Source organism: Hoplias malabaricus, chromosome 12, assembly GCF_029633855.1.
Source record: "Hoplias malabaricus isolate fHopMal1 chromosome 12, fHopMal1.hap1, whole genome shotgun sequence".
Taxonomy (NCBI): domain Eukaryota; kingdom Metazoa; phylum Chordata; class Actinopteri; order Characiformes; family Erythrinidae; genus Hoplias; species Hoplias malabaricus.
The window spans coordinates 20,564,584-20,708,762 of NC_089811.1; the positions used below are offsets into that span (position 1 = coordinate 20,564,584).

At 39.0% G+C, this 144,179-nt stretch overlaps 2 protein-coding genes across 2 annotated transcripts; both read left to right on the top strand.

Annotated features, from left to right (window-relative positions):
• The first annotated feature begins 9,814 nt into the window (after positions 1-9,814).
• On the top strand, positions 9,815-30,184 carry ndp (norrin cystine knot growth factor NDP). Its single transcript, XM_066641240.1, has 3 exons — positions 9,815-9,935; positions 18,955-19,328; positions 28,303-30,184. The coding sequence occupies exons 2-3, from the start codon at positions 19,137-19,139 to the stop codon at positions 28,525-28,527; spliced, it is 417 nt and encodes a 138-aa protein (XP_066497337.1). The 5' UTR covers positions 9,815-9,935; positions 18,955-19,136; the 3' UTR covers positions 28,528-30,184.
• Positions 30,185-35,949: 5,765 nt separating this feature from the next.
• On the top strand, positions 35,950-81,883 carry mao (monoamine oxidase). Its single transcript, XM_066686416.1, has 15 exons — positions 35,950-36,042; positions 57,310-57,404; positions 58,067-58,204; positions 64,883-64,987; positions 65,279-65,370; positions 65,496-65,637; positions 70,754-70,903; positions 72,315-72,474; positions 73,526-73,622; positions 73,748-73,801; positions 73,914-73,971; positions 74,538-74,635; positions 75,179-75,290; positions 78,573-78,635; positions 78,722-81,883. The coding sequence occupies exons 1-15, from the start codon at positions 35,994-35,996 to the stop codon at positions 78,875-78,877; spliced, it is 1,569 nt and encodes a 522-aa protein (XP_066542513.1). The 5' UTR covers positions 35,950-35,993; the 3' UTR covers positions 78,878-81,883.
• Positions 81,884-144,179: the final 62,296 nt, after the last annotated feature.

Genomic DNA, 144,179 nt, shown 5'->3' on the forward strand with positions numbered 1-144,179 from the left:
TATGAAATAGTGTTTCTTCATCCTTCCAGCAGATTAACCATATTCCTGCCCCAGAGTTACCCCTGGCCAATGTATGTTTTCTGCAGAAAGGTATATTCCTAAAGTTGTTTGATTTCCTGTATATTACCCATATAAAACACAAATCATCCAGCTGCATGAGGATGGAGTTTCTAAATATCAGCTGCATAACTTGAGAGGATTTAAACTGTTTTCTTTGCATGATACACAGTATATCTTTTGCACTGACTTGTTTCTGCTATGGGTTTTAAAAGCCTGGCTTTGCTTTAATTGCTGTTTAGCTTAGTCTCTAATGTCTCTTAAAATATCCACACAGGAAAAGGCAATAAAACCACAAGCTCAGATGATGGCCAATCCAATGGACAGCTCTTAGCTACATTACTGATAAGTGAACATGCTTACAGAGGAAGCATACATGCCCAAACCTTGAAGCTCTAATTCTGCGGTTGAATAATAAAAAGTCTAGTTATTAGAAGATTTGCCCCATAGGACACATTACAAGTTTATAGATTGTTCCTGATAATATGAAGATTCTAAAATTGGTTCAAGATGTCTTCTGTACTGGCATAGTGTCTTTGCCTCTCATGATAACCTCTATATCTGATTGTACTTTGGCTTAAGTATGAGATATTCAGGCAGCATGTGCCTTTCTAAAAGCATACGCCTTTCCAATATTTCTCATAAAATTTCCACTATTTAAATAGTTGCTGAAGGTTTTTATGGTCAGTAAATGTCCTTAGTGTTCTGCAATCCTGTCATTATGATGGAAGAGATTTCTGCAGTGGAGGCCTGTTTGCAGAAGGCAAATGGTTGGATGATATGTAGTCATCCAGCAATAGGAAATATAATGGAAATGTTCATCTTATTGAAAAAAACAATATCCTTAATGAATCATACTACTGACCTCAGAGGTATGCAGTGCTGGAAAAGCGATTTTGTGTATGTTCTATTTTTTCATCTTCAGCAACGGAGATATTACCTTTGAAAGTGTCATGGGAACTGTACTGGCAAAGTACAAAATGAATCCTTTTTTAAACTTTTCTTTTATTATTTCACTCATGTCTTTGATACACGTTAAGGAACAGTGGCTTTCCTTAAAATGCCTTTCTGACATCCGGAGTTAAGTCACAAGTCCTTACATTTACCTCAATACATAATTCATGTATTTTCAAATTGTAGTAGTTTAAATATATTAATGGGTACATGTATCTGATTCTATTTTGTGCTTAATTATATTGTGCAACACTGTCAACAGCATCTATTCTGCTTTGAAATTGATCACACTCATGGTATCTGAGGTTTGATATTTTATTTTAGACCAAGATTCCAGCTGTAAAAACTCATTCTGCTTTGCTGACAAAGTCTTTGTATAATAAACTCTAGTGCCGTATTATTTTCACAGAACTTTTTTGCCTGCTTTTTCACAAGTAACAATACTTTTAGGGCAGCACGGTGTCACAGCAGGGACTGTCGTTGTCTCCAGGGTCCTGGGGTTGTGGGTTAAAAACTCACCGTGGGTCACGGTCTGTGAGGAGCTTGGTGTGTTCCCCCTGTGTCTGCATGGGTTTCCTCCAGGTGCTCCAGTTTCAAAATGTTGGTAGGTGGATTTAAAATGGTTCATTTTGAGTGAGTGAGTGTGTGTGGTGTCTTGCTGTGGACTGAACTCCTGTCCAGTGTGTGGTCCTGCCTTGCACCCAGTGATTCCGGGTAGGCCCCGAACTCACCGTGACCCTCATCAGGATTAAGTGATTACAGACAATAAAGGAATGAATGAAAAAATAAAACATAATTGACCATAGATTTAAAATACTGTACATCTGCTTACATCTTTCTCAAAGTTCTACAATTTATATTCAGCTTTACAATGGTCGAATATAGTCTGAATTCACACCACATTTGAGCCACTTTGCACACGTATGCATTCATTTTCTCTGTGAAATGGTAGGAACACTTGTTCTGAGAGATATGTTTCCTGGCGCTCTCTGTCTGTACCTGGTACAGTCATCAATGAGCAGTTATCTTTGGCTAGAAGCTCTCTGAACATTATTTTAGATGGTCAAATAAAGAAATGTTATTCTATACTGGCTGTAAATTAGAGCAGTGGGAACACTTTATGCAGCATGGCATTCCCAGTGGAAGTCATTCTGGAATGCATCGAGTCTGTTTTGTTTTTGCCCCTGCATTCACTATTTGAATATAAATCACCCCAAATTATGAGACCTTTCCTTTTATTACATGTAGTTTCAAATGAGGCTTGAAACTGATCACTCAAATGAAGACAGAATGTGTCTTGAGCCCATCACTCTCAGTTTGCCTTTACTGTTCTTCACCTGGCTGGGAAACTGGTGAGGCGAAACCTCAACAGTCCTCTTATGTTGTGGCTTAGATGAACATAAAAGCAAGCTTGGGCTGCTAGAAAAAATGGGTGCAGATGGGTTTAACTCTTTCATCAAAGGCAGAGCCGGAGGAGGGTCTGTGGGCAAGATGTATGGCTGAACCTGACATGGTCACCCACCTGACTTAACCTGAGCCAGCCTCACGTGCTGTTTATTTTTTCTTTTCTCTCTTTCCTTGTTTCTTTCTTTTTTGACTTATCATTCTTAATAAGGCCTTGGTAACAGTAAAATGTTCAACATGTTCTTGATTCCAAATGCATCTTCTACCACAGATAGGAAAAGGACCAGCTGAATTTCTTGTACTTCAGATCCTGGATGGTAATGGTAGCAATCAATGTTGTAGATTTGCTCTTAACATTGGTGGGCACCTATGAATCTACACCCCACTTTTTTTTTTTTTTTTTTTTTTTACTTCGCTCCGTAATAAAACGACAATGTAAGAGAACTGACAATTGGCAGTTTTGTTGTGCAATTAATATCCAAACCATGTTATTCATATCTACAGATTATTTTAGCCTGCTGTTATTATGATGGACTCGTTTCATTAGCGAACTTGACTTTAAGTGACTTTTCTATGAAAATAACTAATGTCCACCTTCTTCTTTTTTGCTGCTATCCTCACTCTTTTTTGACCCATGTATCACCCACGATGCACAGTAACACTCACATATGACTGGAAAGTTTTCTTTCCAGTTTTGGCACAGCTCACAACCAAACTACAGAGACTCACGTGACAGCAGGGAAAGGCACAGCCAATCACACTGGTCATGTGTGTTATGGGGAGGTAGGAATCGAGTAGAGAATGTGATTTAACCCTTTCTGCACCTCTAGGTTAATGAGATGTTTTTATTTTTGGAGGGGATCAAATTATGGGTGGGGACAATTCAATAATCACTGGATATTGGTTGGGACACGTCACCTTCATCCATGCAAATTCTACACTCTTGGTATCTACCCATTTGCATCTACACATTCTGTCTGTGGATTTATACAGTTTTAGGTCTATATCCCACCTTCTCACCACCATTGGTACCTGCATCTACATCAACTATTGGTCAAACTGCTTCCAATTGACCACAGTCTAAAGATAATTTCATGCAAATGGAAATAGACACAAACCTGTTTGACTTTATTCTTTCTTTCTTCTTTTTTTTTTATTTATTGCTTTTCTTCTTGCATCTTTTTCATTTTTTTATTTTAAGGGTTTAGTTGAAATGAAAGGAGGTGATTTTGGATTATAGCCTTTTAAGGCTATTTGGTAAATGAATAAATTTGGTAAATACACACATGTTCATTAATATAGTTGCAGGATTTTAGAAATATTTAACTCCCACACATACACATCCCTACAACCTAGGCCAACCTTGGCCTAAGACTATCAACTGCTTCACATAGTTTTCAGTTCAAAAAGTGAATCACATACATTAAATAGATTAATTACAAACAGAGTGATCTATTTCAAATGTTTGTTTCTTTAATGTTTATGATAATGGCTTACAGCAAATGAAAACTCAAAAGTCATTATCTCAGAAAATTAGAATAATCAACACAAAACACCTGCAAAGGATTCCAAAGTATATAAAATGCTCCCTTCTTCTGTTTTAGTAGGCTACACAATCATAGGGAAGACTGCTGATGTCCAGAATTGAAGTTGAAGTTGAGTGGAAGGAAAAAGTGTGGTAGAAAAAGGTGCACACGCAACAGTGATAACTGCAGTCTTGAAAGGATTGCCAAGAAGGCCATTCAAAAATTTGGGGGAGATTCACAAGGTGTGGACTGCTCCTGGAGTCAGTGCTTCAAGAGCAACCACACACAGAGGTATCCAGGACATTGGCTACAACTGTAACATTCCTTCTGTCAAGCCACTCATGACCCAGAGACAACACCGCAACGTCTTACCTGGGCCAAAGAGAAAAAGGACTGGACTGTGGCTCAGTGTCCAAAGTCTTGTTTTCAGGTGAAAGTATTTTTTTTTTGGAGGAAGAGTGGACAGACACAATCCAAGCTGCTTGAGTCTAGTGTGAAGTTTCAGTGATGGTTTGGAGAGCCATGTCATCTGCTGGTGTTGGTCCACTGTGTTATATCAAGTCCAAAGTCAGCGCAGCCATCTACCAGGACATTTTAGAGCACTTCATGCTTCCCTCTGCTGACAAGCTTTATGGAGATGTGGATTTAATTTTCCAGCAGGACTTGGCCCTTGTCCACACTGCCAAAAGGACCAATACCTGGTTTAATGACAGCAGTATCACTGTTCTTGATTTTGAGCCATAGATAGAAAATCTATGGGTTACTGTCAAGAGGAAGATGAGAGACACCAGAACCTACAATGCAGATGAGCTGAAGGCTGCTATCAAAGCAACCTGGGCTTCCATAACACCTCAGCAGTGCCACGTCAAATTGATGAAGTAATTCATGCAAAGTGTGTGTCCCACACACTTGTGCCTAGTGATTCCAGGTAGGCTCCCGAAGGCTACTTTGGTGGCTCTAACTCTGACTCAAATCCCAGTGTCACAAGACTTGAGTCTGAATTGAAACCAAGTGTTTTAAGACACATTTTGCACTAGATCAGCAGTAACTTGAGATTGAGTCAAGCCCCAGTGTCTCAATCCTACTCTGACTTATATGCTAGTGTCTTCAGACACACACTTAAACTCCTGTGGCTTGAGACTACACTCAGGCTCAAAGTAAAGCAAAATGTGACTATCTCTGGTGCATGATAAGAGCCAATATTTTTGTTCATGAGAAAGCTGATGTGTATGGTGCAGCTCTATCCAAAAACTCCAGATGTGCACACCTACGTGCCTCTAAGGAATACAAGAGACAAACATGAGAGCAATTCCAATACAGAAAGACAACTCTGTGAAGAAAACCTCTGCAAAAAAACATTTTATCGTAATGCAGAGTGACAAAGGAGCTGCTGAAAATTTATGTCAGCCTCAGTCTCTATGAAGCAGACAGCATCTTAACCACACCAGAGTGTGAGTTACTTTTTAGTGTTTCATGTGAGTATTAGCTTTATGAATACAATCTCTGGCAAAAATGATGGAATCACCACTTAGTGGATGTTATCTCTTAGGTTTGTTTTTTTACTTAATAGCAAATAAATCACAGATATGACACAATATTTGTAAAAATACCTTAAACCAATTTATTCCAAGTCAAGTAGAGGACAAAATATGAAATTACTTGTAATTATGGAATCATCTTCTTATTTGCATTTTTAAAATAAATACTGGCACAATTCTAAATATGTAAATTAGTCTGCAGTCAAAAGGGACAGCTTACAGTAACCTAACCTTCTGTTATCAATTGGAAAAATGGAAAGATTTTAAAACACCTTCAAGAAGGAAATCCAACACAGAATTTGGCAAAAGATGTTGCTTGTTCTCGGTCAGCAGTGTCTAAAATTTGTGCAAGCAAAAGTATAAAGAGAATGAGAAGGTTATAAAAGGAAAACATACAGATAAATGGAGGAAGCAATCAAAGAACTAAGATAGAAAACAAAAAGTAGTATTCCTTGAAAACAGAAAATGCACAAAAAAAAAACAAATGAACACAATAAAGAGACAGAACTGTAAGCAGTGGACTGAATGAAATGGGATTTACAGATAAGTGAGACAAAAACCAACATGAATACCTTAAAAAAACAAAACAAAACAAAAAAAAAAAGTGGGTTTAAGAAAATCAAAAATGGAGTGTAGCTGAACCTGGATTGGTCAAAGAGATAACGTACAAACTGTAGTCTGGTGCTGTTCTAATAAAACATAAAGACTGCCTGCAGAATATCAGATTTCCTCATTAATATTTGATATAAAGTTGCATGCCAGGTAAGCATCCATGGGACATAGCAGTCATTACCTCAGGTAATGGGACACTTTTCTTTTTCAATGGTAGAAAATGTAATTTTACGATGAAGCCATTTTTTAGGACAATAATGCTTCTTTCCACAGAGCAAAGATTGTTTTCTTCAGGAAAGCTGTATTAACTCAATGACATGGCCAGCAAACAGTCCAATTGGATATTGTATGTGGAAATTATAAAAATAGGCCCATGACAAGGTTCCATCCTGCATGGCTGATTGGAACCAGCTTGATGTAGAATCTAGTTTTACACAAGTAGATTTATGTTTCTTAGCATTCAAGACTGCATAGGAGCAACAAATAACTAAATGTGACTTATTTATTGATGATTCAATTATTATTTCCTCAAAAAAATCAATTTACCATTAATTAATTCATTAATTCATTATCTGTAAGCGCTTATCCAGTTCAGGGTCGCAGTGGGTCCAGAGCTTACCTGGAATCATTGGGCGCAAGGCGGGGATACACCCTGGAGGGGGCGCCAGTCCTTCTTTACCATTAATTCCAGTAATTTAATTGAATTTGACTAAGACATGTTTCACAAAGCCAGAATGCCCATGTGATATCTGTGAGCTGTTTATTTGCTAAGGACGAACAACCTCTAAATGTAGTGATTCCATTAATTTGCGAGGGATAAAATATGGCTTTGTTAATGGCTCAATATTTTGAAGTACTATGAGAATATGAGGCACTGTTTTAGAAATCAGGAGCATACTTTCTAAGCATAAGAATTGGTCTGATTGGAGAGTGTTGCTAGTGTCTCTTTGCTGCCGATGGTAAATCTTCCTGTCAGGGAGTGAGAAAAAAAGAAGGTGAGAGTTCAGTGTGAGGTCCAAAGAAGCCCTCAGCAGGTAATTGTGTTTCATGCACTTTTGACCCCTAAAGCTCTTCTTAGTTAGGCTAGCTTACCCTTAATTTCCCCTGAGGTTTTGAGATTTTAAAACCAGGTTCTGAACAATCATTGATTATTTAAACTTGAACTACACAGAAGTTTTATTTTGCAGAACAATATCCTCAGGTATCCTTTACAAGTCTGTGTTTTTTAACATTTTTGGGGGGTTCCAAGATGGAATAGTTGATCTTTCATAGTTTAGTATTCCCTCCAGTGCATAGCTGAATGAAAACTGCTGAAAGTATGACTGAAAAAAAGACAGGTTTCTGAAGTGGGAAGAAACTGATGATCAGATATTTTTGTCTTACAGGGGTTCAGTTCACTTTTGGATTGTGTCCACACCTCAATATGAAGATTACGTGCTTCCCTCTGGTGCCAGTATATGCTGTAATTTAATATGCCTCCCTGTTCCCCCCACTACTGATATGTTAAATTGGAAAACATGTTGAAGAAAACACAGTTGAGCAACAAAATATTATTATCCTCCCAAATACTGTCTGCATCTGAGACATAAAACAGCAGTTATACATTTGTTACAAAATCTTGATTCTTAGTCTATTTGCCCTGTATGTGAGTCCAGTAAAGGCATTCCAAAGACTACTATTGATGGCAAAAATGTCTTCCATCTTACCATTTTTGAGATGTTGGTTATTGTCTTTTTTTTTTTTTTTTAATAAATGTGTTATATATTATACAAACAATAGGTGTTACATCTTACAACAACATACAAAAATGGTGCTTAACAGCTAACTACAGTATGTAAGAGACTATTCTACATTTATTTCTGTCAAAACAGCCATGTAAGCAAATTATCAGAACCATAGATCAGCTTTCAAATTAATGTTTCTACATTTACTGTCCATTTTCTCAGCTCCCCCAATCATACAAGAGCACTTTGTAGTTCTACAATTACACACCGTAGTCTATATCTGTCGCTGCGCATAATACTAGTCCCCATTCTGCTTGTTCTTTAATGGTCAGGACCACCAATGAAGAGGTATGATTTAAGTTGTGGATCTTTTTCAGTGTTGTAGTGGCACTGTTGAGCTGTTGTGTTTGTCTTGTGCTGGTATGAGTGGATCACATAGCACTGTTTCTGGAGTTTTAAATCACTCAGTGTCACTGCTGGACTTTGAATTGTGCATCAACCAAAAACATCCAGCCAATAGGGCCCTCTTGGCAGTGTCCTGTATCTACTGATGAAGGACTAGAGGACAACCAAACACAAACGGTGCAGCAACAGATGAGCTACTGTCTCTGCCATTTCATCTACAAAGTGGACCCACGGGGCAGTTGTGTCTAAGAGAATGGACAGTGTGTGGACACAGGGGTTAAAACTTCAGAGGCACTGCTGTGTCTGATCCATTAACTCCAGCCCACAAACATTAACACACCACCACCACGTCAGTGTCACTGCAGCGCTGAGAATGATCCACCATTATACCTGCACTGTGATTTGAAGAACGGTGAAAGTGGAAAAACAGAGTATGCAGAACAAAAGATGCACTACAGTCTTAAATGATAGAAATACAAAGGCAGCAGTATAGTCAGTGGAGCTGTATGTAGAAAAAAGGAGGAACAAGATGAAAGCTTTAATAAAGTGTTGTTTACCAAAGATCCCATATGAGAACCTCGCTCTTTTAATGGGAATGTAGTTCTTGGCAATTGTTTGTTCGGCCTAATGCCGTGGACCTTGAGTGTGCTTTGAATGATGCCGCTTATTAACTGCACTTGTTGTTCTACTTGTTTGGTGTAAGAAGGAGAAGATGGGGTGTATTTCCCTGGAACTCAGCTTGGTCTGGGTTCAATTGAGAAGCGACTGCTGAACCCCATGGTGACCCTACAGTGTGATTACAAGACTGAGGAACCAGTTGTTTTTAAATAAACTAATTCTGCTAACAGGTTTATTGCCTAGTGCTCGTAAAAAAGGGCTGGGCTTTTGCTCTGCTCCGTGATCCTATGAGTGTTTTGTGGCTGGAATCCCCATTTGCTTGGCGAGAGCATGTAGATTGTGAGTGTGTGTGTGTGTGTGTGTGTGTGCGTGTGTGTGTGTGTTTGTGTGTCAGCTGGAGGGTGTGTGTTTGTGCGTGTGTGCTTGTTTACCAGGTTTTAATCATGATGTGGGGACCAAAATCTGTTTGCATTTACATTTACCTTGTGGGGACTTGTCTTGCATGCGGGGAAAAATGTGTATCGATAAATTAAGTTGTAAGGTGAAGATATATGGTAAGGTTAGGACTAGAGTACTAATTACAACCTATGGATAAGGTAAGGTAAGGAAAAGTCTACACAAAATGCATTTAAATAAATAAAATATCCCCACTATGCATGAAAACACACACACTCTCTCTCTCCCTGTCTCTCTCTCTCTCTCTCTCTCTCTCTCTCTCTCTCTCTCTGTGTGTGTGTGTGTGCGTGTGTTCTGGAGGTGATATATGGCTGCTGTGTCACGTTCCACATCTGACAACCATCCTGAGATGTGCATCATCTGTCCTTTCCCTTTTCCTTTCTGATTACTCTATAAAAGCAGAAAAAAAGAAAACAAGGGGTGTGAATGTCAGAGGAGGAGGAGGAGGAGGAGGGGAGGGGGAGTGAGCAAGAGAGGGATAGAGAGTGAGTCTGAGCTCACACAATCAGTGTTGCTGACAGCGAGAGAGGGAACAAGGGAGGAAAGGAAGGAGAGAGCAAGTGAGATTGAAAGTTTTTTTTTTTTTTTAAGCAATTGAGAAAAAGTTGGGATATTTTGAACGAAAAGGATCTGCAAAGAAGGTAAGACCCCTGTTTTGATCTAATGGTGACCCCAAAGCTTCTGCAGAAACTGAACTGCCAGGTTAGTCTCAGGGGTCTGTGGACTTTATAGCATTCCTATCTGTGTCTGGACGATGTGACAGATGCCAAGAGTCTTCCACATGGATCTGCAGTGTAACATATTGTTCTGATTACCTGAGGAAGTTGTAGATACCGTTATTGCAAAACTGCTTCCAAAGCATGATAATCTCACAGTGTCAGAGTGAAAGTAAATGCTTTACATGTACTCAAAGGTAACATGATTTCATTTGACTTACCTCTGCTAAAAACTGTGGAAGTATAATAATAATTAATGATACACTATATGATCAAAAATGCACGTCCAATATTTCTTGGAAATTAAGAGTTAGAATTAATAGGCATTTTGTACCCTTTTTTACTGCAATAATGGCTTCTACTCTAATCTAAAACTTTCAACTAGATGCTGCACTGTTAAGAATGAAGGTGCTACAAAGGTTTCTTTGAGCGATGCCATAGAAAAAAAACTTTTGGTTCCGAAAGAGATTTTGGCTCATAAGTGTCAAAGGACCTTAAGATCGAGTGTTAAACCTTTAAAACGTTTTTCACACTCGCACACCTCCTAAAAAAAATGGATCCTTATGGAACCAAAACTGGTTCATCTATAGCATCGTTCAAAGAACACTTTATGATTGTAGAAAGTTGCTGTGAGGATTTGAGTTGAGTTGTTGTGTGGTCAGCTAGTTACTGATGTTGGAAAATTAGTTTTAGGTCATGCCCCTCCAACTCATCACTTAAGTTGGATGGAGTCACAACTTGATTTATACTATTCTTGCCAACATTTGGCACTGAGCATTGTAACCTAAATGTTCCAGAGTGTACTATTTTGTTTCATGCTTTTCTGTGGAGATCCTACAGGATTCTACAGTGGGTGCAACTTAAATCATCTGAATACAGGCAGAATTTGTTAGGACATACTGATCAAGCAAACAACACAAAGCCCAGTGGTTTTGATCAAGCCGTGTCACTTGACACTTGAAAGATGTATGAACATCTTTTCTGTATGAGGCAAAGAGAGAAGCAGTAATTATGCGCACAGTGAGTCATTAGTGAAGTGAGTAACACTGGCTGGAGGCAGCCCGAGGCAGGTTCATGGTATGTGCGTCCAATGAGAGGCGTAGTGTGTTCTGTGGTGGGTCTGTAGAGACTGACCGAGCATTCATGGCTTAATTCCACACTAAACCTTGGATATCATGCCTCCAGATGACTCCTCGGGATTGTTTGTTATGGAGCTGGAAGATGAATGTCACGTACCTTCCCTCACTCCTTTTAACACAAACACCTACCAGCATAAAGTTTTGTTGGCATAGGTTTAATAATATCTAATAAATCTAATATCCATAATGCTCTGTAAATGTAAGTTGTGATACCTCATATAGAATTACATACAAGATATGGTTTATGGTTTTTATCTAGGTATAATAAAATGCAAAGTAATTTATAAAAACAAGATTATATATATCTGTAGGTTATTTTTGAAAATGACATTATAAAGTTTGTAACAAGTGTATGCGACTTTATAATGGCAGGTTTCCTAACATTTTCTTTCAACATTATATACACATAACACACCATAATGTTGTAATGTGCAACATGTTTATAAAGCAGATCTATAATATGTTTTTGATCATATGAAATCATAGGGTCTTGTTTTGTTAACTGTTATGTATATTATTATACAGCTTATGAGAAATTTAACAGGCTTGTTCCAGGTTTTATCAGTTATAATGCCATATTTCACCTACTGACTACACTTATAAAGCTTTATAAAATTTTACAGAGATTTGTTGTGTGGTAAACCTTATTTTAAGAAACACAGATGAGGATTTTAAGGCTTTCTTTGCACAGTAATGGTCAAATTAGACATTCTATTAAGCACTCATTTCTATGACCTGTATTAGTACATAGCTGACATCACTCAGAGATAATTGCATAATTAGTTTTTAAAGTTCTTGTTTTGTAAAATGATAATACATGAAAAACTTTTCCGCATCATAGTTCTACATTTAGGTAGCATCAGATTTATTACTTTTTGTGTTGCACAAGGGCTAATGAGAAATTATTCATTCATTCATTTTCTGTAACCGTTTATCCAGTGCAGTGCTGCAGTGGGTCTGGAGCCTACCCTGAATCAGTGAGCGCAAGATGGGGACACACCCCAAAGGGGTGGCAGTCCTCTGCAGGGCAATGCACATTCATAGCTATGGACATTTTTAGTAGGAGGAAGAAACCTTGGGAGGAACCAAGACTCACATGGGGGACTCATCCTCCTCTGATCAATGTTTAAATAATGCAAAAATTGGGTATACAAGGTCTAGCCTCCCTTCTAAGGCTGGACAGATGGGATCTGCTAAAGCTTCACCACTGACTATGCTCCATGAGGTAACAAACCAGGTAAGAATGCAACTTTACATGGGGCCAAGCACCAAGCCGCACTTACTAAGGAAAAGCTATGGCCATACAACTCTTCTCACTTGGTTTCGGATCTGAGCACATGTTGGCATGTCCTCTAAGACAATCCTGGCAAAGAGGCACTGATGGGTACAAAGGGCTGATGAGAGTTGAAGAGAGAGATGTGGAGAAAAAGAGAAGACTTTGTTTTGTTTGATATTTAGCTGAAGGTCTGTTCACTTTGAGTGTGAGTAACTGTTCTGTTGTCTATTAATGCAGCAAGTATCTGACTTAAGCAATAAAATGCAGAAGTAGTTGCTGCATAAGGCTTGTGGGATTAAAACACATTCTGAAATACATATTAATACAATGTTTTTTCATAGTTTGTGCTAAATAGTTTGAAAAATAATTAATTTACTGTGCATTATTGCAACTAATATTTCCAATATTACACACTTGTACATAGTTGAACCTCAGTTTTGTCCTAATACAGGGCATATGCTCACTCTAACACTTAAGAATTTTCTTTATTCTAAGATGATTTTGGGAAACCCAGCACAGGTCATGAATAATAAAGCATTATCAAGAACCATTTTCAAATGTCTGCTTACCGGACATTAATAATCATTCCAGTTAACATCAATTGTTATAAATTTTCTGGGACTGAAACTGACAAAGGCAACATATAACAACAAACAAGTTTATAAAGGTCTACCAACAGGACAGAAGAAGACGTCCTAATAAGTTCCCTAATTGCTGGACATGTGCTCTTGGAGTCTTGGACAAAGCTGGGGTCTTTTGTACTTAATGCCATCTTAAAACCTGCTTGGTTCTAAGAAGCCTAAATTGTAACACTAACATTAGCTTAGTGTGGGCTCTCAGGGTGCGCTGCCATTGGATGTAGGACGCGCTCAAATCCGCACTGTTTGTCTTTATCTTTATCACGGGGGATATATTTAGTGCAGGGCTTAGCCGTGGCATAAGAGAGGCGCGGGCTGGTGGCTTCAAAGCCTGGTTGCACTGGCCCCTGATCAGGACTTGCATTCTGCTGGGTGCAGATGGGGCCCGGGAGTGAAGGGAGGGGGTCTTTTGGCCCCCTGTAGGAATCTGCCCTTTGGTTTATTAAAAGCTGGTGAAACAATGGGGCACTAAATGAGCACCAAACAATGACGTAATCCCTGAGCAGAAGAGGAGAGGAGTTTGACACAGAAGACCGGAATGGCACCGGTTCACACAGCAACTGCAGACCCTGATCCCAGTTACTTTTCTTCAGAAAACTGGGATAATTTTGCCATAATAATGTAACAATGTAGAAACACAGCACTAAAAGTGACAGAAACAATACAATGGAAATATCCCATGCATCGAAAGAACAAGTTGAAAACTAGGGACAGGTTATGTGTATGATCAACCTCAGACAGATGTTTGGATTATGGATGCAATGTAATGAGTGGAATCATATTTGCATTGGCTAATCCAACTATACCTGAAGAGAAGATCATTTCACACTAGTCATCTCTGCTGTACTGCATTTGTTATTCTATATAAATACATGTTATACACTATAAGGCCAAATGTCTCTGACTCATCCAGTATTTCATCTCTACAGAATGCTGTTGAGATTCCTCTTTGCGAATTACATGCTCTGCCCATCTTGCTTAGGTTTTAATCTAGAACATTGCTGTGAGGATTTGATTGCATTAAGTCACAGAAGCATTGTTGAGGTCAGGTACTGATGTTGAATAATTAGTTCTGGATCACAAATGCCAATTCATTTCATCCCAGAGGTACCCACTGCTCCACAATCTAGTGCTGGGGAAGTCATTCATTTAAAAAAAAAGAGGGACATAGGGGTTTGAATATCGTGGCTGTTCAAAAAAATAAATTAATGAATAAAATAAAACATCATGTTATTCAAACACAAATGTAATTCAAATTGTTTGAAAAAATTCATGATGAATGAACCATGAGAAATTCTCCTGACTTAACTGGAATAAATGATTCTTACATTGACTTCTATTGAAATTAAGAAGGCTTTCTTATATTGGGCATTGGCCTTGTCCCACAACTTTTATATCAGTGCATCACTCAAAAAAGAAAGTATTTCTCCTGAAGAAATGATTGGACACACCACCACCTTTAGTCTGTGGGCAACTCTTCAGACTTTGTCCGGCCTGACCTAAAAAACCTTCTACTAACTGCAATATATGATTTCTAAGCGGCAATGCCATGGCAAAAATAGTTAATAATGTGGACTCAACTGTTGGTCTGCACCTTATCCAATGCCACTGCTAGCTCCAGGCACACTTCTGTTTGGAATTGCCTTTCAAAATGATAGTCTGTTCTTTAGCTTATGTAAGAAGCAGAGCAGTGATGAGGGCCAGAGACGGGACTGGATGAGATGCCCCAGTATCAAGAGAATACCTGAAATCCCTAGTGTGTGCAGAGACATTAGAAAAGAAGAGACAGGTGACTGGTTAAAATGCAATGGAAAATCTTTGATTGCTAAATATTATAACTGTTTGTGAGGAAGTCCCATGTAAAGAATCAATCAACTCACTGACGAAACTGAAGTAGGAAAAGCAGTCCATTGCTGTAGGAATCTGTGCAATAACTCTAAAAAGAGTGCCTTTTTTCATATTTTAACATGATTCCAATTCTTGTGGTTTTTAGTTTCACTCCATTCAAAGAGACAGGTCTCATTTGAGTGTAAATAACTGACCGTTACATGGATAGCTATAAGAATTTTGGTCTCTGTGTCTGAGAACTGTTTGAGGCAAGCCACCATATCACATGCGATATTGTCCAGTCTTGTCCAATTCCAGCAACACTATTTTTCTTCCACAAAATTAACTGTGACTGGGACTGTGGTTTTTCTTAATGGTGAGATTGAAGCTGGAGAGTTATGCACTGTGACTCCCAACCTGTGGCTGTGTGTGAATGTCAGGAATCTTACAGTTCTAATGGTGCAGACTCTGAGGCCCTCAGCAGGTCTGCACCACCTTGATCACAAAGGGCCATGCTGTGTTTTTTCAGGACTGTGCCTGGGGACAGTCCAGTCCAGGGGTCCGCTAGCTGGCATCATGCCTGGCCAGGACCCCCAGAGCTGGGATTTTCTGGGGAAAAAAGTGTCTGGGTAGTTGGCTTTTGCCTGGGAGCAGTGCAAAACACTTCTGGAGTTTCTCACACACCTCTGGCACTGGCTTTATTTTCGAGTGTTTGTTGCTTTTTCTCTCTGCAAAAGTTAGTTTAGGACGATAGTTAGCACATGTTTCGCAACGAGGCACTTAACCAGGTACACGCTAAAATAATGACTCATGCAAATAAAGGATCCTATTGTGTTTTTATAAACTTCAGATTTACTCCAAAATGTAGATTCAATTAATCAGTTTTTACAGTCAAACGCTCTGCCAACAAGGCCATTAGTGTGATAAAGTGCAAAAAATATTTGGGTTGTGCTTTCCTTTGAGCTCCACCTCCACCTTGAGCAGCACCTCTGCTTTCCAGTAATATTGATGATGAAATGTATTAATTTATCACTAAGATTTTGGCTTTGGCTGCAGTTCTAATGTGGGGACTAATTAAAGGAAACATTAGAGTACATTATTGCTGAAGCAGCAAAGCTGCCAAACAACATGTGCAGCCAATGTTAAAGGGTCCACATCCTATAGTTTTTCCTTGTAATTTATGTTTTTCTCCAAGGTCTATTTATAATGATCTTGAGGGGTTATTATGTTCCAAAATCATATCATAAAACATAAAATCACAAATCATAAAACTTCTCCCTTTTCTACCCTTCATTTATTCCATATTTATATAAATACAGAGACACAGTATTCTGTCTTCAGTTCTGACTGATTCCAGTTAAAGGCAGTGTAGACAATTCTGGATAACTGCTGTTCTCACAGCAAACCAATCTCCCTCCATGTTTGTGCTCATTCAGAAGCTGCACATCTTTTAAGGAGGAACAGTATGTTTGAGTAAGATCCTGACTCTATGTTGATCATAGCAGAAATGTAACCAGTCTGTACGTTTTTATTCACTGTTTGAATTACAACAGAGTCTCATTTGTATATCAAGCTTTTTAGTTTTGTAACACTTTCTGTGTGCAGTTACTTTAATGCAGTTAGTGTTCTCCTGAGTGTGGAGTTAGTTCCACCTTAATAATCTGTTACAGCAAAAAAATAAAAATAAATCAGTATTACCCAGCTAGGGTGCCAGAATATAGCAACATCCCAATCTCTTTGCATGTTTTTAAACGTTTTGAAATTCAGTTACACTCACACAGAAAGCCAAAACCATTTTAGTTTTTTCCTAATTTACTGAGCTAGGGCTTTGTTCAAACACCAGAACTTTTTCCAGCATGCAATTAAAGCAGAGATCTAGCAAACAGTGAGAAAACATTTTCTGAATTTCACTGATATATATGTATATGAATATATATAAATATATATATATACCCTGAACAGGATGAAATGTTTACAGGGGATGAGAAGTGACGTGAATAGTGAAGAGAGGTGATCATCCAAATTTGATGTTTTCCAAAATGGTAAAGGTTTGTTTTTCTGTGTTTACCATCAAAAAGCACAACCTTTAAAGGTGCCATAACTTTTGTACAGGCCACTTTTCCTCCACATTGTTCACATTCATGAGAATGAATTTACATTACATTGTATTTACTGCATTTAACAGACGCTCTTATCCAGAAAGTGCTTAGTGTATTGTTCTGACAGAATGTGTCCTAGAATCCTACAGAATGTGAATACAGTGTGTTCACTGTAATTTATGTTTAATTATTTCACTTAAAAAAACAATTATACATGTCATTTGACAAGGGGTGCCCAAATATTTGGATATTTTTTGTCTCAAATCTCAGAAAAGGGAGTGACTGTATCTTCTATATAATTGAAGAATATATGGTTTTAAGAGATATAAGCACATTAAGGCACAACCCCCTCTCTGATAGGCTAGGAACTCAGACAAAAAGCATGTTAGCAAAAGGCAGAGTGGGAAATAGCTGTGCTGGGAGAGAGAAAGGGTGGAGGTGGATAGAGGCAGTGTGCATTGTTGTGTTAGATGGATGGGATCGGAAGTTCCAGCTGCTGTTTGTGGACACACAGGGCTCTATAAATCTCTAAATCTCAGCAGGTGAGGAGGTGCAGTGGTGCCCTACCTAACAGCTCCCTGCAGGGGTCTATGGGTGGGGGTGAGCACAACCCCACCCCGGCTCACATACACAGCTGGATTGACTAGATTGGATTGCTGTGCGTGATTGTACTGTGAGTTCATTCCCTTCTTTTGTGTGAATGCTGTTGGGCTCCTTGTGCACAGGGATGTCTCTCAGTGCATTGTTCAGGCTGGTTATTATGACCATGGAACAAGGCAGCCCTTTTCTCGCTTTTCTCAATGTCAACACACATGTCTGGGCATGATGGGAATGATGATGATAATGATGATGCCTGGTATGCCTGATATGTATATTAAACAAATGATGAAGAGGAGAGTATGTTGCGTCTGCTGCATCCCCAGGTTAAGACCAGATGGCCATGTGTGGTCTTGTAAACGCATATGCAAGCTCTCCATCGCCATTAAACATTTCAGAGGGTATTTATTTGAACAGGCAAATCGATACTTTAATTTCTTCCACAGAGGAATGTTTGAGTTAAATGATTCGCTCCGGAAAGAAAAACACAAGGGTTCTCGGTTAAATTAACTTGATGTGTTTGCGATTTCAGGATAAATTAGGGTCTCTGCGAAACCTTTCGTGATGAAAACGAAGAGGGGGAAAAATGGACATAATGCAGTGCATTTCATATTATATTTTTTGTTGTTTTTTTATTCTATGAATGATAATTTCCTCATTTCCTCCCCATGAAAGGGCCTGATCCCAGCTTTAGGTTTCTGTTTCCTTCAGGGTCTGTAGAACTAGCTTTTCTTCCCAGCGCTGCACAAACTTATTAGCAGTTGTGCCTTAGTGAATAAAACTGCCACGCATGAAACCCTCCCTTCAGACTAATTCCATTGTCAAGAGGACAATAAAGTGCATGGACACAAAAAAAATGCAAAGCATGTTTATATATAAAGACGTGCTCTGGGTTGGCAGTTGACTTGTTGTCATGAGAGAACTTGTTCAGAGACCTATTCCTTCTAATGAAAAATTCATTCCTGGGGAAATGATTTGCTCCAGGCTGTTTATTAATGGATTAGGTTTCTCATTTGTGTAATAAAAACACTGATTTTTTTTTTTTTTTTGGTCTGCATTAGGATTGTTAGAATAACAGCTGAATGGCTGCCAGCATGCCTCACGCAACACAGCCCACTTGTTCCTGGAGCAGTCACCTTAAGCAGACGTTTTGTCTCAGGCCATCTATTGTCAGACACACTCAATCCTAGCTTCACCTGCCCAGTGGCTCCAGAAATAACTTATACAGCCCCAGGGCTCCAAACCACTAACTAGGCCTAACAGACAAAACATCACCTGATATTCTATTCTCAGCTGGATGCCTCTGGAAGAGCTTTTCTGTAACTTGCACCATGCTAGACTAACTGCACTTTTCCCTCTTTCCCACAGAAAGAACCACACAAGCAGAAACGTCAGGAGATGGAGAGGGCACTGCACAGTCCAGTTTACCAGCATGACACCAGAACCTGGCCAAAGAGCAGTGCACCATCATCTATAGTAGGATAAGCATAATTTCTCCCTGTTTCTGTTGGGAAATTTGCTCACTTTTGCATCTGAGCCAAGAGGCCAGTATGAGGAACACAAGCCCCCTGAGCCAGCAAGGGATTGTGCTGCTACTGGTCACATGTCCACTTCTGAATGTTCTGCGTGGAGTTACCTGCAAGGCAGAGAGTGGACACCTTGGAGACACGGATCCGGACAGGTGTATGAGGCACCATTTCGTCGAGACCATCACACATCCCATCTACAAATGCAATTCCAAGGTATGAGCATCTGATTGAACGAGATCTATTCCTTTACCTGCTGAATTGTTTGAAAGTAGGTACGCAGCCTTATGAGGTAAAAGGTTTCCAGCAGAACAACACAACAAGACCTTTCCCCTATATGTGGGGGGCTTCTCTGGTATGAAATGCCTGGTGGTGCATTGTAAACTTTGTGAAAGCAGTGTCTGATCTAAACTACACAAAAAACAAAACAAAACACTAAAACATGTTTCGTAAACGTACAATTTCTGTATGTAGTTTACAATGCACCCCAAAGTAGTCTCTGACACTGTGTTTTCAGCTGCTCACTTGGTTAAATGGGCTCTGAGGGCCCTACTCTCAATAAATGAACAGGGCTTCGCATAATGGATACAGTAAGATATTTTGAATATATTGGGCAGTGTTGTCATTTTCATTTGTCAGACATTCAACCATGTTAGTTATGAAAACTATATATTTATATTTTTATTTTTACACATTGGTTATGTTGAGTACTGCTCCACAGTCACATCTGGTGATTGGACCCTAATACAGAGAAGCTCCTACTTTACCTGATCTTTTCTTGAATTATGACCATGTGACAAAAGGGTGGTAAGGAACTGGTGCCCGTTTTAGTAAACCCCATTTAGGACTAATCTGTTCTGGCATTCATGCCAGGGTAGAGGTGACCCTGCAGTGTTTCGCACTGCTGCATTTTGCCTATTAGCATCCAACTGAGAAGCACATGCTGATCAAGAGCAGGTTAACCTACAGCTCCTGCATTGCCTATTGAGTTCCAGTAATGGTCCCTTAGGTCAGACACTGCTGTAAGGCAATACGCTCCCTACACCCACTCTGTTCCCGCTAACAAGACGTTTAAGGAAATTCAGTGAATCTCCAGACACCGGGAAGGGTTTTATATTCAAATATCAAGCATGAGGATCTCCTCCTAATTAGGATTTGTGGCCGAAGAATCGAGTCGATTTGGCATATTAAATCAGATAGTATGCTCGACATACCCTCATGGTTTTTTCTCGTGAACTCTACCTTGGTTACTTTGACACCTTTGGCAAGGAACACTGCATTCAGGCAGCTTGTGAGGCCCAGAGCCCAGCCAGAAATAAGCCCCCACAGGGTGCATAAAATCTCTGTGTGATGGCACAGATCCAGAACACGGCATAGAGCTGTGGCTGAATCGTTTCTTTTGTCATCCAAACAACAGCGTGCAACAGACTTTCTGAGCCAGATGAGCAGATTCTGGTTCACCTGTGGATCTCGGGGACTACAATGACAGTGTAATCTTTAACTTTAGCATGACAGCTGGGCTTCTGCTGGTCCACCACTTCAGTTCCTACTAGCCCAGCTGAGACGTGTCAGCAGATAGAGAGGATTCAGGAGACTCAAACGTTTTTCCAGCCTCCTATAAACTGACGGGGGGGGGGGGGGGTTGGCAGGAACCTATGATATCACTAAATAGTTCCACTCCATTCCTCGAGGATTACACATGCTGCGCCACTGCTGTATCTGTTTCAATTATGAGACAAGCGGCACTAAGCTAAAAAGACACACAGTGCACTGAGGACAGGTAGACGTCCGTGCTGGGTTATAAATGACTCGCTCCGCCACACAGGCATTCAAATGGGGCTGCTGCTCCCAGGGGACCCATTTAAGAGCAGTGCTGAAACTAATTGTGACAGTTACAGCTCTAAACGGCTTTCTCTTATCCTTCATTTGGCTGGGGCATGGACTCAGAGGGGTTCTTGCTTTCTGTGCACCATAGGTGAAGGGAAGGTTTATGGTTAGAAGAGTTCATTTCAAGTACCAGACCCCACAACCAATGGCATTTTACAATCCCTCAAAAGGTTTATTATTTGACAATGGGGTCACAGGCCCCCTGTCCTGCTCTTTTAAAACTAATGGTGCCAGGAAAGGGTCTTAAGAGTGATGCCAGATTAGAATTAAAAAACATATATAAAAAATGTTTAGCTAACACTTTACAATAAGAGTACATAATTCATGATACTTTAGACTTACTAAATGGTTAGGTAATGTCACAGTGAATTATTATGTGATTATAAGAAACACAGTTAATAATGCCTACTTCTGTATTTTTACGTAAAACTATCGTAATTAATGTACACTGATGTACATTTATGTCAGAAATGTCGCTAGAGATTTATGAATAGGGGCTCATCTTGCAGCAACAAGACATTATGGGGGGTTAGAGTAATACAAAGATAAACAGATATTAGCTGTATACCTGATATTACGCTACAACTTCTAAATTACATGATAATTAATAATTTAATTAAAAAGTCATTTCACTGAACTGTTCAACAAATGGTTTAGTGGGAGCTGAAACATGTATTAACCACCGACTTTAGAGAGATCACCTTATCTCTTATGTTCTATTGCATCAGAAAAGGAAGAAGGTTCTGCTCTTTCTTCCTCAGAGACTGTGGCTGCTTCTGGAACTTGTACTGCGCATTTAACGAGTCAATTGCTGTATGAGCTGAGTCTATTTTCATTTTCTGGGTTATATTAGCAGAGACACTGTCATACTAAAAATGACTGCTGCAGATTTGCATGCAGGAGGGTCAAACCACTTTCGCTTTTGAGGTGGAGGAAGGGTGGATGGAGAAAGAGAACACAACACACAGGTAAATAAAACTTATAACCAAAACAAAGATGCACTCTGCGATCCTGTATTTCTATAATAAAATAGCCTATAAAAATTAAAAACCATGATAAATTTATTTCTGACATAGTACCCACCTATTCTATTAATAAAGAATGTGTCCCTGTTTTGCTGCAGCTTCTACTCTTCTAGAAAGGTTTCATACTAGATGTTAGAAAGGTTTCGTAACATTTTTATGAGGATTTGGTGGCATTTGGCCATGAGACCATTAGAGCAGTTAGTCCTGAATGATTAATGCTGTCCCAGAGGTTTTAGATGAGCACCATCATTTTGGAGACCATTTTCACTGTTCCACCAGCCAGTGTTAGGAGGTTTCAAAGCCCTCTAGCCCATGCTTGGCATTAGACATGGTGTTTGACGTGATGCCATAGCAGAACTATTGGCCCTTCAACTTTTGAACATGTTGTTCTTTAGAGAGCCTGTACATTAATGCCTAAGCAACAAGCCATTTAGGAACCTTTATTTTTAAGAGACTACACAGCAAGCTCGATTTGAGTCACAGCTTTAAAGCAGGCTATTACACACCGCGTCAGCTATGGGGATGACTGTGGTGACTGTTGCAAATTTCAGCAGTGCTGCATAAGATCCACCTGCGCTATCACTCTCGCTATAAATACAGAGAAGAGGAGAAGGGATAGCGGGTGCAGGAGAGCCTACATCTGCTGCCCAGCTGTTGTCACCTGGCCTTGTTCTCTTCCATCTCCATCTTCATCTGGCCACAAAGATCACCTCCAACAACCCCCATATCTGTCAGCTCCACTGAGCAATGCACTAATGACATCTCCTCAGCTGCTATGCAAAGGTTCCTTGTAAAAAGCCTGTGTTTATTTATGAGTATTTACACTGGCACCTTTTGGTTCACACTCTATTTTGAAAGAGGAAAAAACAGTTTTTTCGCTCCACATGTTTTCAAATATATGGCTCTCAAAAAAGAGCCTGACAGAACCATCACATTAATTTCACTGCACATTCCTTTCAGATGAATAGTAAATTAGTGTGGGACAGTTTTTGCTTGGATACCAAATGTTTTGGGGATTAGATTACAGATCACATATGACTAATCAAATTTGAACCTTTGTCCAAAGCAATGAAATGTATAATTACATGATTACATGGAAAGGCACTAAATAATAGAGCTATTCAAGGAAACTATCGTTTATTAATTCATTATTCTGCAGCCACTTGTATGTTGTTCAGGCTTGCGGTAGGTCCAGAGCTTACCTGGAATCACTGACAGCAAGGCAGCACACCCTGAACAGGGCGCCAGTACATCCACCACACCACACACTCACACATTCACTCACAGACTCTCTGTAGGCAATGTTGAACAGCCAAGGCAAGGATTGAAGCTACAAGCCCAGTTGCACTGTCTTGCTGACCATTTCTTGTTTTTCTCTGGAAATTATGTACAAAAATTTTGTACAAATAGCAACTGATGAACTTTAACATGAAATCAATAAATGAATTCATTAAACAGAAGAGTTTTCTCTTTACATTGGTCTCTGACTTTTGCACAGTGCTGTATATATATATATATATATATATATATATATATATATATATTTTGGCTTGGAAATGTAATTGAAGGCTAATACATATTCAATTGCATTTGCATCCTTACAATCATTTATTATTAAGACTATAATGTGTACACTGATACGACATTTATGATCAGGGCTGAATGAAGCAGAGAATGCACATGAGCCTTTATTCAGTAACGAGGTGCTGGCCAGTTGAAACACTGTTGTTACAGTATATTTGACTTCGGTTCGGATCAAAGGCTTTGCTTTTTTTCCATCGTTACATGTACATGAACACTGTGGCACATAATAACATCATCACACCTTTCATACTGCTGACAGCTGCTCTCTGAAGTCTGCCCTGGGGCCTGCAGTTTCAAAGCTCTGGATGACTGATTCAGGATCGGCTCTTGTTGTCTGCAATGGAAACAAATTGAGTTAAACAGAGAGATGGAGTCTGATCCTGGATCATTGCCTGGACTCAGAGGCCTTTAATAAAAGCTGGCTCAAGCTAGACTTCTAACAGTGCAGTGCCGGGTGGCTTTTGGCTTCAAACAGACTATTGTCCTGGACGGTGGGGGTGACACTCGCCGGACACTAGACAGCTGACAGACACCATGACATGGGAGTCCGCTTACGGAGCACCTCCGGAATGTGAGGCTCGTGGCCTGGCACCGGTCACCTTTTATTCTGACTCACTCGCCTAGTCGACTGAAGTCATGTTGGCGTCCGTCAAGCTGCATGAGCTGACTAGTCCATTTTAATTCGCCATCACATCACTCATTAATCTTTAATTATGAAAGAATTCTCATGAAGAATGGCTGCTTTGAAAAAGTCTGCTGTGGGTGCTTTGATTGTTATCAACCGTAAGGCTTGAGGCCTAATAACACAGGTGGATCATAAGCCCTTAGAAACATTCAATGTAATTCTTAGCTGTTCTACATTTTTCATGGAATAATCTTAAATTATTTTACATGTAATGTTAAATCGTCATATTGGCAATAACAATTTAGCTGCCCGTTAAAGTTACAGGGTGTTGTTTCTGTGGTTAAGGCGGTAGAAATTGTTATAGAACACGGTTTCTGTTCCGGGCTGTCAGGAAGCGACTGCAGACCTTCAGAATGGTGTCATTTCTTGTTCTGTGATGCCCAAGAAGTTATGTGAACTTAGCAGTGCCCTCCATGTGTTCTGCAGGGCAGAACATTATTTAGTGTGGACAAGCTGTATCAGAGGTTCTGTGCTAAACGAATTTTGAACATGTGGTAGACTTGTTCTGTTAAACATAAACTAGTTTATTCCAGCTCTACAAAAGCAATTTGAAAAAATGTTTAATATTCTAAATAATCGTTTATTGGGCGGCACGGTGGCGCAGCAGGTAGTGTCGCAGTCACACAGCTCCAGGGGCCTGGAGGTTGTGGGTTCGATTCCAGCTCCGGGTGACTGTCTGTGAGGAGTTGGTGTGTTCTCCCCGTGTCCACGTGGGTTTCCTCCGGGTGCTCCGGTTTCCTCCCACAGTCCAAGAACACACGTTGCAGGTGGATTGGCGACTCGAAAGTGTCCATAGGTGTGAGTAAGTGAATGTGTGTGTGTGTCTGTGTTGCCCTGTGAAGGACTGGCGTCCCCTCCAGGGTGTATTCCCGCCTTGCGCCCGATGATTCCAGGTAGGCTCTGGACCCCCAGCGACCCTAAATTGGATAAGCGGTTACAGATAATGGATGGATGGATAATCGTTTATTGTTGTTGGTGGTAAATATAGTTTATTCCAAACATTTTCACATAAATACTGTGCTGAAATGGAATTTGAGTTTGTGTGTGTGTGTGTGTGTGTGTGTGTGTGTCAGTAGGTGGTAGAGCCTCAGCACTGGGCCTGGGAGAGATCAGTCACACTCCTGTCTCAGTGCAGGTGCAAGGTCGTGTAGAGAGGACAGAACCTGTCTTTGTTCACGGTTATGTTCCCTCTGCAACAGCTTATCTCAGACCTTTCCTAAGGGAGGGTTCAAACGAGGCACAACACACAACTCTCACTGGCCTGTGTCTGGCTGCTGTAGATTTTCAGTAGACTCAATAAGCTTGCCTCATGCTCTTATGTGGTTTCTCACACATTATGATGATTTTCTATGAGATAAGAAGCTCACATGTACTTGGAACAAGCTTAAATATCATCACTGTCAGAATAAATCTTCATACCTTCAAAATGCCAACTTTATAACAGATAGAAAAAAAAAACATATCGTCCCTATCCAATGAAAAACATGTGTCGTCCAAAATAGTAAAAAAAATCTAGCATAATATATTAACAGAAAAGTAGAGGACGGTACATATACAGCAAATGTTTTAGGCACCAGAGATTATGAGATTTGATTTTAAAACACTATTTATCTGAGCAGTAAATGTTTATTTGCTAAAAAACAAACAAACACCAAATAACGCCCAACATTAGAATCAAACCAAATAACATTATTCCAATAATATTATTTATTATTTGAGGTTATCATCCAACACCTAGTTTTACTGGTTAATAAATAATGAGTTTAAGTAATGTGTGCTATTGATTTAACAAATTCATGCAAATCAAGGAGAATCTGATTAAAACATTGTTCTTCAAACTCACTCTCGCCTACTACTTTATAGAAAAATATTATCTTATATTTTTTATTTGTTTTATAGTATTATTTATTTGTGTTTACTGTGATTATATATAACTAAGCACCACACTCACTGAGAAGGCTTTAGTTTAAATATATATAATTATCTTAGTTGTCTAAGACTTCTGTGCAGTACTGTATGTGCTTAATTGAACATATTCATTAGATACTGGGCACCATTTCAGACACTTTTATAAACATTTAGCAGACACTCTTATGATGAGCGACTCTTTAAATGAGATCTAAACCTCAGAACCACCCGTTCCATTATTGATTTAAGATTTATTTTCCCACTTTTCATTTCCAACTTCAAAATATTCATACGTCATCTTGCATGCACATGTTGAAGATATAATCACAGATTTTAAGTAATGTCCATATCTGGAAATGGTGAAAGCCTTTTTTTCTTGAAGTATTTCAAGGACAAATTTGATATGTTTTGGATAAATGTCCAGCTTTTTTTTCTTTAGTTTTCTTCATACACTGTGGGACATAATTTTCCAGTGTTTGTTGATATTCAGAAGAATCCATGTTGCCTTCTATCCCCACAACATTTCCTGTGCCACTGGCTGCCACAGAGCACCAAAGAATAACAGATCCACCCATATGCTTAAAAAATACAGTGTACTTTTATTGAAAGTTTTATTTTTTTCATCAGACACACCTATAAATGTTACAGCCACAGTGTTACATTTTTGTTTTTGCTGTATCTTGTCCTACATTTTTGTTGCTGACCCAGATGGTTAATTGCACAAACATATTAAGTAGAGTATTTGAAATTAAATGGGGCACTCTGGAGCAGCTGAACATAAGGTTAATGTCACCATGCCCAATGCCAAGTATTGGCTAGAGGGATGTAGAGACTGAAGCAATGGAACTGTGTTTACTAGAGTGATGAAGCACCATTCAGTACCTTTGGGACGAATTGGAGTGGTGTTATGTATTATACTGTCTTACTGCAAAAACACCTGAGCAGCACCTGATTTCCCATTGGAAGAAACTCTCAGTGGATACATTTTATTTCAGAAGACATGTAGATTGAGCAGGTGTCTGAAACAATTTGGACATCTTACTGTTTGGCATACAAAGAGAGAACACTGCGCAAACCAACACCCACCCCACCCCTTCCAGTCATTGATGAAACCCCTGAAAAGTCATGTTTTTCATCAAATTAAAATATTTAATTTTTATTTATAATAATTAAGTTATTTCCATTAGAAAATCTCTAAAACACTAAAGTTTTCACCCAGATATATGAAAATGCAGATAGATTGTATTTAAAAAACGAATAAAGTAAAAATAATAAAGTAAACAATACTTTTGATCTGTATATAAAACTTCATAGGTGTTCATTGGCTGCAGAGAGAAAAAACTCCAGAAACATGTAGAACATGGTCTTTTTTCAAAATGAACATGAGTTTATGTGTTTATGAGTTTATGTGTTTAAAGCTGCACACAGTGTCTCTCTCAGTGTCTCTCAGTCACTTTTTGGGGAGTGCTTCACTTTAACATTTTCCCCCTGTATCCTTTATTGCATGTATGAAAAGACCAAACCCCAAAAGACAAAACCTTGAGCTTTTAATCAGCTAAATTGAGCAAGAATTAACAAAGTATATTAGTTTCTCCTTTGATTTCTTTAAATGTTGAAGCTTTGCAGACACAGAAACAAGAGTCAGTCTTCTTACAGCTCTGAAGGCATCTCACAGTTGATTAAAAAAACATTCCAAGCTTGTTTGTGTTTAATGCAAGGCCTAACATTGCTTATGACGTGCTTTTCCAGATGGGGATTAAGACTAGTCCTGGACTCTACGACATTTTGAATTGTGACTTTCCCTGACCTGTGATCTTCGATTGAAAGGAGGATATAGTTAATCACTGTCTGGGAAACCACCCCTATAAGTTTTAAATCTGAACTTTGATTGAAACAAAACATGAGCATTTCACTTTTCTCTGTGATTTTGACATGTTGAAAAATAATGTCTTTCAAGAGTTGGAAGAAAGCCTTTCTGCAAGATTCTATTCAATACTTGTTGTTAACACCCTTAAAAATTAAATGTTTTATCCATTTCAGCTTGGAGCATAGTATAACTTCATAGTCTCTAACTAACTCAGTTCTGTTCTCTGGTCTTCAGATGGTCCTGCTGGCACGTTGCGAGGGTCACTGCAGCCACACGTCCCGCTCGGACCCCCTCATCTCTTTCAGTTCTGTCCTCAAGCAGCCATTCAAGAGCACATGCTTCTGCTGCCGTCCTCACACATCCAAATTGAAGGCGGTGCGTCTGCGCTGCTCTGGTGGCACACGGATAACTGCAACCTACCGCTACATCCTTGCCTGCAGCTGTGAGGAGTGCAACTGAGCAGCAGGAATCTGGCCAAGACTTTAAATGATTTCATTTTTATATGTGTTTTATTGCTGTCCATATTACAAAAACTATATCACGATTCATTAGCACCGTCGAAGTGGACGGTGATCATTGCCAGTCGCCCAAAGAATAAGAAAAGTTCATTCACTGGTGTGCTGCACCTGGGACTGCACTCTGCCCAGATGATTAGTTCCTAATGCATTCCATCGCTATGATCGCCCCCAAAATGTGGAAAAATCATGGCCGCTGGCGGACACCGCCGCAATCACGACAGAACCTCGAACGTACCGTGTCCACTCCAAGCTGGAGAGCATCCAAGCAAAGCGTGAGAGCTCTGGGGAATGGCTCAAATATGCAAGAGATGCTGAGGTGTCATCTTTATTGCAGCTGTTTAATGCTGTACCACAGATTCTCAGACTATAAAATAAAGATGACCCTGCCTCCACTGGCCTGTGAAATTTTAAAGGCTCTGGAAAAAAGTGTGTTGACTTTGTTTTTGTCCAGATCTTCAGTCCTTTAGTTCTGAGTCGTGTTTGTCATTGTGATTGTTGTAGATTCCTGCAGGACAATTCCACTCTGAGAGAAGCTGGACCTCAGCAAAGCAAGATGATCTTTAAAATCTGATGACATCACAAATTGAACTTGTATTTGACCAGGCTAAACTACAAGGAAACAAAGCTACACTACATCCACATAAGTCCTGACTGAAATAGACCTATATATACACAAAACACTTATTCAATATGCCTTTTTGGTTTTAAAAGTAGTATATTACGTTACAATTATAGCTTCAAAATGATTTTGAAGGCATACTGACATGTAATAAGGATAACAAAGCCTCTGTCGTTGCTACTCCAGGCTCAGCAGTGCAGAAAACACACAATATACCTTCTGGAAGATGGTAGGAAATCACCCCACACTTTCTCCGTCCCCCTTGATTTCAGGAGTGTGCTGTAAAATTAAATTACACTCTGCATCTATAGGGTTGCCCAAGAGCAAAAATATCAAATCTTACCTAGTGTTGTTTTAAAGGTTGCATTTAATGATATAATAAATAAGGTACATTTGACATAATGTGTATGTTAAGTGACGTTACCATGATGATTTAATAGAAGCTGTTACAGAAGGAAAATTACTGTGATCGAATAAAATGTTATGTCAACGTGACCTCTAAGTGGAAAAACGCAGCCTTAATGAACTATGACCATTATGGAATAAGCCTTTATAAATGTCAATGCAGATCTATGTCAGTAATCATATTAAGCTTATGTAGACATTATGTAGCCTACAGTACAGTGTTATAGATATAATGTAATGCTTATGTTGTCCTTGTAGCTTTTTGGGTCTGGTCAATCTGATCCTTTGTGTACACTAAAGACAACCACACTGAGCAGAAGAAAGCTGTCACATTAACGCCAAAGCCCATCATATGCAGTGGTGACAGAAGGGTTTGCCCCCAGTTGAGCCCAAATCCACCAAGGTACATTGCATATGCTTTAAGATAGCATCGGAATTCCATTCATTCATAACATAAGATGTCATACTTCTCTGAAACATGCTTTGTTCATGCACTGAAGTTGTATCCCTTGTGAAATTGTGCAGCGTGTTTCCTGGACATGTAGGTAATCAAGAGGTAAAGTGACAGATATTCAATCTCTACATGTGAATCTAATAAAATGTTTCCTTTTGTTTCTGTTGGCTCCTTGTCTTCCCTGTGATAACTGTCTTGTTGCAAACATTCTGACCCTATGATTCAATGTGATATTCACTGGGGCTATAATTAACCTAATGGCTAATTTGACAGCATGACAGACAATGCAGATGATGCCTGTCACTTGAGTTGGGTGATTTTATGGCTGTCCCAAGATATTTCACTTGAGATTATAAAGCACTGTGGACACCACACTTCAGTTATTTTAAGTCAAAATGGTTAGGCAATCCTAATTTTCAGGATAAATGTACATTAAATATTGGATTAGATATAAGACTTGCTAAAGAAGGAGACACCATAAGGAAAACTGGTGAGATTATAAAATTTGTAGTTCAGTAAGCTATTCAAAAATATACTAAAAATGGATCTCCCAACAACCACAAAGGACCTAGAAGGCTACCAAGACTGTCACCATCTGAAGAGCAATACTTGAAGCTTACATTTTTGAGCGTCAGGAAAAATCAAGGGACAGGTTTTTCTGTCTATCCTCCTACTGTCAGAAGACAAATCAGTTCACTATTTTTTGCTTTTTATTCTCCAAATAATATTTTGTTTTGCAAAATAAACTGCAATCAGATGGATTTACACAGACCAAAAGTAGCTATAAATTCCCTAAATACATAATTTATAAAGACATATAGTTCCTTGTCATTGCCCATTTTCTTTGTGATGGCTAGTGCAACCCATCATAATTCAACCTATTCAACCTAAGCCGTATTTCTGGTTCATAGTTTAGGGACACTGGAGGTGGGACAAAGTTTTTGATTGGTCTCTAAAATGAAAATTTTATCATTGTAATGCACTGGAAAGAGAAACTGTTTAGGTTGCTTAGAAACTTTGTGTAGTAACACAAGCAGAAATGCACCTCCATACCAGAGGTGTTCCCCATCAAACCCGATGCAACAAATAGATGCTTTAGCCTCCTCAAATGGCTTTTTCGTAAACACAAGAGAAGCATATGTGTAATATGGATTTTGCAATTGAATGATGTCCAGAAAGAAAGGGGATGGATTTGTTTTTATTAGTTTTAACAATTTCAAGCTTAACAAGCTATCAGTATAAATTCTATCTGGATACATTTATCCACCATATATGTGAGAAAAAAATGCAAATCTGTGAGTGAGAAAAAAAAGAAATAGACAAAATAGAAAACAATGCTTCTGTTGTTCTCAGAACAATGGACTGACCACAGCAAATTAACTTTCAGCAAACAGTTAATGCCTTAAAAATGAAAGGGAAAGCATATTACATGTCGTTATGATGATTTTGTGCAATTTCCTTATAAATGTGTGGTTTCTGAGGATTTTTGGCTCAATGCCTGAAAATGACAAAACTGAACCTACATTTTTATTCTAAAATTGTGGTCTCTAGTTTTTGCACAAAACTGCCTGCTACATTTACCTGGTTCAATTCTACATATTTCTATTTGCTCTACAGAAAACAGTTTGGGAACATTGTGTGTCTCAATATTTGTCAAACAAAGTGATCAGTCAAGACTTAATGACTAAAATGTCTAACAGAATATGGTCACAATTAAATAACCTGGAAGTCAGCTTTAATTTAAGCTGAGGATTGGACGGTGCCTACACAGCTGATTCCCATTTCTGTGTTCCAAAACTGTTATTACCAAATGCACTCAGGTAAGCTCTGCCAAGACTCAAATACACAAAGTAAATTACAAAGACACTGTACACATACAAATCACTGGGTGTGTTCTATGCCAAGAAACAGGCCTGAAAATAAGCTGTTGTGGCCACTCAAGCCAGCAGTGACTGCAATATCCTTTAGATGCTCTGTGAGATAAAAAGCAGAGCTCCTGACACATATAAAATGTGAGAAAAATGGCTTCTGTCTTTTTACTTTATTAAAGGGAAGACTGTATCATCCAATATTTTTCATTATTGCGAGTTTACGAGAAATGTGCCTTTTGTGAATTGGGTTTATTTGCCTGCGGCAGCCGAATTCGGACCTACAGAATATTACATAGCATCCTCACCAGAGAAGTGTGTCATTGTAAAAATAGCTTGCAATATTGTCATATTGTCTTTTTACACAAGTCTTTGGAACGGGAATTTTAAAATCATAACTGTAGTAGAGGTGTGTGCTAGATATTGTAATATTCATATTGCCACAATTTCACAAATCAATCAAAATGATTTGGTGTAATTTACATTAATTAATTTATAAAGACATTTTCAAAAATCCCCTTTAAAAAGTAGCATAGCATCTAGTTAAACATCATACAAACATGTGAACACAATAATTAAAAATATAAAATGTATCACTTTGGGAATGTCTATTACAGATATAAAATCTGGCATGAGGAAATAAGTATTTTCATGATGAGTTTCACTGTGGTAAACAATATGCTTTGTATGGAGAAGAATAACGGTTTCTCAATTCAAAGTATGTCAAATTCGAACTGCCGTCCTTTGTAGTATAAACATCGAGTTCGACTCGCAAATACAAACTCCCGAGGACGCTGTGGTGGTTATGTAAGTGGGAGGCTACCTGATGAGGTATCGTCTCCGTGGCGCAAAAAAATTTATATTTAATAATAATGTTTGCCATCTCATCACATCATTTTGTTTCTTTCCTCTGCTGATAAGCTACAAACGTCCAAATGGTGCAACAACAGCCCACTCTACTGGGTGTATTAGAGAATGACAAAATGAACCTTCCAGAACTGTCTTTCAGTATGTGTTTGATTTCCAGTAGTTTGTAAGTTTTATGTGTACTTTTAAATATAAATATAATGAGTATTGAAAGCCATGCTGCAGAGAAGGCTCCTCTGGGAATCGAGCTAGATATTGCTATTAGCTTTGTACAAACACATACACACACACACACACACTCAATGTTTCTCAAGTGTAGAAAATACAAAGAAATTCAAGTCTAAAATAACACAGGTCTTCAGAAAGCATAAGAAAAGGAGCTAGTGTGGTGTTCATTAGATTACATTGATACTAGTGCTCATATTTTAGTTCTGACACTTACTTTTCGGTGGGGATAGTGCATGGTGTGCACTTCTTTCCTTAATTAAAGAAGCTGTTCTGGAAAGTTGTGTTCAGTGTAATGTAGCTCTGTAGGTGTGTGTGTGTGTGTGTGTGTGTGTGTGTGTGTGTGCTGAATAAAGAGCATTTAGCTAAAAAAAAAGCTGTCAGCCCCATCTTTGACAAATCTGCTACATTGCTGTCAGAATTCTAGGGGTATGTCATCAAAGTCAGCAGGAGATTGATTGCCACTGGTGTGACTGCAGCCTGGGTAGGATTATTTGGTGGAAAGCCTCAATGTCTCTGATGCACCCATGGATACTTATTAAACTGGGTTTTGTTAGATTGTTCTGTGTTCAAAGTAGCTCTAGATGTGTGTGTGTGTGTGTGTGTGTGTGTGTGTGTGTGTGTGTGTGTGTGTGCACATGCTACTTAAAAAATAAATAGAAGTCATTTTACCATTGCCTTCTTTGATAAATTGGTCAATGGTCAAAACATATTCAAAATCTTAAGACATTTCGGCTTCAATTTGTGTGCGTGTGTATGTGTGTGTGTTTAGGTCAGCAGTACAAGCCTGCTTTCAGGTACCTGTATTCACGTGGTGTGAATTCCAAATGGCTTCATATGTAGTTAGATCTATAGGCCATGAAACACGTTTCTCCACCCAAATATTCATTCATTATCTGTAACCACTTATCCAGTTCAGGGATGCGGTGGGTCCAGAGCCTACCTGGAATCATTGGGCGCAAGGCGGGAATACACCCTGGAGGGGGCGCCAGTCCTTCACAGGGCAACACACACACACACATTCACTCACACCTACGGACAATTTCGAGCACCCGGAGGAAACCCACGCGGATACGGGGAGAACACACCAACTCCTCACAGACAGTCACCCGGAGCGGGAATAGAACCCACAACCTCCATGTCCCTGGAGCTGTGTGACTGCCACACTTCCTGCTGCGCCACCGTGCCCCCCTTTATTAAAGTTAATTGTTTTAATTCTTAGTAATGCATCTAAGAAATCTTTGCCCACAAACCCATTTTTTTCACTGCAACAATGGCTATGTTGGACAATCTTTACAGAGCATACTGCATACTATTTTGAGCACAGACATAATAGTGCCATGACCTGTGCAATATAGATAGGGGAGAACATAAGAAATGGAAAAATATAGTATGCCACCATTAACATATTTAAAATTTATATTATATTTTAATTTCTATTTGATTATCGACAGCACTACTTTTAAAGATAGCTGTTTTAATTTCCCTTCTGCTCCGTATCAGTTCCCAGTGATTATTACAATGAAAGATATTTGTCCACCAGAGGGAGCTGCAATCTAAATTTACTGCCGAGTGAGATTCACTGTGAGAAACCATTTTACCTCGCAATATAAAACGTAGGGTGAGGTAATACGTAATAAATGCTTAATAAAAACAATTTTAAAAAAGCTAAATAGTAAAAGTAAAAATCATCTCTAGGATTTAATTCCAAATCTCTGCTTCTCTAATTATCTTGAATTAGCATCAGAGGGGTCAGGAAATTTGAAATATATTTCTGGAAACCTGAATTTCTGGATCTAAATGTCCCACTTCAGGAAAAAGGCTTATTTGCATTCCTTTTATTCATTAGGCAGGGATAATTAATTCTGCTACATATTAATGACACAACATGTTTAAAAGGACAGCGACTGGGGGAGCGTGGGATGTAATGCTAAGGACATGAACAGAATTGAGCTTCTACAGATGTACACATGTGGAAAAAAGTACAGAAACACTCAAATAACATCCATTTACCAACATGTGTTTTTGGACTGTGGGCCAAAGGGGAGCACCTGGAGGAAACCCACACAGACACAGGGAGAACAAACTCCTCACAGACTGTCACCTGAGCCAGGGATGAACCCCAGGATCCTAGCGCTGTGTGAAAGTGACACTACCTGTTACTCCACTGTAGATCTGGGTGTTTCTGCTCATTTCCCATGAGCCTTCGATCTGCATATGCCGTAGTGTCTCACTTTTAAGACCAGCAAATTGACTGATGATGATATTGGGCTTATATTTCAATCAGAACTTCTTCTTCATCATTGTTGTTCTCCTGTATCTACCAGAGCAGGAAGGGTCCCCTTTTGAGTTTTGGTTGATCTCATGTTGGGTGTATTCCACACAGCTGGGAGATGTAACAAAAATCAGGATTTCTTAGTTTAGCCAGATAACTTCAGCCCAAGTCAAGCCTGTGCTTGTGCCTCAAAATTGGCCTTAAGTTGTCTAAGTGAAATACTGCTTTGTGGAATACCCCCAGGATTTCTCAGTTAAGAGAGCTTAGATGTATTTTAAATGCATCTAGTAAAAACAGAGTTGAGTGGTAAACCTATAATAAAAGTCATAAATCTTGCTTTGTAGTTTGTTTGAGGGAAATTTTCTGGAGTTTTTCCACCACTGACCTCCTCAGCTTGCATTGTTACAATACCAGTTTTAAACATTGCTCTGTAAATTAAATAATGCTGAACTGAATCAAACTAAACTGAATTATAGGCAATCATTGAGACCGTTTGATTTGTATGTGTGTGGTGGGGAGGCGGGGTCTGATGTTAATAAGTAGGCACGGTTTACATTTCAAGTAGGCGTGGTTAGTGCTTATCTGTGGGCGTGACCTGTGTTGTGTGTGTGTTGTCGCTGGTCTTTAACGAGGCGCGAGCGGCGCTTGTCTCTCAGCAGCAGCAGCAGCTCGGAAGCACAGGAGCAGCGGGAGAATGGCAGCCAACACTTTCGACGTTATAGTGATCGGAGGAGGCATCTCAGGTCAGTTCCACACATTTCTCCATCTCTTTTCCCTCTATGGCACTGGAACTTAACTCTTTCTCTTATTGATAAGTACAGAGGGCGGAGGGGGGGAGGGATTTAGCACCTTACAGCAAGCGAGGCGGATACACAAACTGCAGTAGCGCTGCGGGGTCGTGCAGAGTAAACACTCGGTGACTGAAGTTGCAAATGAGAGTTTTGCGTGGCCAGGTGAGGTTTAACAGCTGCTGAAACACCTGAGCTTCCTCCCCTCCATCTTCCTTTACCAGTGCCTCTACCTTCAGCGCCATAGTCATATAAGTGCTAAACAAACGGTCGAAGTAGGCGTTAGGGGGGGTCATTGTTCAGGAGTTATTTCTGGATATAACATATACGGTAGTCCACTTGGTGAAACAGGTGACAAGCCAGAAGTAAGTGTACAAAATATCAGGAGTTTCCAAACTATATGTATAGAGAAAATTGGACTTATAACAACCGTGCAGCTCTTGAGCTGTGTCTGAAGCTGTTCACTTGTTTACTCTTTCACTTACTACTGTACCATACACAGCAGAATGATCAAAATGGCCATTTTCCCAGCTTCACTGATCATAATTCTAAAACTACAAACAGTAGTCTATATGCTGCTCTAAATACTTTATTAGTTTCAATTCACCTTGTTCTTTAATGGTCAGGCCCACCGCAGGGAAGGTATTTGGATCAGGCACGGCACTACAGAGACACTGACATAGTGGTGGTGGTGGTGGTCTTCTAGAATGAGTTGAGTATATCGAATGAGAATGAGTATATAGAACACCAGTTAGGAAATCTGTGAACGAGACCACAGACAGATTTAAGGAAAACAAAATTTTCTTGCGTCATAAATATTTATCATTGTGACATCTTTGTGAACATTATAACTATTATTTGGTACTAAATTCAAAAGAGATTCCATAATATGACATTCATGTAGGTCAGTGCAATAATGTTTTTCTAAAACAAATGTGTTGTCATTCCTACAGCTATTTCAATATTCCCATTTTAGCAATAATTATACTGTGGAATGCTTATATGCTTCTTATTTATTGTACACTAGAATGATTAATTCTAGCTACCTTTATATTAACCGTCTAACACTGTTAATTTCACAATATCATCATTCAGCATGTCCATTATACTGGCATTCCTTGTGCTGGAGGTTTTAAACTTGTTAAATTGCCAAATGCCAAATTTTATGTGTTGGATTGGACACCATCGTTTTTTAAAGCAGTAGTTCTAAAGAATCAGCTCAGGAGAATATGAGCTTTGAGACGGCGACGTATTGTTGGACTTTTGAGTATAGCAAATGTGTTGTTTTCTGGTTTTAAGGTGCACAATGGTTAGGAACAGTGTACTATATAGCAGTGATTCTCAAACATATTCTGCAGTGCCCCTATTTCGTAGACTAGAATATTTTCAAGCCACTACCTACCCCACCCTGAAACAAATCTTTTGCTTCCAAACTCAACCGGAATTTATTTTAAACATTGTAATTCACAATCTTGAAATCTACAATTATAAAAGAATAAGTGACAATTATGTTCCTTATTTAAAAGTATCTATGTGTCCCCTTGAGGGTACCACCACAGGTGGGTTGACAGCAAAAGGTACCACTTCTTTGACAGTTTTTCTAACAGTGTACAGTGCTGTACAGAGTCAGACACTAATCACATATTTATTTTCCTGACAAAAATCCCAAAAGATACTAACCATTTATTTTTTTCAAGGAAAGAGCAGAAATCATCACTTTTAGTGTGCACCAATATCACAGTTTTTGTTGTTTCAGGAGAGGTTGTTTCAGTATAAATTGCTGGAAGAATAATCCATTCACACTTTCAAGTATTGGTCTTAGAACTTGGTTGCATTTTCATCATTCAGGTAATCCCAACTATATTCAGCAACATTAAGGTCCCAGAGGCTAGTCTTTTACACTGAAAAAAAGTAAAGATTTGAAGCTCACTTATTTTCTTCAACATTATGCAAGTTATACATAAATTATTTAGAAATATCTCTTGATATAAAGTAATTTGGATGATTTTGACCTGTTTGTCAACTGAATATATACAACAGATGTGTGGCTGTTAATGTTTTCTTCTCTTGTAGCTCATAGTCTGTTGTGTAAGACTGTAATAATATGAAACATATCAGCTGTCTTTTTAAAAGAATACTCTGACAATATAATAATGAAAATTGATTTTATATAGAGTCCTCATTTGGATGACTAATATTACTAATTATTATTATTATTATTATTATTACATGTCTATTACATGTCAATGTATATAGAAGCAAAATACATCTGTGATAGATCCATAGTGTTGCAGTAGCTGGAAATAACTTTAATCAAAATGACCATCTTTGGAACGTGGCATTCAAAAACTGTATTTGATTAAGAGGGCTATTGTGGTGGGCTCTTAGCAACATTGTACTCCCTAAACTCTATGCAGTGTTCTCTGTAAGTCACAATATAAAGGCTTTAATAATGAAACTGCATTGTGTGTCTAAAACCTTTTTTTCCCCCAGGTTTTCATAGCCTGATGTTTTGTTATGTTTAAGCTGCTGATATCTCACCATGTAATAGTCACTAGTACTCTGTGTACATGGCTAATAGGCAAACCCCATGTTATTGCCAAGACAAAAATACGGACATATGCAAACACTGAATTCACAATTAATGACACACCTATTTTTTGCAACAACATTTGCTTGATTTGTTTAAATCAAATAGATTTATAGTATTCGATAGACACTCTTAGCTAGGGCAGTTTACTGTTTTGATAATGTAACAGACGAAGGCAAATGTAGTTTTTGGGTTCTTTCCCTAGGACTCTTACTCAGCAAGCTGCCAGTTTCCAGTGACATAAAGCAGCACAAACATTGGTAACATGAAGTGAACAGAGGGGAGGATGTGAGAGTAGGGCAAAGTTGAACTTTATGTATATTAAGAAGTGAAGCCATGTAGCCGTTACCAGTGGGAACTGTGTAGGGGGTGGCTACAAGCTTTATCTCTACTAGTCCACCATGGCATTTAGCATCAGTGAAACCATGGTAACATACGGTAAGCTTGGGTTCAGGATTGCTAACAGGCAATGACTGATTTGGGTGATTTGGTACTACATTTTATACTCAACAGTGTTAAGTGTGATCTTTTTACATGTAGGAGTTGCTGACCCCTACATCACTTATTACATCACTTTGTTGCATCACTTATTACTAAACTTTTACACACCACTGTACAGTCCACACTACTGTAGCTGCAGTTTGCTAGATGAGGCAGAAGGTCATACTGTCTGAGGAAAGACTGATAAGAATATACCATTCATTAACCACAACAGGGTGTGTAAAATATATCACACTGTCCAAATAGAATGACACTGCATTCAGTATCAGGCGATGGAAGTGTGTTTGTGTGTGTGTTTATGTGAGTGTATGGCTATATGTAGCATCTTCAGGAGACTAAATCTGACCAAAATATAAAAAACAGTGTCAGCACGGTGCATTAAGGCACCAAATCTTAGTGTGTGGGCTTCAGAGTTTTCTCCATATTCTGAGTGGAATGTGCATATGGAGGTTATTTTCAGATCATTGTGTAGGCTATGTGAGGCTAATTTTTCCCAAGAGAATGTTGTCTCCATGCTTTGTTCATGCATCTCATCTTCTTTTAATTCGTCAGTGTAAGCCGTTGGAACAGAAAATGTCTGCTCTTTTATAAATACAGGCAAAATGCTTGTTAATTCCAGCACCCACTCAGTAGATTCCTCAGTCAAAGGACATAAAAGCAACTGGGCTGAGAGTAAAAAATAAAGAATAGTACTTGCTTCCATTGAGACATGTAAAGACAGCCACCACCGTCATACCATTATTGGACAGCTGAACACTTTTGGATGGGTAACTTAAAAGTGACGGGATTACTTTTTTTTTTGATAACTTTGAGTAATAAAGATGTGGAAAGGCTCTCCACCCATAGAGAATTGCTGTGGCCTAACTCATGGTTTTCTGATGATGGGGGCAATGCTTAGACCATAAGATGGTAAGGAAGACTGTTTGCTACAGATGTGGCAGCTCATTTGTAGATATAAAAGTTCTGTAATTTTTATTTTCTAAATAAACATCCACTGAGATGAAATATGTATAATATTTTTAAAATAAACATAACAAGTCACATGCTCACTGCAACTGAAGAGAGAATTTAATTCCTGGATTTTAAACCTGATGGTCACTTCTTCAAGTGTGTAACAAAGTCAAGTTTAAGAGTTCAGTACAACAGAGTGCATTCCCTGTGAAATATATACACTCAGAGGACAGCAGAGTTCCTGGAAATAAACAAGCTCCCTACTGACAGTCTCCTGCTGATAAACTTTGAGCCAAGTTGTTTTCCTCTGTGCAGATCTTATCAGCATAGATGGTGAGCCAATGTGTTTCTGACAATGTTTATGGTCTACAACTATTTTGCACATTAAAACAGTGTATCTGATGAACATTCAGTTGTAATTAGACTCAGTTTGGACCTAGCTTTGCATTGCTAGACTCTGTCTAAGCAGATTCTCTGAGAGTCTGCTACCTTTTGCCACTTGGCCAAGAACCACCTACTACAGCAGGTACATTAAATTAACTGCCACACAAAAGGACAGCTATTGTGTCATGAAATGTAGGAGGAGGACTCACGTAGAACCAGTACCAGAGCTGGTACAAAAAAGATACTCTAAAGTGCCTCTAAAGATGTACAGATGGCTAGTCAAAATCCAACTTGTAGACTCAGTGAGCTTAACGCTCTGAATGTATCAGACTCTACTATCGTCTACTTGTGGGGTTTGTTCTCACACTCTGTGCTGGGGTGGGCAATATGATGACATGACTATACTAAAATCTGCAATGCATAATTGGAACAAGTAGAGTGTGGTAATGACACTATTTTCCCACAGTCCAACATGAAACGAAAAGGGAGGAGCTTCTCGTGTCTACTGCTTACATAATGCATTTCACGTACTATAAAACTAATACTACTACACCCCCAGACAGTAGCCAAAATATTAGTGAGGAATATGTGAAACGTATAGCTAAATATAAATGCTTTTATTATCTGACATGCACTACATTATTTTAATGCAGAATCTGTGATTTATGGCCTGAATTGTACACTACATAGGGTGTAGGTGCAGCTTTGCATGCTGTGCATTGTCATAGCAATGGATAATCCCACATTCACTGCAGCAACACGAATTTGCTCTCGTGAGGTGATTTGTTAATAACTTACTTCTCAAGAAGGTTCTATTAGACAGCACTGGGACTCTTCTTTGTGTTCTTGGTATTGAGAAACAACCTTGGCCTCTTTTTGTAAGCCCCCTAGTGGCTGAACCACAAGTGGAAAAGAGCTTGAGTCAGATGTTTCTTATCTATATAATAAATCTTTTCTTAAATAAAATGATTCAATGTAAAACGCTTAATTCCCCCGATATTAGATTAATTAGGACAGTTTTGTGCGTGTGAAATGCTGTGTCTGTGTTGAACATCTAGTGTTTTAAAGAAAAATAATAATTTCACTTCACAAAGAAAAGATGTTATTCACAAAAAGGGTATAAATAAAATAACATTTAAACATAAAATCTTCGTTTGCTACCTCATGTACGAATAATATAATCAGGTTTTTGTTTGCAAATCGGGTACATTTCAATTTAGATTTTCTGTTTTAATTGAAGAAGAAGAAGAAGAAGAAAAGCCTAATTCAGTTTTGGGTCAAACAGATCACCTAAAATGACATATTATCGACCCCAGTCTGGCTTGCAAAATAAAAATCATACATGTGTCACTTTGTCACTAAAATCTGTACATGCCCTTAAATATTAACAGTATTGTGTTCCAGATTTTTAGCAATTTTGTAAATCCTGAGTTTATGAATCCTGAGTCATGAAATGCCTCTAAAATGTATTGCTTGTGTGTGCTCTATCAGCTAAATCTGTTAAACAAACTCTGTGAATCATTATTGCTGAATAAATGATGAAGTAACCCAGCATACCCATGCTTTTTATAATCCACCTAAAATGATAGCAGATTTGGGAACATTTATCTGTGTAAAAGCTCATCCTCGTTGCCTATGTAGCACAGGCTTCTGTAGGGAGAACATTGAGTTTCAGGGCTTTACACTATTCTCCAATCTGTCAGAGTACAGTTTATTGCCTAATGGTTTGGAAAGACAAAATCCTTCACAAAATAACATTCTCAGTAGATTGGTTCCTGTTACTGGAATGTAAGAAATATAATAGAGAATAATCCTGAAAGATTGATTTGATGGTGATATTTGGAACATTTTTTTTATTCTGTGTGAAAGCTGCTGTGATCCATGTATGAAAATGAACCAGCGGGAGTGAGAGAGATAGTTTGATTTGCTTACAAACATAGCGTGGCCCTGACTTCAGTTTGAAATATAATGACCAGCTTTGACATAGCAAAGCTAGCTACTGGACAGTTGTGGACAGAATACATAAGCCAACAAACCTTAAGCTCACTTCAAAGCCGGTTAAATAAGATATCTGAAGGTCATAATGAAAGAGTGTTTAGCAGTCTGGAGGTTCTCCACAAGGAGGTGAGATAAAAACTGTGCTTTTTGTTTGCAACTAAAACAGAAGAAACCCATACCAGCAGGAGCTCTCCAAACATGTTTGCGTTTATACATTTAAAGTATGCAAAAAATTATATGTGTGTATTTTTACTCAATTAGATTACTTGATTTCTAACATAATTAACTGTGATAATTTTACATCGCATTTCTAAATGCATCACTACAATGCTCTGTAAAGACTGTCCAACATAGCCATTGTTGCAGTGAAAAAAATGGGTTTGTGGGCAAAGATTTCTTAGATGCATTACTAAGAATTAAAACAATTAACTTTAATAGAGGGCGGCACGGTGGCGCAGCAGGTAGTGTCGCAGTCACACAGCTCCAGGGACCTGGAGGTTGTGGGTTTGATTCCTGCTCCAGGTGACTGTCTGTGAGGAGTTGGTGTGTTCTCCCCGTGTCCACGTGGGTTTCCTCCGGGTGCTCCGGTTTCCTCCCACAGTCCAAAAACACACGTTGGTAGGTGGATTGGCGATTCAAAAGTGTGTGTGAGTGAATGTGTATCTGTGTTACCCTGTGAAGGACTGGTGCCCCCTCCAGGGTGTATTCCTGCCTTGCACCCAATGATTCCAGGTAGGCTCTGGACCCACCGCGACCCTGAACTGGATAAGCGGTTACAGATAATGAATGAATGAATGAATGAATGAATGTAAACTTTAATAGAATGGTTATCTGTATTTTGTGCATTTACGTGCCAGTTGCGGAACCTCATTTTCCCACAAATGACCTTTCTTAGAAATCATGGCCATTCATTCTAATCAATACTAAAAAGGGCTGAAAAGAAATGTTTTGCTTTAGGGATCTTTTACTAATGACCAGGGAGCTCCTGGTAAATCCAATTATTATCTGCAAAGCCACTGGGTACTGCTCTTTGGCTGAGGTTGTAAACAGCTCTGACAAGTCCGTTTTACACACCCACTTTTCTTCACTTAACAAGCAGTGATGCCAAATAATGCTCCATTTATCAGAGCAGCTGTGACAGTCTCCTTAGGGGATCTGCCAGACGGAAAAGGAGAAAGGGTCAGGCCATTCAATTAGCTCACTGCAGCAGGACACTGCTTACTAGTGAGCTTTGCTTTTCTTTATGCACCACAAAGTCAGGGCAGAAAAGCATAGAGAATCAGAGTTGAAAGATGTGTAATGCTTATAGATAATACATATAAACTAAGAGCTAGTAGGTTAAAACCTGCGGTTGAAATATGTGATCCAGAAATAATCAGCCTATATCAATGCCTGACCTCACTAATGCTGTTGTGGCTGCATGCCATCAAATAAATCCTCACAGAACTGTTTCACCATCTTGTCTTCCCAAGAGAAGAGACTGATGCAGTATCACTGTTCGCACACTAGTGGCCATTTAGTGTATGTAGTATCTTAACTTTTTGGCTTGTGGTCCATCTCCTCTGAGTTTGCTGCTCGAGTCATCATTTTTCTCTGTCATAATGTTGATACACAGCCACAGTTATTTATCTGAAATAAGCTGGACCAGATTTAGGTCATATGAGTTATGGTGCCATATCCCCAGGAGTTCAGCCAACATACCACTCTCCTAATCATAAATAAGCCAACACATCTTGTCCTAATGCAGAGAGGTCCACTACTTTCTTTACAAATTTTAAGCTGCATTATCTCCTCAACCAAGCACACCTTGAGATCATGCTAAAACAAGGTCAATTGGCCACTTGCAGTGATCACTAAGGTCATTTATCCTATATTATCAGCTTTGGCTTTTTATCAGTTTGAAACTTTAACATTGATATACTGTAGGTTTATGTTAATACATACTCACAGATTTAATTGGATTTAACTTTGTGGTCCACTCATCCTTCAAGTTACCCAGGTAACTCAGGATCCAGGCATAAGGCATAAGATCCTCCTATGGTGTAAATTTCATATCAATATTTTATCAATATGTTGGGTTTTTCTCTCCTCCAAGAAAATACATGGTTAATTCATATTAATATGTGTTTAGAACTATATGAATGGTACAGGAGAAACAGTTCTTTCCTGCTCTGTAGAATTTATGACTTAGCATAAGATAACTGCAGGAGTTCCAGAGTCAATTTGGTTTGTACAACCTTGCTCTCTGCAGGGTTCTGAGGGACCATAAGGGCAGTGTAGATTCAGTGTGTGATTTCAAGGTATGGAATCAACAGTGACTTCACATGAATGATGAATAATCAATTTGATGGAGGAAATAGACCTTACGAACTACACGTACGACACAGGAAACAAACGGAATTTGAGAAAGTGTAATTGATACAGCCAGAGGGAGCCAATGTGCATTTGCAGCTCAGAATAAAATTCCATTCTCATTCCTAAGGCAATTGGTTTATATTCCATCCATCCATCCATTATCTGTAACCGCTTATCCAATTTAGGGTCGCGGGGGGTCCAGAGCCTACCTGGAATCATCGGGCGCAAGGCGGGAATACACCCTGGAGGGGACGCCAGTCCTTCACAGGGCAACACAAACACACACATTCACACCTATGGACACTTTCGAGTCGCCAATCCACCTGCAACGTGTGTTTTTGGACTGTGGGAGGAAACCGGAGTACCCGGAGGAAACCCACGCGGACACAGGGAGAACACACCAACTCCTCACAGACAGTCACCCGGAGCGGGAATCGAACCCACAACCTCCAGGCCCCTGGAGCTGTGTGACTGCGACACTACCTGCTGCGCCATTTTTTAATGGCAAGAGCTACTTATTTTATTTATTATAGTGTTCATCATCAAAATTGTAACAAGGTTAAATCTGGGACATCTAACCCAATATCAGTTTTTTTTTACTTCCTGTAGGTGACTTACATTAATCAGAAGCAACCAAAGTCTCATGACATGTTGCAGCTGTCACAATGGCACCAATTATAAATAATTAAATAAAGAAAGCAAATGCAATTTAAATTGCACTTGCAATCATTCAGCTCTATGTCTGTTAGACTGCATGTACATGTTCACTCTTGCAGAGCATGTGTCTTGAAAGCTGAGAATTCCATGTCTAATTATGGAGGCTTACTGTGTTGTTGATCCTGATGTTTCCTGGTGTGTGTCCTGCTCTCACTAAAGAGCACTGGTATTCTGACTCTGGAGAGCTGCCAGGAAAAACAAGCCTGCATCCAGAATCAGATAGGCCAGACATGTGGTGTGAGTGTAAGGGCCTCTGTCACACTCATTTATTTTAGCATGGGACTAATGAGGCAGCCCAGCTCTGTTACATACGCTGAGTTTCATAATCATTGGCCAAGTCCCTGTGGCACTGCTCTGTATTGTATATGATTATAATGACAATAGTCCATTTGGATGTAATGAAGCCTCATGGTTCTGCAGACAACTTTGCTTTATTGTTAGCTGCCAATATCTTTCAGTATTTTTGCTCTATATACTGCATCAGTCATATTTGGCACAGATTAGCAAACATGCGTTTGATTATCTACAAGTTACAAATTAAGAATCAAACTGCTTTGCATTCCCTGAATGAATACTTTTATGCTCTGCAGGGCAGGCTCCCCTCATTATGGCGGCCATGTTTATGACAAGTTTGTGCGGAATCTAGGATACATCCAGGTCAGTCTGAGTCAACATAATAAAGGGTTGTCATTCATCATGTGAAGAAAAATCATTTTAAGAAAAAGCCTGATTTAAGTTATTGACTGGATTTGACTATTGGTATGGTTTTTGGTTAAATCATAGCTCCTTTTTAAATATTTAAAGGCACGAAGAACAAACACTGAAGAGGCCAGAAATTGCAGATGACTGATCATTAGATAGATTTCAAGCTAATATTTACTTTTCCGCATGAACATAACGAGTCTGACCTGAAAGCGATGCTTATGTTTGCCATTAATGGACACAGCTGTGGACGTCTCGGTGTGAGAAGTCAAACGGTGATATATAACTGTATGTATATATATATATATATATATATATATATATATATATATATATATTTGTGCTTGTGTAAACGGCACAACAATTTTTTCTTTTTAAAATTTAAATATTTGGGAGTGTGCTCAAAATATTCTCTTCAATGCAATGCCTGAGTTCAAAGTAAGTTCTTATTGTAACAGAAACATAAAACCACTGAATTCCTCTTTAAAAATTTGGTTCAGCAAAATATTTGTGTAATGTACTTTACATTGCTCTTATAACCTGGCACTGGAGATGTGAGTCAAATGAATCTAATGAAAATGCCAACAACTGAATACTGTTAGAAAATAGGGTACATTTTCAGAAGTAAAACCTGTGACACTATACTATAGGCAAGGCAAGTTTATTTATACAGCACCATTTATACAAGGGCATTTTAAAGTGCTTTACAGCATGGACAATCTTTCTAGTGGTTGATATTCATTCTTTTATGGTGCATCAATTGTGGATGCAGAGGTTCAAATGTACTCAAAGAACAGCACTGCCAGTAGAATTTCATACTGTAGACCAGCAGCACATGAGCCTAAAGCCACCATTCACTATGACCAGTGTAGGCAAAAGGGGTGTAAAACCCTCAGCACTGGACTCTTGTGTTTTGTAATGGTGGGTAAATCTCAGTCCAAATTAATTTTGGGACGAACTGGAGTGATGTTTGGCACATGACCTCTCAAATTTTCCTGTGGTTGAATACAGTCAAATTCGTACAGTAATGTTCCAACATCTAAGGTAAAACCTTTTTGTCAAAAATGTCATAAGCATGTCTTAGTGCTGGCCGATATGATTATTTCAACATTTTACCTTGGTTATGGTTAAGGAATGATTATTTTGTTTTTTGTTTTTTACACTCATAATTCACTAATAATGCATTTACAGTAAATATGCTCAAATATTAAGCTAGGATTTTTTTCCTCTCTCTTAATGTTGCTGTGAGCTTGTCAGTCTTTTTTGAGCCATGCACTGTTCATATTTGGTGATGTGATTGTGCTTCAAGTGAAACATTGATATTTACTTTGTTTTGTCAGTGTTTACCTTTGACTTTTTAAGCTTCACTAAAGTAAAAACACATCCAGACACAAATAACAGACACATCATTGACTGATCAGTTACATTTTGTGTGAATGAACTGTCCCCACAGAAGTTAAGGTTATTTTCAGGCCATAGTGTTGAATAATGCTCTTTTGTGTTGTGCTCCTGGCTTGTATAAACAGGATTTCCCTGCCTTTTTTACCCCCCTTAATTGAGCAAAGAAGAGTCTGACTCCAGCTTGCCTGGTTTAGTTATGCAATATTAGATAATGCCCTTCTGTTTCTGTCCCAGGGAAATGATTTGCTCCGGGACCGGACGGCTGGCTATTCTCTTTCTCACTGATTTGCCTCTCTTGCTCTGTAATTGCTTTTCAATAGTGCTGCCAAATGCCAATATATCTGTGTATCTGACAGAACAATCATTGTCACTTGACTGGTGGACATTAGACACAAGCATTCTGCTCATAAATGTCCTCCTTGCTGATCAATAGTTGCATGCAGCAGCTACATGTAGATAGCCATGTTTCTTTGCAGTTATTGGATGTTTATTTTTATTGGTAAATGTTACACATGGACAAAGCATTTATGTAAACATAAGTATCATCATCTGTATGAAATGTAGTTATAGAAAATAGTCCAGGGTTGAACAAAGGAAGGAGAACATGATTTTTAATGTCTGCATTTTTAATTATTTATTTATTTATTTGGCAGGCTGATAAGGTCCTTGATACTGTTAGTGTTAAGTATATGGAGAGGGCAGGGCACGGCACTTACACATAGCTTATCTTTTTTCCTGATGTCACTTAAGTTCTTGACGTGTCGGTGACAAATGTTTATTTGAGAACTTTTAATTCTGAGCCAACCCAACCTAATATCTGTAGAACTGTTCATATTATTTTTAACCTACAAAATAAAATAAAAATAAAAATTTCAATCACAGAATTTAAAAAAGTATATATATATATATATATATATATATATATATATATATATATATATATATATATATAATAAACACTTTAACAGTGTAATTTTGCCTTCAAAAGGCACATCATCAGGGCTTTTGACAGCTGCAAATGCATTGTGCAGTGATAAGGACCTAGGTATATAGATCCTGCATTCAATGTTACTGTTGCTTGTGGCTGGTGTGCAGGATGGGCCAAAGGCTACTCAGCGAACCTGTTCCTGCGTATGAACTTTGTGATGTCTTTAAGTGTGCTCCACTGACTGAGAGGTGGCCTCTATCACGTCCTGTCTGGTGCCTCGCGGCATGTTGAGATAATGGGGTTTTACAAGCACAGCTGACGACACACCTGCCTTGTAAAATGGATTCTGTTTGGACCTTAATATTAGGTTTCATCGGATTTTGCAAGAAACTAATCAAAGCAATTAAGTTTGGATTAGGCTTTAAATACCAGGACACATTCAGCCGTAGATTGACCTTTTACTGATGTTTATCACCAATGAGGCTGTACTGTGCAGAGTGAAGGCGGGAAATACCTAGGGTATGTGTAAAATAAAGCGTCCTTAATTTGAAGGTGCAATTCTAGAAAAAATACAATAAAAATACACATATATGCATTATTTATTTTTCAATTATTAATTAATTAAAATTAATCTATTTGTTTTGCTTTGGTGCATGGACAAAAATGTCATGGGGAAACCAAGCATAAAATGCAGAAAGAAGACTGTGAGAGTTTCCATTTGTTTTGATGAACCTGTTATGTCATGTTTTGTTCTCACGAATCCTATGAGACAGCTCAGACAATTCTTACAACAGCACTCTCCAAGCAGCAACATCTATATATTTGCAGTTGCCACGGAAACATCTGCTTAATTCTTACTCAACACCAAATGCCCTACTGCACGGATGCTAACAAGGGAAGCATGGATGTCTGTTTATATGCCTTACTGAAATGTTCATCAGCTTATTCTGAACTATATATAACTAGCAAGATTCCACAGATTGATTGCAGTAAATTTTATCAACATTTACACACCTGATTTAAACAGATCTGTTGAAGGCCCAACAGATAGTGTTGCTGACAAAGAGCTCCAGGCTCCTAGGTTTGTGGGTTTCTGATTTATGTTCGATAATTTTGAGTAGGCTCCCTATGAAGTATTTACAAATGTTGAATTAATAAGTGAGGGTGGATTTTTATACAAGGGGAAACTATAACAGGAGCAACAAAAACTAAGTTTGTTGCGGACCAATAGAAGTAGGTCCTGGAAGTAGGAGTTATTTCGTTAACGTCCTTTGCATGGTAAGATACTTTTAACTTTGATTATTATTTGTTTCTTTTCCAACCTAAAAATAAAAGTAAGGCCAGACCAGTCTATTTTAATTTCAGAGCATTTAACCATTTTTCCGCTCAGTATTCTTCTTCATGTTATGAAACTGTCTTATCATCTAATGGCCTGGATATATAGCAAAGTGTGGGTTGCACTTTATTAAAAAAATGTAAGCAATATTTTTATCTGAAATAATGTTTATGGATTTTTTGTGATAAAATTACTCTCTGAGCCTATTTAAGATATTGTAGTCGGGATGAGGCGAGATGGAACTCTATCAAACCAGTGTGGCTGACTTTATTGAGTCATTCATTAGTCATTCTTTTACTGATTAGTCTTATGCATTGTTGTTCTTATACATTAGAAATGTATCAGTGGGTTGCTCCTTTTTTCTACTGTTTGTTCTAATTCTTTCCAGTTTGCTTGTCTGTTGTGGTTTGAGGAGGAGATATTTGCTTGCTTTTCTGTCTCTGTTATTGAATTTATTACTGCAATTAGGTCAATTTCTGCCTCAGGTGTAGAGAGAGAAAGAGAGATAAAGAGAGAGAGAATGGAATCCATGCTATGAGAGCAGCTCTTTGATCACCAAAAATACTCTTCAAAGGATCCCTAACATCTTCCTGGGTGTATTAACAATCCCGTTGGGTGGATTCACATGATAGGAAATTAATTCTATGGAAGCTATAAAGCTATGCTGCTGTTTGTACTGTTACAGTGATATAAGACCAATATAACTGATGCAGACATGCTGGATGTGCAGTTAAATATCTGTAGACATTTTGGTTTACTTAACCCTTAACTTATGTAAGTGTGATAAATATATTATACAGTCTAAAAGTGGTGGATACTCTGTGATCATCTCTTGTTTGTTTTTAAAATGAAGAGTAGTAATAAGGATGGTTATCATCCTTTGCTGCATTAACAGTTCCCGCTCTTCTAGAAAATCTTTACATGTGTTGGAACATTTCGGTGAGGATTTGATGTAGGGGTGGGCTATATGGCCCTAAAATAATATCAGGTTATTCATATTCTTGATGATATGAAAAAACACTGAAGAATACTTTTGATATTTTCCGAAAACACACTATTGCAACAAAAGAAATGTTATATTAACATTACATATATTCATTCATACCGCGACCCTGAAATGGAGAAGCAGAGAAGAAAATGATGATGATGATGATGATATTCATTCATTATCTTTAACCGCTTATCCAGTTCAGGGTCGCGGTGGGTCCAGAGCCTACCTGGAATCATCGGGCGCAAGGTGGGAACACACTCTGGAGGGGGTGCCAGTCCTTACAAGGCAACACACACTCACACATTCACTCACACACTCACACCTACTGACACTTTTGAGTCGCCAGTCCACCTACCAACATGTGTTTTTGGACCGTGGGAAGAAACTGGAGCACCTGGAGGAAACCCACGCAGACACAGGGAGAACACATCACAATCCTCACAGACAGTCACCCAGAGGAAACCCACACAGACACAGGGAGAACACACCATACTCCTCACAGACAGTCACTCGGAGGAAACCCACGCAGACACAGGGAGAACACACCACACACCTCACAGACAGTCACTCGGAGGAAACCCATGCAGACACAGGGAGAACACACCACACTCCTCACAGACACTCACCCGGAGGAAACCCACACAGACACAGGGAGAACACACCAAACTTCCAGGTCCCTGGAGCTGTGTGACTGCAACACCTACCTGCTGCACCATCTTATTTAAATTATATTATATATAATTTCGTACAAATCTAACAAACATTCAGAAGGAGCAACCAATAAATGTGTAATCATTTGTATCATTTTGTGAACAAATGTAACTTACCAAGTTTCTAACATTGTACAGAATATTGATATTTTATCAATATTTTATTTAAACCACCTCCTAAAGTCACTTTTCTTTGGGAGCAAATTCTTTGAATGCAGAGCCGTACCTGTCGCTGTGTCTAATTGACTCAGTTAATGAATGTATGCCATATTACATGTAACTGCATGGCATCATTATGTAAACAAGTCAGAATATCACAATTATCACTATATTGATTTTTTTTGTTTCTTTGTTTTTTTTTTTTTTTTTGTATCGTTTGAAAAAAATGTTGCGATATTATTGCATACGATACGATATGGCGCAGCCCTAATTTAATGGTGTTATTAAATGGGTTAGTGAGAACAGGTAATGCCTGACGAGGTGCTGTACACAAACATTTGGCCATGTATAGTATAAAGAATCATCTTTGTATCATGGGACACTCCCTGATCTAAAAGCCTTTTGAAAAGCCAGTAGTAAGCTTTGATCAAATAAAGAGTGAAAGCTCTTACACAACTCAAAGCTGATGAAGGAATCATAGCTAAAACCCATAGGAAGGTTTCAGTTCAGAAATGACAAAAATGCTTAAACCAATATGTCCACTGGTGGAGGTCCAGATTTGAGTGTGTGTTTATGATGAAAGGTCACTGTGCATTTGCACAGATGTGGGCTCCTGCTGAGAGATTGGAGAACAGAGCAAAGCAAAGAACATTTTCATTAAACACATGCTCCAAGCCCAGAGGCCTGTTGATGTTATGCATAAAAATAGACCAAAGTTTACCTTTAAATCATATGTTATAAATGATCATTTTAAAAACAACCCGTGTTGTAGCATTTACCAGTGAGTCTAATAGAGTTTCTGTTTACATCTAGATTAAACAGTACCTATGTTTTCATGTTAAGACCTTTTAGACAGATGTTATAATTATAAAATTTCTGTATTTTATGGAAATTTATTTGCTGTAAACTGTATTTTGGAATCATTGGGCACAAGGCGGGAACACATCCTGGAGTGGGTCGCACACACACATGGACACATAAACCCACATGGACACGGGGAGAACACACCACACTCCTCACAGACATTCACCTGGAGCGGTGACTTAAACCCACAACTTCCAGGGCCCTGCTGCAACACCATGCAGCCCGACTAAATAAATTGGATACCATAAAAGATTTAAAGGAAACATAAGACAAATTCAGAAACACTAAATACTGTATTTAAAAGATAATTATTGAGCATTTATTAATATCAACATTCATAAATTGACACAAAATGCCATGTGTATGATGATGAAATAAATTAGATTTTCATATAAGGGGCCTGATGCTAACAAAATAGATGGACAATTTTTCATTTGAGGGCATTCTTACAAAATGTTATTTTAACTAATTAATGGAATTAGCTGAATTTTCTGGGGGAAAAAATGAGTTTGAAAAATGACTGTATAATTCCTTTTCTTTTGCGAATGATGCTAACTTAAATTTTTATAATTGGACTGAATGTGTGTGACTTTTATTTTAAGGACCCTTATGTCAACACAGTGTTGTTTACTTCATACTACATATACATTGTAGTGAGTGCTTGTCAGCCATGACCAATGAGTCATGTGTTGCTTTTTGTTTCCCAGTGCTTATGAATGTTTTGTGAAATCTCTGTGAAGAGGGCTTTCAAATAGTGTCACCCACCCACACGAGTTCATCACTTGATTGATATGGTCAAGACCAGATGGTCCTGTTTTTTGCTGGATGCGTCCCTCTTATTTCTTTGTGAATCTTTGTGATTATCAGTGAATGGATAGAAAAAGGCATTCTTTTGTCATCTATTGGTCAAGATGCAGTAATATCACTGTGAGTCCACACCTGCAAGAACAATTGTGAAATCTAGTGTACTGAACTGACACCAGAGCTATTATATCCCCAGTGCTGTGGGAAAGCCATTCATAACAATTGAATACATTTTCAGCTGTGCAAATGTCCATTAACTACACAGTAATTATGATTTTGAATTGACTGAGCATGTTGCTAACTCAAAGATGGTGTTTGAATGTATGATCACCTTCCTCTTTCCATTAGAACTGTAAACCAAAGGTGTTTTAATCACATCTTCCAAAGTCCAAACCTATGTTTGTATAATCTCTATTGCTGTAGTGTCTGCATATGAGCCCAAGGTCACCACACCCAAATATAACTGTCAGTTAGAGGTGTATAAAATTCCCAGCACTGAGCTCTAAATCACAAGAGCTTTCGTTACAATACAATACAATCAGATCCTTACTGCAATGTTCCAATTATTAACCTAAAGCTTTCCCTGAAGAGTAGAGGCCGTTGCCTATAGATTAATACTTTTCATGAAAAAATGGCAATGCTCATATTCAAGCAATAAAACATGAGAGCGAGTGTGTTATAGCAGGTGGTGGTCTGATGAGGAAACCTTTCAGATTGTTCTTGGAAACAAACTGAAATTCCATCCAGAGTGTTTTCTGTGTGAAGTTTGGAAATCATGGCTTGAGAGGTATGGGTCGGGGTGTATTAGTGCTCATGGTTTGTGTAACCTCTTTGAATATACCATTAACATTGAAAGTTTTTTAACCAACTCACTACTGACTTTTTTCACCAAGCCATATTCAGAGTAATCAGAGCAGAGGGCTGGCCTACCAGCCACCCTGATCTGTCTCTCAAGTCTGATATTAGATATCAAATTCATCATGTAGCGATTAGAGCCTGGCTGATATTAAGAAGGGTCAAAATAGTCCAGAAAAGCAAAAGATGAGTATTGAGGAACATGTTTCTCTTCATTTTATTTTATTAATTTATTGGCTCTGAATAAAATATCTAAAAAAGCTGAGGAAAAAAGGTAGCTGCCAGAATCAGCATTAATGAATGTTCATATGAATAAGCAAAAATGATCTCTTTTACATTCCAAGGATTACAGAAAAGTGGTTCACTAAGATAGTAATATCTGACCATGCCACAAGTTTTACCCATGGGCAGGGTCAGAGGTTAAGAAGGCGTATGTGTGTGCGTTCAGGAGAGAGCTGTGTGTGAGATGGCTGGTAGCCAAGAGTGAAGAGTGTTGGGGAAGGGGCCCAGATTTGACTGGATGCCAAACATGTTTGCTGTTTAGTTCAGGCTATCTGCTGCTCTATATAAACTTCCTGTGGTTTGGACAAGAACATTGCTACACGTCTTACATGTGCCTCTTTTCTGTCATGTCTGTAATTCAAAGTAAAATAAGCTCCAAATAAAGGAAGAAGCTTTTGATAGAAAATTTAGGCCACTGCTGATGTTGCACATTGCACATTCATTATGTCTTGCTGGCAAAAACACTACAATCTGTGTCCTGTAGGTATTGTATTTAATATTACTTATTATTTACTATTCTTTGTTTATGAAATAAGTTAATAATATCCCAAATTACAAGTTAAAACCTTAGTTCTTATCCTGGCTTTATATGGTAAACGATTCATTTGCAGGTTGTAAGATGACAAAAACAGGCTACATTTGCATGTCTTATTCTTCTAATGACAGCCCCAATGCTGGAAACATTCAGGTATTTACTACAATCTGATAAATGGCAAGGATCTGTGATCTGTTCATTCCCTTTAAACTCTTTTTATCGGACATTACTTTTGTTTAAACTTTTGAACACAGTTTATTTGGATGGTCCCCTGTAAATGATCTACAGATAATTAAAAGATTCACAAATGTTCTTGTGATACTCAACAAAAATATCATCTACAGTAGACCATCCAAATAAAGTGATACCAAACTTTTTAATCATTTATGAACTGAGGATGATAATTGTTGCAGTTTTCCACATGGACGTCTTGCCCATTTTTGCTTGGTACAAGAGTTCAGCTGCTTGACAGCCTGTCTTCACAATTATCTTATCCTTCTTTTTATGAAGCACCATACATTTTCAACTGGACACAGATCTGGACTGTAGCCAGAGCAGTCAAGGGAATGTACTCTGTGTCACATGCAGTTGAAGACTTGCGTTGTCCTGCTGAAATAACCATGGACTTTCCTAAAATAATAGACATCACCTTGATGGCAGTAGCGATCTTTAAAATATCTTCCATTTTAGTGGAACCTTGAAACATGCAAATGACCCATGTTGTGGGGACTGATGCATTTCATACTCTGACAGGTATCGGCCTTTGATCCTTTAGCTAATAACAATTGAAAAGTCTCTTTTAATTTTGGCACACATAACTATATCTTTTAAAGGCAAGTTCAATACTAATTTCAGATACATAATGATGTAATTTAGATTACATTATAGCAAGAGTAATGTAGTGAATCTAACACTACAGCTGCTTATTTGGCTAACTGCATGCAGCACATCCAGCACATGCAGCATTCCACCAATTTTGGATTTGGATTGCCCAGTGTCCGTAGGTGGGAGAGTGTGAGTGAATGTGTGAGTGTGTGTGTTGCCCTGTGAAGGACTGGCGCACCCTCCAGGGTGTATTTTTGTCTTGCACCCAATAATTCCAGGTAGGCTCTGGACCCACCGCGACTCTGAACTGGATAAGCGGTTACAGATAATGAATGAATGAATTGCCCAGTATAATGGTAACATTACACTCAAACTATATTGGATGCAACACACAGCATGCTGCATAAAAGCTGAAAGCTGCTTAAATGTCTTACCATCTAATGCCAGCTCTACAGTTTAAGGGTTTTGTGGTTCGCATTTGGAGTTGAGAAGATGTTTGTGGTACCCTGGTGAATGTTAATTACATCATGTATCAATGTCCCCCAAGTTCTTCACCCTTTACCAGCTCCCTCTCTAGTGTTCTTTGTGTTCCTGAAACATTTAGCGAAACTTGGCACATAATTTGGTCTGTCCTTGGCTCTGCTGCAGTTTTTCTCAGGGGTGGAAACTTTCACTTGCTGAAACAGGAAGATCAAATATGTTTTGAGACAAAGAGGAAGGTTCAATCAGTGCCATTTATTTGCACTTCCTGCCCTTCCACTTTTTTTCCCTTCTTAGATTTTGGTGGAGGAAATCCATGTAGTTCTTTGGGTACAATTGCTCAGAAATCTTCCATTAACTAGAAAAAGCAACTTACTTCTTACATAGGGTGTGGAATTATACTTCTGCATGCAGAATTGTGTAGGCACCTCTTGTAATTGCTCAGTGTATGTAATCTTTAATAAAATAGCGGGAAAAAAGTTTGAGCCATTCGCTGACACTTAAGAATAAATAGAATAGGTCTCTCTGGAGCAGCCACACTTGAGATTAAATTCACTGTGTTCACCTGTCATGGACTAGTGTGATCAGCCCCGTGCTAAAAGAGGCTTTACACTAGAACTTTTGTCTCTGTTGAGTTATATCCATTACCTTTGGGATGAGTTATAGAGTGACCAAAGGTCAGCAAGGTTGAAAAATGGTTGTCATTCTGATGCTATAATGTAATTTTACATGACTGTAAATTGTGTACAGTATACTATTATATATTAACAAAACTTTACTGGGTTACTTGAGGGTTTTATTTATTTATTTATTTTACGGTGTGTTTTCATTTGTCTCCCCCTCCCACTCTGTAGGGTTGAGTGCAGCCAAACTCTTGGTGGACAGTGGCTTAAACACTGTAGTGCTGGAGGCCAGAGATCGGGTTGGTGGGAGAACCTACACAGTTCAGGTAAAATGTTCACCCTTATAAGGGCCAAGTATATCACAGTAGAGTCCAGTTGTGAGCAGTAATTCCCAACATGTATTATTTTAAAGCGTACACATTAAATCAGCTTTAACATTTTGAAGTTTCTCTACTTCTGCTGTGATCTTTATATCACAAACCCTTACGACAACTCTGAATGTGATAGTGTGAACTGTTTGAAATAAGTTCTGTAAGTTTTTTTAATTAATGTACTGTATTTTTATTGATGTTTATTTACTGTATCGTTCCAAATTTTTTTGTCTAAAATCCTGTGCTTAACCTTAAATTTGTGAGACAAAGGTTGTCATTGTCAGAATAGCCTCAGGTTTCCCTTGTGAAGCTACTTGAGGGAGCATTTTATTATTGAACCCATTATGAATTTCTATCCTAATTCATATCATTAACTTTTATACTAAAAAAACATTTATAACAAAATAAAGAAGCCCCTCCTTTTTTTATTTCCTCTCTGTTCAAACTGAATGGTTTTAATAGTTTTAAATGCAAAGCAGCTAATAGAACTGGCGTATTCCTCACTTTATTTTTAACAACATTCTCAACTATGTACATTATCCAGGGTTTTGCTTCATTGACAGCTGTAGTCAGACATTAAATTAAAGTGCATCAAAATAATGTGCATCCTTTTTCAGAACAAACAAACCAAATGGGTCGATCTGGGTGGTGCTTATATCGGTCCCACTCAGAACCGAATCCTGAGGTTGGCCAAGCAGTATGGGGTCAAGACCTACAAGGTGAACGAAGAGGAGTCCCTGGTTCACTATGTGAAGGTAAGCTGGATGGGTAAACATGTTCTAGCTGAAGCAACATGAACATACAGTACAAATGTTCCTAAGAAAGCCCTTTGAAACCTTGTGCAATCAGTTGACAATTATCAGGGCTTTGGATCATTTACCATTGTTGAAGAGATAACAAAGCGGCCTTCTTTTTCCAGCAGGCTTATGTCTTAATACACAGGAAGTCAAACCAGAGCTGAAGCTTTGTCTGTCAGTTACTGAGTCCTTCTTGTTCAGCATTATGTTGGGCTAGATCCTGGAGATGCTAATCGGTTGCCTGAAGGAAGAAGAAGGTTTTGTTTCTGTAATATGGTTTCTTCTGTTCCGAGTGAACAAGGACAGAGGTAGCCAAGACAGTAGCTATTGCCCTAACCCACTCCCTCCACCCTCCCCACCCAATATCCAATTTGAGAAGACGCATCACTGCCTTTAGCACGCACATTCTGCATATCCTTATTAGATTTCCCTGTAGATTCAGCTCCTCTGTGGCTCTGGCCAGTATGTGGAGCTGTAAATCACAGGCTGCTTCTTAGAAAAGATTAGCGTAGTAGTGCCCTCAACCATTTATATTGTTACCAATGCATATGCACATAAGATACCAACTCTCCTGAAGGCTTTAAAGCACTCAAGTGCACAGAAAAATCAGACTAGTATCCACCAAATACACAGAGCAAAAGGTCATTTGTGAGAATGCACTGGCGTGTTCAGGAACCCTGTGGCTTGTTTCCCAGCTTCCCATACTGTGTACACATTTGGATCACTCATCTGTGTGAAACTACGTGCCTCCTACACATACACTACAGCAAGTTAACAGAGTTCACTGATACAGCATGTGTACAGTACAGCATGCACCTCGAACCTTGTCATACCTACTGTTGTGTCAGCCCAGAGACTTTGACACTGTGCCCTTTAACCTGTTAACATCTGCTCTCAGAACAGTTGGGACATGTGTCTGTCAGTCTCTGGCACAATAAAAGCTGTCCCCATGTTGAATTGGAGCTTACTCTGTGCTGCTGTGTTATCTCAAAGTGTGTAAAAGGGGCATGATGCTACTTTTTACTTGGATTTCATTGTTGGATTCACTGTAATTGTCACTGTAATTATTTTTTTGAGATTCTTAAATTAGACTAAAAGAGAGCTTATCTGTTTAGCCTTTCACCGAAATTTAGTTCATCACAAAGAAAAATAACTTGACCTGGGTTCTTTACACCTCGAAACCAATGTGAGGGAAGTGTAGAGACGACTCTTTATCAAATAAATTTTTTAATGAAGGTAGCTGTTTTGCAACCAAACAATTATAGCCTGTCTCTTCAGTGATCTGCAAGAGCCATACCAAATCACAGGTGTGCAGACAAAAGGTTTTCTGCCTAGGCCAGTTTAGGTCACCATGCTCAGTGCCAAGCGTCAGATAGAGGGGAGGTAAAACCTCTTAAGATGGGGCTGTAGAGCAGATTTTCTCTGTTCTCACAATACAATATATTTTGGATGAGCTGGAGTGCTGTTTGTGATCTCTAACTGATAAAATAACACAAGTACCTGACTTCAGTGATATTCTCCTCAGATTTTCAGTGTTTTACCAGACGAGTAGAAGCTGTTTCTGAAGCAAAAGCAGGAAGTGTATTAATATTCTTCAGTTCAGAATTGTTCATAAACAAACTGCCACAAACTCTTACCCATCTAATGCACAACCCCATTTCCAAAATATTTGATATTGTGCAAAATATTAATAAATAGAACATGCAATTATGCAATCATTTCAGCCCTATATTTAATTTACAATAGTACAAAGACCTCATTTTAAATGGGGAAAATATTAGAAATTATGAATTTAGGAATTAGGAATTTGATGTCAGCACGTTTATAGACACAACAGTCTATAAGTATTTGGGAACTGAGGGTGTCAGTTGCTGTAGTTCTCGATTCTTGCTTGTTATAGAATTTCAGCTGCTTAACAGCTCGGGGTCCCAGTTATAGTGTTTACAGACAGTGGTTTTGGGAAGTGTCAAGCCCATTAAATTATTTCCACTACAGAAACGTGTCTGTTTTTAATTCAGTGCTGTGCGTGGGCCCAAACATCATAACCTGCATTAACTGGTTTTGGGCCTTGCCCTTAGTGTATGGAGGTTACTCCAGATTCTCTGAACCTTCTAACGATATTATGCCATTTTGCTTTATGCCATTCATGATGAAAACCTCAAGTTCCTTACTGTTTTAAGTTGAGAAACCTTATGCTTGCATTATTTCACTGTTTGTCCATGCAGTTTTTCACAGAGTGGCAAAAACTATAACATTTCCCAGGTTCAACATTTGAAATGTTGTCTTTGTTCTATTTTCAGTTAAACACAGGGTTTAAATGATTTGCACATTATTGCATTCTTGCATTTGCTCAGTGCCCCAACAGTCATTAAAACATTGGTCCACGGCATTTAAAAAATCAGATATAGGTGTTATTACACGGGTTACATCAGTATGTGGATGATGCTTTTTGTTTTTGTGTTTTTTTCCCCATACACTATGTAATACTACAAGTTGTATCAGAGGGAGACTGCCAGACAAGACACTTTGGCAAGACACAGTTTTGTACAGCATTAGTTTAACTGCCTCGATGCATTATTCATTCTCAGGAAGTTTCACAAACATTTGAGTGAGAGATACAGATTATTTCCAGCTCTCTGTGGAGCAAAGTGGTAGAATATTACATTGGCCTCTTTTAAACATGGCAGAGCACTGGCAGGTTTATGTATTGCTGCTTTATGCGGGCTGACAGAATCATTGCTAGATGTCACGTCAGCTGCTCTCTCATGTGTTTTGTCAGAAGACTCCCACAGGCAGAACTACTATGATTGAAAAAACACCCTTTTATGCAATACAGAGGCAATGAAAGGCTACAGAAATTGTGACTGGAGACACAGATGAAACAGCATGGTTTAGCTGCTTTTTTTCTGGGACACTAAGATGTGCATTATTCCCCACAGCATGAAAAAAAAGAAATGTTTATTGGCCTGGTTTCTTTTCTAGCAGAGCTCACAGTGTAGTGTTATATTGACGTGACCTATTTGGAGGACAAGTGCACTAGCTGAACACACCAGCACATTCAGACAATTAAGTTGTTTTGGTGACCCAATCGAAGATCTGCATGTTTGTTGCGTTTAGATTTGAGATTGGTAGTTTCTGGCCTGCTCATGACCCATGGTTTCTTACTGACAACACACTTTCATTTGTGATTTCTTTAGGTTTAAGCTGCTTTGAGTCACTGCTTTGCTGATTTATTTTCTTGCTTGTGCCCTCCCTCTGTTGGTCGTAGCTTGCCTGGAGGTTTCCATGGCAGCACTCCCCATCAAAAGACAATCATTATCTGTCCTGAAAGGACTGTCTCCCTTTCCCCCGCCCCTCCACTTTATCTTCCTTTCTGCCTCTCTGTCTCCCTCTCTATGGCTTTTCAAGCTGGCAGGCTCTGTATTTGCTAACAGTGGTGTTTTCCCTTCCAGTTTCATAACCATATTGAGTAATCAGACAGGATTCACCCATTAGAAAAGCCCAAGAGATTTTATCACCATGATGCTAAACCTATTGCCTTGATACAACTTTCCTCCCATCTGTCTATTAATTGAAATGCCTTTTGTGTAAGGTCTGATGAATTGTGGTTGGTTGCCAGCACTATTTATAGAAACCCACTTGATGATGGTGCCATACATGCTAAAAACTCATTATGGATGATGATAATCGCACAACTGCCCTATTAGACACACAGTAGAGACTAGTTAAGGTGCACCAAACATGACAAATGTGCTAATAATTCAAACTGAATTATGCTGCTGCAAATTAAAAGTTGCATTTAAACATGTATATATGATATTTATCTCTAATAAATTTTGTCATTTCTGTAACAGTGTAGCTATATTTAAACAACCATTAATCAGCCATTCAGTCAGTGACTCAGTAGCTGTAGCTACATCATATTTTATTATTATTATTATTATTATTATTATTATTATTATTATTATTGAAAGCATGGGCTAGAGAGGTATAAAGCCCTCCACACTGAGTTGTGCATCAGTGGAATTTGTCCTCTGGTGTGTTGCCTTTCCATCCAGTATCTTTTGGGGTGAATTGGAGAAGTGTTTTTGATTCTGAATTTTCTTCCAACATCTGGATCTGACCTCAGTAACTTTCTCGTTGCTGAATGCATTCCGTTTCTCACAGAAATGTTCCAACATCTGGTATAAAGCTTCACTGTTAGAGTAAACCCTATTACCTGAGCAAAGATATTACAGGCAAGGGCAGTAAAAAAAATCTTGATGAATATCAGACTCTCACATTAGGCCAGTAAATTATTACACTTACTTTTAGAGCTGCTTACACTAGTCTTGTAGCAAGGTCAACTGAAACGTGACTTTCAGCACATTGCTGTGACCCGTGTAATAAATGTGTCGTATGTTGAAAGTTTTATGACCATATTGTTGCAGTTACTCAGGTGTCGTATGCTGGCGAGGAGCCACCATTAGCTTGTAAAAGTACTCTCAATGAGCAGAGCGTTTTGTAATTAGGGTGAGCATCCTTGCAACTGCCAGAGCTAATCAGCTTTCTTAGATCTCTAATCCCAAAGGCAAGACCCAGTTTCTCCTGTCCACCTCCTGCCCACAGCATCCAGTCAAGCAACTTCAGCACATCAGTAATTAATGTAGATGGAGATTAAATGTGGAGAAAGGAAGGTGTCAGACTGTGTGCGTATTTGTTGAGGGCGTCTGTTACTGAAAAAACAGCTTCTTTGCTTCTGCTGAGGCCAAGAGGATAGAAGACACGCGCTGCATCTCTCATCTGTCTGTGCATTCACCTCACTTCCGTCACCATGGGAACAGACCTGTTGCTGGACAGCGAGCAAGGCACTGTCCTCTAATGCAATGCCTCGTCTCTCACGCATGCATGGACACACACTCATAAAATAAAATATAATAGCTTAAATTTAGACTATATTACATTCCTCGTTATAGCCTAAACATATATTACAAAATTATTCAGTCTGAGAGACTTTATCTAAAGTGTTCTATTCCATTTGCAGTTTTTGTGCCAAGTATTTTTTCTGAAAGCAAAATCATATGCGTTATTTTATAAAGCATATCTAATGCCAATGGAATAAGACAAATGACCTAAAGGTCTAGAAATATGGTGAAAAATCTCATAATGGGAAGCATTAGATACATTGATTACATCCCTTACTTAATCATTTTTCAGTGTTCACACTTTTAACTTTTATTTACATGGCCTTTGTAGCATCTGAGCAGTTTGTGACTCTAGTGTGTCATATGCACTACATATTCTTCAGTACTCCAATGTGACACAAAATAGTGAGCAAATGGTTTTAGTTATTCTTGATAATTAGTTAATTAAGTTATTTTAAATGGCTCCCATTGTGGACAAAATGAAATGAAAGACTCACAGAATCACTGCCCAATGCCAAAAGCGGTCTAGAATAGCACAAAGCATTGAGCTTTGGAGAAGTGAAAGTGAGAGTTAAATTTTTTTTTTTATTAATCCAAAATTAATCAAGTATTTTCACAAATGACTGTGTCCAGCTCATGGCTGAATGCCATTCAGTCCTCACAAAAATATTTTATGATCTAGTTTGCCCACTGCACTTAACACTCACAGCACTGCACACACTCTTCAGCTTGGAGATGGCTTCTTTTGACAGTTCTAATGAGCATTTCACTGCAGCTCATTGTTCTAATGGCCAGTAAATCATTTCTCTGTCATTTATAGTCCAGCAGGTGTGCTTTCTCCTCCTGCAGAGAAAATGTCAAGTACAATGCTATACTTTCATATAGAAAGCCAGTATAAACTGGCTGATTAAAAAGCTGGATGTGAAAATCAAGGCAGTTTTGAAATCCTAGTTTGCAGTATAGTGGATGGGGTCAGTTTACTGAGTGTCTATAACCTTGATTAAGGTCCAGATGATCATAGTAGCCCCATTTATCAGTGACCCTATTGTGATACAGCACAGATTGAGCAATTATTAGAGGCACGTAGATAACAGAAACCCTATCTGTACTGGTGTCAGTGAATCTGCACATGTACCTGTACATATCTTTGACCTGTGGTCATATATTAATCAGTCAGCCATAACCACATTCATTAAGTGCCCCTCAGCAACAGCAATTCATGTATGTAGTCATGTCTGCATACTGTTACTCCATCAGCTGGATATGGAGTGTGTTCTCATCCTGACTAAGCGTTTCCACCACTGTGAGAATGAACTATATGAAATATATGATTATAATATTTATTTTATTGTGCTTGCAAAGGCATATATAATTTTTAAGGAGCTATAATTATGCTTGGACCGCTTGAAGTGTCAGAATAATTTACTAATAATATGGCATTCATTGTCTTGAAAATAAAACCCAGGAATTTAATTAAATAATTGTTGATTTTATTATTTTTTTTTTTTAATTGCTTATTTATTTGAATGCACTCCATGTAAAATCCCCTGACAAATATTTTAGGCAATCTGTAAAAGTTTCCACTTAAAAGTTTAATTTAAATACCTATTCTGATGATGTAATGTTGATTATAAATTCGCAAAAAAGTCAGCCAAGGACAGGCATTGTGGTTTTCAATGGCATGCTGCAATAAAGAAATATTTCTCATAATGATTCTTTTCATGCTTCCTAGGGTAAATCATATCCATTCAAGGGGCCTTTTCCCCCAATGTGGAACCCTCTAGCTCTGATGGACTACAATAATCTCTGGAGAACCATGGATGAGATGGGCAAGGAGGTAAATTTCACTTAATACAGCAACAATTATCAGCGGGTAGAGCTGGACTACACTGGAAGCCCTTTCTTTTCAGCTAATGTCATATTGTGCTATGCAAAACCATCCTTAATGTTAAATTTTCTATCAAAATAGCCATTAAATTTGTCACTAATGAGATTTCTTTCTTTGTTTTTTTTTTACTTAAAAATGAATAAATAATCAATAGTAGCTTCTGCGAGGAAAAAAAAAAGCACATTTGAGGCTCAAATGGCACTGTTATTGATTACGTTTTCTATGTGTTATATACTGCAGATCCCAAAGGAAGCTCCATGGAGGGCTCCACATGCTGAAGAGTGGGATAAAATGACCATGAAGGAGTTTTTTGACAAGGTTTGCTGGACCAGGTACATGCAAGATTTCCTAATTGCACTAACATTGTTTTCAGATGGACACTTTCAAGGTGTTTATGTGCGACAAGGACTGTTTCTTCAGCTGTTAAAAAATATGATATATTAATTTTTTTCTACAGTGCTGCTCGTCGCTTTGCCACACTCTTTGTCAATGTGAACGTGACCTCGGAACCTCACGAAGTGTCTGCTCTGTGGTTCCTCTGGTATGTCCGGCAGTGTGGTGGCACCATGAGGATCTTCTCCACCACCAATGGAGGCCAGGTAAGACGGTCCAACTGATACAGAAGAAATCTGATACATATTTTAATCAGAAAACATGCGTAAGTTTTGCCTTTAAAGTGTACTGCCGGAGGCTGAGGATACTAATGAACACTAGAAATCAATAGTCAATAATCAAAATATTTTCCATAACTGCATCCTTCAAACATTCCTTACACCTGTCAAATTACATCCAGGTCTTTACATATGTTACACAGACTGGTGAGTGTGGTTTAGGACACATTGAGCTTTAAGGTGGGATGTTGTGTAAAACATAAATAAAAACAGAATACAATGATTTGCAAATTCTTTTCAACCTTCAATTTAATACACTAAACTACAAAGACAAGATATTTAATGTTCAAATAGATAAACTTTATTGTTTTTTGTTTTTGCAAATATTCATTCATTTTGAATTTAAGGCCTGCAACACATTCCAAACGAGTTGGCACAGGGGCAACAAAAGCTGGGAAAGTTGAGGAATGCGGTATTGGGAACCTATTGGGAACATTTCACAACTGAACAGATTAGCTGGAAACAGGTGAGTGTCATGATTGGGTATAAAGGGAACATCCTCGAAGGGCTCAGTCGTTCACAAGGAAGGAGGGGGCAAGGTTCACTTTGTGAAAAACTGCATGAGCAAATTGTCCAACAGTTTAAGAACAACATTTCACAGTTCAGACCTGCCTCCCATTGAAAATGTGTGACGCATTTTGAAGTGCAAAATACAACAATGTATCAGTCATCAGACCTTGAGTACCTGAAGTTGTACATCAAGCAAGAATGGGAAAGAATTCCACCTACAAAGCTTCAACAGTTAATGTCCTCTGTTCCCAAATGCTTACTGAGTGGAAAGGTGATGTAACACAGTGGTGAACATGCCCCTGTCCCAACTCTTTTGGAAAGTGTTGCAGGCCTGAATAGTGTATTCAATTGAATATATGTTGAAAAGGATTTGCAAGTCAGCGTATTCTATTTAGTCAGTGTTTTTATTTGTTTTACACAACGTCCCATCTTCATTGGAATTGGGATTGTATAAAAGTCAGTCACTATTATAAAAAGCATTGTCATACATATTAGATAACAGGAGCAAGTTATATACTGATGCAGCTCCACTTTCACAAGTTATCCAGGTGTAAGAACACTAGATTATGCACTAGATATTTTATATATATATAAAAATTATAGACACCACTTTTTCAGCACTACACCTGTTGTGTAAAATGGCTTTTAAAGTAAAGTTTTGTTTCCATTTGTAACTCATAGGAAATGAATGAATTAAAATTGAAGAAAAAAATATAGATGGATGCACAGTGTCACTAATATAAAGCACTGAATATTACACCATGCAGAGCATTTTGTTAAACATAAGTTTGTGAGTGAGTGACATAGCAGTTCCATGCAGGGCTTCACAAGTTTTGGCCGCTAAATACTAGAGTCATTGTATGAATTGGTGGTTTATTTAAATGTTCTTTAACCAACTGAATGAAATTCTTAGAATCAAAGGAAATTTTTTCAGAGGTTTGGAGCAAATGATTGAGTTTTGGTTTATGTAGCGTTATTTAACAATGCGTATTTGCACTGATCTTTATCTCTGGCCCCACAGGGCTTTATTTTCTGGGTTTTTAAATGATTTGTTTTTGGAGCTATGCTGAATTACATGGAGCTCAGTCCAGAAGCAGTGAACAGAAAACTGAATGACTGACTCCCAGCATGCAGTTTACACAGCGTTCTGTGTGACCTTTCCACTGTGTCTGCATCAATGTGTTTACAGTGGGAGGCAGGGGAGGGAGGCACGGGAGGGAGGCAGGGTGGGAGGGAGGGAGAGAGGAAGGCGGAGGAGTAGGAAATGGAGGGAGAGAGAGAACACTGAAGAAGGGAAAGGGCGAGCAAGGGAAGAACAAGATGGGCAGAGTATGATGAAAGTTTAGTGCGGTAGTCAAGAGCTAGGATGAGTGTCACTGGAAAGGAATAGCACTGTAGAAAAGGTAGGTGAGCAACAGAGCGACGACATCACAGCTTTTATGTCCCAAAGTCCTGTAATCACTCCGACTCTCCATCCCCCCACCCCAATTTAATTAATCATAGCATTCAGTGGGTGATTTTGGGAGGCGGTGTGGAGCTCTGGTGAAACCATGAATACGCAGCTGCCATGGATACACAAGAAAGGGACACACTGGGGTAATTAGAGAACTTTTATTATGAGCTTTAGAGTGATTTCCTGCCCCCTGAAGGAGAAGAGCTGTGGTTGTGTTGAAGATTGAAGTGATTTGCTGTGTGGGGAGTCACGTGTGTTTGCTCTGTCTGTGCTGTGTGTGAGCGTCGAGGGGGCTTTTGTTATGTAGCTTGCACACAAAACCACTCACACTGGCAGGTGAAAGTAGACGGCAACACAGACTATGAAAGATGTTTTCCATCAGAGAACCTACAGTGATTTTTATAAAGAGGTTCTTCTGTTGCAAAATTCTTAACAAAGTATATCATCACTGTCCACAAAAATAAAACAATGTCCACTAAAATAAAAATATACATTTTAATGTAAGATTATATTACAAAAATACCATTCCCACAGCAGTCAACAAGTGGCCCAGTCAGCCCATTTTTAAATTGGTTGTTTTTGTAATACCACAAAATCAATGTGTATGCATGTGTGTATGTACACCCAACCCACTCATGTTGAAGTTGTATGTAGTGTTTCTGCCTGGACTGATTTTAAATAAAGCACAGCCAGCCAGAGCAACAAAAACAAACAAATAAATAAATAAAAACAACCGGTAACTCAGTTTGCTCGTATATCAAATTAAAATTCCTCATTAAAATGAATTGATATGCTATTAAAAAGAAAGCACACCAATTTTTAAATAAGAACATGTAATTTATAAATAACAAAAAATTATAAAAATCATATATAATAAAAGGGGCGGCACGGTGGCGCAGCAGGTAGTGTTGCAGTCACACAGCTCCAGGGGCCTGGAGGTTGTGGGTTCGATTCCCGCTCCGGGTGAGTGTCTGTGAGAAGTTGGTGTGTTCTCCCCGTGTCCGCGTGGGTTTCCTCCGGGTGCTCCGGTTCAAAAACACACGTTGGTAGGTGGATTGGTGACTCAAAAGTGTCTGTGAGTGTGTGAGTGAATGTGTGTGTGTGTGTCTGTGTTGCCCTGTGAAGGACTGGCGCCCCCTCCAGGGTGTATTCCTGCCTTGCGCCCAATGATTCCAGGTAGGCTCTGGACCCACTGTGACCCTGAATTGGATAAGCGGTTACAGATGAATGAATGAATGAATGAATGAATAATAAAAGGAATGTAAAGAAATAAACTGGTTTTATTAAGTGTATTTACCTTGAAGATAAGACGAAGATGCTGGCAGAGGTGGAGGAGATTGGGGGAGTTTTCGTGCTCTTTCGCTTAATTTACTCGCTACACAGTTAATGCTACAGGGCCTTCACTAGAGATTAATGATAAGGGGGCTATGCTCTAACCAGGGGGGTCTGGGGTAATTGCCTCATTACAACAAATTTTTTTGATGAGGTACATATTAAGTAAAGGCAACAGGAGCTAAGATAACATTAGTTCTATCTAAAGCAGAGCTGTAGTTCCTAGTTTCAGCTCTGACTTGCTGCTCTCGGGGGGTGGTGTTTCTCAGGATTTCTCAGTTAGCCAGCCCAAATTTGAGGACTATCCAAACAGGCATTTAATCAGCTCTTTTCCAATTGGACAGGCTTGACTTTGGGCTTAAGTTAGCTGGCTAACTGAGAAATCCGTCTTTGTGGAATAGCCCCCAGGTCATGTAATTTTTTGGTTATGTGATGAGTTTAGAAAGCAGTGAATTTGAACCTGATAGGGCTCCTATATTTGACACATGGAGCCACCTGTTGGAGAATAAAAGAACGGCATACCTAATGGAAATGAGAAATAACCTGCTCTTTTCTTATGATTTAAAATCAGATCTAGTGGGGGAAAAGGGTACCAGAGGCATATTGAAGGAAAAGAAAGCAAGCTGATGTGGAATTATAGGTTTAGACCATACATTAGTTGTAATGCTAGATCATCATCTGATATTAAAGCTTGCCTCAAGACATCTATTTGTTGATATATGTATTATTGGATGTAAGTTCCTAATTACATACAGACTTCTTGAAAATAAGGATGCAAGAAAGGCTCTTGCTATAAAAGGAAGATATAGCAAAAGGGGGGTGGCACGGTGGTGCAGCAGGTAGTGTCGCAGTCACACAGCTCCAGGCACCTGAAGGTTGGGGGTTCGAGTCCCATTCCGGGTGACTGTCTGTGAGGAGTGTTGTGTGTTCTCCCTGTGTCTGCATGGGTTTCCTCCTTGTGACTGCCTGTGAGGAGTGTGGTGTGTTCTGCGTGGGTTTCCTCTGGGTGACTGTCTGTGAGGAGTGTGGTGTGTTCTCCCTGTGTCTGCATGGGTTTCCTCCTTGTGACTGCCTGTGAGGAGTGTGGTGTGTTCTGTGTGGGTTTCCTCTGGGTGACTGTCTGTGAGGAGTGTGGTGTGTTTTCCCTGTGTCTGTGAGGGTTTCCTCCGGGTGACTGTCTGTGAGGAGTGTGGTGTGTTCTCCCTGTGTCTGCGTGGGTTTCCTCCAGGTGACTGTCTGTGAGGAGTGTGGCGTGTTCTCCCTGTGTCATGGGTTTCCTCCGGGTGCACCGGTTTCCTCCCACAGTCCAAAAACACACATTGGTAGGTGGATTGGCGACTCAAAAATGTCCATATGTGTGAATGTGTGAGTGTGTGTGCTGTCCTTTGAAGTACTGGCACCCCCCACCAGGGTGTATTCCCGCCTTGTGCCCAATGATTCCAGGGAGGCTCTGGACCCACCGCAACCCTGGACTGAATAAACGGTTACAGATAATGATAGTAAAAGGGGTTTTAAACTGTTTGAATATATGATATATGTGTTCTTTGGAAGTTAATTCTCTGTAACCATAAATACAAGCCAATTGCAATTTGGGCTAATTTTCTTGTTTTAATTATTATTAGTTACCATTTTAATTTGGATTGGACTGCTTCTTTAAGGAGGCACAATACACAGTAGCCAATAGGAGCAGAGGTGATTTACATGTGTATGTCTGCTAACATGTGTTTGTATTCTTTCTTCTTTTGTCAGGAGCGTAAGTTTGTTGGTGGTTCGAGTCAGATCAGTGAGGGCATGGCACGGGACCTGGGAGACAGAGTGAAGCTGCAGAGTGCTGTGTGTAGCATTGACCAGACCGGAGACATGGTGGTGGTCAAAACAGTCAGTGAAGAGACCTACAAGGTAAGCAGTCCTACAGCCACTCTAATGACCTTCCATCCTCCAAATTTAGCTTTAATGGAACACTACATAATATTTTTACCTTAAAATTACAGCTTCAGATCTTTACTGACTTGTAATAGGGAGAATAGCACATCTGTCATGACTACTCTGCGCTTAGCACTGCAGAAATTGCACTGTGTAACTTGTGTAGAAGGGTAGGAAAGCACCCTCCCTACCCAATAATTACAGTACAGTGCTGTAAAAATGAATTACATTACCCCCAAATCTTACCTAGTATTCCTTAAATTTTCACTCCAACAAAGACTCCAGCTACCTTGATCACTGAGTGGGGCATGATCACTGTGGCAGTCATCATTTAACTTTATTTTCTCTACTGAAGTGGAGTCAAACACTTTCCATTTAATTTTGACACTCAAAACAGTCTCAGAAAAGTTTCATAACTTTTAACTACAGCAAAATCTTCTGAATTTTCCTTTTAAAATCTGCAACAAGCAGTTATAGTGTAGTGAATAACACTGCTCCACATTGCAATCAATGGTTCAGCTCCTAGCTTGGACGGCACTATGCCAACAAGAGACATTGGGGCAAAATCTTTAACACTATATTAACCAATATCTGTAAGATAATTTAAACCCAAGCTGCTCTAGACAGGTGTCTCTGTTAAGTGCCATAAATGTAACTCCTCCACCCTGAAGATTATGTCATAATTATGATCATAATATTAAAAATAATAACTGATAGACAAATTGGAGGCAACAGCCATTACAATGTTTTGAATTGTCTTGGAGTTGTATATAATTGTATTTATTGCAGATCTTCAAAGATCCTCTTCTTTCTAACACTGTACTCTTTTAGTTGGTGTAAAAGTGGGCTTCTCTCTTGGGTGTGTGGGTTAGTGTACATATAGGTGTGTAAGCTTGTGGGATTGTGCTCACTAAGCTGCTCCTCATCTCTCTGCCCTGACCACATCCTCTTTCTCCTGCTAAAGCTCATTAAATGCTGCTGCAAGAGAGCATTAGCCCTGTTGGCTCAGCTGAGGGCAAACACTGGTGCAGTCTCTTCATCTTCCCACAGAATACACCCCCCCCACACACACACACATACACACACTACTGCACTTAACTCGGTTTGCAATGGAACTGGAAAAACACACTTATACATTTAGTTATGAAACATCATTACACCAAGTCAATTTATTCTCATGTTATTGCCATACACCTTATCTTGGCTTCACGCTTTTTATTTTAGTGTCCTATATGTAGCCTTCTTGTTAACACTAAACTGTGAAAATGCGCAGTGAAAGTAACTGTATTCAAAACCGACTGTTCTCAATAAGACTCAGTGGCTGTGAATCAGCAATGACAACAAATGGAAATGGCTGTCACACAAAGACATCTCTTTCATGTTGTAGGCCAAATATGTGATCCTTGCCATCCCACCTGGAATGAACCTGAAGATTCATTTTAATCCAGAACTTCCACCACTAAGAAATCAGCTGATCCACAGAGTACCCATGGGCTCAGTGATCAAGTGCATGGTCTACTACAGGGAGAACTTCTGGAGGAAGAAAGGTAATAGATTTTAGTAAAATGAACAGAAATGCATATAAAGGGAACAACAAGCAAATAATGTGTTTTGACCAGGGTGCAGACTGCCACAAAGCACCTTCAGATGATCCTCAGACCAATGCTGTAGTGGGTCACATTGTCATAAGAATGTATTCTTATTTTATTCTTAAATTTTAATGATGGAAAATGCTCTGAATCCCTGTTTTAAATTTGCTTTTATCGTTTTTCTTTCAAATTATACAGGTTTTATAGCAAGGACTGTTTATGATGCATTATGTAAAAGGATAATTTTTCTATGTGCTGACAGTGTATATTACTTGCACATTAATGTATGGCTTTTGCATATGCAGAGTAGGCGTGGGCGATATGGGCCTAAAAAAGAGCAAACTATTGCAACAAAATAAAAGTTATATTAATGTTAATTATGGGTGGCACGGTGGTGCAGCAGGTAGTGTCGCAGTCATACAGCTCCAAGGACCTGGTCCAGGTGACTGTCTGTGAGGAGTGTTCTCCCTGTGTCTGCGTGGGTTTCCTCCGGGGTCTCCGGTTTCCTCCCACAGTCCAAAAACACACGTTGGTAGTTGGATTGGCGACTCAAAGTGTCCGTAGGTGTGAGTGTGTGAGTGAATGTGTGAGTGTGTGTTGCCTTGTATTCCCGCCTTACACCCAATGATTCCAGGTAGGCTCCAGACCCACTGTGACCCTGAACTGGATAAGGGTTACAGACAATGAATGAATAATGTTAATATATATTCAGTTAAATATATTCTTACATAATGCCATGGTTTATTGTACACTGCAAATTTGGTAACCAAAACTCCCCTTTTTTGGGGGCAAATTTCTCCAGCATATTTGTCACTGAGCCTAAATGACTTAATAAAAAAGAATTTATGCCATATTATGGGTAATTGCATTACATCATTTCATAATTATGATAGAATATCACTATTATATTTATAGTTTTAAGAATTATGACAATATTAACGCAAACTATACAATATGGCACAGCCCTGCCCTAGTGCAGAGTATGTGGTTATTAGTGTTTTTGTTCCAGGTTACTGTGGAAGCATGGTGATAGAGGATGAAGAGGCTCCTATCGGCCTGACTCTGGATGACACTAAGCCTGATGGAACAGTGCCTGCAATTATGGGGTGAATAAATCTATGAACACTGACCAGACCTTGCATATCTATTTGGAGTAAATACAAACACATGTCCAGCTTTGACACAGCTGGCTCGAAGGCCCTTGACCACATAATTTTCCCTTTTCTTCTAGTTTCATCCTTTCACGCAAAAGCAGGAAGCTGGCCGGACTCACTAGAGAGGAAAGGTGAATATTTGTGGAAAGCCAACCACTGTTTCTTTTGAAGTGTTTTAAAAGAAGCCAAATCTGACCCTGGGGAAGTGATACTGAAAATGAGGAATTTTCTTTACTCCCACAGAAAGAAGAGGATCTGTGAGATCTATGCACGTGTCCTGGGCTCAGAAGAAGCTTTGCATGTAAGTTTCTGTTCTTCATTAATGTTATTTATGCTTTAGAATGCTGACTAACCATGGCCAAATGGCTGTTGCATGTCTTGTTATATGAAATAGTGGAAGAAACACTGTACAATCTATGGTTAATTTTGATATGGAGGCAGCAATATTTATAAAAGTGTTTATTATTTTTATTCACCGTTTTTAAAGTTCAACTCAGATGAAATGGGGAATCCGATTGCTTTTTGTTTTATGGAAGAGAGAGTTAATGCTAGATAAAGCAGATGCTCAACATGAAAGCAGCCACATCAGTACAGAATCACTGACACATACAGACCACTAGGTGTCAGTGTAATGGATGCTTAAAAAAAAAAAAAAAAAAAGAAGAATCGTTGGGGCCAGTTTTCATGTATAATTTGTTTGTTTAGAATTTCACATACATGGTCTAATGTAGTAAATATAATTATTATTATAATTATTTTTTAAGAAATCAAAAGTACATATAATTTGACGAAAGGCACACAAATGTTTGCATACAACTGTATATATAATAATATAACATGCATATATACAATTATTTTTTCCCTCAGCCTGTGCATTATGAAGAGAAGAACTGGTGTGAGGATGAATACTCTGGGGGCTGCTACACTGCCTACTTCCCACCAGGCATACTCACACAGTTTGGCAAGTGAGTAAACATGTCCATAAACATCTAACATTGCTCTCGCATGTCTGCACTTGACATAAATATTCTAGATTTTTTGAAAAAATTCTTGGCTTTTATGAAGAGGTCTATTCTAAACAGGTCTCCTGTGACTGAATCTGCATCTCAAAACTAAACATTTATATTCATTATCTCTGTATGTGGGCGGCACGGTGGCGCAGCAGGTAGTGTCGCAGTCACACAGCTCCAGGGGCCTGGAGGTTGTGGGCTCGATTCCCACTCCGGGTGACTGTCTGTGAGGAGTTAGTGTGTTCTCCCCTTGTCCGCGTGGGTTTCCTCCGGGTGCTCTGGTTTCCTCCCACAGTCCAAATACACACGTAGGTGGATTGGTGACTCCAAAGTGTCCGTAGGGGTGTGTGTGTGTGTGTTGCCCTGTGAAGGACTGGCGCCCCCTCTGGGGTGTATTCCCTGCCTTGTGCCCAGTGATTCCGTGTGGGCTCTGGACCCACCGCGACCCTGAATTGGATAAGCGGTTGCAGATAATGAATAATCTCTGTGTGTGTTTAGGGTTCTGAGGGAACCAGTGGGCAGGTTGTACTTTGCTGGCACTGAAACAGCCACAGAGTGGAGTGGCTACATGGAGGGAGCTATACAGGCTGGAGAGAGAGCATCCAGAGAGGTAAGAGTTCACCACAGCCTATATACTGTGTGATTTATTGTTTTTTACACGTACTATCCACTGACTGAATATATATGCATGTAATAGTTCTACACTTACAGACAGTAGTGCAGGTCTTGCTCTGGCCCCTGTTCTTTAGTGGTCAGGTTTCCAACAAGGCCACCACAGATTAGTGAATATCTTTGGTTGGCACTGCTGTGTCTGATCCATTCGTACCAGTACAACACACACTAATAGTGCTTTTTCACTGCATAGCACCCACATGACTCTACTTGACTCAGCGCGGCTCTTTTGCTTTTCCACTGGCCAAATCTGGTACCTGGTCCTTGGAACCGGGTAGGTTTTCAGTCCAAGCTCCCTCAGGGTTCCAAACGTGCCGAGTAGGTACTAAATGGTGACGTGTAAACCCTGCAGAGCGCTGATTGGCCAAAGGGACATGTCAATCACCACGAAATGCAGAGCTCATTCAAATCCAGCACCAACCGCCACATGTAAAATCTCTTGTTATAGCAGCTTTCACATTTATTTTTATCAGACACACAACGGCAGCTCGTAACTTTACCTTGAGGGAGTTTGAAGCGGTTTATATGCTCCTTGGGTCGGTGGCCGACGAAATTTTCCAGTGAAAGCCAAACGTACAGCAAGTAAAACTGAAAATAAAACAGTGTGTAGTGGAGATGAACAGATTATTAATTTTTATGTGGAATGTGAGATTACCCAGAGTAGAGTCGTAAAACCTCACTCCAGGATGGTTTATGACTCAAGGCCCTAGGGTCAAGAGAGGAATCTCTTGGGAGACACTCCTTAAGCTCTCCAGAGTTTATGCTCTGTTTAAAACTGCTTAATTAAAGAACTTCTCAAACTATAGAATTAAACTTTAATTCCCATTTGTTTAAAACGGTTTGAAGTTACATATGTGTACCACTGTGTGAAATTAATTCTATTTGGACAATCAAAATGGGTAGAATTAATTTACATATATTTTAAAAAACCTTTTTATATGAAATTAAGTAGGAACCAAAGTAGCCACATACTATATGTTATTTGGTTAAGAATTATGTAAAACATGGTTTGTCTTAATGATATCACATTGTGTAACATATAATCTTTTATAATCTTGGGGTAGTCATTCAACAGGATAGTCTTCAGATCTTTGTCTTGTCAAGTGTCATAAATTTTATGTGATGTCACTACCAAGGTACAGGAAACAGCCAAACAGGAGCAAAAGAGGCTCCAATCCTCTATCACTGAGGACCAGTGATAGATCAGGTATTCAACTCTGTTTAAAAACCCAGTGGCGCCAAATGACACACGTTTTTCTTTTTCTGCCCCTTTCTCTCGCTCTTTTCACACACCTTTTTTGCAAAATGCACTCTTCAGACATATTTTGAGAAATTTTGGCGAGAAAAAGTTTTTTCTGAAGAACGTCTCTCTCCTGCTTCCAGCAGACAATGCTTCTCAGATAGGGTAGTCAGAGAGCTCTCCAGCTCTGCAGACGTCTCTGCAGGCACAGACTCTCTCATGGCTCCCTTAAACAGTCTCGGGCCCCTCAAGCATGGTCCAGATAGAACAGAAGTTCTATTTTAATTTTATCTCTAGTAGAAAACTATAGTAAAAAGGGCTGTAGTTTATTCCAGCAAGATTCAACGCCACAGCCAGAGCATTGAAGGAGACCTAAGAACTTTGATCCTCAAAGGGATGACAAAACCTTCCCAACCAGCGACGAAGAAGACGGTCACACGCACCCTCAGAATGACCTTCTGAAATGAGGCCTACATGAACATGTCTCTCACAAGGCGGCAGATCAGCGATGGCAGAGGATCCCCACAGAGAACTTCAGACCGCCACCAGCTCCAACGGAGGGGTCGCCGTGTATGAAAAGGGAGAGAAAAGGAACGCCCGCGTCTGCAGTTCTCCAGGAAGCCACGCCGGAAAACACAGTGTGTCAGTGACATACTCCCAGCTATCTCTAGTCCATCTCCACAGATACGTAAGGTCACATGGTCTAATTTCTTTCATTGCTCAGGAGGTTGGTGCTGAATGCTTGCTGGGATCAACAATAGCCTTTCCTAGAATCTAGGGTAATTATCATAGAGAAGTTCCCTCATATATTAATTTCCCTGTTCCCTCATGTATCGTTGTAATCCATTTCATTATATGAATGTATAATCAATATTCATTATTTGATATTACAATTAATAAACCAGTTGTGTAATAAAACCAGTCATTGGTTATTTGTTTGTGTGTGCACCTTTCTTGTATAGAATTATAACTTCTAGTTCAGATTCAATTTCAGAGCCAAGGACCTACAGCATGTCAATGAGCATAATTCATTAATAATAATTAAATCTAGCTAATTCTGCTTTATAATATGTGAAAATGGCCAAGCTAAAATTGGACAGGTAAAGACACTACATATTATTTAATGACTCCCAAACATGGAGTTTAAAAAAATGAATTAAATAATTAATTATCATTGACTCAGCTATGTAGTATTTATGCCACCGCGACATGCGCATAACTATTTCCAGTACACGTGTTCAGTCCAAAAAAACAAAAACAACATGCCAATACACAGTGAGTACATAGTGCCTAACTTTAACAGTGCCGTTGTTGTGGTTTTCGAAAAGCCAGCGATTCCTGTTAGAGACGGGGTTTGTGACATCACCGGGTCCATTTCCCAGGGGAGCCCTGCCAGTGGAAAAGCGACAGGCTTTAAGTGAGCCGAGCCATGTTGAGTCATGTAAAGTTGGACTGGAAAAGCACAACACCGCAATGTTAGTGTTACTGCAGCACTGAGAATGAGCCTGCTCTGTGGGGTTCCTGACCATTTGAACAGAAGGGTGAAAAGGGGCAAACAATGTATCCAGAGCAACAGATGGACTACAGTGCACTTTGTATGTTTACAATTACGGACTGACCATTAAGTACCAGGAGTATTTTATATAAATAAATATTTTGTTAAATGTTTTGGAATATTTATTTTTAATCATTTGGGAAATCAACCATCTTCACCTGAACTATGGCACTGATACTTCAACCAGAGAATAGTCTGTTAAGTTATACTGGCTGGTGGGTCAGAAACTGATAAACGCTGACTAGCTGTTGTGTTGTGCAGCAGCAGATGGTGTACAGTCAGTAATTGTAAACCTTCAGAGTGCTGCTATATAGCAGTGGGCATTAATTGTGGGTTCAAGGAAAGTGTTTCTGATAAAGTGGCGACTTCATGTGGATACAGTATTGTATCTGATTGATGCATGCATTTGTGTTTTTTTCTTTCAGATTTTGTGTGCAATGGGGAAACTGCATTCAAGCCAGATCTGGCAACCCGAGCCTGAATCAATGGTATGTGGCACATCAATCTAATCATACCTTAAAAATCTACACCATAGTATACCATGTTTGACCACTAATTATTACATTATGTCCAGGATGTCCCTGCTTTGCCGTTTGTTACCACATTCTGGGAAAGAAACTTGCCATCCGTCGGGGGATTCCTGAAGTTCATGGGTGTGTCCTCTTTCCTGACCATTGCCACCATAGTCGGTGTAGCAGCCTACAAGAAGGGACTCCTCTCACGAAGCTAGAGGTCCTCCCTCTCCATAGCTTTTGTCAATGACCTTGGTTAAGACTGCTTTGTCCAGTCAGTCACCTGTCAAAGGTCGTGGTACACACCACAAACCTCACTGAGGTGAGGGTTTTAAGTCAATCATGTTCTTATCACTCGATCATGTCTTAATGAAGAAATTGGAGAATAATGATTCAATAGTTAATCTAGATGCCCTTATCCAATAGCCAGAGGCAAAATGTAACAGTGAAAGTAGTTTGTGCTAAATTTTTAGTGACCAACAACATTCCACTGCTGTCTATTGCCATCATCATTATCATTTCTCCCAGAAAATTCACTGCACATATTGTAAACATTTATGTAAAAATCCAGAACCAGTCATAAGGATTACCTCTGCTGATATTAGGTGCTGTTCCAGGGAACATGAGCTAGACTTCAGAAATTGTTAAAAACACACAGCATTACCTGAACGTTTTGTATAGCTATATATAACACAACTGGGGACAAGGCACATACATATGCTCTCAAAAACATTATAAAAATGCAAACAATTCCCTGTTTTCTATAAAGAAAGCATCATATGTTCATCCCACATTGCTATGAATATTTAATGTGATAGTCTTTGTAAAGTTGAACCCAGTCAGGCTGAAATGGCCTCCCATGTGTTTTAGATGGATTTATATCTTACAGGTACATGCTATGAATGAAAAAGCTCAAGAAGGCCCAAAAGTATTGAAGTCTCAAGCTGCTGTGCATGATTGTTTCTCATGTGTCACTTCTGATCTTAAGCATTTGAATGTAATTTTTGTTTCTCATTTAATATGTTTTTAAGAGCATTCGTCCAGAAATGATATGCTATTATATATTTTTAATTCATAAAACATCATCAATCTTTCTTCATCCAAAACCAGTCATGTTGATGTCAGGTTTTTAATTAAGTATTCATATCACTTATCGTTTAAAAATATCATCAGAACTTAAGAGTTGTCTTACACTTTGTATGGATTCATATACACTGTGGGATCAATATTTACACTGAAGCCCTGTTGTAATATAAGACCATATTATTTCATTATTAGATTGAATTAGACTTTTTTTCTACCATTCATATTCACAAATACACATAATTTTTCATGTATATGAAGTGCTAGAGTTGATCCAATTCTGTATTCTTTTTTTTTATTATTATTATTATTATTGGCTGCGAAGCTCCTCACAGATTTGGCTTGTAATTCACTCACTCGTTCCTATTTTGTAGGTTAGAATTCTCCACAAGAGGGCATAATAAGCACAACAAAAAACAACTTTGGTGCTTTGCATCTATGAGTGTCCTTGTTGCCAGAGATTATGCAAGCACAGCTTAGAAAATGAAACTTTGTTTTTACATTTAAAATGAAAGCTTCATATTCAAGGGTTAAGTTTTTATTACTTTCCAGATATCATTAGATATTCCACAGTTTGATTTTCTCGCTGTTGCTACTTTTTAAACTGTTCCATTGACCAATTATAAAAAAAAGAAAAAAGCTATAGTAAACCAAGAGAATTTAAAATGTACTTCCTCACCAGGTACGATCTTTAAACGTGTGTTATTGAAAAAAATGTCATGGGTCCCTTATATTAAAAAAAAAAGACATGAGGATGATATAAAAACACATTGTATGTGTAAGCCCAAGTGTATGTGGAATGTGTTGTTGTTCCAAAGATACATTGTGAGTGTTGTCTGTGGTGCCTTAATAATTTTGTAGTGTTCCTCAGTTCTCAAGTGCCTCTGTGATTGTCCTGTCTAGCACACTGTTTCTGGGTCTGTCCCTGGCTACTTTAGTGAGTGGACATAAATTGAATCATTTTGGCACTGGCATGTTTGCTGAAATGAGATTATATACACTGTGGTGGACATTGATGTGCTTCAGAAGTGTCGGAGTATAATTTATATACGTCTAATGGAAAATTCTGAATCATTTCTGTTTTTTCCAAATAAATCAGCTACATTTTACTCCACTAATTTCGGCAAGAGAAACTAGATCCTAAAGGCATTAAGAAATTTTTTCAAATCAAACAACACACCTTTTATAAGAAACCTCCCCTAAATACTGATTATTTAGTTGTAGATTGGCAACTATAACTAGGCCTGAAAATTCTCAAAGAGTAAGTTAAACATCTCTGATTTAACTTATCATTATGCTGGTGTTGCATAGTAGGTAACACTGCTGCCTTCTACACCAAGGCCTTTGGTTCAATTCCCTAATTGGGTAAGTCCCTCTCACAATCTAATAAGAAACCGTGGGCAAGGCCCTTAACACTGCATCTGTAACATGAATCAAATTGTATATCAGTTTAGATAAGAGCATCTGCCAAATGCTAAAAAGGTAAAAAGTGTAAAACTCTAAATTATATTCAGTAATAGATATTAGATAGTAGTAATCCACCACTGATTTCAGATTTTAGGAGATACTGCAGAACCATCAATGATAAAACAATGAGATCCTTGACATGCCAATAGCATATCATTTAGTACCATTTTCCCTTACTCTTATTGAGTCAGCTGCATATCTCTGACACCTAAAGTAGCCTCTGAGGGCCCAGAGCTGATAGATCTGAACCAGATGGTAAGCCAAGGCTGACTGCTGACTGTAACACTCAGAAAGCTTACCTGTGTGAAGCTTTGAAACATATATATTTTTTTAAGTCTGTGAACTTAGTAACCCTGCAGTGACTCTGTCAATCCTGTCCTGATTGTTGTGATTGGTGTTACCATTTGGCCTGGTGAGTTGTGTGTGTGTGTGTGTGTGCGTGCGTGTGTGTGTGTGTGTGTGTGTGTGCGTGCGTGTGTGTGTGTTTCTGTGCAGTAATGATGCTTAGTGCAAACTTTTAGTGCTGATCTAAGTTGAAACTCTTTGTTGTTTGCACTAGTTTCCACAAAAGCCCCCTTTCTCTCTGTCCATAGTCCATAGTGTCCAGTGTTCTAGTCTCGTAATTGCGTTATTTGATCTCTTTGTATAAATACAACAACACAGCTGGTAATAAAAATGTGAAATTTATCTCCTGTGTGTGCTGCTCTTTTGTTATCAGTGTATGTACAGCCTTCACACCTGAACTGCTGCCCTTTTGTTTCTTTACACACACACATACACACAGTGGGATTATCTCAGAGGGAGATGAGATAGACTCCTAACAGTCTCGCTGTTTCCATCGTTTGGCCCAACGTGATTACTCTTAGAGTCACGTTTAGCTTACATCTCTCCATTATTGCAGTCAGTAGTGTTCTACCAGAGTGCCAAATAGCCCACTTTACCATCAGAGGAATGTGACGGAGGATAGGCTGTGTACAGCATGATGCTAAAGCAAGCAACCAGCTTGTTTTCCTCACCTTTTTAAATTCATTATTCATTAATCCACAGAATCTACATAAAATATTTAGATTCCCTTCAATTTCACAGCAGTCCACATTTATTAGGTGTACAGAGAAGATTCAAAACATATTTGGTGTAACATTTAATAGTAATACTGCAATTGTAACACTGTAATTTTATGTTAACTGTGGTATAGTACTAAAAATGACAAAAAAAAACCTTAAAAAATTAAGTAGTTTGAAAATGGAGAGCGCAAAAATAATTTATTTGTCACCACATAGGAAGGAAAAAGCGTTGCAAAAGCAGCAGATTGTGAGTTTTCTCAAGCCACAACTTCCAAACAAGAAAATATGATGAGGCATATCTCAAAGCAAGCTCATATCAGTCACTGAAGAGATGTGGTCATTAAATGTGTCACTTTGCAGAGCAAATGTGCAGTTTTTAGGTTTTTTCCTCTCCGGAAGCTGTTTTATAATTTATTTTGTGTGCAGGGAAGCAATTAGGCGCGAATATGTTTAAGCACAATCACAAAAGCGCAAAAATATTCTCATCTACAAAACGGGGGACAACAGAAAAAGTTTGTGAAAACTGGGATAGCCAGTCACAGCAGAAGTGATTTACATATTGTCACAGTTCAAGGAAAAATATTCCAAACAATTTGCTTTTTTGTTGATGTTTAGTGTGCTACTTCATTTGAATATAGCAGCTGTCCTTCACATTGTGTGTAGAAAAAGCTGAAACTTCAAATCTTTTAGAAATGCTATGGACATCTGTGAAGATTTGATCATATTTATCATTTGCCACCAATATTTTATATATATAAACTCAAGAGGCGCACACACACGAGTTCACTGGTCATTTTGGACACTAAATAAAAATCTCTAGTTATACCATAGACTCTGAGGCCGTTTCTTGTCAAAGAACCATTTAATATTAAAAACACTTCAAAATAACTTCAGTCACATTTCAAAAACTGAGCAACACAGATGGTGGAATTCTTTGAAGACGGTAACAAAAACTGCCTGATTTTTATATGGGAAAAATGAGGTTTAACTGCCTCTGGTGGGCTTCCAGTAGGATATGGCCTCTTTAGGGAATCTTGTTAGTTCTGGTCTTCTTCTTTGTTGTAAATATATTTTTGAACAAATGGATACCTCTTAAATATAAAAAAAATATATTGGGCTATAATGAGATTACCTACATTTTATTGCTTTTTGTTCAGTGAAGGTGTCAAAAAGGTGAGTAAAAGCAAGTGCTTTAAGGTTAAATGATTCTAATAGAATGGGCAATATACAACAGCCTTTACAGAGCCCTAAACCCAGTGCTAACCATCACAGAAATGCAGAGGTAGGCTACAATATGGGATTAAATGTGTAAAGACAGTAGTGTTTTTTTTTAATGTATCTGTTTCATACAAGGTTTTGTTCTGATATGGATGATATGTTCTGTCTTTTGCAGAACAAAATCAGATGATTTTTACAGTGCAGAACAAGATGCAGATGATCAGCCTTCTGCATCTGTCACATAGGGCTACTGTACACCACAGTGTTAATACTGGCCACAAGAGGATGCCAGTGTAACACTGATAGATGTTCTGCAGAATTACAGGAGGTTCTTTCCACCAATAAATGCTTTGAGTGAGTTATGATGTGCTTAGAAATTAAATTTGTTTCCTTCATTTCACTGAGATGCCGTGTCTGTCTCTTCACTCTTGAGAGATGATCACTGAGAGCAATCTATCATTACCCTTCTGCTGAGCTCAAAGGACCAGCTCCCAGCATAAATACAGTGTAGTGAATACAGAATGGACCTAATGGTCATTTGTAAACACATTACCGTGCACATGTAACATACAGTTGTTTCCCTTCTCAGAGGGACTGCTCGTTTGATTCTTTTATAACATGTTGATGCCCATGGGAAAGATTTATAGGTTACTAGTTACTGTCAGGAAAAACAAGAAAAACAAGCAAAATATGCTTCAGATCTTCAAAATATCCACAAGTGTTTCCCCTGTTTGAGGACAGCTCAACACGGAGTCTGAAAGGATCTGAACAAACCATTAGGACGGCGCCCCCTGTTGGCTCCACCAACACAACTGCTAGCAACCACCCAAGTCTAACTCTATTTAGCTTCATTGAATTTGCATGTTGTGGTGTTATGGCTGATGGAATTACACAAAAAATGATAAAATTATTATTTTTCAAAATTTCCGGTGATCCCAGTTCAATGGACAGTGGTCATCCCAGAGTCCAAACCTCAGCATCACCGAATGTGTTTGGATTACTTAGATCGGGAAAAGCAGACATAGGGACGAGACCAGTGGCGGATGCTGGTCTTTCAAGGAGGGGAAGCTCAATTTCGGCCTACATCATAAAATGTGTCAGTTTATTTATACGGAAATTGAAAATGATCTGTGACGCTGTTGTACCAACAAGGCGTCTTTTCCAGGGACTTGACTAGTGTCCTCTCAATGGCCAGCAGAGCTAGGCCAGATAGGCCTTGGCCCATGTGAAGTGTGTCCGCCTGTGAGTGCTTTGTGATGGTGGAGGGGCTCAGCAGCACCCGCTGGACAGAAACTGCGATAGAAGTCTCCAAACACAAGCAGCTACAAAAAACCCAGAAAAAGAAATAGAAGCTCGATTTGTCGCTAGTCATTTTTAACAAAGAAAATGCCGCTAAGAGGATAAAGGAAGTCTCCGGTTCAACTCAGAACAGAATGAAAATGTAATGCTTCCACAGATCTTTACACCAAAGGATCGCTGATTCGCTCATTTCGCTGTCAATCAAAAAGGGATTCAGCCTCAGACAGATCATCCAATCATCATGCAGAAGCTGAGCGTCCGGGCCAGCCGAGGCCAGCCGACTGCCCCATAGACCCCCAGAGACGCTGAGCGTCCGACGGGCGGGACAAAGCCCAGCATTTATCCAATGACTCGTCGCGTTTCGCTGCTTCGCTATTGAACTCTGTGGACGCTTTAAATCACTGTGAGGCTGCGGGAATGATTGAGAGGAAAGCCGCGTCTTTACCAGTGATAAGAAGCTGATTCTGAACAAAAGTTGAGCGCGTTGTAGTGCATATTTATTCAATGACATGTACACAACAGAATATATTTGATCACTTATTTTTTGACATTTTAGGGGAAGCTGAGCTTTCCTTGCAGTCTTAGAGCAATCGCCTCTGGACGAGACCCTTGGCTCCATTTCGCAGCAGTGAACGTGTTGCTGATTCACAAGTTGTCAGAACAATTTGGTAGGTCCTTAAAAGTTATTTATTTATTTGTTTATTTCATATTTTTTTAATGAAAGGTGTAGATCAAATTGAAAACAGGTAAAAAATTATAATAGTAAATAAATAAATATCAGGGGCCACAACAGAACTTGGGAATTGTTGAAAAAAATATCTGTACAGGACATACCCAAATGTATTAATGTTTGGAGCCAAATCCTAAGTTTTGTTAATTTGAAAAGTAAATTGTAAAATAAAATAAATAAATCAAAAAGAAAATAAAAACAAACAAGCAAAACTAATGTAATTGAAAGCTAAAATTGAAACAGAAATATCAAGTTTTGATCTTGAACTTTAAAAAAAAATAACACTGCATTCAATGTGAAAAAGTGTAGTGTTTGTTTTTTTCAATTGACAGAATTTTAATTCAATTCTAGATTTAGGGAATAATTTTTTTTTCACATTCATAAGTATTTTGAGGATTTTGTCTTTTTTTGTTGTTGTTGTTGCAGATTTTATATTTTCAGAATCACTTTCATTGCATTGCATCACCTGAAAGGGTGTACCGAAATTAATAAGAAGAACAAAAATGCTGAAGAGGTCTCTTCAATAAACAGTGCCTCATTCAAGGCTTTTGTAGGGTGTTGCGTACCCTTATGAATGAACTTCTACATTAACAGTTAACTGCAGTACTTTGCCCCAGAAAAAAAAATACGAGCTGCAGCTGCTTAATTAATAATAATAATAATAATAATAATAGTATATTAATTCATTCATTGCCTGTAACCTGGAGCCTACCAAGAATAACTGGGCACAAGGTGGGAACACACCCTGGAGGGGACATAATAATAATAATACATTTTATGTATTTAGTGATTTTCGAGATACTCCAAGTTGCATTATATGCATTAAAAAACAACCAGAGAAACAAAAGTGCATAGGAACATTAAAGCCTATAAAATGCAGTTCAAATAATAAAATAAAATACAATAGAAAAATAAGAACACTAGATAAAACATTAAGCAGCAAAATAGTTCCTACATTAAAACTGATCTGAAAAGTCAGTTTTGAGAAGTGATTTGAATGAGACCAGATCAGTGCAGTCTCAGATATGTCTGGAGAGAGAGTTCAAAAGAGAAGGAGAAGCTACAGAAAAGGCTCTGTCCCCCCAGTTATGGACAGGAGTTGATCATTTTGCATCTGAGCATGGCCCCTTGCTGCAGAGACCTTCAGAACAGATTCACTGTTCATACATCACATCTCTCTGCATCCCTCTGCAGCTCCCGAGCCTACTCAGAGCCAGTTCAGAACAAGTCTCTGTGCCTCAGAGAGATAAGGAACTGGAAGATAACACCATCACGGGATGCCACTTTGAAGGCAGACACTGAAAATTTGCAGAGGCGGGTTGATTCAATTAATAAATAAATAAGACCTTCCGATAAGCTGTGATGATAAGACACGCCCAACTGGAGGGAGGGAGGTAAGGAGGGAGGGAAGGAAGCAACAAATGACAAGAGGATTGACTTCAACAAGGTGAACAAAGGGGAAGTCAAATGAAAGGAAAAAAGGAACTGCCTTTCAGAAAAAAAATGACCAGAAGTAGTCCAGAAATTACCAATGTAGGGCTGATCCTTGTGAGAGAAGGAAAGACATGGATGGATGGATGGTTGGATGGCTGATTTTTGGCATGCACCCATGAGAATGTTAACCTACAAGTGTCATCGGCCCTCCCAGACTCTTTTTTATGTCATTGTTTTAATTAAGCTAATCCCCATATTTTAAAATAAAATTGACTTCCTTATTTACATAACTTAAATAAAAAGCTACATTTTTGCCGGGCCGCCTACTGGGCCAGCCTGGAAGAGGCATTTTCACCGCTATAGATGATCCAGAATGCTGCAGCACGCCTGGTTTTCAACCAGCCTAAAAGAGCACATGTCATGCCCCTATTAGTTGAGCTGCATTGGCTACCCTTAGCTGCTCGCATCAAATTTAAATCACTAATGATGGCCTGCAGAGTATTCACTGGCTCTGCCCCCATCTACCTCAATAGACTCTTAAAACCATATGTTAGTGCCTGCCCTCTCCGTTCCTCAAAGGAGCGCCAACTAACACGGCCAACCCCCCGTACAGGTCAGTCGAGGCTATTCTCATCTCTGGTACCACGCTGGTGGAACGAGCTTCCAAGCACTATCAGAGCAACAGCAACCCTCTCCGCATTCAAGAAATCCTTGAAGACCCAGCTCTTCCGAGAGTATCTTTTGCACTGAAAGTCTTTCTTTAATGCACTTATTATTTCCTGGCAGATTGCACTCAATGTAAGATAATTTGTATAATTTGTGCTGTAGTTTGAATGTTAGATCCTCTTTTGTAAGTCGCTTTGGATAGCGTCTGCCAAATGCATGAATGTAAATGTAAATGTAAATGTTTGCTTACTGACTGATTCCTAATGTTGAAATTTTATTTCACATTCAGCCATATTCACAACCTGGTGCTACAATACCGTCTGTTGTTAGTCCATATTTCACATTTTGCACCAACAAGGAAACAGAAGAGTTCCAGAAAAAAAATGTGTCCCCAGCTGCAACCAAAGAACAGTAGGTTCTTTAGCACAAACCGAGGCTTTGTCTGTAGATGTGTTGAGGCTCAGTAACTCAAGAAAGAAATAGGAAATAAAACAGGAACACTCCGTTTGTGTGTGTTTCTGGGGCTGTGCATTAGATATTTTTGTTACTCCACTGTTCACAAGCTCAGCAAGTCGTAACTCTGCAAAATTTACACATGTATTATATCTCACAGAGAGAGGAGGTCTGCTGAATTTGTCTGATTTTGCGTGAGGACAGCCACATTAAACTACACATTTTACTTTAACCATTTTACATTGAATAAATAATTAATTGTAATTCTTAAAATCAACAAAATGTTCTTGGTCTTCTTTGTTCTTTGGAGGTAGATCATCTAGTATTTATATTTAAATAAATTGAACAAGAAAAGACTTGCGTATGCTGGTGTTAAATATTATGATCAAAACTTTGTGCTCCTTTTTTCATTTCTGCATTTATTAATCCTGCCCTCTATAGTTTCTGTACACAATCACATAATTAAAACCACATGTAAACAAAGACATTCATATAAAGAACTAAAGCTTCTCCAGACCTCCCAATGACAAGGGTATGTATTTTGAGCTTTCCTGTTTTTGAAATGCCAGAAACACCTCTGTGACTATGGCTATAAAGTTAATGGTGGTCCGGCAAAACTAGGCTTGCCTAGTTTCTCTTTGCTCTTGTTTGCTTCTGCCCACCCAAAAATTACATCCTGGGAACACCTTTTCTTCAAGATCAAAAAGAAGCAATAGATGGCATCATATGTCTCAGAGGAAGCAGGTGCTTTCCTTCAAAAATGCAGTTTTAGGGGCATTGCTTGAAAACTGGCTAATAGCTATAAAATATCTTAAAGTATAACTACTGTTTACAGTATAAAACACACATTACAGTATATTACATCACAGTCCCTCCTCCATCTCTGTTCAAAGCAAGAACGTATTTAAGCAAGTCATGGTCCATGGACAAATGGCCCACCAGTGAAGTCCCCTTCAGAGATAACAACCAAATCCTCAGAACTTATGGTTCCCTGCTGTAAATCCACAGTCAGATATGTCAGTGTGTGCCCCTTGAGATGTGCTCCAGTGTTGTGCACTAAAGAAGCCCCTTTGTCCACCTAATGAACTATTTTCAAATCCCATGTCTCAGGGGGAGATTCTGAATGAGGAAGACACAATGGAGGTCAAATGTGGTGCCTTGATAATGCGGACAATAATGAGAACAGTGTTGCTGATAATGAGGAGAACTGCAGCAAAACCAGAGGAGGAAAGACACTTGGGACAGGCAGCTGAGCTCACACATTCACAAGCATTTAACCAGATCATAACTATCACTTAGTGAGAAACATGGAGATCTCAGTGAAGTCTCAAACTGGGCTCAGATTTGCTGAAAAGACTAATATGCAGCTGAACTAAATATCTCAACCATTTCTTATCCAAGGACTTTAAAGGGAACGTCTGCAATTGTGGGGAAACGCAGCTCTAAGCTTTTAAGGTGTCTTCTAAGGTGGACCGGTATGTTTGAGGGAAAATAACAAAATGTTGTTTGTAAGTGGCTTAAGTTTAAGTCGTCTATACGGTTTTTATCCAATATTCAATTTACCACAGAGGCTCATTTGTGACATGAGCTGTGTAGTTTTGTAGCAGTTTCAGTAATGCAGTAACCTGAGTATGGAGACATTTCCACCTTAAATGATCCAAAACAGCAAAAATAAGTTATATTATGGAGCAAGAATATAGCATTCCTCTTTTTGGTTCATGCTTTAGGGATTCTTTTCATTGTTTAAAACAACTATAGATGCATCTGCCATGAGCAGAGTGAGAGAAAGAGAAACGGGGGCTTCGTAAACACATTATACCGGTTTCGAGCACTCGAACAGACCTGAGAGCTAGCAAATGGTGAGGAAAATCTTCTGAATTTTATAACAAGCGTTTTTTATTACAATACTGAACTATGCCTTTTGAATGCTGTTTCTCCTTAGGAACCACACAAAAAGCAACATCTGAGCAATAAAATACTCTTAGAAAAAAAGGTAAGATAGAGGTACATTATTGTTCCTAAAAGGCACAAAGAGTAAATTTATCTTTAAAATGTACAACAGTGGTGTTAAAATCTACAGAGAAGGTACATTACATTCTCTTCTCCAGAAGGAGAGGTGCATATTTGTAATCTTCCATTACTGAACTGTTTAAAATAAAACAACATAATATAAGTCCTGGAGATGAAATTGGGTGTATGGAATCAACACAGTTATAATAGAATAAGGTACAAGTGTGTTCTCTAATTAAAGGTACTGAATATGTACCCTTGACAGTACCTGCACAGTGAGTTTCTTTTTGACAGTGTACAAATAATAATCAAATCTCAAAATTGTGTTTTGAACCATATCCATAGACATGTCTGAAAAAGCAGAGTGAAAAAACTATACCTGATAAACAGATATTTTGAATGAGCCTGTGTTCCACTGCTGTGATGTGATGCCCACGTCTGATGCTCTGTGGTAAATGAGGTACTAATAATAATCACAGAGTTTTTGCAGGATAAGCCCTGCTGTTTGACTCATGATGTAAAAGCATATCTTCTGCATTCTCCTTCAGTCTTCAAAAGACACTATTTTGAGAACTGAAAATATCAAGGCAACATGAGACATTAAGATGTTAGAGTGTCCCTAACAGCTGTTTTTAATCATCCTTGCTTAATTTCTCAGATATAATTTTGGTGCATGGGTTCTGGTTGGATTCGGAATGTGTGTGAAAACAAACTTTGAACCCAGACCTACATGGGCATGGAACTAATAACTCCAGTTATTTTCTCATCTAACATTAATCTGCTGTATATCTGAGGGAGCTTTATCTCAAATGAGGTATTTTGCCAAATACGCTTCAAATCAAATCCCTATCTGCTGGCAAGCAGAATTTCTTCAAAGTAATGACAAAGATAACATCACATTCATTGCAGGTTGTATTTGCACCTGCCTTCCACCCAGCATCCACCCACCTGATACCTTGACCAGATGAACATTATGCAGTTCCAGTATGTCTTTAAAATTAAGAAAAATGTAATGCAGGTTGGCGGCACAGTGGTGCAGCAGGTAGTGTAACAGTCACACAGCTCCAGGGACCAGTTGTGAGCTCAAGTCCTGCTCCAGGTGACTGTCTGTGAGGAGTTGGTGTGTTCTCCCCGTGTCCGTGTGGGTTTCCTCCAGGTGCTCCGGTTTCATCCCACGGTCCAAAAACACACGTTGGTAGGTGGATTGGCGACTCAAAGGTGTCCATAGGTGTGAGTGTGTGTGAAGGATTGGTGCCCTCTCCAGGATGTGTTCCTGCCTTGCGCCAAGTGATTTCGGGTAGGCTCCGCACCCACCGTGACCCTGAATTGGATAAGCGGTTACAGGTTAAACAGTGAATGAATGAATGAATGAATGAATGAATGAATAATGCAGGTTAAAGTAGATTTAAAAAAGTGAACCTTAGTCAAAATGACTGTTGGTAAAACTGTTTTATTTATTATCTCATCCTCCCTAAGCACTTCATCCTTATCAGGAACATGGTGGGGCCAGAGTCTGTGAAAAATCACTGGGCACAAGTAGGAATACACCCTGGTTGAGGAGCCAGTCCATTACAGGACATCACAAAACATCCAGGCACTCAGGCTTACACCTATGGCCAATTTCTCACAGTCAATCCACTTACCAACATGGGTTTTTGGATTATGGAAGGAAACCCCTCCCCAAAATAATGCATTCATGGAAGGGTTTAGTTCATGGATGGAGCTGCAGTAGATGGAGCACAGGTACAGATCACAGTGTACACATGCTGGTCAGAGGTGCTGATGTAAATCAGCGAGGATTAGTGAATATGTCAGGCAGGGTGGCTGCAAGCTGAGGGGAAATGCTCTTGCATTAAATGTGCTCCACTAATTGGACATAATTAAGCCATATTAGCCATTGTCCTCCCAGCTACACATTGATACAGGAAGTGAGATAAGGTGCATACCTAATACATTTGCTTTATAACTGGAGTGGTGTCTGTTTGGATTCCTGTCTAGTGTCACTGATGCTGTGTTTGCAAGCACTTGAATCTGTGCTTGGTTTTACTAACAAATCTTGGTGTGGACAAGTGTGTGTGTAAAACTGTGACCCAGGCATTCATTCATTCATTCATTCATTATCTGTAACCGCTTATCCAGTTCAGGGTCACGGTTGGTCCAGAGCCTACCTGGAATCATTGGGCGCAAGATGGGAATACACCCTGGAGGGGTGCCAGTCCTTCACAGGGCAACACAGACAAACACACACATTCACTCACACCTACGGACACTTTTGAGTCGCCAATCCACCTACCAATGTGTGTTTTTGGACTGTGGGAGGAAACCGGAGCACCTGGAGGAAACTCATGTGACCTAGGCATGAGACTCTTAATTGTAAAATGGTGCAATAGCAAAATGTGCCCAGAAAAGGCTTTATTCATTAAAGCTGAGTTCATAATCAATGTGTGCAAATTTCATTTTTGGTGTACAGTAATCCCTCGCTTCTTCGCGGTTCATCTTTCGCGGATTCGCTACTTCGTGGGGTTTTTCAAGGGGGCTTATGGCTGCTATATCGCGGATATTGAGGGAAAATCTAGGAAAACCGGGAAAGATGAATAGCCAAAATATTTAATTAAATCCATTAAAATTTCAAAAACTTCTTCTATATTTTTTGCTATTATTAGCCGATAGTCAGCAAAGAAGAGTGCACAAATCTTTATGATTTCATTTTCAAATCTTTTTCCTCTTCATTTTAGTTCATTTATTATTCTATATGTTATTAATGTGAATAATGTAGTGGACCCTGTGCATCCTCTTGGTAGCAAACAACATGCATTATACTGCACAGTAATTTCTAGTGCATTGTAAGATGACCTGTGATTGGGGCAATTGGAGAGACGACGAATGTGATTGGTGCAAAGATTAATGCTTTAATCTGCCCCTTTCTGTCTCTCTCTCTCGATAATGAACACCCAAAATTTTTCATGAAATCCTATAAAATATTAATAACAAACATTTCCTAGCCTTGAAACAACAAAACCATTGTGATTTAACAAAAAAATCAGCACCATCGGATGCGATACCGTAGTGTAAACACGGGTGTAAGCTACCCGCATACTTAGTCTTTGACGAGAGAAAGCCAACCACCCGCCTCAGTTACGAAGTGCGTTGTAAGAGGGTCTGTGATTGGTGCGAAAGTTAGAGATGACGAATCACAGACTCCCATTTTGTATTCTGGCCTGTGATTGGTATTTAGAAATATGGAGGGTTTTAAAAGTCCAAATACTCGTTGAATACATAAAAAAATATCTTTCCTCTACTTCGCGGAACCTGGACGCATTCCCCGCGAAAAACGAGGGATCACTGTATCTCTATGATGAAACTTGTGTCTTGTACGAATGTACGTTTAAGAGCCATAAATACTTGACATATACAACACAATACTTGAATGAATAATATATAGAATATATGTATACATTGAATGAAGTGATACAGGTGTGGCATTATATTATATATATATATATATATATACCAATATTTTTGTTACGTGTTTTTAAATATGCATAATTAAATAATTGCTTATTATTTTTAAATAAAGTGTATAATTAAAGAGAATGTAAAGAAATAAACTGGTTTTATTAAGTATATTTACCTTGAAGATCAGACGAAGATGCTGGCGGAGGTGGAGGAGATTGGGGAGTTTTTCTTTTCGTGCTCTATCGCTTAATTTACTCGCTACACAGTTAATGCTACAATGCGATAAAAAACAGCGATATGACTGAGATACCTACACGGCAAGACAGGGCCTTCAGTAGAGATTAATGATAAGGGGGCTAAGCTCTAACCAGGGGGGTCTGGGGTAATTGCCTCATTGCAGCAAATTTCTTTGTCGAGGTACAGATTAAGCAATACGACAAGGAGCTAATATAGCATTAGTTCTATCTAAAGCATAGGTGTAATTCATAATGTTTCAGCTCTGACATGCTGCTCTCAGCGCCGCTGTAGGAAGGACTGTGACTTCATTGGCCGCACACTGAATGATGGACAGATAACTCTGGCTGCTGATTGGCTAAGTAAAGCAACCAATGAAAATCGTGTTCTCTATTTAGGAGCCGGCCGGAAGCTACTTCTCGCTTCGGCTGAGAGAGCTGTGTGTTCCTGTGTTAAACGTAAATGTGCGACCTAAAAAGAAAACCCTACAAAGAAATGTAAAGAAAATGTTACAGATATGGTGTCTGTTTTTACCCTTCTGAGTTTGTGACAAAAATAGAAATGCCTAAATGTGTATTCATAAAGGTCTGTCACAGGGTGGTGCTGTAGTGATTTGGTCAGTTTTGCTCTTGTTTGTTCTGGGCTGTTAGCTCCTCTTCAAAATATAATGTATAGAATTGTGTATAGTGTGACACACATAGTGCATGTATCATGGACAGCAGCTCTTGTGTGTGATGTTGGTACAGTAGCAGGGGTTTTGTTTTATATTTGTATGTGTATGGTATGTGGACAGTAAAGAAAGTAAATGTAATTCGTTACTGTACTTAAGTACTTTTTCGTGTATCTGTACTTAAGTATTTCCATTTTGGGTGACTTTTTACTTTTACTCCACTACATTTCAAAGTCAAATATCTTACTTTTTACTTTGTTTTTATCAATGTTGAGTGATTCTGAGACTAGTAATCGTGTTCAGTTCTTACAATCGTTGTGAATTAAACATAATGTTTGTACCGTTTAGTATTTGAATGTATCTGAGTCATCAGTAGCTACTATTCATTCATATACACGGTTTACAGATCTGGAGATGTCATAAATCAGTTAGAGGGTGAGAGTCAGTCGGAGATTTATTAAACATAATAAGTGAAGCGAATTCAAAACCAGAAGAAATATTCCAAAACCCAAAAATCAATACAGAAAGATAAGTCCAAAAGACAAAATTGAGTATCGGACAAGAAGTCAGAAAAACAAAACCACAGCCTGTTTAAAAAGAATTGAAGGACTCGCTCAACCAATGTGCTGCATCTATGTAGATAAAACAGAGCTTAAAGGGACACACTAATATTTTACCTTAAAATTACGTTTTTCAAAGTCATTTTGGTGCTTTCCTGACCTATAATGGGTAGAATAAGGCCTCTGCTGTTGCTACTCTCAGGTCAGCACTGCAGAAACTGCACTATGTAACATTTGGAGGAGGGTAGGAAACCACCCTTTTCCCTCCCTACCAATTTTAGTACAATGCTGTAAAACCTAATTGCACCAGGGGGAGCCCCAGGAGCAGAAAAAAAATCTTGCCTAGTGTTCCTAAATGATTAAAAAACTGTTATGCACGCCATTGTGAATGTTTATAATTGTGCGTTGGCGTCTGCGTCACTCTGCAATTACGCCGCCAAACCACTAGGGCTGAATTTCAAACATCTTCAACCCTTTGTAGTACACAATATAGTGGTGTAGTGGTATTAGCTTTATGAATCTTTAAAGTGCACTATTTAAGGGAGTGCAGTGTAGAGGAGTTAATATTTCTGGACTTCTTGATTGGAGCAACTTGTAACATGTTCATTTATTTGAGCTACTTGAACCACAGCCGTTGTGGTCTGTGTAGACTTGATGAGTTTCTAGATAGATGCACATCAGGCTGTGCTGCCTCCAGTAACACAGAAGCATAAATTGTCGTGAATTTGCTAATAAAAAGTGGGCATCCACATATATGGTGCACCTTCTTGTTATTTATTTCTCTATTTTTTGAATAATTGAATTGGCATTTTTGCTCCTGGATTCCCCTACAGTTGCAGAATGTAATCCATTTTTACAGTGCTGTCCTGAAATCTGGGGAGGGAGGGACAGGTGGTGGTTTCCTACCTTCTTCCAAGCTGAGCGCAGTGTAGCTATTACAGCTTAGTAAAAGCATCACAGAAGCTGTACTTTTCCAGGCAAAACTACCTGCTAGATTTGCTTTAAATTAGGTAAGAAAAAATTATGGTGAAGAAAAAAAAAGTAGCAGAAGTTTAGAGTCTAACCTGTCAAAAGAAGGAATGCCAAAGTCATTAATTTGTTCATTTTCTGTAATTGCTTTACCCTGTTAATGGTCACAGTGTGTCCATCACTAACAAATTATGGATAAATATGTTACTAAAGATATGTAAAATACCTAAAATAATGTTAAATAAAAAAGATGCACACAGAGCAATACGTCAAGCATAACTGATACATAAAGGGCACAACAGTAAATATAATAAAAGAAGAATAAATTAAATTAATAATAAGAAGAATTACCTGGATTTCTTCTTTACTGATCAAGCCTCCCAAACCTTGCTGTCTCCGAACTGAGAGGAAACTAGAGGTAAACATAAGTAAATTCACAAAATGGCTGTTTTGTCTAGTGATAACATGGTAAATACAATTTGCCATTAAATATAACAGATCGGCCACATACTTTGTATATAGGTAAGGCGAAGGTATGTCACATCACATCCACTTCCACTGTACACCTGCACAGCACGTATGTAGCCACTTTTCACACAATTCAGTCTGTACCCAGGTGAATTTAGAAAAATCCGAATATTGGGATCTAATTAAGTTCACAATTAAATTAGTCAGAACACTGGTTTGACCTAAACATTTGAATTAAAAATGGTGTTAAGGAGTAGGTACATTGTACGTACCTCTCTGCTTTCTGTCCAGACATACTCGTACAGACATTGTGCATGCATACATTTTACCATACAAACTGTGTCATCTGTTGAAAGTGTCTGTAATAAACAATGATTAAAATATTATTACTGGGTGACAGAGACTGCAATTTTAATTGAAGATGCTGGTTATATAAATTATCAGCTTACAGACAGCATAGCTTCTGCTGCTAATGCAGCTGCATGGTATTTGCATTTCTGAAACAAAGTTTCATTTGCAGCTTTGATATACCTCACTTCCAATTTTGCCATCTATTTTAACATAAATATTTTGAATGACATATTCACATAGTACATATGATGTAACATTCACTTATAATACCTACCGTGCAAACAAGTACCCCACAATTATCTGAATCTGACTGTTTCTATTTGGTCTTATCTCTGTATTTTCTGTAAGAGCTCAAGTCCCAAATGTTTTGAAATGCATTACTGGGAATAAACACAATTAGAATGAAAGTACAATTCTTGGTTGTGGATGCAGCATATAAATCTGTCCAAAAATAAGATACTGAAATAATTTCTGAAGACAATCCTTTTGTGTAAACATTAGAATAAACAAACTTCACATTTAAATTAGTTTTAATTATAATCATGCACAAGATAAAATGTAAATTATCCTATGCCAATCTCTCGTGTTGAATCCTACACTTTAACACTAAGGTTGCTGTGGCCGTTTAGCTATCCTTAACAACTACGGTTACTCATTGAGCCCAGCCCATGAGTACCCAAACCAGCCACTGTATCACTAGCTCTTCACAGGGGTCATCAGGCAGGCACCTCCTCTCATTGGTGTTTCGCTGAATTAAGCCCACAGCACCTCCAGAAAGATCAACAGTGAAGTCTGGCATCCCAGACCCACCCCTTTCCAAGCCAGATTTACAGTCCTACCTCACCCTTTACCATCAACAACTGTAAATCCACACTGGCCTCCCTGGTGACTAAGGCTGTACCTATCCCCACTGGCACTGTTAATGCATGCTCAGTGCCACCACTTCCATGTGAATTTTACATGCTACATCACCAACAATCCCAATAGCACCTCTACAGGGCATTTCCCCAAGTAATCTGTGCTCTTCTAATACACAATCATTGACTAGACCTTTCAGCTGTTTCTAATAACTCCTTCACAGCTGCCAATAGTTTCTGGCCCCTGATGCCGAACTGCTCAAGCAGGGATGTGGCCGGTTTGGCTACTAATCCTCCAACACCTATCTACACCAGTCTTACATGTGCATGCCACCAGCGTTCCCTCACCTCAGCCACCAAGTCTGCAAACTTCAGATTCTTCCTTTCGAATGCTTCATGTACTGAATCCTCAAATGGAACTGTTAAATAAATGATCCTTTTACTTTCAGAGTAGAGCACCATGTCTGGCCTTAGTGTAGTTAACACAATGCACTCTGAGACCTGCAGCTTTTTCCCAATGTCCACCAGCAATTTCCAATCTTGTGCTTCACCCCATGTATCAATATTTGTAGCCTGTGAACATTCTCGAAAAATTTCCCCTCACACACAAAGCTAACTATTTTATTACTACAACTACTCATCAATGCATTAACCTCTAGCCGTTTGCTGTCCAACAAACATGCTAAAACCCTTAGCACCTGATTATGTCTCCATGTATACCGACCCTGTGTAAATGAATGTTGGCGGCTTGGAAAAAAAAATATTTGATGTTTTTTCTGCTTAAAATTAGACACTAACAGTATCAACAAATATTTTAACAATTTTTTAAAATTTATTTATTAATTAAAAGTTCGTTGCCTCAAGGCGACATTGTACCATCACAGATATATCAAAACATTTGATATTGTCTTACAGAAACAAGAATACATATTTACTGAAGAAAAAAAAACAATTTCTATAACCAAACTCTTGAATAAACAGATGTATCAGTTTTTTATGCACTGCACTTTTCAGATTTAGTAAAAAGTCACATTTCCATATCCATCTGTTGCTCTCAGGCAACAATTTATCATCATGGAACACAAATATAACCAAATTTCATATCAAAACATTACAATCAGTGTTGTTTCAAGGCAAAAACATTAACCATAACTTTATCCTATTATGCACCTTATCGTGACAAGCATGTACACACACAAGGACCTGCGTGTACATAAATACATACATAAAAACCTTACTGCTTAATGAAAGTTGAGGAAGCAATTCCTTTCAACAGAAAAACACAGGTAGTTAGCACATTTTGAGCACTGTACTTTTACAATGCCTGAACAGCTTGAATATTTGCATCGCCCTTTCTTTCACCCTAAACTGGCCAATTTGATCAAAGCAAACCAGCATTGATGGCTGATGTTTCTACAGGGGTTTTTGGTCGCTTATCAAAAACATGTACTGTAATGAATTTAGCAATCATCATATTCTATCAAGCCTGCTATATACATCCATTTTCATCATTACCATTTTCCTCATTCTCCCTCTGATCTGCTGTTGATTTTCTACCATTGTGGTACTTCTGTCTTCATCTCCATCCTTATTCTCATTCTCTCCTTGCTGGATGATCACTATGACCTCATCGTCCTCACTTTCCTCATCACTATGTGAAACCTCATCCTCATTCTCATCAACTGGCAGTACCATATGGAAGTGCCATAGAACATGTGTGTATTCATCGCCTGCATTAAATCATAACGTGCACATATAGCACGTTAAATACATATTCTTATTAATGCATTACAAAATCTTGTTCATGGTACATATATAATCAATTCTATTGATTTTCCTTACAAACAAAAAACCTTGTAGATTGTATGGTAATTTTTCCACCTTGCTTGTCCACGGAGATGGACACGTGCAAATGGAGCCCTGTGGATCATGTGACTACTTTTTTGCATTTTCATTGGTTTGTATTTGAGTTCCCCTCCCCCGTGCTACCATTGACCAATTAGCTGTATCTCATTTTTTTTAAAAAAGCTAAAATAGCCTGAAAGCAACACAGTACCATAGAGGGTTAAGGCATGTTAAATGTACATTTTGAATTGTTTTGTTCTTCTGCCAGTCTCTCCACCAAGGATGATTTATTATGGTTTTTAAACTTTTGCAGAACTTCATAATATCAGCAATAATAATTTGATAAGATTTTTTTAGTTGATTTCTGTTATGATATAGAGCGCTTATGACATTAATACTCACTAGCTGTTAACCAAGGCATTCTGATTTTTCCTGTTGACTGCTCCTTGGTACTCATTATTTCAGGGGTGCACAAACACCTCAGATCATACAGTGCAGTGCAATTTCCAATCCTTATTAAGGTCAGATGCTCCTCTTTTTGTTCAGCAAAAAGGACTGCTAATTTTTCCTAAACATTATAGACATTACAACATTTCTAAAAGCACTTATTATACAACTTATTTTATTAATATAACAAAAAAACTAACATACCTCAATTTGAAAAAGGCCAACTGAAAAGTACTGGAAGCTTTTTTGTTCTCTTCTTCTTCGGGCAGCGCTTTTATTTCCATGCCTTCATTTACCCTGCCCCCTTTCTTGTGTGCCCTTGCTGCCAATCATAATTTAAAGAGTACTTCAATATTTCCTTTTACTGATTTCAAATTATGAAAAAGCAAGTAACATGTACAAACCTTTCAGAAATACCAAGTCTTCCACTTGCGCTATTTACTTCCAAATGGTCCAATGAAATTCTCATCCTGTCATCTTTGAATTTCTGATTAACCTTCTGGTTATGTAGGTGAAACGTGAGTCTCAAGAAAGACATGAAATGCCTGTTTTTCAAATTACAAAGAAAATTCTGACTTGAGGCCAGTTCTCGATTAAGTTGTTCTGCCACTGCTGTGTTTACATTGGAGCAAAGCTCTGGAACAATATCTAGACATCTCTCCTCTAGGCATTTCTGATTTTTTTTGATGGAATCTGTCATAGAAGCTGTAGCGTTCATTAGTTCCTGACACTGGATGTGGCCTTGAATGCACTGCAGTACTGTCCATCTCTTTGATGTTTTTAGGCTGATTAGCAATAAGCCACGGCAAGGAAATCTGTAAAGACTTTTTTAATGCCTTTAATTTTCAATATTTTCTTTAGTATCACTAAGTCTTCCATCATAAGGCTGAAAAAGTCTTGTTCTCTCCTGCTCGAGGTGTCTTGCTACACGGCCTGCTACATCAGAAATGTAAATATATGGAGGGTGCTTAAAGCTTAGAAGGGCATCTGCATGGTCCCTTGCACACTCCTGCCACCACAAAGCAGACAAGGGTAAAAATCAACTGAATGGGGGCAAGAGACATGTAACATGCCTTTTGTAATAAAACAGAGAAACAAAATACTTCAAATATTTTGTGTACATAATACTAAATATATTTAATTTGTATTACATTTACCCCCAGCTTTCACAAACATTTTTGGATAAATGTCTTTGTACAGCGGAAGTTCTTGTAACCTGTTCAGAATGTCCTCTCTTTTTCCCCTCTGCTGAAACACCCAGTGCTTCACAAGATGAGACTAGTTCTACCTTCTGTACCTATAGAAAGTATAGAAATTTCACATCTCTGTGCCACATAGTTTAATTTTTTTACCATAACCTAGATATCTGAATTTATTTATTGTGTATACTCAACCCTTTTTTTCCCCCAATCAAATCTAGGACATAATCTTCATTAATTTCAGTGTAGGCCACCTTGCATTCTCTGCTCAGATTACTTTTCTTCCGTAGTTCTGTAGTTTCTAGTGTTCTCTCGAACCCAAGTTGCCAAATATGAATATGCCAATAGGTTGCATATTCTTCGTAAAGCAAACAAATAAAACATTTCTTTGATTCACTTTTCTTGTGAAGCACTTCGGTTGACACACGCTGTCTTTTAAATGTGCTAAATAAATAAAGCTGTCTTGTCAAAACAATAATAAATATATTAAAATATTATGTTAAAACCTGGGCGGCACGGTGGCGCAGCAGGTAGTGTCGCAGTCACACAGCTCCAGGGGCCTGTTGTTTCCCACTCCGGGTGACTGTCTGTGAGGAGTTGGTGTGTTCTCCCCGTGTCCGCGTGGGTTTCCTCTGGGTGCTCCGGTTTCCTCCCACAGTCCAAAAACATATGTTTCAGGTGGATTGGCGACTCAAAAGTGTCCTTAGGTGTGAGTGTGTGAGTGAATGTGTGTGTGTGTTGCCCTGTGAAGGACTGGCGCCCCCTCCAGGGTGTATTCCCGTCTTGCGCCCAATGATTCCAGGTAGGCTCTGGACCCACCACGACCCTGAACTGGATAAGCGGTTACAGATAATGAATGAATGTTATAACCTTAGTTTAAATCCAACTGCTGGCAAATAGCACTGCACTTTTAACTATTCACATATTCCTAAACACACCTAACCTATCCCATGAACTGACTGTCAAATCTTTAAGGAGGTGAATTGAGTGTGAGCCAATAAAAAATCTGCAGGGAAGTAGAGTCACCAGAAGCAGGGTTTCAGAAGCAATCATCTCATCTTCTGAGTTCTGCTACTTGGCTTTCATATTCACACAGAGGTTTTCAGCCTTAATTGTTGCAGGATTAGGTTTCTTTAGTGCTTGTACTAGAACATGGATGACATAGATTATGAAAATATACACAAAGGAAATATTACATATTGTCAGGGAAGACAAGGAGGCGGACGTGAATAAAACTAAACAGGAATAAGTTCAAGTTCTAAGTTCAAAGAGTTTAGTGTCATTTGCACAGTAAGGAACAGGTTCCGTGTACAATGAAATTCTTTCTTTGCTCCTCACCAAGAATGCCAAATGAATAAACTAGCACTTGGACAGACAGGAAACAGCTGCGGTAGTCTTGGGTAAACTAAGAGGAACAGAAAACACATCCACACACAAGACCAGACAAGAGAGCACTGCAAACAAAGGGGTAGAAATTGACAGGATAAACAAGCAACACCTGAAAACACTAATGAGACAGTGGCAGGGCTAGGGTAGAGAGAAGAGCAAAACAAATAGAGCCAGAAGAGAGGAGGCTAACAGGTGCACATATGAGGATCCTTGGTCAATAGCTCCAGCAAGTGCCCTTCAAGTAGCCCAAGACCATGCCTCCGTGGACGTCAATGCAGGGCCACCTGCCTCTGTGAACATCAATGCATGGCCCCTTGAACGCAGCAACTCCCATCGCTCTTGCTCCAGTGAACGTGGCTCCTCCCACCGCTCCTGCTCCAGTGAACGCTGCGACAACCTTCGCTGTCCCTGTGATGGCCCCCCCTTCACTTCTGTTTGTGTGATGGCGGCTCCTGCCTCTTCTATTCCTATGATGGCAGCCCCAGCCTCTCCTGCTCCAAAGACTGCGGTGGCCCCAGTCATTCTGCTTGTTTTCATGAGTCTGCCCAAAGGGTCTGGTCTTCTGTCACGGCTGGGCAGGGAAGATTAGATGGACGTACATGCAGGGAAATTTTTATTTACAAAACAAATGCAAAACCAACAGAGAAGCACGTGCAAGGAGGCAAAAATGCAAACTAGGATGAACTGAACAAAACTAACCTGGACCAAACAACGACAGGAACCAACAGGGGACAGCCATGAGCCAGTGTAGACATGGGTAAACACAGGGACATGGAAACACATCCACACACAGGACCACACAAGGGAGCACTGCAAACAAAGGGGTATAATTGCACAGGACCAAAAAGAAACACTTGGAAACACTGAGAGGGCAGAGACTGAGGTGGGTCTAAGGCAGGGCTAGGGCGGAGACAAGAACAAAACAAACAGAGACATGTGCTAACTGAGCACATGGTGGGGAAACAGACATACAACAGTACAAGACAGGGCGAGGGCGTGACAGTACCAATGTCCACCATGGAGGTGATGAATAAAGAGTATACTGTTAGACAGATAGAACATGTATGCATCTTAATAGAAAACTGCTATAAAAATTAGCTAAAATATTTTTCTTCATAAAACGTATCAACAAGAGACCTTAGGAACATCATATTTCTACTGCTTGCTTCTCTTGTTCCTAAAAAGTGTGGTTGTTGAGATGGAGGCCATTTTGAAAAGGCAGAACTCCTGCTGAAAAAGACACAACAAATGATACATCATTGGAAAGGCCAGGATGTCCTCTACATGGTGCAATAGGTTGTCCCCTATGAGGGACCCATGTACCCTACAGAGGATAGAGGATAAAAAATATCTACATGTACAACCAGATTTCCAGCACTCTCAATTTTCCCATCTCGAATTACATTTGTTTACATAAGATAATTATGATAATTCAGTCTTTCAGAAGATTAATTGACATTTTTCCCAAGTCCTTATAAACTCAGTGCTCCTGCCTTGCACTGCAGTAAAGGATACTTCAATTTAATCTATCTAAAGGTTTTGGCATAGTATATTAATCCCCCCCACCATTCAGGCCTGCTACTTTTGCTGTAATCAATATTCTGTAATTTAGCTTCCAAACATTTTTCTCTTATATGTAGTCAATTCCAATAAGTAAAGAAGACAATAAAAATTCAAATTCAAATAAAAATGTTAGCTAGTACATTTTAATATAAAACGCACTTTTCATGACTACAGAAATACAAAGGTTTGGATATTGGATATTTTGGACCATGGATGATTTTCGTGGTAATTGGTCACGCCATGTACACAAATCACAGCACTATAACACATAAACACATCTCTAAGATTTAATTAAAGTAGTTAAAATGTTGTTCTGGTATGTACAGGTGCAGGAGCCATTGATCTGTGTGTACCTCCTTTCTGCAGTGTGTACCAGCACAGGAGCCTCTGTGCCATACTTCCAGTATTAGTGTGACGGGACAAAAGGGGACAGCACAGTAACATCTTGGCTACAGCTCCTCTGACAAGACGCAGAGCTTCTGAACGTAAACAAACCAGAGCAAACAGCATTTCTATACAACCAATTTCCCTCTTCCTACAACTGAACATTTAATGTTCAATGAACTCAAAATATCAAGACACAATACTTGGTTATTTATACAATATGTCCAAAACTTATTGGCCATTCAGGATACAGATCTTTAATCATTTGTATTATTTCAGTATTAAATTGGTAGTTAGAATGGTCAGTATCTGACGTCCCTAATGCCTCACTGAAAATTTCCAATATATAGTGTAATGACAGCAAACCGGGACAGACCCCCTATTAATATGCTTCATTTCAGAAGGAATGTTGGTTGAGAAAGTGTTCACAAGCTTTAGGCCAAACCTTTCAAAAGTTATCAGGCACATGAAGGGAGCAAGGTAAGCAAATTAGTTGGTTTTAACATTCATTGGTGACTTTGGCTCTCTATTGGTTCACTCACAATATCAATTGACTTTGATTTATAGCATGTGATTGCAGTAAAGTAATGAGGTGTTAAATGTTTCATATTAAGTTTAGTGTAATTTAAATCAACCATTTTGAGCTATACTGATATGTTGACGGGCTTTTGGTGTTTTGGTCAAAGGTGCTGATGTTGGGTTAGAGCTTCAAAAGAGCAGGCCATGACTTGAGACCCTCAGTCATTCCACTGCATATGAAAAGTGACACAAGCAATTTGCCTCCCAATCTGTTATATTTGAATTGGCTTTATAAGGCTTAGGAGAACTGCCTCAGGGCTCTGGCTCTAACCACAGCTCTAACCGCACCTCCACACAGGCATAAGGCCCTCACATCACTCTCTATCCTCCTCCAGCTCACAGGCCTGGCATTTCTGACCTAAATATCCCACTGAGAGCATCAACATTGAATTGTTTTCTCATCAGCTTGACTTGGGTAGGTTTGGGTCAGCCCTCTTTACAGAGAAGCCCATCTTGCCACAGCTCTGATTCATTATTTGCAATCTCTTAGTCTAATCCAAATGGAAAGCTCACTATTCTAATGTGTTTTAGCAATCAGTCTTGCTGACTAAAGGCCTTGGTGTCAAACTGTATAAAACGTGTAAACAGTGTGAGTAAGCTAAGCTATAGGAACAGGCATATTTTATTATAAGTCTGTAGGAAAATGTTTTAGCTTCACTTTAAATTCCATGAACATTTCATGATTAATCCACACATGACAATTGTTTTTTTCCAATTGATGAATATTGACTTCACTCTTCTACAAAATTAAAAATTTTCAATTATCAGGTTAAAGGGTTTATTTTCCACTCTTGTGGAAACTAGGACACAATCTGCATTCTAAAGGCTAGGCTGCAACATTAGAAGAGTGCATTTCTCATGCTAAATCCCCAGGCAAAATGATAGAATCACCACCCTTGGTAGATGTTCTTTCAACTGATTAATTTTGTAGAAAACAAACAGACAAACATAAAAAAATGTAGTTTTGTGGCAGACGTTTTTTTTTTTTTTTTAATTTTAACTTTATTTTTATTTTTATTTTTTACTTAATAAACAAAATAGAAAAAAACTTTGTTGCACAACCTCTAGCTTTTATAACAGCTTGAATTCTCTGGGGCATGGACTTAACTAATGACAAACTTCTTCATCAATCCAGCTCCATCTGTCTCTTACTGATGTTGCCAGATCAGCTTTGCTTGTTGGAGCCTTGCCATTGAACAGTTCCTTCAATTTCTACCAGAGATTTTCAACTGGAATGAGATCTTGAATTTTTGCAGGCCATATAATTCATTTTATACATCTTTCTTGAAAGAACGCTTACATGACCTTTGCCCTAAGGCAAGATGCATTATTAACCTGACAAATAATGTCATCATCACATCCTTTCAACTGATGGAATAAGAAAAGTGTCAAAAATTTCATTGTAGACTTGGGCATTTATTGAAGATGTTATTACTGCCATCTCCCCTGTGTCTTTACCTCACATGCAGGCCCATATCATCAGTGACTTTGAAAATTCACATTTTCTTCAGGTAGTTATCTTCATAAATTTCATTAGACTAGCAACAAAAAAATGGTCCTGCATCATCACTTTGCCCAGTGCAGATTTGTGATTCATTGCTGATCACTTTCATCCAGGAGTCCATGATTGCTTTTCTTTAGCCAACAAAATATTTTTTCTGATGGCTTTTTGTTTGGCTTTTCTATGTGTAAGTTCCATTTCTTTTAGGTGATTTCTTACAAATCAATAAAAAATATTGAAAAAACATTCTCCAGGGGTTGTATTAAGTCATTTGTGATTGTTCCTGGAGATGTAAGTTGTATTATATAACATTTGAATGCCATTGCCCCCCACCAGATAAATAAATAAATAAATAATACCTGAACTATTTTGAAAGTAACTTGGCAGTGCAAACATAATTACACTATTTCACTTAAAGATGTTTTTATTTTTATGTGAATATCACACACATGAAGCTCGTGAGGAGAATTGTGTGCAATGAACTCACTTTTTTTTCTCCCCCCCATTTATGCTTTTTACACTCTCAATTTTAAAAGTTTCCCTCATGCGCCAAGCTCCTTTCCCTCTGACTTTTTCTTTGATCGGGTTTTGAAATGGGTAGGTTTGGACAGATTGGGGGTGGAGTCAATGGTGGTTCTCTCAGGGAATGCTATTGGCTGATGTCTCCCTGTTCTGTGACTGCCCACCCCATGTGTGTATATATATGTGTGTGTGTGTGTGCGTGCGTGTGTGTGTGTGTGTGTGTGTGTGTGTGTGTGCATATATATATATATATATATATATATATATATATATATATATATATATATATATATATATATATATATATATATATATATATATATAGACATTGATGTGTGGCAATAATAACAAATTGCATAAAGAATAATAAACAATGGAGTGTCTTGAGGAATACTCTTAAGAAGACAATAAAGAATGTATGAGGATTTTAATGATTTTTGGAAAGATTGCATTTAAGAACCTTCTCATGAATTTGGTGTTTATCTTAAAATCATTCCTAAATTGTTCTATAGGAAATATTTGTGAATCCAGCCCCAGGTGTCCATGTATTTGCTGTGTCAAAAAAAGAATAAGAATCACAAGTCTGACTGCTCCTTCAAAGGTTTGGAAAGGTCAAAAAGCTTTACAAATACCCTTAATTTTATTTAATGGGCCTGTAAATTCATCCAAAGTTGAGATAATGTATCTGAACACAGGCTTTACTTTTTGCATGTTTTGAAAGCTTAGTGAAGAAGTATCACTACTGTCTTTAAATCTACTAGAAATCCTATTAGAGTGTGATCATTTGAAAGTCCATTTGTTTCAATGTCCTATCGTCCTCCTCCTTTTAATCATATAGCAAAAGTGTGACGCTGATTAAAGCACACACCGAAGTTCACCTGGTCATCAGACATCATCAGTGGAGATGAACTAAGTTCATAACTCATGGTGATTGATGTGTCAGCACTGCCCCTTAAATATCCAGTCATTAGACTGTACATTTCACTGGGAGAATGTAATTCCATTTCCTTTAATGATTAAGCAGCAGACGTCAAATACTAGTCACGGAGGGCATTTCATGAGAGATCACACTTGTGGAACACTTTACAATTAAATATGAGGAATCGTGAAACAGGAATCTAAACAGAATGTGACATTTGGTCATGAATATTAAAGTCCAGCACTGGTCTTTGATTTCACCCCTAAAGCTCATCTATCAATCAGATTGATGTATTTAGAAAATATTCATAAAAATTGCCCTAATACCTTTTAGGGTTGAGTGGCTGAATATGCCTATTTTGCCCAACCCATCTATGCTGAAAATGAGATAATTCTGCTTGGACATCTTTTTGGATGATGTAGAATATAGAACAGCTAGTCTTTAGCATATAAGTTAGTACATAATTTTAGTATTCCATTTGCTGTTTATGTTGTCAATATGGTTTTAAACATGGCTACATTTTACTAGGACCAATATTCAAATTCAGTGAAGCATTATGCTGCTTCTGTGACTTTGGATATTACTGCAGCAGCTGTGTGATCATCTGTGCTTTTAATTGCCAAGTGCAGTCTGAGGATTTGAAGGATATGGACTGAGCTGTGTGTATTTCTGATTGGGAGCTGCCCACTAACCCAAGCCTGTGGACTGGACATGAGTCACGACAGTGATTTCTCATAAAGCCGTGTGGTGATGTGAAAATTTACTCTGTTAATTCTGTCTAAGTCTTCCTCCTTCACAATGCTTAAAGTTCAATGCTGAACTGTGGAAGAGAAAGGATGGTGGTATACTACACAGCTTAAATCAGTTCACACACATAGTCCAAACGTATACATTTCTACATTTACAGGTGGGAAAGTATTTCTTTTGCTTAACTTGAAATTGTTTTAAAAAGCCACTTCAGTGGTATCTCTGTCTGCAGCTTCTCTAATGTGTAATGAAGCCATAGGGTCATGCCTTGTACGGTACAGTATGTAGCGAGCAATTGTGGTTTTGTGCCAGTAATGAGACTTATACTTATTTGTCCAGCAAACTGTACCATGCTTGGACACTTTCACGATTACATGAGACTATACATGCTACACCAACATTTCTCCTTGGGCATATTTATGCTAAATATCCCCATCGGTGGTCCAGCAGTGTCATTTATAAGGGATTTAGCTGGATTGAAACTGTGTTCATTTTAGCATTAAGATTAATAATCTATCATTAGCAAAGTGGACAGGAATCATCTACCCTCCTTGTTTTCTTTGTTCTTTTAATAAATCAATCAGCAATTATTGAATGTGTCACCTGTTGTGATTAAAAATTGTGATTTTTTAATGTTTATTTATTTATTTATTTATTTATTTATTTATTTTGCAATTAGCCTTGTTTCCTGTCACTAAATACAGAAATGGCAGTGTTTTACAATGTTACCGTACTGTTTGATTATTGTCACACTCACGTCCCATCTGGTCCGTTTTCTTAGCACATGGCTTTGTTTTGTTTACTTTCATGCCCCGCCTTTGTTCCGCCTCCTCATCTTTTCCCTTGTTATCCGTTTCAGGTGTTTCTTGTTTGTTGTGTTATTTAAGTCCCCTTCCCTCACTTCCTGTTGTCGTTCATTGTACCTAGTTATGTGTTTCGTTCGAGTTGTACCTTGTTCCTTGTTTCGTTCGAGTTGTTCCTTGTTCCTTAAGCCGTGTTCTTCGTAGTGTTCTTTGTAGTCGCCTTCGTCTCTCTTGTTCGTTTCTCTTGCTCGCTTCCTGTTCAAGTCGTGTTGTCTTTGTTTCATTGACTTTTGTTAAATAAAGTCTGTGTTCTTAGCGTTTGCGTCCGCCCTCCGTCAGTCCGCACCCCTCATCCCTTATCATCCCTAACAGAATGAACGACCTAAAAAAGGACGCAGCTAGAGCAAAGACTTTGTTCGAGAGGGCTGTGGAGTGGAATAGCCGGCTCCAGCTCATGCCTGGCGCGGTTCCTTACCCCCTACCGGAGGAGTCGACTCATGAATCGAGTAACCGCGCCAGTGCGAGTCGAAGGAGTCGGCGAAGGAAGCGTGCTGGAGTCTCCCCCTCGCCGGTGGATTACCCCCACAGATCCGGGGAGATTTTTTGGGGGGTGTTAGGGGTAGGGGCTGTTAGCCTCCAACCTCAGAGCTACGGAGGTGAGGCTAACAGGGGCGCACCTCTAGGGGATCTCAAGAGTGCGCCCGCCAAACCCCCTAAACCCTCTAAAGCTCCAGCACAAGCCCGGCGAGCAGCACAAGCCCCTGCCTCCGTGGACGTCGTCGCTGCAGGTTCCCCTGCCTCCGTGGACGTCGTAGCTGCAGGGCCCCCTGCCTCCGTGGACGTCGTCGCTGCAGGTTCCCCTGCCTCCGTGGACGTCGTCGGTGCAGGGCCTCCTGCCTCCGTGGACGGCGTCGCTGCAGGGCCCACTGTTTCCCTGGACGTCGTCGCAAGGGCCCCAGTTTCCAAGCACCTCTCTGCACTCCCTCCTGACCTCCAAGAGATGCTTGAGATCTTGGCAGGTCTGGAGGCCTCCACGAAAGCGGCGTAGCCAGCTGCTCCTCTGCTCGTGAAAGCGGTGTAGCCAGCCGCTCCTCTGCTCGTGACAGCGGCGCAGCCAGCCGCTCCTCTGCTCGTGAAAGCGGCACAGCCAGCCGCTCCTCTGCTCGTGAAAGCGGCGCAGCCAGCCGCTCCTCTGCTCGTGAAAGCGGCGCAGCCAGCCGCTCCTCTGCTCGTGAAAGCGGCACAGCCAGCCGCTCCTCTGCTCGTGAAAGCGGCGCAGCCAGCCGTGTCTGCCCCCGAGACTGTGGCTACGGCCGTGTCTGCCCCCGAGACTGTGGCTACGGCCGTGTCTGCCCCCGAGACTGTGGCTACGGCCATGTCTCTGTCCCTGTAAACGTCTTAGTACCTGTTCCCTTGCCTAGTCCTGTCCAGTCCTGTGCTTGGTGAACTTTTGTAGTTTCTGTCTGTCTAGTTCCCTCTGATTAGGTTTAATCTGTATCTCTCTCTTTAGTCTACATCTCTGTTTAAGTCTTTCTGTCCAAGTCTCCCTGTCTTTGTCTAAGTATGCTGTTGTGTCATCCAAGTCTGTCTTTGTTTTGTTATCTTTTGTATAAAAATAAATAAAAATACTGTTTCCGCCTCTGTCAGTCCACCCTGCAATTCCTGACACCTCCCTTAGCTCAGTCCTAGCCCTGCCTTGTCATTAGTTTTCCCACCTGTGCCTCCTTTGTGGTCCTGCCATCTTCTTATCCTTCTCAGTTGTTTCTTGTACATGTTTCAGTGTTCATTTTTCTGGTGTTGTATGTGAGTGAGTGTATGTCTTACATCCCAGCAGTTAATGGTTGTTTTCAGTTCTGTTTTGTTTTCATTCAGTATTTTGTGTGTATTTGCATGGTTTTGTTTCTGTAAATAAAGTTATTACTTGCATGTACGTCCTCATTATCCACCTTACAACTGTGACACTAATAAAATTGCAGCACCTCCACATGTTCAAGTAGTCCAGCATGAATTAGGCTTTGGATGTTCTCCAGGTAATTGAACATTGAAAAAGAATTTTCAATACGTTAGATGTTTATTACATTTTTGGAATGGCTTTCAATGAGACATTGTAGCATCTTCATGGGCAATTCTGCGTTAATACCTTATGTTTAGAATTCATTGTCTATGTATTTTGGCCAAGAGTAAAACATAAAGAGAAAAGACAGGAATGCCTTGAATGACCAACCAACCTTTATTATCTCCTGAGTAAGTACATTGAGAGCGACCCTCATTTACAATTTAACTTACACTGTAAAATCTAATTAGTTAACCTTACTTAAAAAAAGCATGCAAACCGATTGCCTAAAAAAACTAAGTAAATTGGAATAGGGACTGTATCTTGTATTAACAAATGCTTATTTAGTATAGTTTACTTACACTTTGGTTTAATTAACTTAAAAAAAACTGTATATACTAATTAATATGTTTCTTATGTACTTCAGATTTAGTATAGCCTACTCAGAATTACTATTTCAAAGAGCTAAATAATTTCAATTAAAATATACTATGTGTATATTCAAAATAACTCATTAATCAAAGTTGGGCTAACTACAGTGACATTTTCTGCAACTTAGAATTTGTCAGTTGTGTTTACTTGAACAGCAATCTGAATTACTTATTAAAACCATGCAAACTGATTGCCTTAAAAAGACCAAGTAAGTATTACTTGTGTAACTTAAGTACTCCCAAGCCAAGCATCACTCCATCCATCCATCCATCCATTATCTGTAACCGCTCATCCAATTTAGGGTCGCGGGGGGTCCAGAGCCTACCTGGAATCATCGGGCGCAAGGCAGGAATACACCCTGGAGGGGACGCCAGTCCTTCACAGGGCCAAGCATCACTCTTTGAATGAAATTGAATGTGTTTTTCATGGCTTTAGGGTAATCTAAGTGCAAAGCATATGCCAACCCAAACAAGAGGCACATGGCTTGAGGCAGATTCTGTAAATTGTCCATTACAATACCTCCCTCAACAATGATGGCAGTAGACACTGAGTCAAGGTGGAAATAATTTGGAGAGGGAGGCATAGCTTCACTGATGACAGTCAGCACCCCATCAGACACTTGTGCCCAGGCCTCATCACTGTCAGAATCCTGTATAAAAAAACAAACAAAAAATAACATTACATCAGGTAAATGTTGATAGGCATAGCCATTTCTCAAAATATAATCTGCCCTGCCTATACAGCCTTCCAGCCTTTCCCATGAAGTTGTCATAAGCTTAGCTCAGCAGTGCAGAGTTAAGCAGACTTAAGGGCATTACACACCAAATGCAACATAAATAAACAAGACAAAAAACAAAACATTTGGACACTTATGTTATGACCAATACACTACATAAGATGATGGGATCATTTAAGACAGGGCTGAAAATCTGCTCCTTACAAAGCATACAAACTATGTTTTGAAAAGTAAAGAAGAATGGAGTTCCAGGGGCACTTCTGCAAATTGTTCAGTTGGCTGTATCTGATTTTGAGCCGTTTGTGAACATTTAATTTTTTATTTATTTATATTTTTTATGGACACAGCTCCACATGAGGACAACACTGCATGTTAAAAAGTGTAGTCATGGTTCTGTGGGAGTTTAAGTCTCCAGTAAAAATTGCTAAATTAAAACAAATGGCAGATTTTGTTGCATTTTCACTAGCAAGTCACTACATTGTTTTAATTTGTTTGAATTTAATTATTGACGTACACTTAAAAAATCTTGCTTTATATTTAAAGACCTTTAGTTGTAATAAGGCTAATTTATCATACGCATGTTGCTACTGGCCGAGATTATGTGAAGTGAGGAAGACATGTCACCATCTCCATATGCATCTAAAAGATTTCTGAGGGGCATTTCTGCTTTATTTGATAGTAACAGTAGAAATACAGGATAGGTAGGGTAGAAAGAGGCAATAACATGCAGCAAAGGGCCCCCTATAAATCAAACCCTATCTGCTCTGGAATGGACTCAGCTTTGACATGTGATACTACTCTACCAGGTGAACTACAAGGTTCTTCAAGGTCAAAAAAAAGTTGGATGCTGTCATTCATGAGAACGCACCCCCCTTTAGTCCAAAGTTAAATCCACTGACACTGACGTGGTGGTGGTGTGTTAGTGTGTATTGTGCTGGTACCGATAGATCAGACACAGCAGTAGCTGCTGGAGTTTTTAAACCCCTCAGTGTCACTGTTGGACTGAGAACAGCCCATCGACCAAAAACATCCAGACGACAACGTCCTGTGTCACTGATGAAGGACTAGAGGACGACTGACACACACTGTGCAGCAGCAGATGAGCTACTGTCTCTGACTTTACATCTACAAGGTGGACCAATGAGGGAGGAGTGTCTCACAGAGTGGACAGAGAGTGGACACAGGGTTTAAAAACTCAAGCATCACTGCTGTGTCTAATCCACTCGCACCAGCACAACACACACTAACACACCACCACCATTGCAGCATATAATTTCCACATACATATACACACTTCTATGTACCAGCAAACTTCTGTGTCTCCAGTTTTTCTGTATTTACTTTCTATTGTCTATTTATTGTTTATTGTCTATTGCACTCATGTCCTTGACCATGTTTATGCACCAGAGAAGTAGCCTGAACATGTTTTGTTATACTGTACCACCCATATATGTATAATGACAATTAAGTTGAAGTGAACAGGGTTATCTTGCTTGTGTGTACCATTGAGAACTATTCTGCAGGTCTAGATAAATACAAATAAGGTCTTTCAATACTGACTATCTATCTAATGAGGTGGGTAAACCTCAGCACGATGGATGGATGCTAAATTGCATCCTTGGCCAAATATCAAAAATTCTTTACAGCTGTTACAGCTGTAGAACCATGGGCAGGGCAAGTTTCCGAATCATAAAAAAATACTACTGGTGCCTGTCCTGTCCCAAAATAAAAGATACCCGTAATAGACTTACCCCTGAATCAATTTCCTGCACCAACTCTGCCAGTGTCTGTCCAACAGTTCCTTTCTTGGACTTGAAGACTGTGACCAAGCGTGGTGTGTAGCGGTCCATAGCATCAAAAAAGTTATTCTGCAGGTTTGTGGTGGCTATCCTATTGAACTGTGCAAACACCTGCAAACACACAGGAAAAATACCTGTACAGTGACAACATACAGTGAAAGTCTGTACTGCTTACAGTTGTACATAAAAGTAGTACATGAAATGTGATTTTTACACTTTTGGTGGTGTACAGTCAACAATACACTGGTTACCAGCCAAAGCTTAAAATTAAATGTACAGTTTAACATAGGGGCAAAATAAAAAAAGCATATGACTATCAGTACTTACTTGTCTCTCTGTAAAAAGACCTGGCCACCGCTCCTTCAGTGTTTTCACAGGAGGTCCATTCTCCACGATCTCCTGTCTTCGCAGTGAGAAGGTCTGGTCCATCTTTGATGCAATGACTGTTCCACTGGGACTCCGTTTTTTCATTTCCTCAACCAGGAGCTTCCTCTAGGCTACCTTCATTCTGTCCATCAGGAAAGTCCGGTAAGTAATTTACCTCATACCTTTTTAGTCTTTTGAGGCCTTTTGATGCCATTTCTGGGGCACCTTCACCCTCTGCATTTACAGCAACCTCTCTAAATCCTGCTTTTCTCAATTTAATGCGATAGTTCCCCATTTTAAATTTTAAAATATTCTTACAGCCAGAACACCCATCTAGTGAGCCTGGTTCCTTTAGGCAGGGATGTGTTCTTATAAGTGCTAATGCCACCAGTTTGATCCGCTCCTCATTTGGATAGGCATCAAATCTGTAAATTGTTTCAGCAAACCTTTCCAAAATACTATGCTTCATGTCTCTTGGTACATTCAGATACGTTTGGTCTCGTAGATATGCAAGATTAGCCTGTCTCAGTCTGTATTCCACATCAACTGAGAATTTTGGAATTTCAAAAAACTCTGGCCATCGCTCTTGTCTTGTTGATGATGATGAGCTGTGTGTAGGAAGAATCTCTGTATCATCAGAGGCAGCAGATATGCTGGTGTCGGAGGCAGGCGTAAGTGTCAGTGTCAATAATGGAATAACCTTCAAAGTAGCTCTTGTGTTTGGCAAGTCTCCTATGTCATCTAGGTTGCAGAGGGCATTATCAAATTCAGGGTCTTCATACATAATATTGAAGTCATACTGCAGGCTGCATTTTTCTTTGATTATCTCCTTCAGCTCTTCAACAGTTTCTGGTTTTCGATCCAGTGACACTTTCCGTATATCCTGTTCATTTATGATGACTCTTAGTTTACAGCATTCCATGGTCCTAGAGAGAATAAATACATCTTTAGTGTCTATTCCACAAATTGTCATTCAACATAATATGTAACGTTTTGGTGTTACATAAACATTGCCTTTTACTCTGTAGGAGGATAAGGGGAAAATATCATTCAGCTCGGACAGCTGGGTGACTGAGAGACCCTCCCCTGCTGGAACACAACTCATAAGCACGTAAATGTTGTGTATACCATGAGGTCAAAAGCCTGCAGATTAACAGGATTTCTGTGTTGATGGCAATAATATGTGTTATTTGCTGAAACTCTGGAAGACCTGAGCAGCTACCCACTGAAATTATCATGTCTGCACTATATTTAACACAATGAACACATACAGATGATGCAACCATCACAGTACTTTGCTTGGCATTGTGCTGATGTAGCAAACTCTGAACATTTTCAGGGAAAGATGTGACCATAACTGACCTTACTCGATCAATTTGCAAAGGAGGCTTGAAAAATGTTGAAGAATCTAAATGGAAAGCCATCATTTTCTGGTGTCTTACAGCCAAGGTAAGAGCTACATTCTTGAAATTCCGAGTGTCATGTACAACCTTTTTAAAACGTTGTGCTTCCCTTCAAAACGCATCGTCCACACATCTACTAGTGGGCCAAAGGTTTTTATCATTTGAGGGTAGTGTTCAATGAAATGATGTTTTGGACGAAGTCTGTAGCTTGGAAAGTTTTTCTGCAATAACTCTCTATGTTCTGAGATTTTGCAATCCAGGAAGTGGATTAACTCTTCAGTAAAGTGTGATGACATTACCAACTCCAACATATCTTTTAGAAGCATCAGTATCTCCCATGAATGGTCATATTCAGGGATATTGTGGCCTATCATCAATGGAAGCAGCCTCAAGAGAGACCAATTTTCATGGCCATTTCCCCCGATGGTTCCCTTGGAGATGAAGGTCTTTGGAATGATCTGTGGTCGGACAGCTTTATCCGAAAATGTGTAAGGAAACTGCCTAATAGCCTTATTCAAAGAATCTAAAGAAAATACTTCTTGGCAATCAAATCCTGAAGACATAGTGACAATTCTGCTGGCACAATAACCTCCAAAAAATCATGCAGAATGTCAGGTGGAAAACCATTCACCACATGAAAGTGTGTCAAGTTTTCATTCAATGGACACCCCCTTTTAACTCCACGTGTGGCCACAGTATTGCCATGTATAACCTCTTACACATGTCTATTATGGTTTTCTCTTGTTCTTGGTTGGAGTAGACCTGATCGGACCTCCTTATCCTGTATGTCAACTCGTTTACACATACAAAACCGACAAAAGTGGTCTGCTGCAAAACTCTCCTGGAAACCTGCCAAAGATTGAGCCCCCAAGTTGTCTGCTGCTATACAATACAGTGCCTTTAACACTTTCTGCTAGTTGTTCAACATACACACCATGGTTCTCAAGAGTTGCAATATCTTGAATGAGAGGACGAAGAACTTCAGCATAACCATATTCTTTCACAGTTTTAACCTTACACAAAAGTGCAAGTTGAATAGTGTGAAGAGCTGACCGATATTTGGAATCAAGATTAGCAAGTACCCAATATATAGCACAGAGTTTGTGTATTTTCTTGGATGTTCCCAGTGGATTAGCCACTTCAAAATCATCTATGTACAGTCCAAGAGCAATCCTAAATTCATCCACATTCAAAAGAACATTTTCTTTGAAACACGAGCAATCTCTGAATGAGTGGTATCCTTCCAATGAAATCTTCTCTACACGCAGCACCTTATCCAATATATCCTTGTTGCTTAACAAAGCCTGCAGCATTTTCAGTATAGGGACATACACAACAGAACTACCTCTATCAAGACGAAACTCTACTGGCATAACAACTGGAAATTCATGCAGTACATAAGAAGCTCTTCTGACAGCTGTAGATAGGGATCCTGATCCTGATTCACCAATCCTGATAGGGATTGGTGAATTTCAGCAGGGCATTATTTTGTAAAACTACATTTACAATGTCACTCACTATGACATTATCCACATCACCATAATGCTGACTGATAATCTTCCGGACTGCATTTTGTAGTAATGGCTGTGAAAGTAAATTGATCTGGTTAATTTGCTGAATTACTTCCTGTGCAGCACTTTCCGGTATGTGCAGGATTGTTTGCATTTTCAAAAAAAGTGCTGCCAGGTTATGTTGCAGCTGAATTTCCAAGTCCTGTATGTCATCTACAGACTCCTCAAACTCACACTCAGTGTCATCTTGTAAAGAACTCTCTTCTTCCACTTCAGTCAGCTGATCTGGATTAATGTTTGATATTATTCCAGTTTTAAAATTTTTTATAGCATTCCCACTATGCACTTTGCTTTTGTGTGCATTAAACGTTGAATATACATTGCTCTGAAAATTACAGCCTTCATATGGACATAGTACTCTTTGTTTAAGTCTTAAATGGGTACGCAAGTGTGTGAAAAACTCAGCTTCGGTGCAGGGCTCTATATATTCAGATAACTGGCAGTGAAATGCAGCTGTAGGATTACTTGCTTCCTCAATGACTGATTTAGAGTGCCAAACAGATAAATGCACTTTGAGTGCATTAAAAGATTTGAAAGTGCACAAGCAATCCTTATGAAGACATGGTATTGGCTGTTGCCGAGTAAAGCCCCCATGTTTTAGACGATAGTGTTTTAACAATCTTTCTCTTTTGTCTGCAGAAAAGATACACTGCTTACAGGTCCACTGCATCTGCAAAAATAATTTTAAGTGGAGATTTTAAATGGGCATAATGCCTCAAATTAATTCTAATCAAAGTCTATAACTGCTCTACAACTCCTTATGGTGAAATATCCTCCAAAATATACAGCAGTGCTGAAGCAGTTGTGAACCCTTTATATATTTCAATATTTATGTATAATTATAACCTAAAACATCATTAGATTTTCAAACAAGCCTTAAAAGTAGATAAAGAGAACCCCCCAAAAAAACAAAGGGGAGGAAAGTATACCTGGTCATTTGTTTATTAAAGAAATTGATCCAATATATATTTAACATAAAGTGGCAACTGTATTTGAGCATTTATTTTCAGTGGTATGACCCCCTTGTGCAAATCTGATGATAGTTTAGGTGAAATTTTTGTCCGGAAATTCTAAAAGGTTCAATCTTACCTTCAGTGTGATATGGCCAACTTCAAACCAGCTTTTCAGTGAATAGCTCACCAACAATTGCCACATCCACTTCTGAGAAGGACAGAAAATGTTTTGGTTAAAACACACCACTTGTACTGTTGTAATTTGTAGATTAGTAGAAATTTGTAGAAACATTCCTTGATATGTGCATGTTTTAAAAGTGCTAGTGAAAAATAAATGTTTTGATATGAATGTGTATTTTTAAAAATATCTATTCAAGGTCATAAAAAAAATTAAAGTAGCATTTCACTTGTTTCACCAGTACACAAAAGTAACAGTTCAGGGAAAAAAGCAACATAAAAGTTAAAAATTAAACTTTTTATTTACATTTCAGATGCTAATTAGCTTGCGCTAAGCTTAGCATGTCGCTAACAGCTTATTTACTTTTACATTTACAGTATTTAGCAGACGCTTTTATCCACAATGACTTGCATCTTATGGCTGAAGGCAGGGTTTCCCAAATTTTTCATAAGACCAACCTGTATCCAATTTTACTCACTATATTAATTATAATAATTAATATGTAATTTAATTATAAAAAATAATTATTATATTATTAAAGAACACTTCTGTTTTGTATTCAACTCTAATCTGCAGTATGAATATATTAATACAGTTCAGTAATAACTGTATTAATACAGTTCTGATCTGTGTTATTCAGCTACAGGGCTGAACTTACCCTCAGCACATATTAAAGATGGTTGTCAGAGCAAGCATCACACACACTCTACCAAATAAGATGATCTGATCTACACACTATGAAGCTATAGAGAAACTGAGCTGTTCAGATGACCGTTACTGTCAGTACTGCTTTATTACTGGTTTGGTACTGAGGATTCTCACCTGCGTTCAGCAGCAGGGAACGGCTCACAACACAAGTGGACTTTCATACAGTCATGTGCTCCACACACAGTCCCGCGCGCCTGATTTCCAGTGCCAGCAACCGTTAGATGGGTCTCTCGCGCGTGACCGTGATTGCGACGCAGGTCGTAGATTACAGGAGAACTTTGGAAGTGCGTCTAACCAGTTTTAAGGTGGAACCCCCCCGTACAGTAACTATTCGGGACGAATACACGCTGCGTTGTGAATAAACGTTGCACCTCCCCATGGAAAACTCATTGAGCTTAAGCCTTACAGGTCTTCTCAGTCTATTTCCCTTGGCATATCTATAAGACCTGCTGTTTAAAGTAAATTTAATATTGAAACTAAAATGTTTTTCATAGCTAAACGTACTCTAATCAGTGGCGGACGTCGGCGGGTAAACAAGTTATAGTCAATTTACTATCACTAAGTTGCATATGTGAAAGCTTAAATTGTTTCGCTTTATAATGTACAATATTCAATTATTTCCTAAAATATAGTAGATCTTATGTGAATAAGCGGATGCTGGAATCTAGTCTGTAAAGAATTTTAAAGCAGTTAAACAAATTACCAACTTCACACAGTCTGGGGGACGTTTTTCTTTAAATTTGGCTAAATGTATTCCCCGACTTGACTCCAGCATCTTTTTATTCACAGGCAATCTATTATACTTAACTTTAAAATGTGTATTTTTCATTTTATATTCTACAGTGCGACGATATGATAGCTAAACCCATTTATGCTAGCTAACACATCCACGACTAGCTAGATAGAGCTATGAGAGTATTCAGAAATAAAGTCACACAATTTTATTTCATTAAATAAATGAAAATAAAATACATTTAAATTCGTTGCTTGCTTGACAACTTACCTTACTTCAAAAGACAAAAGTCATCCACCGGCCATTAAACCAGTTCTGGGCCGGAGACTGAACGTTGAGTCCTGCGCATGCTCACATCGCAGCCTTTATTACTACTTGATTGTTTTAAGCTGTCTGCACTCAAGACAATAAGTTAATTGTTTTTTTCTCTCTACAATTAACGGTAACTTACAAAAAACTAGTAAGAAGTTGAAATCAACTTGTGATCACTTGTGATGATCATCCTTGGGATACAATATAAAAGCATTGCATTATTACATTGTTATTGGCATTAAGTAACTCAAGTCACAAGTCAACATGTTGAATAACGTCAATGTAAAATCTTACTTCAATCACCACGTCGCCGTTTGATGATTCTGCAGCCATTACTTTGTCGACTGTCATATTTGTCAGAACACCTGTACGGTGCCCCGTACCAACAATGAAGTATCCAGCCAGCAGGCCAAAGACCTGCTGGAGGATGAAGTGGTTGGGGGAATCCTGAAGGTCTTCTACACACAAAATAATAATAAAAAAAAAAACATTCCAACATAAGCTGCTACAAAAGCAGAGAAGTATTTGTTTATAGGACGACACTTACTCAGCTTCTGCGGGATGATTTTGCACGCCTCCACCCTAAACGCGACCAAGCCTTCTTTTCTGACTAGCTTTTCTGGAACAAAAAAAAAAAACAGTCATACAAGTCATACAATACCATTATGAAATTAGGGGGTTAGGAGAAAATATTACGAATTTGGAAGGCCTTCCACAAACGACATATGTGACCTTTTTTTAGGGGCTCTAAGTCCCTGACACTTGGGCCTAAGGTCACTAGGTCCTAACCTTTGCCTGACCCCATCAACCATATAAATTAAGCTCAAATTGTTCTCTGCTCAATATGAAATTAAAGTATTCCACAACACTTACTTGACAACAGCTTTCGGACACTTTGGCTGTAAGCTGTGAGCCCAGACCGCAGCTCGCGAAGTTGTTGCTCGATGGACATCAGGAGCCATCGAACATCCCCACTGCTGAGGTGTGTTATCCTGCTTGGAAAGTTACTGAGATAAACAAAAAACTGTTTTAAATTCAGAGCATTATCCTGATTGTTGTCACTTTAAACTCTTCTTTATTGAGCTGCACCACCCATCTGAAAAACAGTTAAAAATAAAAGACAAAGAAGAATTGAGTCACTGAGAATATACTTATATAAATATAATTTTATAAATAAAATCTTAGCTTACCTCCTAATGCTTTCGTAATCTCTTAAGAAAGAGAAATTTCCTTTCAGAAGACGGCCCTCCCCAGAAAAGATTAGAAATCTGCGGATCTGGGTGAGGGCCGTCTTCCCATTTTCTTATTTCTTGCCCGTCGACTTATTCCCGACAAGATGCTCCAAATACTTCTGGAGTATAATCTCTAAAACAAAAAATAAATCCTTTAGTTTAAAGTTTAAAATACATTATAATTAAAAGTTAAATAACTTATAGCCTACCGTATTTGGGACATTCCTCTGCTAAAAAGTCATTCCTTTTACTATATTTCTGTCTCTTCAGTTGTTTCTTGCCTTTAGAGATAGATTTGTAATAGCCTAGTTCAAAGGTTCGTTCTTTTAATTGCTCCTCCAGCATCTTCACTTTCTCCTGTAGCTGTTTAATCAATGTATCTTTTACTTGTTCTTGAGCCGTCAAAGAGGAAGATGCCGGAGTAGAAATGGAGGTTTTCAGGTGCGGGTGCTGAATTTCTGAGGTTTCCGAGTGAGGGTGCTGACTTTGAGGTATGATTCCTGCATATGAGTCCAGGAATACACCAGGAGTCTGTGAGGTTTCCAAGTGAGTGCCCTGTCTTTCAGGTGTGATTCATGCTCGTGACTCCAGGAATGCACACAAAGCATTTGAAACTGGCGGAGTGGGTTCAGAATCCCTTAAATTTCGCAGTTCGCATAGGGCCACTTCTCGTCGAGCTATGCCCATATATCTGTCACAATCATATTTCTGAAACACAGAAATTATACAAAAAATACAAAAATAAAATAAAATTATTACATAGAAACCCATTATATAGCAAATGTGGAAGCTACTTCCACTTACGACATATTTACCCCTAACTCTATCTATGCAATTCCACCTTAACAGACCCCATTGAAACACAGTATATCACTAAAGTGGAAGCTGCTTCCACTTACGACATATTTTCCCCTAACCCCTAACCCCGGGGGCCTCACAATTCGGACCCGAGCTAGGGGCCTACGAGCCTGGGTTTGAAAAAAAAATGGCAGACCTGGTGAAAATAGCATATATACCAATGTGGAAGCTGCTTCCACTTACGACATATTTTCCCCTAACCCCTTAACTTTTTAAGGTGGATCTATGCAATTCCACCTTAAATAATATTAACCCGTTAATACAATGTTATTATCATTTTAAGGTAGTATTACTACTTTCTCTTAAGGTGGAATTGCATTATTCCACCTTGAGCCCCATAGAAAAACATTATATAGCAAATGTGGAAGCTGCTTCCACTTACGATATATTTTCCCCTAACTCCCTAACACCATTTAAACCGTCACTAATGTGGAACTTAATTCTTACATTCAAGATGCTTTGAAAGCCTTTCAGGTGCTTGTCCAGCCTTGAGATCGATTTTTTGGAGCAGCTGGGCACACAGCAGTCCAGTTTGCCTTTACATCTTCAAATTAAATAAATAAAAAAAGTAATAATAATCTAATCAGCAAGTTATTTAGTACACATAAAGCATATTTTAAAATCATATTTATTATACTTTATTTTTAAAAATACCCACCGTCCACTCGCCAGCTTCAAGAGAAGCATCTTCTCATTCTTGTTTATAACATCATGATAATGTGTCAGATGCTGTGTGAGATTGCAATATTCACAGGTACAGATTGGACAAACCTGGCTCCAAGATGAAGTGAAAGATATCTGAGACAAAGCACAAGTTCCACATAATCACTTTTATTTTAAATATTAAGAATTACCAATGTGGAAGCTAATTACACAAACAATATATTTTCCCCTAACCTCCTACTCTGTGTCATATTATATATCCAGTTATTAACCAATTTGTAACACGTTATTAACACTGTAATACCTCTTAAGGTAGAATTTTGTAGATCCACCTTAAAAGCCCCCATAGAAACACATTGTTCATAGTACCTACACATGCATTTAAGCAAAAAGACATTGTTGGATCCATTCTCTCTCTCTGCTCTCCCTACTAACAAAAATGGCTGACAAACATGGGAGAGAGACCAAGACAGAAAATGAAAACCATGTGACTGCCAGTCGACCAATAGCATGGCTAAAAAAACATATATTTTTTTTCCACCTTAACTACCCCATGGAAACCAATTATATTACCAAAGTGGAAGCAGATTCCACAAACAACTTAATTTCCCCTAACCTCCTAACTACAAATACAGTTATTAACTCTGTAATACCTCTTAAGGTAGAATTTCGTAGTTCCACCTTAAAGGAAAGAATCTTTCCTTTAAAAAAAGTAAACACATTTTTCATAGTCTCAGGGACCTCATGAATCTTACCTGACCAAGGGGACCAGAAGCCCGGTCACCAATGTGGAAGCTGCTTCCGCTTACGACATATTTTCCCCTAATCCCTAACTTTATAAGGTGGATCTATGCAATTCCACCTAAACTACCAATCTGGAAGCTGTTCCTCTTATGACATACTTTCCCTTAACCCCTAACTTCTTAAGGTGGATCTACAGAATTCCACCTTAACTGGATGCTAAGTGTGAATGAACCACTGGGAGACCTGATGAAAATTTCACGGGAACCCTGGGACCTTGCCAATCTTACACGCCCTAGGGGACCAGGAGCCCAGCTATAAAACTACCTAGGGGACCCCTGGGTCTCAGGGACCCGGGGAACTTAAGAAACTTAGCCGGCTTATGGGACACAAAGCCCAGGTACAAAACTATCTTGGGGACCCAGAGACCCGGGGCTTAAGGTCGAACTACGGAATTCCACCTTAAGAAGTTAGGGGTTAGGGAAAAGTATGTCGTAAGTGGAAGGACCTTCCACATTCGTCATACAATGGGTTTCTATGACGCCTGGAGACCTTGTGAAACTTACACGATTTAGGGGACCCAAAGCCCGGGTAGAAAACTTCCTTGTGGACCCCTGGGGACCCAGAGACATTGAAACACATTATATTACCCAAGTGGAAGCTGATTTCACTTACGACATACTTTCCCCTAACCCCTAACTTTTTAAGGTGGATCTATGCAATTCCACCTTAAATATTTATTAAGTTATTACAATGTTATTACAACTTTCTCTTAAGGTGGAATTGCATTATTCCACCTTAAGCCCCTAGAAACCCATTATATAAAAGATGTGGAAGCTGCTTCCACTTACGACATACTTTCCCCTAACCCCCTAACCCGGGTCATATTACCAAAGTGGAATCGGTTCCACTTATGACATATTTTCCCCTAACCCCTAACTTTTTAAAGTGAAATTCCCTAGCTCCACCTTAACAGCCCCATAGGAACCCCATTATATGATATATGTGGAAGCTGATTCCACTTACAACATAGTTCCCCTAACTCCCTAACACAATTTAAACTGGTCACTTCTGGTCACTCTGAGGGTCCGGTCGACCCCCTAGACCCCCCAATCATCTCTAATTAACATAGGACATTTGTGGAAGTAGCTTCCACATACGACATACTTTCCCCTAACTCCTTAAACCATGTACCACTGGTCAGAGATTGTCAAAACCAATGTGCAAGGGCAGTCCAAGTGGTCTGAGTGAGTATTGCAGACTTTACAGGCTTTGCGGTAGCACCTGCTAGTGTTGCAGTACACTTCCACGAATGCTATCTTCCACATTGGCCACCTCTATAGGAAAATAAATGGGAGAGTTATAACCGAGAGGTGAAGTGTTCCACTTTGGCGTCTAAACCAATGGCATCAACACCACGTTTGCTATATTGCCCCTTACCCGAACCATCGCATTTTCCACATTATATCCCTTCAAGGTTAAAATCAGTGTCCAATGATCTGGAAAATGGCATGAATTTATTTTTCCTGACACTTGAATCCAGTTCAGGGCGGCACGGTGGCGCAACAGGTAGTGTCGCAGTCACACAGCTCCAGGGGCCTGGAGGTTGTGGGTTCGCTTCCCGCTCCGGGTGACTGTCTGTGAGGAGTTGGTGTGTTCTCCCCGTGTCCGCGTGGGTTTCCTCCGGGTGCTCCGGTTTCCTCCCACAGTCCAAAAACACACGTTGCAGGTGGATTGGCGACTCGAAAGTGTCCGTATGTGTGTGTGTCTGTGTTGCCCTGTGAAGGACTGGCGTCCCCTCCAGGGTGTATTCCCACCTTGCGCCCGATGATTCCAGGTAGGCTCTGGACACCCCGCGACCCTAAATTGGATAAGCGGTTACAGATGATGGATGGATGAATCCAGTTCTTAATTCTAAAAAGCATATTGTAAGGCATTAAAAATAGTGTTCTAAAGTTCTTCCATTGCAGCACCAATGTGGTCAACAATGTAGTATAAAATTGTCATCATCATCTAAATGTATTTTGCAGTCGACAATCAGGTGAAAAATTGATTTATTATAGTTATATAAATAATATTTGTCCAAGGACTGAACCTTGAAGGACACCTTTTGGTGAATGGAAGCAGTTCTGTTTTTTCTTTGTCAGATTTTTCTAAACAGATTTTTCTTGTATGTTTTTTAAGTAGTGAATGATCAGCTGTATAAAAAGCTTTAGATCCAAGATGGCTGCACAATATTTTTTTTTAATCTTTGACTAATCTATAATCTAGAATGAGTGTAAAGGCAGAGGTTGTGATATGCTTTTCTCTAAAACCAGATTGATAGGCTGACAGAACTGAATTTACACTGAGAAATGTCTTGAGTTGACCATTCACTAAGGATTCTAAAACTTTGGCTAAGCAGGATAATCATAAAGGTCTAAAGCATCTTGTGGAGTGGAAAAAACATGGTACACTTTTTCAATTCTGCTTCATAAAGTAGAAGGATTAAAAATGTGGGCTAAATGCCCGGGTTTGCAAGCTTCAGAAAAAGTTGTCCAGTTAGTGCTAAAATTAGAATCATAATTATTTGACGGGCCACAGGGAGGAGGGACGCTGTGGGAATTCAATGACTGCTGATGTCATGGTCTGAAAACGGGTGAAGAAAAACATAAGCCAAGTAACCCACCGCAGTTGTAAGTTTAGTGCTGAATTTCGGTTAAAAGAAAGAGGAAAAAAGACAAACAGACAAAATTCTCTGAAAATCCTTCACTCGACTTTGTGCTCACAGGTATATGGCTTTATCCTCTATATATGTATTTTGAGCCCCAGTTTGCTGAAAAATCTGGATTTAAACAGTGTAGAAACATTCTATTTCGCTTATTTTCAAAATTTTCTGTTCTTTCAGCACTAGTTGCAAAAATCTGCTCTCTCTTAGAAACAGGTTTTAATCGTTAATACGTGTGTTGGTGTCCACTGTCGGGCTGTGTTTAGCTAAATTCACTCGACTTTATGGTCACAGATATAAGGCTCAGCGCAGCCTGATAGAGCACCCCCTCCCCATGGTAATACCGTATACCACGATAATATTTTGAGATGGTGTGATGGTATGAAAAATGTGGATACCGCCCATGCCTAGTCCAGCAACTGCAGAACTAGTATTGAATGCTTTGCAGATCTCTCTCTGGGGCAGAGATTTCACAAAGTGGGGTAAGCTTCCATCAGATTTAATATTCCAGAGTTTGAAAGAGTCTGAAGCAGAATTAGTAGTCTAAATGGATGCAGGATGCCAGTCCATCACAGGGCATTGCACACTCCTGCTTATAGAAACCATTGCATAGGTGGTTCACCAACAAACATGTTGTATTTGGATTGGGAGAAAAGACCGGAGCACCCGGAGGAAATGCCAAACTCCTCCTTTCAAATCTGTCACATGAGGAGAGGGTGAGCTATGAAATTAGATCAGAATGAAGCAGACACCTGGGTGGAGTCCAAAATAGAACATTTAACTTCGTTCTCTTTTTGTTCCAATTCAGTCTTGTTGTTTCCATTGTCATGTTGCTCAGTCCAGTCTGTCTGTCCCTCGCTTCAGTTTGTTCTCTGTCTGTTTCCTTCCTTGTGTTTCTCATTGTCAATACCTTTCAGTCTGTTTATCTCTTCGTGTTCAGGTTTAGGTCTCTGTTTAGCTGTGTCCATGTTTGTCTATTTAGTTCTATGTTTCGGTTTAGTCTGTTTCTCTGTCTGTTTAGCACTCAGTGTTTAGATTTAGTCTGTTTAGTACTCTGTGTTTCGGTTTCGTCTATTTTACTCTATGTCCTAGTTTAGTTTGCTTAGCTTATTTGTCTATGTCTCAGTTATCTCTCTGTTTTGTTATTCTTTCCTAAATAAAGTTCACTGTGTTTTAGCCAGTGCATCCGCCTCCGTCAGTCCGCCCTCTGCTCTTCCTGACACAACCACTGATTCAGTGTCAGTCTTAAATCAGTCAGTCAGTCAGTCAGTCAGTACTAAATCAGTATATATATATATAACATTAAAGGAACACTGTTGTATTTCTATCTTGAAATTACAACTTCTAAATGATTGTAATATTCCATGGAGCTGTAATAGAGCCTCTGTTGTGCCATGCCGGGTCCTCGGCTGGTTTACTGCACTAAGCAACTTCTGAATCAGGCGGAGGTCTCTCGCAAGAAATGGGTATGCTTAACAGTACATAGCTCACAAGTGGAAGAAGAATCTAGTTTGTTATTTTCAGTACAGATATTATATGGCAGAGGGAGCTAGGAGGAGAGAGAGAGAGAGAGAGAGAGAGAGAGAATGAGTGGCACTACAAGAGTTAATACAGGACTGAATTTACACAGTAGAGGGAGCTGAAACAGACATGAGGACACAAGTTATGTAGCAGTAAATATTTGTTGTCCTTTGTTTTTTATGTGTTGTGGTGCTAGTTAGTGATAGTTTTATTGACGAGTGTTATAATCAGTTTTTGAGAAGTACTGAGCAGTGAGCCAAGGTTTGCAGCTGCTAACTTTACACAGATTAGCTCACTTTTTTGAGTTAGACATCAATTTTGGTAATAATTGCTTATCGCCAGTTGCTAAGTGGATTGAATGACTGAAGTTGCACTTTGTGTTGGTGAAACCCAAGCTTTGTTAAGGACAGTGTTATATAATCCCATTTTGAGAGTTACTGATGAACAAGGGTGAGTGGTAGCACCTGCTTACTTTAGTCAGACTATCTCAGTTTTTAGCATTGGCCAGTATACCACAGTTAGTTTTGACCCTGCAATGTGATTGGCTGAGAGACATTTCAGGAGTGCCAATATTACACGATAATAGCCCTTCAGGTATCACTCTATACATGTACAAAATACATGTAACTTAGCAAAGATGCCAGCACTTACAAGACAGAGCTGTGTCTGGACTTTTTCACCGTATGGCGATCCGGTTCAGTTACATTTCGTGCATATTATTTTGAACAGAGTAAAAGGTTATGGCGCAGTAGATCATTATCTGCTTTCTGATTTGTAAACAAAAGTTAATCGGAAATAAATAAATCAAATTAAACTTATTTATATAGCGCTTTTTACAACTTACATTGTCATAAAGCAGCTTTGCATAATTAGTATCAATGTAGATCATTTGAATTAAAGCCCAATGCGAGCAAGCCGAAGGTGACAGTGGCAAGGAAAAACTCCCTTGAGGCTGGAGGAAGAAGCCTTGTGAGGAACCATGACTTACCAAGGGTATCTATCCACCTCTGATCAAAGTACTGATAGAATTTATCACCAGTTAAGTGTCAGTATGCTACATTATAATAATAGTTTATATATATATATATATATATATATATATATATATATATAATTTGATTCCAGGTAGGCTCTGGACCCCCCGCGACCCTAAATTGGATAAGCGGTTACAGATAATGGATGGATGGATGGATATATATAATTTTTTTTTATTATTATTACTAATATTATTACATAATAATAGTGACATCAATCTGGGGGGCATAACAGTGCTTCAATCAGTGTTGCAAATCTGATCCATTTCTACTTCAGTGTAATCGATGATGGTGGGTAATGTTGAGATTGTTCCAGAACTGAGGGGCTATGTAGGAGAAAGCTCCCCAACCCTGAGTGGTTCATAGTGCATGATGAGCTCTCGCAGGTATTCAGGGGTCAGACCATGATTTATACGTTAGTAAAAGAATTTTGTAATCAATACGGAATTTAACTGGAAGCCAGTGAAGGGCTGATATTATCAAATTTTAGTTTTAGTGAGGACTCTGCCAGTTGGAGTTTACTCAAGTTTTTGATGGAGTATCCTGTTATTAGCGCATTGCAATAATCTAGTCCTGATGATGAACTAATTTTCCACATCTGGCAGGGACAAGACATTTCTTAACTTAGCGATGTTGGAAAGCTGTTTTTGTAATGTTACCTATATGCTGATCAAAGGATAGATCTGAGTCAAATACAACACCCACATTTTTAGCCGATGATCTAGGAAGAATGGGGAAGTCAGCAAAATTTTGTATTAAATCTAATACCTTATTTATAGCAGGTTTTGGACCTAAAAGGAGAACCTCGGTTTTGTCACTGTTTAGTAGAAGAATGTTGTACGACATTCAAGGCTTCACATCTTTTTCACAGTCCTACATTTTCTTTAGTGTTGGTTTGTCGTTTGGTCTGGCTGATATGTATAACCGTGTATCATCAGCGTAACTGTGGAAGGTAATGTATAATATGAATAATAAAGGTCCTAAAATGGAGTCTTGGGTAATTCCAAATCTCATTTTTATGTGAATAGAGAAGACATTCTTTTATGGACTGGTAGCAATCTGTAAGTTAAGACTTAAACTATGATAGGGATGTTCCTGTGAGTCCAACCATGTTCTTTAGTCTTTCTAGCAGAATGGTATGGTCAATTGTATCAAACGCTGCACTGATGTCAAATAAAAAGTAATTGGATACATCTGCTGTTTCTGTGATTGAGTTGAGGCACGTCTTTTTTCTCTGCTTTTGCTCACCAGCACAGCACTGGAGCGATACTCCAAAACACTCACTTTTAACTTAAACAGAGAGAACTAGGCATCGTTTAGTGTATAATATATGTCACTGTAATCTGGTTAAACCATGACATTTTATTGACTTGATGCTTTTATCTCTGCTTTTGTCCTGATTTGTTCAGAGAGCAGCTCTGAATAATGCAGCCTTTTTTCTGAACAAATCTGGTGTGAACACCAGTGGCTTGCTGGAGAGAACCAAAGTTCAGAAAGCCTGGATGGGTCCAACATTGCACAAGTGAAAAGGCCAAATTTTGTTGAAAAGTGGAAAAATGAATGTGTGATGGAATGGAACTATTCCACCTCATGGAAGGTTGATAAAAAAAAGAATACTTTTTCACGGTCTTCTTTATCTTAAAACCTAATAATTAACAGCAATAACAAACTGTGGTATAATCGCAATAATACACTCAAGGTACGTGCAATAATGTGAGATATTGGCACTGGTGTACTGATCTTCGGCATGATGCTGCAGCACAGCAGTGTTAATATCTCACAGTATAGCACTTTCTCTCATGTATTTTTGTGTATATCATTTTTTAAATCGGTTTTGTATAATAATACCTTTGCGTTTTCATTGGCTGTAAGCCATAATTATCAAGATTAAAAGAAATGAACACTTGAAATAGATCACTGATCACTATTTGTATTGAATCTATATAATGAGTTTCACTTTTTGAATTGAATTACTGAAATAACTTAACTTTTTAATGATATTCTAATTTATTGAGATGCATGTGTGTGTGTGTGTATATTTTTTCATTCACTATATATATGATATATGATTTGCTGCATTGCAAAAAAAGTGCTTTGTTTAATTATGGAAGATCAAACAGAAATGAATCTCAGTTTGTGTTACATGTGTAATACAATGAGCAAGGACGCTCTGACACTGATTAAATAAACTGGGTCTGAAAAGTAGATGCCCGCACTTCGCTTTTATTTATTCAAGATAAATGTGATTTACCCCTCATTTATTTGATTCCCCTTATTATGAAGCATGTGTTTTTTTTACACTGTGTACACTGGTCTTGCTCATGTCCCAACACAAAATTATGTGGAATCATATTTTTGATTCTGACATATGGAAGTCTTTAAGGGAATGACTTAGAGGGTTGAGAATTTAATGGGGTTAAGCAACATTCAGGACAGGTCCTGAGTCACCAACCCGAAAGTCAAAAAACATAACCACAGAAACAGCACACAGTTATGATAAAATTTAAAAAAAAGACCTAGATCCTAAAAGAAAGGGTCATGTCAACCATTAATTCCACATCCAGTGAGTGAGGGTAGAACATGAAAAACACCCCCATTTGATTTATTCTTTATGATAAATATAGGTTGTTTTATTTTATTTACTGATGTATATAAGTTGTTTTATATACCCTGTTATACTGTGCACTTAGATGCCCTCACTGACAAATCCCAAATATCAACTATGAATTCAGTGTATCCAAAAGCTTGTATGCACCTCCTTAAATGATCAGTTCAGCTACACAATCTGTACAACTCCATGGAAAAGCATTGCCCAGGAGAATGGAGCACACTGCAGTAGCTGCTCATGAGCCTACGAGTCTTGTAGCCAAAGTGCCCAGTGTCAACTAGAAGGATATAAAGAACCCAGTACTGGAATGTATAGCAGTGCTACTTTGTCCTCTGGGGTGATGGGGCACCCTCCAGTTTTTCTGGGATGTGTTGGAATGGTTTTTCTGATCTAAAATGTATGCCCCAACATCTGAACCTAAACTTACTAATGTTCTCTGGGCCAGTGTTTACAAACATTTTATAATATAGCTTCTAGAATAAGGGAAACAGAGCCTATAAAAAATCTGTCTACGGCATTTTATTTATCGATTTTGAAATATTTAAAAGATGAAGAATAACATTTCCCTCACACGTAATGCATATTGTAGGCTGAGAGAGGATGAAATGGCATATTTTGCTGTGTGAGCTGTCTCAGTGCTCTGAACGTGGGAAAGTGCTGAATGGGGTCATGAAGAGTGTAATGACAGTGTGTCCTCAGGTGTCTGTTTCTGTCTGTTCATAATAAAAATCTCAGTGCACCTCAGAGAAGTCACGCTATATTTAATTTCATCATATTATAGACCACATCCTTACACTGCCTCTCCTCTGTTAGTTTAGTCAGCCATAACATTAAAGCCATCTCTTTGATTCTACACCCATTGTTCATTTGATTTGATTTAATTTTCAAATAGGTGCACTTCATAATTGTCCTGTAGTGCTGTGTTACTATGCATACTTTTAGACCCATTTCATGTGGTGGTGTTGGTGTGTGTTGTGTTGGAACAATTGGATCAGGCACAGCAGTGTTTCTGGAATTTTAACCCCCTCAGTGTCTAGGCAAAATATTTAGCCAATAGCCTGAGCACTGATTAATGACTAGAGGATTAACACAACCGCATGCCATATCACATGAATCACTGTCTCTGACTTTACATGTACAAGATGTCCATCGGGGTTAGTGTGGAGATACACAGACCTGGTTTACACCTGGTTGTTTTAACTATCTCGTATCACGTATTAGGAATATATGTGGATAAGGTCAAGCCACAAAAGTGTAAATGCACCCAAGATGCATTAAGAACAGAAACAAATCCGATCGCCATGTTCAGGAGGTGGTCTGAGATGCATTTGGGCCATATATAATAACAGGAGGAATGCATTCTCTCCAAGATGCATTCAAAAACCAAAACTCCTCTTCAAACGCCTCCTTATAAAATGAAACTCCTCCCAGTACCACTTAAAGTCCTCGCTTTACAAACAAAATTCCTCTCAGTACAATGAAAGCTTCTCCCAATATAACCAAACTCTGCCAACTACAACCAAACCTCCTCCCGGTGAAACAAAACTCCCCTCTCTACTAATGAATCTCTTCCCAGTACAAACAAAACAACTCCCCTACAATTGAAACTTCTCTCAGTAAAACCAAAACTTCTTCCACAAATGAAACTCCTCCCAATAAAACAAAACTCCTCCCTCTACAAGTGAATCACCTACAACAAAACTCTTAATGCATCTTGAGTGCATTTACATCCCAGTACACAAAAACTCCTCCCTCTACAAATGAAACTCCCAGCATGCTAATGGGAATGTGATCCTTGTCTTTGAAGAAGAGAATCATGGAGGAGATGCCAAAATAAACCATCTTTAGCACAGCACAGGAAAAAGCTGATCACAAACAACTGGTTCTGGTATAACATATTTGCATATTATATCGCTCACATCGGCATAGATTGCTGTAAAGCTTCTTTGGGACAATGAAAGTTGTAAGAAACTCTACAATGTACAAATTTTCAAAATTAATTGCACTATGGATTGTTTCTTTGTGAATGGTCATGTCTGCAGTGGTCTCTCAGCCTTCTGGACAGTTCCAGCTCTCCTTTTGTTCTTTGGCAGCATTTTATTCTCTCTTCCGTGTGGAAAAAAATTGATAAAACCTCTTGAATAGCACTCTCTGGTGGCCCATGTTCTCTTCCGTCTCAGTCCCCTGGCAGCTAGCTGCTGAAGGCCTTCTAATTACCTTCGCTCTGTTATTTGACCTCTCATCAAAATAATAGTGATAAGTACAGCACTGGCCACTTTAGTTCCTACAGTGAGGCATGTTACTGCTCTCAGGGTAGAGACAAATTCTGTTCCTAATTCTCCTTCTTACTTTTTTACATACACTAAATATGGGAGGATTAATAAACACCATCAGAACATTCAGAATCAGCACAGCCCTCTACAAGGAACATCCCCATATCAGTCTATTGCATTTTTAAATCTTAGAGACCATTCTACCCCAAGGGAATGCCATGCTTATTTTGAATCATACAGAGCTTGAATTAAAACTATAACCACAGTTTATCTTCTCTAAAATGTTAACTGGAGCCACGAAGGATTTCAGAGACAAGTTGCTGGAATCTTGTTAGCATATGAACTTATCTTTGTTGTTGATGCTATTACTTTATCTAACATTGTAGAAATTAAAGAGTTGCAGATCATCATAAAGTAGCATGGAAAAGCTGATTACGAATACATAATTCCCCACGTCCAACAGACAGTCATGGTATTAGGGGAGATGTCCATGGATATTTTATGAAGATAAAGTTTATTTTGGTGCTTCCCATGAATAAATATGAGCTTATTGTGTCATCTCTGTCCGCTGAAGATCAAGTATTTACAAAATGTACAAACTTTTTCACGAAGAAGGAAGACTCTTTTTCCACCAGTAAAAGTTAATAGAATGTATCCATTCTGGAGTATTTCTATTTATCTACAGGAAACATTCATAAAACAAAAATAACGTCTTTGTACCTCTGTACAAAAAGATGTTTTTAAAACTTTTTATTCCATTTTTTGATAGCAACATAATTGGAATTTTTGGGGATTTTAGGAGGAAAAAACATTATATATATATATATATATATATATATAATCAGTGGCAGATGCTGGTCTTTCAAGGAGGGGAAGCTCAATTTCGGCCTACATCATAAAATGTGTCGGTTTATTTATACGTAAATTCTACCCTCCGTTCCTTTTCACCTTCCGTAGCCACCTTTTGCTTTGATGACAGCTTTGTACACTCACTGCATTCTCTCAGTCAGCTTCATGAGGTTGCAACCTGGAATGGTTTTCAGTGACCAGCTGTGGCCTCGTCAAGAGTTCATTTGTAGAACAGCTCGCCACCTTAATGTGTCTGAGAGGTAGGGATGGTACACAGTTCTATACAGTGAACAGACCTATTCCACCAATGACTAATGAGAAGATTGACTGGTACTGTATATTCACAGTATGTGAAAAATGGCCCAAAACAAATGAAACCCTTTCAGAGTGGGGGGGGGGTGTCCAAACTTTTGACTGGTACTGTTTATGAGGGTTCATTCTATATGTCGGTGTTCATTCCATAATATATTGATATTCATTATATATATATATATATATCAGTGTTAAGTGTAAAAATTCTCTAAATTCTCTATTGAATTTCTATATGCACATATTATTGGTAAGATAATGTTTTTTCCCATCATTTTGGTGTTATAGCTGTTATTTTTAATTATGGAACCATTAATCTAGCATTTTTTTATTTTTTGTTACCAAAATGGTCAGTGATATTTGCATGCACACTTTTTAATATTAGATTTAACTTAGGATCATGTTAAAATAACGAATTTTTCTTTTGTGGTGTAGACTATGCAACTTTTATGTAATTTCTTCACTTCAGGAAGTCAGGAAAATTGAATATAACATTAAACAATGAATTTTGTTACCAATGATAACTGAAAGTACAAAGGGTTCATGCAAACAGAGGTTTCAATTTTAGCCAGCAAATGGTTTTCTAAGTCTTTTTTATGAGAGCTGGAGATTTCACTTGGTGCAAACCACATGCCTGTGAAGTCGCACTTTTCTCACACAACAATTTAATCAGCCTTGCCAAAAAGGATTTTCAGTTAGAGGATGGTCAGCTGTCTATACCAATTTTAGATTTTACTTCACCTGAGCTGGACACGCACACTCTGACACACATCATTTCCACATGGGAAGTTTCTTTTTTTTCTAAATTGGAAGGGTTGAGAATTGCTGCAGTCATTATGTCTTTCAATGGTTTTATTTAAAAAGTTTATAAAGTGCCTGACACCTATTTTGAACTGCAATTGAAGGGCGGTTTCACTTAAAATAAAGTGGGAGAATCTGAAAAAAAGAGGAAAAAATATTCTAAGCTTATTCAGAGTCTTTTAAGTGTGGCTCATATTAATCTCTGGCCACCATTATCTCCACTAGGCCTGATACAGTGTACTGTGTGTGTGTGTGTGTGTGTGTGTGTGTGTGTGTGTGTGTGTGTGTGTGTGTGTAGGGGTGGGTGGAAGACTAAAGTAGTGAAAATGTCTTGGCTAACACGAAGGAAACCTCAGCTGATTTTCTCCAAAGTTTATCAGTGCTGGAATGTCACCACCTGATAAGCACCTTATAAGTATTGCTAATTATTATAAATCTATACATAACATTAAGGCCACCTCCTTGTTTTACACTCATTGTCCATTCTTTCAGCTCCATTGACAAGGCAGGACCACTCTGACTGGAGTTCACCCTTTGCTCTGTATCCTTTGTTTGTTCCCTATCACCCTGTACTTCAATGATCAGGACACCCATGTTATGTGTTAGGTGATGTGTTACTGTATACAATTGGATCAGACACAGTAGTTACTGCTGGAGTTTTTAAAGCCCTCAGTGTCAGTGCTGGGCTGAGAATATTCCACCAACCAAAATGATCCAGCCAACAGCTTCCTGTGTCCACTCAAATCAGGCTTGCAACAGAAAACGGTGAACTGCCTTCATAAGTGTGCTCTGATGTGGGCATATAATAGGGATGCATCAAGTGCATATTGGGGGTGCCCTTGTTGCAGGACATTAAAGAAGCAGGGCACCTTACAGCTTAGCAAACCAATACAAGCATGAGCAAATGAGGGGGACAAGGGTGCAAGTGTAAGTAATGAGACAGGGCCTAAGAATAGCTCTGTCAAATGTGGTAGAAAAGTAGTTATGGCAGCATAAGGCTAAAGTTTGAGTAGTTAGCACTTTTTGACAGTGCTTTATATAACTACAGTAAAAGCCTTATTTACATACATCTTAGAGATGTGAGATGTGAATATAAATGCTCAGGACTGTTGGTTCACTTAAAAGATATATAATGACTTTCCTGGTATTCCACCACATGTCCTTTTATACCCGTGCACTATAAAAGGAACATGCAGGGTTTATATTGGATCTTCATCTGGTATGCAACTTATATATTTTCCCAAACAAACATCATCCATAATTCACTGAGGCTTAGCAGAGATTGGACTGAATTGCAGGCACAGCAATTAAATCTGAACAGCAACTTTCTGTTGTTGGGCTCACTGCCAGCACTGTCTTCCTGGAGCAGGCGCTCCCTGGGGTTGCTATGGAAACTGTTCTCTTCTATTCTGTCCTCCCCTCTCAGCCCTCCCTCTCAGCCATTGTCTTTCGACACACTCACTTTCTTTTTGCCTCTTTCTTCCTGCCCCCCTCCTCCTTATTATCACCGTCATCATGCTGAGAGTAAAGACTGCTGAGACTTAAAGGAGAGTTGTGCCCACTTTAGGCTATATGGATTTGGTCACGTTACGCAGCCAGTAAACACATGATAGACAATGTGTCCTAACCAGAGGTCCTCTCTCCACATGAGGGCCTCAAATTCCAAAGACCCTTGTTTCATGGAAAAACTTTTAAGTACATTAGAACTGCTTTCAAAATGTAACATTCACTTCCCAATCCAAATATGGCATCTAACCATGGACAAATACATATTTGCTTTTAAGCAGGTGTGAGGTTTGATTTGTTTGTGCAGTTATGTTGGAGAAAAACTGAATAATTTTGGAGCTTAGTTGGAATTCATTTGTTTCCAGCTCACACTTCTCTTACTTATTCCTTGAGTTTGAACATGCCAAGCAAATCTACAGTAACAGACACATTATGATGCCTCTGTGTATCAGATTTACATATGCCTCAGTAGTGGCCTACATCAGGAAGAAAATAATCCCCATGAACAAAAACTGACTGTAAAGAGCACTCTCTGCTGGTAGCCTCCCTATTTTTTCAGCTTTAGGTCTAGGGTAGTTTGGAGGCAGAAAAAAAAGAGTCTGACACTTAGAGACTTTCCCAAAGTCCATTTGCAGTGTTGTGAATTGGTGAGCTCACTCACATAAGTCTAGTGTTCTTTAAAACAAACACACTCGTTCCTGAAGACTGCATTGAAGTGGTCTATCCCACACCTCCACACAGAGCTTTTTTTATGTACTGCTTCAGAAATGTTTGTGGAAAACATTATTATCATGAGAAAGGCTGCGACTGTGTCTCACAAAACAGGTTACATACCAGCACACAGTCTTAGCACCTAAAGTCAAGGTCTATGAAATGGGGAAACACTGCTCTCTAGTTTGTTTATGCTCATTTTGTATATTTTAAGGTGGAATGATAAGTTTGGTCTGTTTACTTTCATGCAGTAGAAGTAATTTGAAAAAGCAAAAATAAATCCATATTACCCACCTATAGAGCAAGAATAGAGCAATATTTGGAGGTTTATTTGTCCATTTCTCTGCCGTGAGCAGAGAGGGAGAAAGGCTAGCATATCGGACCCAGACCTTTTTTTAGAAAAATCCATTTACAGACACTGGGGCTTCTGTAAAGACATTTCATCCATAAATTTTCTGTAAATTGTCTCATGGTGTGCTAGCTCTCTGGTCTGTTAGCATACTGGAAAAAGGTCTGGTGATCATACTCAGACCTGGCTATGTAAATAGGAAACAATTGAAGGCCTGAATAGTTCTTTTCCATATTTGCACAATTCGGCACGAAAACACTTACAGACTAGACTGAGCCTGGTTTTCAGCAAAATTAGCTAACTGTACTTGGGGTCAGAGAACCTGTCTGTGGGAGGGCTTAATGGTGTAGGGATGCGCTGATTTACTCTACATCTGTGTCACCTTTGTGTTGCATGTTACTGCGTCTATATATTTTTATTTATTATATATTTTGCAAATGGTTAGTATGCTCTATTTTACAGATTAGCATGCTGTCTTGCTAACTCTGAATTCCTGGTCCTGATTTAGCAAACACCACATATGGAAAATAAACCTTAACTGGTCTAAAGGGTCTGCATCATAATAATGAAGCATTACGGCACAGACTCAGTAACCATAGGGCTCTTTAGTGGAACAGAGGCCGAAGTGGCTCAGAACAAGAGCAAAGAAAAGGGAAGGGGAGGGGCAGGGTAGACTCTGGCACATTCTGCATGTTGGACTACACACATTGTCAATGAGAGATGTCTGAGAAACAGTCAAAAAGGAAAAGATCTGAAGAACAAAACAGGCAAGGGCTATCTTCCTCTCCACCAGCAGACATTCTGGATTCTGTTATATTTCTTTTGGCCTGAAAGACCAGTGTTATTATCCAGGCCATTATATTTGGGGGTGGATTTTCGAAATAAAGCATGAAAGGAAAGGAGGTTGTTTGTTTTGCCTAGTACTTCAGGATCATATACAGTGCCGTAAAGGCATAAAGTCTTTTTTGTTGAGTCTTATTTGATCACATTCATAACTCATGTTAATAATGGTCTTCATTCCCAGGATTTGTTCAATCTGTACAGAATATTTCACTTTAATATCTGCTGCCTACCCATCACTCTTTATTTTTGACCACATTTTTAAACCTAACCCTAACATCCAAAAGTTTAGAACCTGCAGGACATTTTATACTGTTGATGTTCTCTTGCAACAGTTTACAGCACTCAGCACTTTTACTGTGATTCTTCTTTGGGTGTATGAATTTGTTTTGCATGGATTTAACAAAACCACTGGTGGTGAGCTTGCGAAAGCCCCTACCACATATGAAATCTAGAGAAATACAGAAGTGTTCACTTCACACATGCAGTACCCATTGGGAGGGTGTTTCAGACCTGTTCTTGCAGAGGGAAATGCTCCATGTACTTTAGGCATGGGGTGGCACATGTGCAGCTGGAGAAACTCCGGGACAATAGTGGCTATGTTCACACATGCAAAAATAAGACATACGTTGGGGTTCACACACACAGCTCCTCTGGGTATGCCTTGGAAAATTATTTTGTTACTGTGCATGTGTGAAAGAGGCTTATGTGATTGTAAAATAAAACAGCATAACGCGAAAATATTGCAATTATCATTCATGCTCTGGAATGTGTGTGTGTCTGTGTTGCCCTGTGAAGGACTGGCGTGCCCTCCAGGGTGTATTCCCGCCTTGCGCCCGATGATTCCAGGTAGGCTCTGGACCCCCCGCGACCCTAAATTGGATAAGCGGTTACAGATAATGGATGGATGGATGGATTCATGCTCTGTTTTTGTCAAATATGTGCGAATTTCTGGAGATCTTGTCAATTAGTGCAGATTGAGGGACCATGGGAAATATTCACAGAAAAGACTTTAACATTACATGATTTTCTAGTATTTGCTGGAGACATTAGATTTTCAAATGTAGCACAAAACTAAAGATACAAAACGTGGACACCAAACTGCCTTGACATACCAACTCTGTTTGGGATGGGTGTCTGATGTTTTAATTTTCTATTTGGGAATTATAGTAAATAGTGTCTTGATTTGGTCTAAATGACAAGAAAAGCTCAACCTGTTCAAAATGGTTTGCAGAGAAGTTTTGAAAACCTATTGACTTCAGTGTATAAGGAGTGTGAGAACCCGCAGATAAGGAAGAGGAGGAGGTGAATATCAGCCTGTTCAGTTCAGTTCTCTTCAGATGGCTGATAACATTGTCCTCTTCCCCACTCACACTGAGCTCCCACAGCTGTGGACGAGGTGATTATTGTACTGGATTTTCTCTGACATTTAGGCACACAATTACCACAGTGCTGTTGGAAATGTTCACCATCCAGCTGCTCACAAAGAAAGATACTTGACATTTTCATTTTTTTAAGACTGCCGGTTCTCTGTGGGAGGGAACAACACCAGACTCACCACACTGACAAAAATACATCAGGCTTCTGGTTTAGGGCCACCACCTCCAATCCTGTATACTGTAGTGGGGGCTTTTGGTCTGTAGGATCATATGGATAAAGGTGTGAGCTGCCATTCTTTGAGTTATACAGACCCCCTCCGGTAAGAATCGAGGTTTTTTTTATCTGTTTGAAGATGTGTTATTAGAGAAATAAGTAGTCAGGGCCATGGCTGAGCATTTGCGGGTTGGGTGGGGATTGAAAATGTACAGATACATAAGGTTGACTCAAATGGTTTTAATCAGCAAACGGCTGATGTATCAGACAGCCTTGTTTTTGTTTGTTTGTGATCAGCTCTTGACCTGCTTTCTGTTTTCAATGTTGATTCTTTGGAAATGATTTTTCTATTATTAGTACAAGGCTGGGCGGCACGGTGGCGCAGCAGGTAGCGTCACAGTCGCACAACTCTAGGGACCTGGAGGTTGTGGGTTCGATTCCCGCTCCTGGTGACCGTCTGTGAGGAGTTGGTGTGTTCTCCCCGTGGGTTTCCTCCGGGTGCTCTGGTTTCCTCCCACAGTCCAAAAACACACGTTGGTAGGTAGATGGCGACTCAAAAGTCTCAAAACCTTACGAAATTAGACAAGGATATGCATGCTTTGCTCGGGCAACATGTCTAACAAGCTAGAAGGAAAGGAAAAAAGCCATTTTCAGAGGGGTGCGAGCTTTCATTGACGGAAAGGAGATTAAAATGACCTACTAATGCTGACTGTCATACTATATGGTAATGGCAAAATAGAAGGTAGATTTAATGGCACTGTTTGTTTAGTGCCTTATCGAAGCTAATTTTCGTTATCTTTGTTTAACTGAGTGACTCAGACTTACATTTGATTTCTGTTAATGGCAGAAGTTTGCGTGATCCTTTGAAAAGAAAAGCAGTATTTTCTTGCAAGTATGTCATTCCTATGTAGAAGATGAATCTTTTTGGAAAACACAATGGGGTAATGACTTGTGGTGCTTTCATGGCTCTCGTCACTCAAGTGGTACAGCAATTCTTAGAGTTGGATATAAAGGAGTGAAATAACAGATTACTGAAGTTTGTGTATTATCTGTGTGTGACTAACACATTCAGACAAAAGAGCAGAGACTGGTGTGTTTACAGATATCAATTAGATCCCATGACAAAAATTCTAATGTGGCTAACAGATTTTTTTTTTCTCCTAATTATGCTAGGCTGTGGCTTCCTTTATACACCTGATGGAAAAAGGAGGTGGGAATCTGTGCTTCTGAGTGTTGTAAAACTCTCTCCAGTGCAGGGAGAAAGGAGCTATGTATGAGATAAATTTATTTATTATTATGCACACTGAAAGCAGACAATCTGTCCCCAATATTGTGCCCTCGCAAAAATAAATACATGAGTAAAACTAATTCATGTTACTGCAACCCATGGATTAATCTGAACTAATCTCTCACACAGGGTAAGAGCAATAAAACATAATTCATCACAAAAATAAATAAAAATGTTGCTGAATTCCAACTGTTTTTATTGCTAAATAAAAATGAAGACATAATGACGAGGGAAGCAGGCGCAGTTTAAGAACTTCAGCAAACTTTCCATGGTACTGGAGGCAAAGGCTCTGGGCAAACCTCTGGATATCTGATTTCAAAAACGAGGCATTGAAGATGACCAACTACCTTCTGGGAAGAGAGGAAAAACAGGGGGATGATGCTGTGAGTGAGTAAGAAGTAGAAAGTGAAAGAAAGAGCCGTGAACTACAAACCGGATTCCAAAAAAATTGGGACACTAAACAAATTGTGAATAAAAACTGAATGCAATGATGAGGAGATGGCAAATGTCAATATTTTATTCGTAATAGAACATAGATGACAGATCAAAGTTTAATCTGAGTAAATGTAACATTTTAAAGGAAAATTATGTTCATTCAAAATTTCACAGTGTCAACAAATCCCCAAAAAGTTGGGATAAGTAGCAATAAGTGACTGGTAAAAGAAAATTGAGCTTATAACTAACAGCTGGAAGACCAACTAGGTCAATTGACAACATGATTAAATATAAAAAGAGCTTCTCAGAGTGTCAGTGTCTCTCTGAAGCCAAGATGGTAAGAGGATCACCAATTCCACCATTGTTGCGCAGAAAGATAGTGCAGCAATACCAGAATGGTGTTACCCAGCGTAAAATAGCAAAGACTTTTAAGTTATCATCATCAACCGTGCATAACAAACGATTCAGAGAATCTGGAACAATTGCTGTGCGTAAGGGTCAAGGCCATAAAACTCTACTGCATGCTCGTGATCTCCGGGCCCTTAAACGTCACTGCACCTCAAACAGGAATGCCACTGTCAAGGAAATAGCATAATGGGCTCAGGGATACTTCCAGAAAGCATTGTCAGTGAACACAAGCCATTTCTAAGCAAGCTCCACAAGCTCAGACATTTGCACTGGGCCAGGGGTCTTTTAAAATGGAGTGTGGCAAAATGGAAGACTATTCTGTGGTCAGATGAGTCACGATTTGAAGTTCTATATGGACCACTGGGACGCCATGTCATCCGGACCAGAGAGGACAAGGATAACCCAAGTTGTTATCAACGCTCCGTTCAGAAGCCTGCATCACTAATGGTATGGGGTTGCATGAGTGCTTGTGGCATGGGCAGCTTGCATGTCTGGAAAGGCACCATTAATGCAGAGAACTATGTTCAGGTTCTAGAACAACATATGCTCCCATCTAGACGTCATCTCTTTCAGGGAAAACCCTGCATTTTTCAACAAGATAATGCCAGACCCCATTCTGCAGCAATCACAACATCATGGCTATGTAGGGGAAGTATCCGGGTA

Excerpts from the sequence above, each read along its gene's own strand:
- ndp (XM_066641240.1), top strand. The coding sequence starts at position 19,137 with ATGAGGAACACAAGCCCCCTGAGCCAGCAAGGGATTGTGCTGCTACTG. Across the intron at positions 19,329-28,302 it reads TCTACAAATGCAATTCCAAG|ATGGTCCTGCTGGCACGTTG; the intron begins GTATGAGCATCT and ends TCTGGTCTTCAG.
- mao (XM_066686416.1), top strand. The coding sequence starts at position 35,994 with ATGGCAGCCAACACTTTCGACGTTATAGTGATCGGAGGAGGCATCTCA. Across the intron at positions 36,043-57,309 it reads GATCGGAGGAGGCATCTCAG|GGTTGAGTGCAGCCAAACTC; the intron begins GTCAGTTCCACA and ends CCCACTCTGTAG. Across the intron at positions 57,405-58,066 it reads GGAGAACCTACACAGTTCAG|AACAAACAAACCAAATGGGT; the intron begins GTAAAATGTTCA and ends ATCCTTTTTCAG.